The 143,442-nt window shown below is 39.7% G+C and overlaps 6 protein-coding genes across 20 annotated transcripts in view; 4 read left to right on the plus strand and 2 right to left on the minus strand.

Moving 5' to 3' along the window:
- Positions 1-11,261, plus strand: part of LOC121873010 (pre-rRNA-processing protein TSR1 homolog) — a 13,867-nt gene extending 2,606 nt beyond the window's left edge. The window contains exons 2-17 of one of the 3 annotated variants that reach the window (XM_042376252.1): positions 1-5; positions 234-345; positions 673-943; positions 1,277-1,355; positions 1,743-1,883; positions 2,689-2,814; positions 4,479-4,676; positions 5,161-5,406; positions 5,673-5,823; positions 6,269-6,496; positions 7,015-7,232; positions 8,304-8,567; positions 8,780-8,890; positions 9,219-9,305; positions 9,916-10,036; positions 10,467-11,261. The exon at positions 1-5 is cut by the window's left edge and continues 107 nt beyond it. In XM_042376252.1, the coding sequence (XP_042232186.1) occupies positions 240-345; positions 673-943; positions 1,277-1,355; positions 1,743-1,883; positions 2,689-2,814; positions 4,479-4,676; positions 5,161-5,406; positions 5,673-5,823; positions 6,269-6,496; positions 7,015-7,232; positions 8,304-8,567; positions 8,780-8,890; positions 9,219-9,305; positions 9,916-10,036; positions 10,467-10,717 (2,598 nt within the window). In that variant the 5' untranslated portion in view covers positions 1-5; positions 234-239 and the 3' untranslated portion in view covers positions 10,718-11,261. The remainder of the gene's footprint in view (positions 6-233; positions 346-672; positions 944-1,276; positions 1,356-1,742; positions 1,884-2,688; positions 2,815-4,478; positions 4,677-5,160; positions 5,407-5,672; positions 5,824-6,268; positions 6,497-7,014; positions 7,233-8,303; positions 8,568-8,779; positions 8,891-9,218; positions 9,306-9,915; positions 10,037-10,466) is intronic. The other 2 variants (XM_042376253.1, XM_042376254.1) reach the window with 2 other exon arrangements.
- A 1,735-nt stretch (positions 11,262-12,996) lies between these two features.
- On the plus strand, positions 12,997-23,317 carry LOC121873013 (histone acetyltransferase Tip60-like). 4 transcript variants are annotated; one of them, XM_042376264.1, is made up of 12 exons: positions 12,997-13,112; positions 14,513-14,588; positions 15,214-15,282; positions 15,894-16,060; positions 16,353-16,436; positions 18,971-19,222; positions 19,795-19,878; positions 20,725-20,955; positions 21,253-21,346; positions 21,837-21,999; positions 22,580-22,624; positions 22,925-23,317. In XM_042376264.1, exons 1-12 carry the CDS (start codon positions 13,065-13,067, stop codon positions 23,139-23,141), a joined length of 1,530 nt encoding a protein of 509 aa, XP_042232198.1. In that variant the 5' UTR covers positions 12,997-13,064; the 3' UTR covers positions 23,142-23,317. The 4 variants fall into 4 exon arrangements, with proteins under 4 accessions (XP_042232198.1, XP_042232199.1, XP_042232200.1 ...); XM_042376265.1 differs by having other exon boundaries at positions 14,513-14,570; XM_042376266.1 differs by lacking the exon at positions 22,580-22,624.
- A 729-nt stretch (positions 23,318-24,046) lies between these two features.
- Positions 24,047-38,865, minus strand: LOC121873012 (RNA-binding protein 39-like). Of its 8 annotated transcripts, none has more exons than XM_042376261.1 (12): positions 38,779-38,865; positions 32,631-32,668; positions 31,851-31,912; positions 29,796-29,838; positions 29,152-29,216; positions 28,362-28,799; positions 27,992-28,190; positions 26,770-27,036; positions 26,205-26,367; positions 25,808-25,976; positions 25,154-25,338; positions 24,047-24,980 (listed from the first exon to the last, which is right to left on the minus strand). In XM_042376261.1, exons 3-12 carry the CDS (start codon positions 31,895-31,897, stop codon positions 24,886-24,888), a joined length of 1,671 nt encoding a protein of 556 aa, XP_042232195.1. In that variant the 5' UTR covers positions 31,898-31,912; positions 32,631-32,668; positions 38,779-38,865; the 3' UTR covers positions 24,047-24,885. The 8 variants fall into 8 exon arrangements, with proteins under 8 accessions (XP_042232195.1, XP_042232192.1, XP_042232190.1 ...); XM_042376258.1 differs by having other exon boundaries at positions 29,796-30,137; positions 38,779-38,864; XM_042376256.1 differs by having other exon boundaries at positions 29,796-31,187; positions 38,779-38,864.
- A 4,311-nt stretch (positions 38,866-43,176) lies between these two features.
- Positions 43,177-72,498, plus strand: LOC121873014 (mitochondrial proton/calcium exchanger protein-like). 2 transcript variants are annotated; one of them, XM_042376268.1, is made up of 12 exons: positions 43,177-43,271; positions 46,024-46,562; positions 57,872-58,015; positions 58,132-58,269; positions 59,579-59,782; positions 60,560-60,808; positions 61,104-61,280; positions 61,775-61,942; positions 62,707-62,832; positions 62,959-63,105; positions 66,499-66,677; positions 68,402-72,498. In XM_042376268.1, the coding sequence occupies exons 1-12, from the start codon at positions 43,211-43,213 to the stop codon at positions 68,877-68,879; spliced, it is 2,610 nt and encodes an 869-aa protein (XP_042232202.1). In that variant the 5' UTR covers positions 43,177-43,210; the 3' UTR covers positions 68,880-72,498. The 2 variants fall into 2 exon arrangements, with proteins under 2 accessions (XP_042232202.1, XP_042232204.1); XM_042376270.1 differs by having other exon boundaries at positions 62,710-62,832.
- Positions 69,809-104,067, minus strand: LOC121873015. 2 transcript variants are annotated; one of them, XM_042376272.1, is made up of 6 exons: positions 103,978-104,067; positions 103,566-103,653; positions 85,079-85,190; positions 82,591-82,721; positions 72,718-72,890; positions 69,809-70,304 (listed from the first exon to the last, which is right to left on the minus strand). In XM_042376272.1, the coding sequence occupies exons 3-6, from the start codon at positions 85,082-85,084 to the stop codon at positions 70,243-70,245; spliced, it is 372 nt and encodes a 123-aa protein (XP_042232206.1). In that variant the 5' UTR covers positions 85,085-85,190; positions 103,566-103,653; positions 103,978-104,067; the 3' UTR covers positions 69,809-70,242. The 2 variants fall into 2 exon arrangements, with proteins under 2 accessions (XP_042232206.1, XP_042232205.1); XM_042376271.1 differs by having other exon boundaries at positions 85,079-85,297.
- Positions 88,348-121,412, plus strand: LOC121872854. The gene is made up of 13 exons (XM_042375903.1): positions 88,348-88,393; positions 88,742-92,983; positions 104,405-105,483; positions 107,128-113,275; positions 113,795-113,922; positions 114,500-114,635; positions 114,834-114,971; positions 115,162-115,363; positions 117,028-117,194; positions 117,977-118,135; positions 118,438-118,924; positions 119,459-119,657; positions 120,159-121,412. Exons 1-13 carry the CDS (start codon positions 88,348-88,350, stop codon positions 121,410-121,412), a joined length of 14,385 nt encoding a protein of 4,794 aa, XP_042231837.1.
- Positions 121,413-143,442: the final 22,030 nt, after the last annotated feature.

The raw sequence follows: 143,442 nt of genomic DNA on the forward strand, positions 1-143,442 counted from the left end.
GTGAGGTAAGACATCAGAATATTTCCCTTGATGAGGTAAAATATGAGATAAATTAAATAACTCTTGACGTATGGCCATGACAGAGGTCCTCCATGTGCCTCTCTCAGGTCCTAACACATTGTTGGCGAGTAGATAGATAGAGATAGACATAGATGGATAGAGAAAGAAAAATATGGATAGATAGGTAAAGAAAGAAAGATAGATAGAATGAGACTGATATTTTGGTGTTCCAGAGAGAGATGGCTCTGTCTCAGCCCCATAGACCGTCAGCCCTGAAGCAGCAGAACAAGAGACACAGGACCCTAGGACACCGCTCTAAGGGCAGCGTCTCCAAGTCCAGTAAAGGTGGAGTGTGACCTTAGTTAGTTAATGAACCTGTGTACAGTAGTGTTGGTGGAGCTGCTTTAATGTATGAGGTGTTGGTGGTAGGGCGAGACCTCCATATAACGGATTTATCTCTCCATTAATCTGTTGTATAGAGGTTTGGGATCAAATGGACCCTCGATATAATGAAACTCTCTCTTCCTATGATCCTCCTCATCATGACAGGTACCTCACTCCTCCCTCATTCACTCCCCAGTACCTGTAGATTATAGACGCTGTTCATAATATCATTGTTGATTATATACATGAGAAAAAAGTTACTTACGTAGGTATGAATTGTATTTTCAGGTCGAGTTAGCGTCAAAACTTTAAGCAAAAAAGCTAAGAAGGATCTCAGTCGCGAGCAGAGACGTCACAGGTCCAAGCAGATCCGCGCCGTCAAGAGGGAGGAAACTAGCTTGCGTAAACGAGCTCTGGGCACCGCTAACAACCCCCCGTTCCTGGTGACGGTGGTGCCGCTCAGCCCCAGCATCAACCCTCGGACGGTGCTGAACGCTCTGGTGTCGTGTGATGAAGCCGCCACCACCACCACTAGCTCCCAGGGCATAGTACACATAAGGTATTTGTTTGTTTTATGTTGTTATGAACTGTTTATCTCGAGACACTGGTTAGGTTAGGTTAGAGGTCTGGGATCACGTGAAAAGAGGTTCTAAGGGTTCGGCCACACGAGCGTACATTTTATCAACAACATATGATCAACAATAAGAAAGCCAGACTATTGCACGCAGCCGCACCCTACCAGAGTCAGGACACCGTACCTTAGTGGCTTCCTGTACCACATCACCTTATTCCTATTTACTATATAGTTAAATCAAGCAATAAAATAAACAGTAAAAATTCATCTTGTAATTATTGAATGTGACTTATGAGTGTTTTCTGATCTCTCTTGCAGCTGCTCGCGTTTTAAGCAGAGACTCTCCTTTGTCGTACCACCGGTGAACGATCTGTACGCCATATTGGACAGTGTAAAGGTTCGTGTGTGTTCCTTCACGTCTATGGTATAATTGATCAAAGGATTTAAGACCAAGATTGATTATTTTTAGTGATCAATATCCAGGACTTTCATAATCAATGTGTTTCCTTGAATTAAATTTGTCTTTTTAATGCTTTGCTGTTATTGTCTTGATTAAGGACACCTGAAGAGTCTCCACCCAAGCTTGTTAGACCTGGAGATTAACTAACTATTCTACCCTAACCTAACATTAACCTAACCTATTCTTACCTAATTGTAACTCAATCTAATCTAACCTATCCTATCTTAAGGCTAATCTATCCTAACACTAAACTAACCTATCCTAATCTAACTCATTCAAACCTAACCTGACATAACCTAATGCACTAACTCCTACGTGTTTCAGGTTAGCGACACGTTGATGCTTCTCTGGCCCGGAGATGAGGAACTAGGAGACGCCGCAGATCTGTTACTGAGCTCTATACTAGCCCAAGGTCTCCCAGCTCCCATCCATATTGTGGCTGGGCTGGAGGAAGTGGCCCAGAAGGTACATAGTTAATACAGTACAGTCATACACATTATACAGTACAGTCATACACATTATACAGTACAGTCATACACATTATACAGTACAATACAGTCATACACACTATACAGTACAATGCAGTCATAAATGTTATAACTTTCCGAGCTTCCAGATACAGTGAAACCTCAATATAACGGACTTCTCTCTACATATAAGCCATTAGATGAGGTTTAACATCTAATGGACCCTCGATATAATGGACTTTCATCTCTATGTAGTTCGTTAAATAGAAGTTTCACTGTATGTAAATTTGTCTTGGGAGTTCATCAAGAATGTATAATACAACCCTAACCTAACCCAACCCAACCTTGATTTATTTTTTTATTACTTTTGAGGGATTGGTATATGAAATGGAAGCAAAAACAGATGCATAGAATAAAACCAAGACTTGGTGACATGGTCTAAGCTGTTGCCTGTATTGTATGTAGATGATGCTGTGTTGCCGAAGTATAAATGACTGAATGACAGGAAAATATGTGTGTATGAGTGATATTTTGTTTCCTTTTCTATGATTAGCGGGAAGAAAGGACTTGAAAGGGGCATAGAGAATTGGTGACTGAGTTAAGGCATTTTTAAGATGACCAAAAAAAAAATGATAATCTCACTTTTGTTTCTACCCATAGCCTTAGTTGATGTTGTTTTAAGGTACTAGTTCTGGCTCTACTCATCATTGTTGTGAGATAAAGGTAAACTCGGCAGTGCTTTCGTGTTTATATTACTGGCTACATAGGAGGAACATCTCTTTAAGTTTTGCACATGTTAATAGGAGATACAGGCAGGTGGCACGGAAGAGGAGGACAACCAGATGATGATGGATGCACACGATCTGGAACAGGAGCTGAAAACTAGACTGTCTCTCAAACAGCCGACGACCTCACATAAAAAACATAGTGTATTTACCCATATGTCTGTCTAGTGTGGAGTGCTGTTGTGTGTATGACAGTGTATTAACTTTATCTTTGTAGTAATGTTGTGTATGACAGTGTATTAACTTATATCTGTGTAGTAATGTTGTGTATGACAGTGTATTAACTTATATCTGTATAGTGTGGAGTGCTGTTTTATACGTGACATCAATAATACAGTGGTCCCTCGGTTAACGAGCACAATCCGTTCTAGAAGGTTGCTCTTTAACCGAAACCATTGTTTCAATGGGTTTTTGGGTAATTGGTTCCAGCTCACCGAAAATTCCCTAAATTCAACAAAAAAGGTAGAAAAGTACATTTACTTTGAGGTGTGTATGTAGAAGGCTCCTGGATGATGATGATGGGAATTAGAATGGGGGTGGAGAAGGGAGAAGAGAAGGCATTGGGGTGGAAGAGAAGTCACCCCATGGTGCCATTTCACCCATAAAATTTTAGTTCTCTGGTGTAATTCAAGATTATTTTCTTTAAATCAACACTGCACTGCATTATATATTGTCAATATGTAAAATAAATTTCAAAATGACCAATAATTTGCTTGCAAAAACAGAAAAAAAGCATTTAGTTGAACAGAGTCTCAAGCAAGATGTTACCTCCACTGAAAAGATACAAAGACTGACGCCTGTATGGTGTGTTGAGAGGCTGGATGGCACGCATAAAACTAGTTTCATTACTTTCAATTATGTTCAATAATTGTTAAAATGAGTAAAAAATTTAATATTACACTTTTAAAATTATTGAATAGTATAAACTTCTTGATATTTGCTAAAATGGTAAGGAATTTAAGCCCTAGAACCGATTACTGTATTGGCAGACTGATACTACAGCTGATGGACCGCCAAATGCAAGCGAAATCATGTTGAAGTCGGCTCGTAAAAAACTCGTTAATCGAGGGATTGCTCGTTAACCGAAGTTAAGAATCTTATGGAAGGTAACTCGTTAACCGAGGGACCACTGTACTGACTTACGATTGTGATTCCTTTTTTAAGAAACTAGAGTTTGTTGTATTCTTTTTCGGGGAGGAGGGTGGAGGGTGTATTTTTATATTACAGCATGATGGTGTTGCTAACATTGTGACCTGCAAGTTGTATGAAAATAACACAATGTTTTATTGCAGATTGTAATGTTGACGATCATTAGAGACTGAGTGATTCATCCCTTGTAACAGCTTCTCTCTTGTCCCAAATATTAATCTGATGTTTTCTGTAATATTAACAATACTGAATTATTCATCTTTTAGTACTGACTATGAAGAAGGGGCTGAAGTTTATTAATGGTTTATGTTAGGTGTTGCATGTTACTTAATATTATTTAGGGTAATACTTGATGTGACACCTTCCACCTCTGGCACTTGATTCTGGATGTGCCAAAAGTGCCACAATAAGGGACTTGAGGGTACACCTGTAATTCACACCAGCTGTTAATGACTCGGCTTAAGTACCTGAAGAGCAACATTGTCACCTGGATATATCCCTTGATTATTACCTCAGTGGTATAAGGCCCAGTAAAATGCCACTGAGCAGTTTCAACCCTTGTGAAGATTATTATTATTATTTAGTCTTTCTTTAACCTCAATTTTAGAAGATTTGAAATTATTATATTTTATTTTATTTTTTGTTTCCCCCTCTAACAGAAGAAGCACCACGCCCGGCAGAACTTACTCAAGGAAATAGAACTGCGTTTCCCCGGCCCCTCTAAGCTACACAGCCTCGAGAAAGAACAAGACGCAATTCTGGTTCTACGGCAAATTGGCGCACAGAAACGACGGCCCATCTTCTTCAGGGACAACCGACCTCACATTATGGCCGAAAAGATGGAATTTCTCGAAGAGGTAAATAATTACAACTTTTATACAACTATTAAAATCTTCGCCACTTAGTGAATAGTTTTTCCGTTGTCAGTCTCGTATATAAGGTCATTGTTGTTGTGATCATAATTAATATATAATGTCTTCGTATTATGGGTTTAAAAACTACACTGCTCAATGGGTCAGCTTCTTCAAGGGCAAAAAATTGATTAAGTGAAATACCAGGCAGTAAATTAAATCATGGAGAGAGAGGTAGACAGACTGGAGGAGATCAAAGCTCTGGTACTAGTGGATGGGTGACAGTCCGAGGTGTTGTAAGTGTGTGTACAGTGAAGCCTCCATATAACAAACTTATCTCTATAATATAATGCATTAGATAGAGGGGTTCACATCTAACAAACCCTCGATATAATGGACTTTCCCCTCCATATAGTCCATTTAATAGAGGTGTCGCTATATTATGCTAAAACAGTGTACAACAGATCTTTTCTCTGTGTGTTTTATCAAGGGATCTACCGGAGTACTCAAAGTCCACGGTTATGTCCGCGGTCAAGTGCTCTCTGTCAATGGTCTGGTTCACATCCCTGGCTGGGGGGACTACCAGATGAACCGCATCGACATAGCGGCCGACCCACATCCTCTAGAGCGACACAGCCGGAGCAGGGAAGCCGGGGCAGATATGGAGGACGACGAAGTACATCTGCTGCAGGAAGCTGATCCCGCCCTACAGGAGCAACTTAAGTCAACGAATGAAGTGAGTCTTTTTTTATTTATTTATTTTTTTTTTTATTAATTCGTTCGTAGAAATGCTTATATTTGTCTCGGTCTCCCTGCTGTTGTTCCTCCCACTCTACACCTTTCACTACCCTTGATTCATCCATCCCAAGCAAAGGGGAATGAGGAATAAAGAGAAGAGATAGATAAATTGAGATAATTTCAATCATTTTTTCCTCAAACATATTTTACTTCTTCAGTAGATGATAATTATTTTTTCTTAACCATTTTTGTTTCTCGTCTTAGATTGACCCATTGGAGGGAGAACAGACATGGCCGACTGAAGAGGAACTGGCAGAGGCCGGAGAGGACGCCGCCACCACCAAACAACGTACCAAGCGGGTCCCCAAAGGAACCTCGGATTACCAAGCGGCGTGGATCTTGAACAGCGATGATGGTGAATATCTTTTTTAACATCAGTCCATTGATAACTTTGTGCAGTACAGGAAATTTTTATTGAGGGAAATTGTAGTTTAATGTATTTTGTGATAATATTCTGACCAATGTGAAATAAATGTACAGTACACTTACATAGTGTGTTTGTGATTGATTAAATAGTGCGCAGTAGATTAATATTTCCTCTCTCTCATCTAGAAAATCTTGCTAAGAATCTATACCTAAGTCTATTTCAATATCTCTCTCTCTCTCTCCCCTGCCTCTCTCTCTCTCTCCCACTCTTCCTCCCCTGCCTCTCTCTCTCTCTCCCACTCTCCCTCCCCTGCCTCTCTCTCTCCCCTTGCAATTTTTACACAGAATTATATCTTACAAAAGGACACTGGAATTATTTGTAACTTCCATATTGTACGGCTGTAACTAACTTTATTTACCCCGACACGTTACAGAAGAGGACAAAAATGACGACGACGACGACGAAAACAGCGAAAGTGAAATGGACGAGGACCTGGCCCCCGTGGACACCATCTCGCAGAACGGTTACGATGGTGAAGGTGACGGCGACGAAGATGACAACGAGGAATACGAGACGATGACCGTCACGGATGCCGAAGGTGTCAATTACGACGAGAAGGTGGACTATGAGGCCGAGATGGACGCCTTTGACAAAATGAGAGGTATGGATCATGAGTATAACGTAAGGACCGCGAGTGTAAATGTAATGAATCGGGTAATGAAGGGAAGAAGTAATTAAGAGACTAGAATTACCTGAGGTGGGGGATTTAACTAACCAGAATTACATCATCTATTTGTCCCGTGCAGAAGAGATTCTTGGGAGAGGTGGGAAGGTAAATTACTCAAGTTAACTCTATGACTTTATGAAGGTGTGTTTTTGCAATGTACAGTCAGGCCACAAATTACTTTTACCCGCCACAGTGTGAGACAATATGACGCACCGGCCAATATCTCCCATATGTTATTCTCAGTTTTATTAGTTAGAGCTTAGAGACTCATCACACACCCATACACCCACTCACCACACACCCACTCACCACACACCCACTTATCACACCCAGTCACCACACACACCTCAACCAAGAATACCCAGCCATCTTTTTTTTACCTCTCACAATAATATAATAGTAAGTAAAGTCAAGACAGTTCTAAAATGACGACACTTATTTTTTTTCTCCAGCTGCCCGCGATGATGCCATGTTCCCAGACGAGGTGGACACCCCCCAAGATCTGACGGCCAGGATACGTTTTCAAAAATTCCGGGGCTTACAGAGCTTCCGCACCTCTGCCTGGGACCCGGATGAGAACCTACCCGTCGACTATTCCAGAATATTTCAGTTTGAGAACTTCCAACGCACTAAAAAGAGAGTTCTCAAGGAAGACAAAGATGGGGCTCTAGTAAGTGAAAAAATAATAATTACAATAATCTAACGTAACTCAAACCTAATTTAGTCAAACTCTAACCTATACTAAACATACCATAACATAACCTTAACCTAACACAACCTTAATCAAACTTTACCCTAACCTAACCTAAACTAAACTTACTCTACTCTAAGTTAACCTTCACCTAACCAACACATTGTGAAAACTATTAAGAAATCAGCCATCCATATAATACTTTGACCCAAATATTTTTCATACTCATCAATAAGATTTTTTTTAACTTTCAATATTGTGTGAATTTTTGGTTGGAGAAACGAGACACAGTTGAGTTATTAGTGGAAATTTGTCTCCTACTCGATAAAGCAACTACTGGGGATAACTTTACTTGGTGGTTCTGTTCATGATTGAGTTTCTCTTATCTTGATCTTTATAATATGATTTAGAATTATAATTAGCATGTCTTAAGTCTTTATATACTGTATACAGTATAGTATAGCATGTCTGAGTCTATAAATATCATGTCTTAAGTCTTTATATATATAGTATAGCATGTCTGAGTCTTTATAAATATCATGTCTTAAGGCTTTATATATACAGTACTGTACAGCTGCTCCTCGACTTACGACAGGGTTAGGGACCCAGATCCTGGTCATAAGTCGAAAATGCTTAAATAATACATAGAAAATCTAAAATGGGTGTCTCTTTTTCTTCTCAGCACCACAAAACTCTCACTTTTAAGCTTGTCAGCCATTTTAAAGTGAATTACAAACGAAAATTTTGTCAGTACACAGCGCAATCACTAACGTTGAGACTCGAAAATACGTAATTTGACAAAATTTTGGTGCGACTGAGGCGGTCGTATGTCCGGGTGGTCGTAGGTCGAGTATGTCTTAAGTCGAGGAGTAGCTGCATAGTATAGTATGTCTGCGTCTTTAAATATAATGTCTTAAGTCTTTATGAATAACCTGTCTGAGTCTTTATAAATAACATGTCTAAGTCTTTATGAATAAGAGTCTTTATAACTAGCATATCTGTTATTTATAATATTTCACATAATACAGCAGTTTTTGTGGTTGATTACAGCCCGGCTGGTACGTGGTAGTACACATATCGGACGTCCCCCGCCACCTGTACGATAACCACGTCGCGAGTCACTCTCCTCTTGTGGTGTTAGGTCTCCTCCCCCACGAGCAGAAGATGTCCATCGTTAACATGGTGGTTAAGTCTCATCCCTCAGGTCACTTTCGAGCCATCAAGTCCAAAGAGCGGCTCATATTCCACGTGGGTTTCAGAAGGTTTGCCAACGCTCCCATCTTCAGCGAGCATTCCACGGGGACCAAGCACAAGGTGGGCGTCCTGTTGTGTTGGTTGGTGTTGTCTGATCTTTCTTCTGTTTTCTTGTTCTCTTTCCTCTTGTCTACTTCTGTTTTTCTTCATCCTCTTCTTATCTTCTTCATTGTCTTCTTCCTCTTTTCTTCTTTTGTTTGTTATTCTTACTAGAATTATTTTTATTATTGTTATTAATCCTTTTACTATTATCATCATCATAATCATTCTAGTTTGCCCGGTATTTCCACCCTGGAACGACTGTGGTAGCGACGATGTTTGCCCCCATCACCTTCCCTCCAGCCTCTGTCTTGGTGTTCAGAGAGAGGCCAGATGGTGCCCAGGTATGTCACTTTTACCTTGTGTCAACCTATATACAGTACATGCATACATACGTTAAGGCTGGGTGGACACAGTTTAAAAGTCGTTTCTAGACCTTAAATGCACATACTTGAGGTTGTTTGGATGACGTTTGTGTTAGAAGGATTAATGAATCACCCTGTATGTATTTGATAACAAGTTGAGTGGAAATAATGTTTGTGTATAAGAGATAAAGGAAGTGATGGTTGTGTACATGAGAGAGAGGCAGTACCAGGATGTAATGGCTGTAGTACATGAGACAGAGAGAGAGTTCTGTACCGGGTTGTATTAATAATGTGTCGTCTCTTACAGGACTTGGTGGCCACTGGTTCCTTACTGAGTGTTGACCCCAAGAGAATAGTGACTAAGAGGGTGGTGTTGAGCGGTCACCCATTCAAGGTACGTCTAGTAAGAGTAATCTATCGTGAGACTTGTTCTTTGACTTAAAGAAACAAAGAGCTTTCATGTCCTGTGTCTTGAACTAGTGTGTTGCTCTTTGTTCAGAGTGACTTGCACAATGTTCAGAGTGACTTGCACTATGTTTAGAGTGACTCTCAGCATATTCTCTAAATGATTCCGTTAATACAGGTCATTGGGTAACTAGCCTCCCTGCACCACCTACCACAGTATGTTGGCTACTGGTTATTAGACAAGATGAATTGTTTAGCTGATGCAGGACTTTTAACACACAGTGAGACCTCTATATAGAAGGTTGAAAATCATTATATCGAGATTTGTTGGATGTGAAACCTCCATATAACAGTACAGTCCATTATATCGAGGGCCAGACTGTACCCGTTAGATTGACATCCATTAAAAGGAGGGTTTCACTGTAACATGGCGATTCAGTTAATGTCTTGGCAGATGACACGACCTTATCTGGCATCATCAACACATATCCTCTTCTCATTGTTAGGTCACCAAGTGTAATATTTGACCCTGTCACTGATTTTGAACTGTACCAAGAATGTTTACTTTATAGACAGCTCACGAGATGTTTCCTCCGTAGGTGAATCGGAAGACAGCCGTAATAAGATACATGTTCTTCAACCGAGAAGACGTAATGTGGTTCAGACCCGTGGAACTCCGGACCAAGTGGGGGAGACGAGGACACATCAAGGAACCTTTGGGTGAGTGAACTTAGTTTGTGGTTTTTGCTTAACATTTACCTTTTTATCCCCAGAGAGATAACTTTAACCCATATGTGATAACCACTATTGTAATTATCCCTTGAAAGATAACTTTATCCCATACATGATAACTACTACTGTAATTATCCCAAGAAAGAGAACTTTATCCCATATTATGATAACTACATCTTCATATCCAGTTTGATAGATGTTTCAGTGTAATAATGAGAGTAATGACAGAATATTAAAAGTTACTGCTACATAGTTTAGTCTGTGTTCTGTGTAATGGCAAGAATCATGAGTAGATAAAGTCTCTATTTCACCCATGATTCTCATTGCCCATCTCTCTAGTACGCAAAGGTTTCAGCAAGTGAATTTATAGCAAGATATTTATACTATTAATAGCATTTTTTTTTTCACTTTCCAACAGGTACTCACGGTCACATGAAATGCCACTTTGACGGTCAACTAAAGTCTCAAGATACTGTCCTGCTGAATCTGTACAAGAGAGTCTTTCCCAAGTGGACGTTTGACCCGTACGTCGCCAGGCCTCCGCCCCTCTACACCTTCAGGTCCTCTAATGACATCGGTGACAAGTTGAGTGACGAGGATGACTGCAGCGACCAGCAACCCGCTCTCAAAAAAGCTAAAACCGTTAAATTCTTTTCGAGTAGACAATAGGCCTCTTGTTAGTTTCATTGTTAATAGTTAAATATTTATTGATTTTTTGTAATAATGTTTTAAAATGAAGCATTTGTGGCTGACCATTGGCCCCCATTTACACGAAACGTACGTGGGAAATGATAGTTATGTACAGTCGCTATAAGTGGTTGTGCGAACGATAAATAAAGATTTTTATTATTGAAAAAGTTTTGGTGTGTTGAGGAAGTGAGAATCTTCAGTAGCGTTTCCTTCAGGACTGAGTTGTTGATCTTTAGTCATCTTGTGCTGCTGTCGTAATATATTAACCTTTGCTCATTATTATATTTATTTTCGGATTTACGGTACATTTTCCATATTCCATTTTTTCTCTTGGGTTATGTCAAGTGCTAAAGCCCAGTCCAGATTAAAAATAGATTTGAAAATTTTAATTAAATGTGTAATATTGTCTTGGAAAAATTAATATTATTTTATATTAAATAATTAGTAAAGATCTCTGAAAGTAGGTTCTCTGTATACAATTTCTTCTTCATTTCTAACAAAATAAATAAATTTTTTAAATTTTTTATTATGACTTATTTTGCTTTGATAAGTACTGTAAGTGTTGATGTTAATCTGTGCTGTATAGGTAAGTGCAAGGAATATAAAGAAAGGAAATATTACTCTTACAAGCAAGGAATATAAAGAAAGGAAATATTACTCCTACATGCAAGGAATATAAAGAAAGGAAATATTACCCTTACAAGCAAGGAATATAAAGAAAAGAACTATTACTCCTACAAGCAAGGAATATAAAAGAAAAGTATTATTCTTGCATACAAGGAATATAAAGGAAGGAACTATTACTCCTGCAAACAAGGAATATAAAGAAGAGAACTATTACTCTTGAAAATAAGGAACTATTACTCCTGCAAACAAGGAATATAAAGAAGAGAACTATTACTCTTGCATACAAGGAATATAAAGAAAGGAACCAATACTTCTGAAAACCAGGAACATAGAGAAAGGAAGTTGCAGTCTCTCTCGCTCCTCCAGGTGAGTTACCACTCTTGTTCCTCCAGGTCAGATTGGGTTGGGTCAAGTTAGATTAAAAATCGTTTTTGAGTTTATGGGTACATCATCTGAACACCGAAAACAACACTATCGCATACTAAGCACCAAAAAACATGAATAAGGTAAACTTTTTATAGTTTGGAGAGTTTTGTAGGTTTGTTTTGTGTTATATTTTACCCAACAATTTCCCTATACTTCGAATCCCTGCCCACTTTAAACAACCAATTAGGGGGGGGGGGTCACATCCGTTAAAATACTCGACAAATATAAATTTGCGACGGAAACTAATAAAGTATTTTTTTTCTTCTATCACCTTATATAAGTAGAGTTGGCAACTACTACATATTACCTGAAGTAATACCTAAACAACTGCTGTACCATATGTATTATTATCTTCACTATCTCTTAACAAACACTGCCAGTACACGATACACTGGTAACTGTACATTAACAGTTTACTACAGTCAACATTACAACATACATTCATCTGTTTATTTCCAGGAGACAAATGAAAAGTCCTGATGATGGCCAACATATGAGGTCAAATACCCATAAAGCAACTCACTCCTTTATTAAACTATATATAATGAGTTGCTGGTATTATAATACACATTAGTTATTTTCCTCTCAATAAAAATATATTTGTCTATTTATTATGATGTTTTTGTCAGGTGAATGTACAGTATTGACAAATATTTAGGACTGATAGTTTTTATTTTCATCCATCCATCCTTCTCTCTACCTTCCCCTCTTCCCTATTTGCTGTATATGACCAAAATATTCAATTTGTTTCCTTTTTCTGTAAATTTCAAGTATATTTTTCTTGAAGTTTCTGCTAATTGTAGTATTTCTTCATCTTTACACTCTGTGGGTTCTTAAGTGTTTTGGCTGCACTGGGTATATAAACTCTACTTTGATAGTTATTTATGTATAAAATAAATATGTGTAAGTTTAATTTAACTTTTTTCCTTTTACTTTGTTTCATTTATTTATGTTTATTCCAATTTTAAGCTCGTATCCGCTGCCTCCACCCATGGCTGCAGAATATTTAATGTTAAATTAACACCAAGGTTGAAAACACTTAAATATATATTTCATATGTATTTACAACCTACAAAACTTATCGAAAATTAACTTTAATTAATTTATAACAAATTTTTATATATTATTGATTATATATAAGACAAATTATTAAATGTAACGCCATAAATAGGAGTTGGCGTCATGATCGTGGTAGTTGAGGTAAGATGGTCAGTGCAAGTGGCGGCCTCACCTCACCTTGTCCCGAGTTGTTTTGTTTACAGTTTGAAATTTAATGAAGAAAATGTCTGAAGATTCCAATTCCGCTATACTGGATTCTATTGTAAGTTGAAGGGACTCTTTTAGGTGGTGTTACAAGGTGTGAGAGATAGAGAGGAAGGTGTAAAGAGGTGACATGACAGCCTCGGGGTAGTAAACATTGTTATGATTTATATTGTTTTATTTTCTTTTGACTTGTTTACATCTAGTTGTGTTGATTTAAGGTTTTTATATATAATATTTGATTATTTAATGAGTATATATCTCATTGTCTATATTAGTGTCTAACTTTATATTTCTCTCTATATTCAGTATAGTGGTATGTATTTGTCTATCTGCCTATTTATTTGTCTAACCTTTCCTAACCTAAACTTTGAGAATATCTAACCTAAAATAATATATTTGTAGTATTATAACATATTTAGGTAATGTCTGAGAACTTCTCTACTACCAGAAGTTGTTCGAGTTTATTTATTTTTCCACAGATGTTCTTATATTTATAATAAGTATTTTTAAAGAGGCGTTATTTGCTAGAACCTAATAGAACCTGACCTAATCAACCAAAGAAACCTACCTAACTTAACCTATCTTAGCATTTATTTTATTGTTTTAATAAGAGTACGTTCGAACCAAGCGGGTCGGCTGTTAACAAACTGAGGTGACGATGACGTGCACTAACAGTGGCTGATTTTTCGGAGGAGTATTTACAAGAAATAATTAATTTCTTTGCGTACAAAGCACATAGAGAGATCTTTATAGTGTCATGTGATCAGTTTTCACCGTGTTTTACCCTGCAATTTCCCTCATTTTCGTTTCTTGCACACCACAGGTGATTTATGATCATAGATAGAGAAAAAAAAATATTTATAATTTTTTTTTTTTTTTTTTTTACAGGATTAGCCCACCAAGGCACAGGTCAATGACCTACGTCAGGGCCTGGGGGCGAAAATATAATAATAATGATGAAATATAATAATAATAATAATAATAGACCATAAATTAAAAAAAATTAAAAAATCAATAATAAGAAACGATATACGGGTACACATATGTATGTTGTATTGCCAAAGTAAGAGAAACAATTGAGACCCTGCAATTGTGTGTAAATGAGGCAGAAAGTCAGATCAGCAACCTGGGACTTGGTCACATATGGCAGCAGGGTCTACCATTAGACAACACATTATGCTTCCTATTTTAAAGTACTTACTGTAATGATAAGAACATCTGTGGGAAAATTTAACGAATTCAAACACCTTCTGGTTGTAGAGGTGTTCTCATAAATTACCAAGATTTTTTTTTATATCGGTACCTATTTTAGGTTAGATTCTCAAAGCTTTAAATTTTTTATTATTTCTCTCTCTCTCATCTTAAGGTCAAATCAACTAGAGATACTAAACATTGTGTCAGTACTACACATGAAGCTCTTACACCCGGTCACTCACACAATCTTATGTTTGTCCCCAGTCCAGCGTGACGGAAGGATGCCGCCTGCCAGTCCTAATGAACAACGGAGATGACTGGCGTAAGTCAGGATGTTCAAGTAGGATTACAACCCTTATTGTTTTGTTTAATTTTATGTTTTGTTATTTGTTGTTGTTTTATCCTGATATAAGTGTACTTCCACCTGGATCAACTTATTCCTCAGGGCACTATTAGTACATAGAGAGTAGTAGAGTATACACTTAACAATACACTTGATAGTACAGTAATACATCAGTTTTCATACATAAAGTGTACAGTACTGTTAGTCATGTTTTAATGATAACTACTGTACTGTACTACTACTATAGAATAATACACTTTTTAAGTTACTTTTCCACCCTGTTTGGTTAAAGACTTTGAGTATATCCATAGTTGGAATGCACACTTAATTCACTACATTATCTTGACGTTTTTATATATAGAGTATATATATTTTTGGTAATACAAATGAATGAAATATTGTGAAATATATTGATAATAATATTCTTTTCAGAATTATGTATATACACTCATGAAATATAATGATAATATACTTCTCAATAGTGTGTGCAAAATAATTAAATATACTCATGAAATATAATAACAATAGTTTATACAGAACAATTGAAAATAATCTTGGAATATAATGGTAAATATAGCCGACGGTCGTGTGTTATGGGATGATTAATCGCTCTCTCTCACAGCTCTGGCAGAGATCATCAGCATCAAGGACTCAGACAGCAAGAAGCAGTTTTATGTTCACTATATTGATTGTAAGTATGGAAGTGTTCATTTTGTGTTGTATCTTGTATGTAAGTGATTGTCATTCATTGTTTTAGGGGTGACTGTAGTACTGTACCTGTATTATGTTAAGATTAGCTTTAAGTTGTGGTACAGTACCTTTTAATGGTGGTACAGTTTTCATACTTTATTTTTTGTGATTTTTTTCCTTTCTACCATCTATGTGAACTTGGCATCATTATTTCTAACTCACACATTTCGCAGTGGTAAGTGAGGCCATTGCTACTATACTGTACCACAAGTAACTAAAATACATCATTTGAACCTGACTCTATTACAAGGCAGTGCAGCACTAGTAAGTCAAACTGGAATTAAGTCATTATGTACAGCTAAAAGGAAGGTTACAGTGTCGTGCCCATCACTCTCACAACATTGATAACTTCTATAGACACTTAAATACTTGAGAAGTGTCAGTTTCTTGTCATAAGGTCAGATTTACTTAACCATCCATGGTACTGTGTGAGGTACCTCAACCACCACCCTGGCAGGGTTGGGTTCAGATCCTACAGGAGGGACGACGGTGTTATATACTGCATGTGCCTCCTGTTGTTGTGTTTATGTAATGTTATGTTTTTATCACCAGACAATAAACGTCTGGATGAGTGGGTGGAAGAAGATCGTTTAGACACGAGGAAGATCCAGTACCCTCGTCGGGACTTGGCCTCGGCCGCCACCACCGGCCTCAACACGCCTAAGAAGACTCTCACCGGTGCCACCAACTCCCGCCCGTCCTCGCCGGGATTGACACCTGTGAGAACCGTCGTTTATACTCGGCATGACGTGTACCGTTGTTGGTCATAATGTTGCTTATCCGTATACTGTACAGTATTTAATTGTTATGCTCTTGGCAATTGTTAATGTAACAAAGTAGGTGACTTTGAATTATGTGTAAATAGTCTAGATATTGGAATTTCAATATATTTTATGTATGCAACAAAATAAATGCATGCTTGTTACATTGAAATTAAGTAGTGTGGTGTTGGTGTAATGAGTACATGCCCTAATGATTTACTAAAGAGGTAAATTCTCTGCCGTGGTTCAGGACCCAATCACAGGCCCGTCAGTGTTAGCTGCCTTGCAGCAAAAACAGCAGAAGAACAGAAAGAGGAAGTTGGATCACAGTGAGGTAAGACACCAAGTGGGTGGGTGATACAACACTTCCCTCACTCAACTGTGTAGTAAAACATGTCTTGTGTCACCCTATACCAACACACTTGGTCTTATACTGTAGTGAGATTACACTTAAACACAAAAATATCATCCTTTCCCTCACATAAAGTAAAGTACAGTACCTGTGCTGTACACTGAAGCTCCTGATGACCAGTTCAGTAATAGACAACACCTCACTGTGTATTGTACTGACTCAACACATTATGAGAGTTTCCTGTAAGAATACATCACAAGTCAACAGTGATGCAGAGTCCTCTCTATGTATTGTTGCAACTCTTCTTTATTCTTCCTCATGTGTAATGTTCCATGCAATCTCTGGCCGTTGTCAACCCCCCTGTACTGCATAGTCCCTCCTCCCCTTGAGCCTAGTCTTAATTAACCTTCTTGTATTTGTGTGTTTAAATTAATCTTTTATTCGGCTTTGTTACTCTCAGCTGCTGCACAAAACTCCATCTCTGGGTCTTAGAATGTTCCTTGGCTTGGGTAATAATAATGTTATTCACTCAACATTCTTCTGTAATGAATAACCTAAAGGTCTTATTAACCTGTGCTGTTGTACATAATAAAAAATAACATCTGATAACAATCCCCTCATAACACAACCTTACCAGTCTCCCCTTCCCCTCTCTACCTCTCCCCAATGAGATGTCGTCCCTCAAGTGCACTCATTCCCTCACTGTCTCTCTCATACCTTAAAACATCCATTGTACTTGTCATCTCCATCATCATCATCGAGAACATGACAGTCAAGGGTTGTCTTGTTTGATGTTCACCCAGTCAGTCTCCTTCCTTCCTTATTTCATCCATTTTTTTTCATTCTATTTTGTTTCCTGTTGCATCCTTCTAAGTCTTCCTCTTCTATGTCTTCACCTTACTCTCACATCTCTCTTATTTTCTTTCATTCATCACAACAACTACAAACATTAAGCAACAACATTCAACTTTGGCTTTACACATTAAAATAAATTTAAGCCGTGAAAATTTTGACATATTGAATTTTAGTCCGCGAATGAAACGTATCAACAATCAGTGCACTTTGTTTCAGTTGGCTTTCATTTATGTTACATTTTTAAAAGGTATTGAGCTGTTTTATGCATCAGTGGACATACTTCATTTGTGTGTGCAGTTTGCGTATGTGTGTACTGTATGGTCGTTAAGTGTCCATGTGTTTGTTTATGGTCTTGTGTCGTGGTACTGTCATTCCTGAGTCTCTTCTTGTGGTATCATTATGTGTGTGTGTGTACAGTGTGTTGTTATCATTATACAGTATATGTGTGTACAGTATCAGAATTCAGTGTTGTTTCTATGGGTTTGAAATCTCTCATTGCTTTTGGTAATGATGTGCTTCTTGCCATTGTGTCATTGCCATTGAGGAGTGTATCAGAGCCAGAGGTTGGACTCGGCTGTTTACTTGTAGCCAATGAAATCCGGGATTGATGTGTCTGTCACTCAAGATCACGTGTTAGCAAGTTTTAATTTACTACAGTACAACATTTTCTATATATTTACTGATAAGAACTCATTTAAGTTTGTATATGCCTGTCAGTCTTATTGTACTGTTAGAGATGTCTGTGTGTGTATATGGTGTGATGGTCAGCATGCTCGCCTTGCAAGCAAGCAGACCCGGGTTCAATCCCCAGGCAGGGTGAAACTATGGGCAAGTTTCTTTGCATCATATGCCTCTGTCTACCCAGCAGTAATTGGGAACCTTGATGTTAATCGATTTGCGGGTTGTGTTCTGGGGTAATGGTTAGCCAGTGCAGTTGGCGAGTTGTGCGGTCTTCTCGAACTATTCCTTGACACTGGGTCATGCACCTAACCTAACCTAGCTAGCCCTTAGGCCAGCCATCCTCATTACACAAAGGGCAACCTTTAGTGTGTGTCAATTCAAGCTAATTTTATCACTTTATTAAAACTCTCATTGGTTTCGTTGTCACGTATAATTGAATAGTTGTAAGGACTTGAAGATCGTAAAAGATGTCTCTCATATTGTCGTTACCTAACCATCGTCCATCACTGGTAATGGTGACCGGTAACTCCACATATCTCCAACACACATTATCCTGCCTTGTCTTCTCCAACAAAACACACTTGAGTTTCATATCCTTTATTTCTTGTTGTGTTAAAATTTGGTTGTTTTGTATCATAGTTCAGTATATCACAAGACCCATGTACAGGTATCTTATGAGTTCAGTATATCACAAGTATTAATTATCCTGTAAATAAATAAATATCATTTATAAATAAAGTTTGGTGTGACTAGTTTTAAAGAGAGAAAAATGTAGCATCATAAAACCAAGAAGGGTAATTACAGTAGTCGTGTTCCATGCACGTTATAGATCTGTGTGTCTTAGTACGTTATTTTCCAAGGTCTGACATGTACGTATTACTGTATAAGAGTGAGCCACCAGTCACGGCTCTAGTTATATCATTCTCTACTAGTCCGGCCACCTCTGGAAGGTATACATTTATTCCAATTAATTTCTGTAGAGCAAGTCGCCGCCCGCACAGGAGGAGGAAGTGCGAAGACCATCCATCGGAAGTTCCATTGGAAGTTCCATCGGGGGGCTGGGAGACATCGAGATCCCTCCGTTACTAACACAACAACAGAGCCTACCGAGACAGACGGGCTCCCTCGCCACCCACTCCGACGACCATGCCATAACCCGCATCAAGAACATGAAGATGATCGAGCTGGGGAAATATCGAATAAAACCGTGGTATTTTTCCCCTTATCCACAGGTAAAATATATACTGTACGGTATGTCTAAAAGATATTGCATCCATATAAAAGTGACACATAATGAGTTCAGGTCAAAACACTGCATATGACACCCAAACAGTTCTTTATGACCAAGGGATTGAATCTGTGTGTCTCTGGTTGGTTGTCATACTGAGTGAATTATGCCTCTCTCTTTCTTATCCTCCCTGCCACAAGTGTTCATGAGGAGAGAAATATTTTATACCAACATAAATAATTTAATAAGCAGCCATGATATATACAGTACTGTATATATTGTTACATCTCTGAAATATTGTTCCAAATACAGTACTGTACAGGAAAGTTTGTATTGTACTGTCATAGTTAATTGGGATAGTTTCTTATGTGTAATCATTAGTAGATATGTAAGGGAAGCTAATTTGTGAATCATCATCAATTTGGTGGTCAGGATTATGCTATGGATTATTTCTCTCCAAAGTCCACCATCTCGGTAGTAAATAATTATACAATACGGGAAACGATAAGTTACCTATTATTAATGTACCATAGTTTCTCCAGGTATTAACACGTGACTCTCTATCCGTTTGCTCAGGAAATCACCAACCTGGACTGTATCTACATCTGTGAATTCTGCCTGAAATATCGGAAGAGTCGGAAGTGCTTAGAGAGACACCTTGTGAGTTATTGTAGAGTTTATTACCTTTGTGTGTCCTGTGTCCGTCTATCTCAAGTACTTAGGGAGAACATTTGTTTCTTTCATATTTTATAATTTTTTAATAAGGCCTAAAAAATGAAAAATAATTTGTCCTTGAGGGGAAGTAGTAGTTATAGGTAATAATTGCTGAATGTTATCTCAGTTGATGTTATTATGGTATTACTTCTCAACAATCACTAAGGTCGTCGTGCATGTAACAAGTTTAATATTTACACCAGTATGCCTGTCATTAAAAGATACCAGAGATTGACCTCCTCTCTGCACAAAAGTCGGAGGTGTAAACTTATCTGCAATGAGTTCTTGTCAAATTTATCATATAAGCAATAAATTAAAATGATTTTCTCAAGTACAGTATAAACATTAATTCAACATTAGTTTTACATACGAGGAGGAAGCCACAGACATGATTGAATATTAATACAGTACATGTAAAATACAAGTGAGTCGATGTTTACTGTGAACTAAATGACTCTTGTAATGTCATTGCTATACTGTGAACCAAAGTCCTCCCTTGAAAGGATGGCTTGGAATTCCTTAACTAACACAGCTTAATGATGACTAGATAAGGATTTGAGTTAAAGTTTACATAATGATTTAAATATCCCAATTGTCACAGTATAATTAGGAATGATAGTCATGTAAGTTATATTTGTAAGACGAGATAAAATTGAAAATGCACTTAGTATTATTGTTGTTAAAAGTCTTGTAAGATTAATGCATTCATAGTGTTAGGTTAGGTGATAGTTTTTGTATTTCATGTATATTTTTTAATCCTTTTGTTTGTCTATTTATTTATTTTTTCCCCAGCAAAAATGTCCCTTCAAGCATCCACCAGGCAACGAAATTTACCGTAAGGGCTCTGTATCATTTTTTGAGCTTGACGGCCGAAAAAATAAATTATACGCACAGAATTTGTGCCTTTTAGCCAAGCTGTTTTTAGATCACAAGACGTTATACTACGACACCGATCCTTTCCTCTTCTACGTGATGACCGAATACGACGCCCGGGGCTACCACATAGTTGGTTACTTCTCTAAGGTAAGGGAGGGAGTCACTGATATTGATCTTTTACACTGGTGCTCTTGTAACTACAGTATATCTTATCTCATATTTCTTTCCACCTCACTGTTTCCCTCATCTCTCCTCATAATATTTATTCCCTTGAGGTCAATATTCCCTTTCCACCTCACTATTTAGCTCAGACTCTCTTCATAATACTGTCTTCAGGTTAATATTGTATTCCCGTTTTACCTGTTTCCCTCATAGCTTTGCCTTGTGAGCTTAAACAAATATTACTTCACTATAACTGCTGTACGTCATACCGTATTTTTACAGGAGAAGGAATCGTCCGAGGATTACAACGTGGCGTGTATATTGACTCTACCGCCTTACCAACGCAAAGGTTATGGTAAACTTCTCATTGAATTCAGTAAGTGTCTTGTAAAGTGTGTGAGTGTCTTGTGATTAGTAGTGTGTGTTAAGAGTTGAGTATGTCTTATATAGGGTTGAGTGTGTGTAGATAAATAGTTGTCACTCTTACTTTATTATAAGACCCTTGACTGGGAGTTGAGACAGATGTGTGACCTCTTCCACCCTTCTGTTTCCAACATGGTCTCCACTCAGTAACTCTCCCTAGATTAAGTAACATACATTTATAATTTGGTTTAAAAAGTGTATTATTGGAGGTTCTTGACTCGGTGTTGCTTCCTTGTTGTTATAATCGTTGTGTAGTTTAGGGATGGTCCATATTGGCTATACAGGTACTAATTCATGCAATATTAATTCTTTGTAAATAGACAACTGATTATCATGTAACATAACTTGTGTAGGTTTTGATTACCATAGACAAAATTCAAATTTATTTATAGTGGTGATAATTAAGTCTTTAAGATTTATTGTATATAATTATTTTTGTGCAGGTTACGAACTTTCAAAATTTGAAGGCAAGACCGGATCACCCGAGAAGCCACTCAGTGACTTGGGGCTGTTGTCGTATAGATCTTACTGGAAACAAACCATTCTGGAAATACTTATAGCACTGAAACCTCAAGAAGGACAAGAAAAACCTCAGCTGACAATCAAGTAAGATTTTTTTTCTTTCATCACCTGAAAAAAATCTCCATCCCAGTTATTTCACCTGAAGATTAATCTCTGGGTGGTAAATCTCGAGGTGAAATAAGCTGGGGTGGATATTTTTCTGGTGATCTGATTTTTAGCTAATTTTTTTTTTATTGTTTGTATTACTCTTCTGGCATGAGTGAGTAAATACCTCATTTGTTACCTGTACATATTGTTATAATGTGAAATATACTGTAGTCACACACAAGACCTGTTGCCTCTCCTGAGCCACAAACCCCAAGATTCAGACTCGTGAATCCGAAGCATTTATAAATAGACTAATGAACGCATGTCTCTTTTGCTCTGGGTTCACGAGTCTGAATCTCTGAGTTTGTGGAGCAGCGGAAGAGTCAACGGGACTTTTTGTGGTTGACTAGACACTTTAAGATGATGAGGAAATGCAAGTGTAAAGATTTTAACAAATATTTGAGGAGAAATTTGAATGAAGCCAAAAGTTTACAGGAGAGAAGGAAATATGTAGCATAGTATTTAAAGATTGTGCAAAAATTTATACATTACCATTTCTTTTTATTATTAACTACAGGTGCTCCTCTACTAACGAAAAATCGGACTTGGGAACAAGCCTCGGGTACGTACTATAACTTGTTCATAAGTAGAGGAGCACCTGTACTGTACTACCCAAGTACAGGTAAATTAGGATCAGGTTTGATCAAGTTATGGGTAGCTTAAGTACAGGGGTTAACTTAAGCAGCAATAAGTAATGATTGTCATTATCATGTCCAGATTTTTCTAAATAGTGAAGTAAAGATTTTGGTGCATTACCAAGTAAGATGTCATTGTTGCTGACAAGGTAATATTAATGGAAGTAAATCTTTAAAAGCTTATTATTAACCAATTATTAATTATGAGTATATTTTCATGTTTTCAGTGAAATCTGTGAACAGACGAGCATCAAGAAGGAAGACGTTATATCGACACTCACCAACTTAGAATTAATTAACTACTACCGTGGACAGTACATCCTGACGTTAAATAAAGATCTGGTCGATAGTCATAAAAAAATTATGGAGAAGAGAAAAATTAGAATCGACTCTAAATATTTGCACTGGACGCCCAAAGACTGGGCAAAGAGAGGCAAGTGGTGAAATATTTAGTTGTAGGAAATACGTTAACGTGAAATATGTACATATTCCCGTATGTAATACACATACTTATTATATTTATATATACAATTTTATTTAATGCACTATGTACAGTATATATAATTATTCATCAGTGAAACTGATGTACATTTTATACAAATATATGAAAAAGGACTTAATCTAGATATTTATTACCCAAGAAGAAATGATATATGTTTTAGCTCAACTGGTCAAGCTGTTTTTATAGCCAGTTTCCAGTCTCTAATGTCACATCAAAGGTTCAGTGCCCACATAAGTTAAAGCTTCATGGTGGAGATTTAACTCGTGATAGGAACGGCGGCCGACCGTAAAACTTCGTCGTCAGGTGCCAACCGGGACACCATGCCTTCAGGTAATGTCCACGAACCCAGAAATTCAGCCCCATGAGTAGAATAATGTATTGGTCTACTGCTTCGGGTTCACGGGGAGTGGTGAATGTACTCGAGTAATTCACTGTCCAGTATTCACGACTAACTTACACAAGCTTAAAAAATGGTCTTAAGTGGTAAGGTGTCTCATGCCGACTCTTGCATTCTTTCTCATCCACCTCATGATATTATAGCCACTCAATACTATCCTTAGATCACCTGATGATTACACACCTCTGGTAGGTAGGATTTTAAGGTGTTTAATCATAGTGAAATAAGCTGGTGTCTGATCTTTAGGCAATCCCTCCCCTCTGTATAATGAGTTGAGCTGCTTCCAGGATGAGGAGACTAACACCTTTAAAAAATGCACAACGTTAAGTGAGATGAAGTGTTCATTACTCTTGCTTCCAGCCTCTGAACAGTAGGAAGTCACTGAAGAATTAAGAGGTAACAATTATAACTCCTTATAGCTAATGTTAAATACAAGAAAAGAAAGTCAAGTTAGTAGTAGTTATTTTATTGTTTATTTTACAAGCACAAAATGACTTGAGAGTGCAAGGGATTCAGATTCTGTATACCCATCTATACATATATATTTACACACTCCATACAGACTTTTTCACATTAAACTGTGTAATATGCCCCATATAAATCCCTCTTATTTCCAACATTGTACATTCAGTTCACTTGAAAAAATAGCATTGTGTTGACTAATGACTCAAAATGAGGAATATCTCCAGTTTAAAATGAGCTCACATCTTTGGTCAGCCCCTCTGCTACTTAAACAATCACAAAATTTCATATGCAAAACTCTGCTTAAGGAAAATCTATTGGTACATTTTTTTTTAATAATATATTCTTAACTATCTGCCACTCAATATGAGGAAGGAATATGTTTAGTAAAAAAAATACCCATCGTCACACTTCATAAATACCCCACAATTATATTTCTCCCCCGAGTTAATACACTGTACTCAAACTGTCACTTCTGATGCCTTCGTCCAATTGGTAATTCTAATACTAAGAAAACCTCTCTAAAAAAAACAAACCAACCACTATTATCCATTATTTTTTGTATTATAAAAAACTAGCTCTCTTGGTGCTGAGAACATAACCAGCATGAGAAAATATGAAGCCATCTGGTCTACATACATCACGAGGTACCAGGAATAATAGAGAAAAAATCCATCCCTGGATTACTTACAACAGGTACCGTGAAATAAAAGGAACAAAAGTTTCTCGGTAAATGCGAGATGATGAAAAATAACTCGCCACAAAAATGGTGAATAACAAATGAATGACAAAAACTAATGGAGTGAAGTTTGGGTCTAGTCACCGGTTCATCGAGGATAGACCAGCTGGGTTGCCGTCATGGCTTCTGGGAAAAGGGAATGGTAACTCATGACTGGCACGTACGCTGCAGTTATCATCTTGCCTGTTGGGGCGGAGACAAAAAATTACCATCGTGCAACAGAAGCATAGATATTTAAAGCACTGTCATTCACACATTGCAATATACACACTGAAGTTATATTAGAATTGATCTACAGTTCACATAAATGCTACAAAATCAAGAACAGGAATGAGAATTATGTAGATAGGACTTACCAGCAAACCAACGTCCATGAAGTGCATTGACCGAAGCAGCTGCTGTTGCTATGGTTGGGCACTTGACATAGACGTTACCTTGAGCAGACTGTCGGTCCACAAAGATGTGCAACACACCACCATGTTTGTTGCACTCCTCTAAAACATCATCTCGAATTTCATCTGCCCAATTAGGATTAGATTCTCTGTAACATAAAATAAAGAAATTACTTAAATGCCATTAACTTAAAGAATAATCGACACAGTGTGGAGGCTTATAAGTTTTGTGTTCTTTAAAGATTATTTTTGTCTATTTGTGCAGTAAGAGAAATGCTCAAACTTTTATGCCATTTAAATTGTATTGAAAACAAGAACTGACTGTCTTTTATAAACTTTCAACTGTAGGTAAAGTTTTCATTTCACTCTCATGAACCATTCTGCACATTGGCTAAGTTAAACATAAAGACTCTCCAATCACCCTTACTACCCTAACATGTGTTCTGCTATGATTTTCACCTTTATGACAAAAAAGGAAAAGGAAAATTGGACATACACATAAGAGGTAAGTTAACAACGACTGGTAATGTTATTTTTGGAGTCTACATAGGCCCAATTATATTGTATATGAAAGGATTATATTATACATTTAGACCAACACAAACTGCAGTTACTCACGTAGAAGGATCAAACATGTTGGAGAGGAGAAAACACTGAGTTGCAATGGGTGGTGCTGGTTGTTGTTGGGGTTGGGCGGGCATGTGTAATGCATTTGCAGCTGCTGCAGGGAGCTGGAGACCTGTGCCTTCAGCCAACTTGGCCATCAGCTGAAGCCGTCCTGTTGCACCTGTAGATACAGTACAGTGCACACTTCAAGATAAAACTTCACCATTTTATCATCTTCCTATTCCCTTCTGTTTTTTTTACCTATTTTATTTTATACCCAAGATAATTGACTCAATAAGTACTAGATAAAATAAAATTACTTCAACTGTGTTTACTGGAGGAATAATATTCATGGATATAAATACAAGAACTGAAAACATTAAAAACAATACATCAAACTCGTACGTACCCAAATCAATGCCCGCCCTCTCCATTTCATCTGAATCAAGAAGGGAAGTTCCCTGCTGTGTTTCTGAGCGTTCTGTGACGTGGTTCACCTTCATAGGTCGTCCAGCTAACTCAAACCCATTCAACTGTTCTAATGCCTTTTTAGCATCATCAGAATTATGGAACTGAAAACAGAAATTTTTTAATTCAATTGAAGCATCAATGAAAATATAAGTTAACTGTTAATACCAACATATGAACTCACTCTATATCTAGAATTTACAAGTGCCTTCTTAGCTGATCAGGTAGACTCACTATTCCCTAATATTATACCATTCACTTTTATTTACAAGACCTGACTTCAATGGGGACTTCATTCCAGGATAAAAAGTAGGTTTACATGATACGAGACAACAGGTAATACAGTCATGGTTGGGTCGAGGTGGTTAGCCCGCGCCAGGGAGGGTAACCGAGTCAAGGTCACAAATATTACTTAAATATGGTCATTACAGTTGATTGTGGTAGTAGAGGAATGATAATAGTCTATTTCTTAATAAGAGAACAATAACGGAGCCTCAATAACTTACTGTAATGAACCCGTATCCTTTAGATCTTCCTGTTTCAGAGTCCATTATCAACTGTATGTGGTCAATCTTCCCAAAGGGTTCAAATATGCCTCTGAGCATGTCCTCTGTGATGTTGAAGTGTAAGGAACCCACATACAGTCTCATTGGACCTGCAGCAGCCTTCTGGTCTTGTACGGCCGCTGTCGACGCTGCACGGTTCTTCTCCGCTTGCGTTGGCTGGCACACGATAGGCACCCCGAGTATCTTCTGACCCGATAATCCCAAGGCCTGCGAAATAAACCAACGTTGACTTATGAAGTACACGATGTTGAACAGCAATTTGTAACTAACGTAAAAGTTGCTACTATACTTAATTAAAAATTTAGTGAAACTCTTTAGACCATGCAGAGGCAGGACCAACACACCAATTGTTATCCATTTACCTAACTTTTATAACATCCCCCATAATCCTGTCCATAACATCCTATCCTATGTAGGCCTCTCTTGGTGTGTCTTCCTTCCCTCAGTGGTCTTCTCTCACATATTGTACAATATTTTAACCTATTTCTTACTTCCCACCCTCTTAGTACATCAACACCATCATGGGAATGTACTACAGATACCATACTGTCTATAATGATAACAGACCTAGCCTTCCATCTATCTACCCTACAGTCTAACCTCTTCCACCATGACGAATCTCAAAATATGAATCAGCAGTCTCTCTGCACCTTGCAAGTCAAATTCAATAAAAAATAACACAAACTGATGTAAATTTGCATGTTAGCTTGTTCATTCCATACAACAAGCAGTCTTGACCAGCTTGCACTTGGAGAAAATCAATCCCTACTTAGCTTATATCGGTGAAGTAAATAAATAAGGATACACCCGTTACCTTAAGTCAAGTTGCTTTAGTGAAATCCTTTTAGCATTACTAATTCTCCTTTAAAAGAGTTTACTGCCTTTATGTTTAATTCCTATGATCATAATAAACCTACTTCATGAACATGTTATACTGAACTGCCTAACAGAGACTTGGACAAACCTAAGGATATTCATTCATTCCCCAAGATGTAAAATTAACACTTAAATTAGTCAATATTTTCATGAATAACAGATGCAATGACATAATTAATCTTCTGAGGGTGATGATAATAGCACAGATGGTGGCCAATACTGAGGATGATAGCACACAATGTCTCAGTGACTCACTAAAGCACCAAGACGGGGAACCAGAACTCACCAATGGGACAGATTCTACATCACAAAACTCAACATAAGCAATTCCCTTTGATCTGCGAGTCTTTGTGTCTGTGATGATGCGGACGTCGTTGACCTTCCCCACGACGGAGAAGAAGTCCTCCAGATCACGTGACCGGATGCGAGAAGAGAGCTGCATGCAGAAGACAGTTCGAGCATCTCTCTCCTCGACAGAAAGTTCTCTGAAAAATATAAATAAGAAAAATGAAGTAACGAGCTGTATACCATAAATAAAATAATAAAAAACGGTAAACAAAATAAATAATAAAGTTTATCAAGCCACACACCATCAATATTTTATGAACCCAACAACTACCACGCCCAAGTGACTAGAAACATCCTCCATTACGTACGTTTTAGGTGTCTTGCTCCTGGACCTGGAGCGTCTGTGGTCCCTACTACGGCTCCGTCTGCGTTCGCGGCTGCGGCTTTTGCGGCGTCGCTCGCGGCTTCGGCTCCTGGTGCGGCGGCGTTCCTTAGACCGTGACTTACGCCGCTTGTCACGTGACCGCGACCGCGATTTTTTCTTGCGGTCGCGGTCCTTTGAACGCGAGCGTGACTTCCTCCTGCGGTCCTTGTCCTTAGACCTGCTCCTGGTTTTCTTTCGGCGGTCTTTATCGCGGGACTTGCTGAGTGATCTCCTGCGTCTATCCTTGTCCCTATCTCTGTCTTTGTCTCTGTCTCTGTCCTTATCTTTGTCCTTAACTCTGTCTCTGTCTCTATCCCTATCTCTTTTCTCCTTATCTCTGTCTCTTTCCCTGTCTCTATCTTTGTCTCTGTCTTTGTCTTTCCTGAAAATACACAAACATTAGAACTGGATATAAAAATTAATTACACCAATGCTAACAATAATCGCCTAAAAATGTATTAATAAAAATGAATGACCAAGAATTAATTACATCAATGCCAAGAATAATCACCAAGAATTAATTACTTTGATGTAACATTATTCACCTCAGGAATTAATTACAGTACAGTATATTATTCATTATTCATCTCCAAGGAATTACATCAATAATAACATTAATCACCTAAAAAATTAATTACTGTACATTGATGCAAACATTATTCATTTATCTATAACACCAACCCACTATAGAAGGAAAGAATACATCGCCACTTCATAAAACAAAAAACACTCACCTGTCTTTCGAGGATGTGTGTCCATTTTCCTTTGGTTTGGCGTCTGCCGACGAGCTGCCTCCGTCCTAGGGGAGCACAAGAGACGGTGTAACGGCAGCACCAGCCACAGGTGGGTGGTGGGAGAAGGGCAAGGGTGGGGGAGAAGAAAACAGAACAGCCACGCATTAGTTCTCTACAAAGTTATCAAAACCTAACATTACGTTCTCCCACCAAGTAATAAAACTTGGCTATAAAGACTGATTTCAGACATGGTTAAAAAAGCTATTATGTAATAGTATACCTTGAGGGAAACTCCTGTAATGGGGGTAATGTATTGGTGGACATTTACAAAGACACAAAGTCCAAGAGTTTCTCAACAAGGTCTGCACTACAAGATCTTCCATGTCATCATCAACCATACCACACTTCATCTTCCACCTGGTATACATGTAAACTCACTAATGGCTCACAGTCACACAATTCTTCATACAAGTTTATCAGTCACACTACCGATGCCAACACTAAAACATGTTGGGTCACTGTCAAAACCACAAGGATACACTAAATATAGTGCACCCCTAATGAAATTCACACTTTCGGTGCACCATCTAGCTCTGTGCACCGACATAGTATACATAATGCCGTATCCTCCAGCCCGCTAGTACCTGATGTCTCTCTAGCCGTAGGGTCCAACCAAGGCACGGCCGCCTGCAAAACGCAAACTTTAGACTGGAGCCTTGACGCCACGTGAAGTTATATTGCATCAATATACAACACATGCACCAGTCACAGCACAAGAGGAAAATTAATAATAAAAAAAAAGAGGAATATAAGATCAGACTGACCACAGCAGAACTTAACATTTTCTTCAAGGTTATACCTGTTTTACTGACTGTCCTCATGACACATAAACAACAAATATTGTGGTCAATTTAAGGTGGTGGGTGTTGAGTGGAGTGAGTAACGAGCGAGATCCCTCGGTGTTCTGAGCTTGCCAGCGCCAGCATCTGAGTGGAGATACCAAGTTGTCAGTACCAGGCCACCACCGACACACTGAAGCTGCACCAATAACCACTTTTTTTTCTTTTCACTTTGGTACCATTCTGTTAGCACAGCAGTGTTCACTACTATTTCTTCATTTGCTTGGAAACTTCAGCAATTCACAAGTTACTTCTTAACTTCTATTTAGGAAATTAAACTTTAAAAACAATTTCAAAAATTCCCTCCAAAGAATATTTCACGAAAAAAAAGCCAGTGACAAAAGATAACACAGCAAGCCTATGAAAGAAATGTCCTTGAAATCCTTGTTAGGGTTTTCATTTCTAGGAAAACATCTATTCAAGATATCATGATCATCTTACAGTTTGATATATATACAATATCCAAGAAAGAGAGACACAAGATATCCTGATGAGAGCTTCATTAGACTTGCTACATTCTCTTCCTACCTTAAACTATGGTGCCCTAAACTTTGAAGAGTAATTTATTACATAAGAGATAATCCAACTGGCTCGGTATACTGTTTATACTGTATCCTATATCAAGTTACTTCAGGAACTGCTGCTTAACTACCACTATGACTCATCTAAGTTAGAAACATCCAATTATCTTACTTAAAACTCATGTACAGTACATGTATTTAACTTAAGGTGACTCAAAACAATATTTGCTACAAACTACTTTTTTTCTGAGCAAGACCATAGGTAAGATGAAAGTTTTAGTGAGAATACTAGCAATGACTTACAGAGGTATAGCTGTTCCTAACCACACCAAATACATTTAGGAAATACAGGCCAACATCTCGAGTCTCTACTCGACTCCTCAGCGAAAAACATTTTGCCATGAAGAATCTAGTTAAAACTCTTAGTTTCTGCCATCTTGTTTCTGCAATGTATTTTGGTCAATTAGTGAACAGCTCACATGACACTTCATTGTGTCTGGTGTTGAACAAGAGGTATAACTTATGACTACCAGTACCTGGCGGTGGTGGGAGCACAGTATTCGAGCTCACGACCGTTTTATCATGGAGGGTGGGAGACAGTGACTGAATAGGTTATCTAAAACAACAGAGAACGGGGAGAGAAGATCAGCGAAGCACACGCCAGATTCACACTCACCAACTTACAGCCTTGGTGAAAAAAATAAAAAATAATTAAGATATATATTACAGATAGTGTGTAAAGTATTGTTTAATAGTCAATAAATAATACCAAACATGTATGCCAACTAGAGTGAGTTATTCCCTTAAGTGAAACAAGTGCAGTACAATTATTCAACAAGGCTGCAAGATCATACATAAATATACCAACACACTCACACCCATACTGGTATACTTCCATATAACTAATACACACACAACATCCATCCACAAGTTCATTATACAGTAGTAATGTTATACACCTGAGTCACATAAAATCACTCTGTAAATGAAGAATGGCTTCGAACAGTTTCTGCAAAAAACAAGCACTGTATGTCAATCTTATCTGATACTGGAAGTCTTTCACATTATTTATAACTAATACTTCTTTTAACTATTCTTGTCAGTTATTTTCAATCAGTTTCACAAAAGGAAGTAAATTCATCAACTTTTATATGTCATTAGATTAAAAAAATAATACTACAGTATTATATTTTAATAGAGGTAAAGATTCAATCATTCTATCATCAGTGTTAATTATACCTGAAAGTAAAGAATGATAGCAACCATCTACATCACTTACCTCCTTTTTAAATGGGGCTTCCAACATGGCATCAACATCAAGGTCATCTGTCATTTCCGACTCTGCAAAATAATACTGTAATAATAATAGGAACAATAATAATAGTAGTCGTAACAATGATGTAGTAATAATAATTTCTAGCAATGATCTATACAGTACTCTTAATTTTATTTGTGGATTAACCACTAAACTAATGTATTTATTATACGTAGGCACTGAAACACTTGCACAGTACCATACACTGTTATCAACAATGGGGGTACTGAACGGACTAGCTCATGTGAGGAGGGTGAAGGGGAGGGGCACTTGATCCGAGGCAATCCCATGGTTCACTGAATTGCTGGCCTTACCAACCAACCCAACTAACCACACCTAACTAACTAAACTCAGAATTATTCCAACATTGTTAATTTAACCCTATTGCAGCAGTTGGCATCACATGAGAAAAGCCTTCAATGTCACCGGATCAGCTCAAATGGGAAATAACTTTTTGGTACAATACATTTGAAATATACACGAGGTGCTTGGCTCCCCCGTGCCACTAGAGGCCTATGGCTGTCAGTGGATCAAGCAGCATCACCACGTCGTGTCTGGCAGCCGTTAACCCCCAAGACATGATAGATTCCTCATGTGTCCCAACCTCTCCTGCCCCCCCCCCTCCCTCCACCACCTTGTAAATATGTAAAAGTTAGTAGAATAAGGAAATTTTTGTCGTGTGAAACAAGTACATATATGTGTGAAACAAAACAAAGGCTTACACATGGTTTACATCACACTTACTTCTCTCTGCTATCTCCTCATAACTTCCCGACCATCCACTAAAACATGAGTACAGACATGTTTTTATTTGTTTTGGCAAGATTATGTAACCATCCCTAACACATGTATAAACACGTGTCATAACAAATACCAAACAGAAGCCAATCTGACCTTTATATACACAACAAATCTCATTTTTCAGATCACTGTATCTTTAAAATCACCCAAGCAATTTATAGCACCTTCTACAGCTGTGATATAATACAGGTACAGCAGCCATAACTATGTGAAATGTAGACGTTTATTGGTCCAGTAGCATGGGTGCTGGACAACTCGTACCCAAGCAAATCGTACCAATCAGAACACGTCAACTCGTAACCAATTTACGTGACAGTTCGTACATTCAGCAGCCGGTGCATGCCTAGTACTTGCCAACAGTGTGTAACAGAGACGTGACCGATCGTCCAAGCGGCTAACGAGCAGATCAGTGGTGAAGAGGATAAAGGTAATGTAAGTAAAGAAATATATATTAATGAATTGGCAACTCAACTACAACCACAGCTGCCACAAGATTCTCATATCAAATTTTCTTCATTATTTAAACAAATACATGTAGAGGGTATACGAACACTTGGAAACTTCTCATGACCTTAAACAACAATGAATAGTTTATTATAATAAATATGCTGCCTTTGGTTTGTTTAATATTTATCCTGACAGTGATACAGCCGAAAACAGATCCAACAATCACAATCATTTTTACATACAGCCTTCTTTTACCAACTATTGCCAGGTAAAATTGTGAGCACGAGACCCAAGGTGGGTTCGGTGCATCTTTGGCTGACTGTACAAGCCATAGATGATATAAAGCGAACAGAGAATGCATTTAATAAATAAACAAAAGAAGAATAAAGTGGTATATACAGGTAGTCCCCGACTTACGACTGCTTCAACTTACGTCCATCGGTACTAACAACCTGCTCTGACCTTACGACCGCGGCAGTCGTGACCAAAAATATTTTCAAAGGACGCGCACATTTTCTATACCGAAACGTTTCCGTCCCGGGCGAGAACGTGGCGTGGCTTGGGTCACTGTGTGGGTACACTCACTCAGTACAGCGCTTAGTTGGTGTTTGGTTATCGTATCCAATACTGATCGCGCTGTGAACTTTCGTTATTATTGTATTTAATTGACTTTATTATGACTGGAAAGCGTAAAAGTGTGAGTGCTGGTGGTACTCCAAAGAAAAGGAAACAGGCAATTATTTTTGAGAGGAAAATGAAGATAATAATGCAATATGAGAATGGAAAAAATGTTGCAACAATCTCACGTGACCTAGGTTTCTCACACTCGACCATATCCACTATTCTGAAGGACAAGGAAGGTATTCGTGATGTAGTGAAAGGATCAACACCTATAAAGGGAACTATAATTTCGAAGAAAAGACAAGGTCCCATTCATGAGATGGAAAAATTATTGGTGAGATGGATAGAAGACCAGATACCGAAGCGTGTGCCCTTAAGCCTTCTAACCTTACAGGCTAAAGCAAGAAGCCTGTTCCAAAGCCTGAAGGAGCAGGCAGGAAATGAATGTGATCAAACCTTTACAGGAAGTCATGGGTGGTTTGATAGATTTAAAAAATGCTACAGTCTACACAATGTTAAGGTGAGTGGAGAGGCAGCTAGTGCTGATGTTGGTGCTGCCGAAGCTTTTAAGGAGGAGTTAGATGAAGTGATTGTGGAAGGGAATTATTTGCCTGAGCAAATATTCAATGAGGATGAGACTGGATTATTGTGGAAGCGCATGCCTGAGCGGACATACATCCACAAAGAGGCGAAAACAATGCCAGGATTCAAGGACAGAATTACACTTCTGTTGGGGGGGAATGTTGCTGGTTTCAAGCTAAAGCCCTTCATGATCTATCATTCAGAGAACCCCAGGGCTTTTAAACATGTCAGCAAGCACACACTGCCAGTGTTTTATCGCAGTAATAAGAAAGCCTGGATGACCTTAGCACTGTTTGAGGATTGGTTCATTCCACGAGCCAAGGAGTATTGTCTGCAACAACGGATTCCATTCAAGATTTTGCTGATTTTGGATAATGCTCCGGGACACCCACCACACCTGGACGACATGCACCCTGATGTTAAGGTAGTCTACATTCCACCTAACACTACCTCTGTCATCCAACCCATGGATCAAGGTGCTATTGCTGCCTTTAAAGCGTATTATTTACGTCCGACCTTCGCTAAGGCTGTTGCTGCTACTGAAGGTGAGACAAAGCTCAGAGAGTTTTGGAAGGAGTACAACGTTTTGTCATGTATAAAGAACATTAGTGCAGCATGGGATCAGGTTACAAAACATTGCATGAATGGAATATGGAAGAAAATCCTGAAAAGATATGTGAACAGTTTCAAAGGATTTAATGAAAATGAAGTTATTTCGGATATTAGTAACAAGATAGTGGAGTTAGGTAAACAGCTGGAGTTAGAAATTGATAATGAAGATGTTGAACAGTTGGTTGAAAGTGTAGCAGAAGAGCTCAGTAACGAGGATCTTATTGAACTAGATGCACAGAAAATTGCAGAGGAAGAAGAGAGACAAAATGTAGAAGAAGAACCTGCACCCCCCAAAAAGTTTTCAGTGAAACAAATGGCAGAGGCATTTGCTACAATTAATAAAGGAATGCAAATGTTTGATGGCATGGATCAAAATTATGAGCGTTATGCCAAAGTTGACAGAATGATCCAAGATGCACTTGCTTGCTACAGAGAAATTTATAATGAAAAGAAAAAACAAACTGTGCAGTCTAAATTGGACATCTATTTTAAGAAGTCCCCCAGTGCTGTCTCCTTCAGTGCTGCCTCTTCACTCCCTCAAGATGATCCAATACCTTCAACCAGCAAGTTTCCACAGTACATAAACCTGTCTGAAGAAAGCACATTGATGACCCACCCAGCCCTGTCTCCTCCTCTGCTTCATCCAATTAATGTAGTCTCCATGTATAATTAGAAAATTATGGGGGCCCCGTGTGCATTCAGCTGACTACATTAAAGGTAAGTGCTCAGTCACACTGTATCCATTCCTCATTATTTATTACTTTTACTGCACTGTTTTTCATTGTAGATTTTTTTTAATTAACTTTTTTTTTATCTATGTCGGACTTAAGACCTGGATTTGGGTCCCTAACCCCGTCGTAAGTCGGGGAGCACGTGTGTGTGTGTGTGTGTGTGTGTGTGTGTGTGTATATATATATATATATATATATATATATATATATATATATATATATATATATATATATATATATATATATATATATATATATATATATATATATATATATATATATATATATATAATCAACACCTCAACCGAAGCATTCAACAAGCACAAGCTGGACAATTTTGTAATTAAGAAGATTTGTGACCAGGTGAGAAGGCTGGGTCACCTGACCATCTGACCTGACCACCAACTGTTGTGTGCTATTTAAAGATTAGTAGGGTCATTACCTAATACCTGACCATTGTGGACCTGGTCTCACCCTTCTCTGTATATATACACCTTGATTTGTATTTCTCTCTCTAGTCTGTACTCACCCCTGAAGATGTGAATTACACGAAAGCGCTTGGGAACTTCGTGTTTTCTTCTTTCCTTGTGGTTATCAGCATATACCTAGATCACGTGCACCTACAGTGATTTACTTGCATATATGTATATGTATATATATATATATATATATATATATATATATATATATATATATATATATATATATATATATATATATATATATATATATATATATATATATATATATATATATATAAATATATATATATATATATATATATATATATATATATATATATATATATATATATATATATATATATATATATATATATATATATATATATATATATATATACATACATACATACATACATATATCAATTTTAACGTGGACAAGGTTGATTTTAATATATGAATAGCAATGTTTTTTAGCTTTACTTTAACAAATTAAGAGTAAATACATCTGCTCTTGGTCTCTCTAAATAGGAAGAGCGTGAATATTGGGCGACACATAATCAGTCGTTACGTTACCCATACTGGTCTTGTTTCCGTGACTTTTTAAACAAATCTACCCAGAGTTTCACTAACATAACTAACTGTATATGTGTTGGCCAATGTTCTCACTCTTCGTTCTTTTATATCCTTATTACTACTGTATTTCATTCTTGACGTTGACATGTCAGAAGAAGAAATTCCCGACGATGTCACGATGTCAGCCACTCCGTAGAACAAGTTCGTTGTACCGGAAGAAGTACCAGAGAGGAGCCCTTATTATATACTTTACACGGACTGATTTGTTTACAAAAACCTGGAGCTGGAAAAACATTCTGTTTTTATACATGTCTATATTTTGTTGACTTATGACCAATTTAAACGTTTACATCGCCAAGTTTATAAACTGAAACTGCCAAATCTATTAGCGTCAAATCTGTAAATTGCAATAAAGTTATTCTAAACCACAGTGTGAAATATGTACTTGTCGTGCAATATTTGTGTGACGGAATAACATACTTATGTAATGAGATGCAACCATTTTAAAGCCTGCATTTTATTTCCCTATTTCACTGCACTTTCTTACAAGGTTTACATAATCTTTTTTGTGGTCCGACTAATTACCCAAATGTACCCAAATGTAGCCGCAATGAAGCCAAATGATGGTCCTACAAGCGTAAATCAGGCTGTGAATCCCTTCTCGATTATAATTTGGTGTCAGTCACAAAAAATTGGTAAACTTAATTTAATCCGAGTTGTGTTGTGTTAGGTTAGGTACATGCACTCGATCTATTAACTCAGATTAAATTAAGTTTACCAATTTTTTGTGACTTCATGACACCAAATACTAGTCGAGAAGTGATTGGCAGTCCGATTTATTCATGTAGGACCATTATTTGACTTCATTGCGGCTACATTTGGGTAATTAGTCGGACCCCTTTTTTTGTAATCATAGATAAAGCTAAAATGCATGGTATATATACTAATAGGTATGGATTATCTCTTGAATTGTGTGTAAGTTATCTTGGGTACGAGCTGTCTTGGGTACAGGTTGACTTTTTTGGGTACGAATTATCTTGGATACGAGATGACCCTAACCGCAGTAGCAGACAATAATAGTTACTAACATGGCCTTCTTTCTGACTAACCTTACATAACCTAAGCTAACTTAATCTAACCTAACCATTAATAACACAGTTCATCAATACAGCTGCTATATCCACTACAGTACGTTCTGTAAAACCATTACTCATATTCACACTGGTTCAACTTGCTGATGCTAGACAACTAAATCTTCTTTTCCATTGGGAGTCTGTATAAGAGATGGGTTTAATTAATGAAATTAAACGTATTAAAACAAATACATAAATTTGTGATTAGAAATAAAATAAACAATACATTGTACTCAAGACTTAATTGTGGGTCATATTCACTTAATAAAAATCGACAAACTATGCATCTCTCTGTAATAACATTTATATCAGCCATTTAATATAGTATTTTATAAGAATTAAAGGATATATATTATACCAATATTTTAAGGATATAACATAATTGGTGTTTGCTTGACCACGTATAATTATGACACCATCCTTGTTTTATATTTTTCCTTATAACCAATTATACCGAACCCTATAACTTACCTACCCCTTCTTAACCTTCCATTGATACATTAAATAGTTTGGTAAAGATAATGAACAAGAGAGGTAACAAGAACTAACAAAGTCTACCATAGGAAATCCATGAAGTCTTTTCCCATATCCACCCATGACTTAAAAATACCATTATCAATCATTCCTTCATATTTAACTACCAATCAACCAAATTAACACAACAAGGATACATGTCTACAAATAACACAACACTAAACATTCACATAACAATGAATTTAACAGGAAAAAAACACAATTACGTATTAAAAAAAAACCTTCCCAAAGCGTCCAACAACGTTCGCCATTACGCCACAAGCCCAAGAGAAGCCACATCATAACTAACCCATTTTTCTCCTTTATTTCAGAAATTATTAACCCCTACACATCTATAATATAACCCAGGCATATTAAAATAACTTTCTGGAGTATTAAAATATAAATAACTTACTCATTTGCGGCGATATGATGGAGTTTATGGCGAAGCAGAGAGTGTAGACTGTGAGAGGTGTTGTACGGGGCTCACATTGATCCACCCAGGGACTACAGCCAGGGAACATCGCCTTGCGCACCCTCTCTACCTCTACCTATCTACTCTCTACCTATCTACCTATCTACTCTCTACCTCTTATTTAATTGTTGATGGTATAGTGTTATGGGGTTAAAGCTCTTGGTTTTTAAAGTGTAGTAACTCCTTCTACCTATCTACCTCTACTGATCTACCTCTACTCTCTACCTATCTACCTCTACTCTCTACCTATCTACCTCTACTCTCTACCTATCTACCTCTACTCTCTACCTATCTACCTCTTATTTTATTGTTGATGGAGTAGTATTGTGAGGTTTAAAGATCATGGTTGTTGAAGCGTCAGTAATAATGTAACGTCAATGTCTACCTGTACTTTCTACATATCTACCTTTACCTCACTTATATAAATATGACATAAACCACATTGAATCAGAGTTTACATAATGCAAGTATACAATTTGTACTATTCATAGTCATCAAGTATACATGTACAGTCCCCTTCACTTGTGCGCTTACATAAGAACATAAGAATGGAGGAAACTGCAGCGGACCTATTGACCCATACTGGGCAGTCCCGTTTACACCCAACCCCTATTGCTCATATAAGCATCCAACCTATGTTTGAAGCTATTCAGCGTATTCGAGTTAATGATGATATTTGGTAACTTGTTCCATTCATCCACCACTCTGTTTCCAAACCAGTGTTTACCTATTTTACGCCTAAATCTAAATTTGTCTAATTTAAAACCATTGTTACGAGTTCGCTCCTGGTTGGATAATTTGAGTACCTTTGTAATGTCCCCTTTGTTTAGCCCTGCCTTCCACTTATACACCTCTATCAGGTCGCCCCTCGCTCTATGTCTCTCAAGGGAGTGCAAATTAAGATGCTTTAACCTGTCTCTATACTCAAGGTTCCTAATGCCCGGGATTAGTCTTGTCATTCTCCTCTGAATTCTTTCCAAGGATTCTATATCCATTCTGTAATACGGTGACCAGAACTGAACTGCGTAATCCAGGTGTGGTCTCACAAGAGCAAGATACAGTTTTAGGATGACCTCGCTAGTCTTGTAACTAACACTCCTTTGTATGAACCCAAGTACTTTATTAGCCTTGTTACGAGCAAAAACACATTGTTTACTTGGCTTAAGGTTCCTACTTATCATTACTCCTAAATCTCTCTCGCAGTCGGATTTCTCTATGGCATCGTTGTTCATCTGGTATCTGGTTTCCCTGTTTACATCTCCTATACTGAGTACTTTACAATTGTCCACGTTGAATTTCATCTGCCATTTTTCAGACCATTCGAAAAATTTGTTTAGGTCTTCCTGTAGTTTTGCCGAGTCCTCGTCAGATTTGATAACACGTCCTATTTTAGTGTCATCAGCAAATTTACTTATGTTGCTGTCTATGCCGATATCTATGTCGTTTATGTATATAATAAACAATAATGGTCCAAGTACTGAGCCTTGGGGAACTCTACTTGTGACGTTGCTCCAATGGGACTTAGTTCATCATATAAACCACTACCTCATCTGCAAATTTGGTAAGAAGCTTCTGCACCATCCTCGACACTGGCTCCTACTACCACCTGTGATCCCTAGCCCGAGAATTGCTGTTCAACACCACAACCGCATCCAGCCCATACGTGCACGAACTGATCGCTATAAGAACAGCCCAGTCCCAACCATTGTAAAAATTATCAATAACTTGTAATAAATCAGTGTATTCACTCCCAGTAAACACTACTCCTTGCACTGTCACTATGTTGAAATGAACTGTAGTTTGAGCTTTTCCCCATCTAGTTATTATATATCTTATTTATATCACTTATGTTATTTGTATATTATTTGTAATTCGAAACCCATTCCCCAATTATGTAACTATATTTTCAGCCTTCTGGCTGCCAAGCTCTTTCAATAAACCGTTAATTATTATTATTATTATTATTAAACATTATTTGAGATATTTGTTTTAATGTTGTTTTAATGTGATTCCATAGTATGTTTATTATTGTGAGTTTCCTTCTGTTGAATGTAAACAAACACAGGGCTGCCACACTGCACAAAACCTGACGAGCCCCTGTAAACACACTAGTGAAGGGGACTGTAACAATAGACAGTGCAGGTATACAAGGTATTTAGTGCTGCAGGTCTATCCAGTGTTAGTACAGGAGGAAACCGGGGACCGGGAAACCTGTGGTGTTTGGTAGTGAGGGTCACACTGGATAACACCCTTCTGGAGACTGGTGCCTGCACTTCGGCACCTCAACTACCCTGAGAGATTGGAGCGCCTGAACTTGCCTAGCTTACAGGTATACTACAGATGGGCAAGGGGTGACCTAATTGAGGTGTATAAGCATCTCAAGGGGCACTGCTCAGTTGAGTCTCCTTACTTGGAGCTGGCGGACGCTCGCCCCACGAGGGGTCACAGCTCGAGATTGAAGAAGCCGCAAGTCCAGAAAACTGTGAGGGCAAACTTTTTCGGAGTGAGGGTTGTAAACTCTTGGAACAATCTACCAGAAAGTGTTGTGACGGCCTCACTTTCGGACTGCGCGGTGATTGACCCGTTACCGCCTTCACACCTTTCGAGCTGATCCAGCAGAATCATATAAATACCCCCCAGCCTCGCCATGACCCGAGGATCACACACCCAACACAGACAAAACCAAATACGTGCGCTATGCGCTAACCAAATAAACGCAGTCGTGTAAAGCCGCGGCACTATCTCTCCCACTACAATTCCCTTCCAAACCTCCTGCTCCTTCCTCTGTCCTCTTCCCCGCTCTGACCTTCGCTACCAACAACTTGGAGCTTCTAAACTTGAACCATGAAGGTCATTCTACTCAACGCTCTCAAACAGACAAGACCTCCTCTCAACAAGCTGCTCACCACACAGCAACTCCCTAACACTGCATTGTACATGCAATATATATTTATATGGAAAATGCCATTATGAGTTTCCCGTCTTACTTCCATCCTTAGTGGTGAGATCTCCTACGTGTACGTATGTATGTGAGCTTAACAAAGAGAAAATAGACAAACACAGAGAAATTTGACAACTGGCCCCATACAGTACGCTACAGGTTTCCTTTTAATTATTTAACTCTTGACGAATGACTTAATTGTGTACCCGTAGTAAGGTAGAAGCTGTCCTACACACCCTGAAGTCTTGGCGTTAGTTCTTGTATTTAGGGGATGCGAGTAATATTCTCCCGTTATCAGCTACAACATTGGGGGGGACTACAACAAGTACCTACAACACTGGAGAAGCAACAACTAAGCCTACTTAAGTCACCCCTTACCTGCCTATAATATAAGCTATAGGTATGCAACTACAGGTGTTCTAATATCTCTAGGTAACTGAGGTGCCGTAGTGAAGGTAGCAGTTTAGTGGCCTTCCTTTGGACATGTTTAATCAAGTGACGGTCTCTAGCATATCTCTGAAACCAGACGGGGTGACATAACAACAGACGGGGAAGCTAATGAGCCGATCAGTGGTGAAGACGATAAAAGAAAAGGAAAAGTATAAGATCCAATAAACTAGTTGCTTGATTCACCTTCTGTCAACAATGGTCCGATAAATATTAATTAAATTACATGAGGTCTTCATTTATATATAATTACTCAATAATTCGCTCATCATACTTCCTCTGTCTCATGGCGGTCGGTAGATAGTTTTTCCCAGGAGGTACATCAATATCATTATTATTATTATTATTATTATTATTATTGTTCAGACAACTTATTTTAAGCAATTTCTTAATACATGATCTTATTCTGATATGTGATGATAAAAATAAAATTGATTAGTCTATTTCTCTGAGAGTTAGTTAATATATGGTGATATAACTTATGCTTGTACTGAATTAGAAGAAATTCAACAATGATTATCAAGTTATTTAAATTATAAAAAAGTGCCGACATATATTTATATAATTAGTTATACATATACTAATAAATATAGATGGAGATAGTAGGCTTATTTCATTGATAACAATTATTAAGATTGACTTGAATAATAATATTATTAAGACTGTCTTGGGAAAAAAATGCCTACTGGTTCACATCCGCGATTTACCATGTCGTTAGTTACCACGAACAGAAACATTAAAATATTCATTATTTATTCAACATAATCTCATAAAAGGTATGAAATATTAATACTATAATTATAATAATATAATAATAAATTTAAAAGGTCATAATTATTTGATTATACTATAATAGTCAGAGGATAAAAATTATTTGCGACTTAGTTCGTGGTTAGTTTTAAGGATTTGGGAGTAACGGAACACATCAGGTGAGGGCGAGAAACAGATCTGGCTCAGTAATGTGTTGGCTGTCAGTGAGAGAGGATGAGTGCTGTGTCCTCTTTGTCTATTGCAGTACTTAGCGCCACTAGCAATACGAGAAATGGTACGTAAATAACATAAATACATGCATATATATGTATATCACCAGTCTATTTAACAATACACAAGAATTATGGGGAACCACGTGGAATAAAGTTTTACATTAGATTGAGGATACGTGTAGCACCTTAACCTATTCATGTATGACCTATTTTGGGTTTATTTTGACTAGTAGGTCATACAGGTCAAAAATTAACCCTATCGTGAGGTTTGGACCTTGTTGAGAGAGTGACAGGTCTTGGGTGTGAGTTATGGTGTGGGTTAATGTGAGATTCAAATTTGTTATGTTAGTTAATTGAGTAAAATAAATGGAATACAGTAATTTTAAAGTATTTTTTTATATATTTGAATTTTTACTGAGGGTAATATATAATGTATTAACGTGGTTGGTTATAATTAATTTATCCCATCCAAAATATATTAAGTTCATGATAATTTAGGTTAGGTTAGGTTAGGATAGTTTACGTTATGTTAAGCTAGATTAAGATGGGTTTAAGTTTGGTTAAGAATCGTTTTAACGCCTCCCTCAATTCCTATAGAAAGAGTTAATATTTTGTTGCTGCTTGGACTTGTTACGTTACCTGTCAATAGTCCTGGAGAGTCATTACTTTGGAGGTAATGTCGGAAGTTGAGTTATTTATCGTAAATACTCCTTATAAAAAGTCGCCGTGTGTTGTGTCTGTTAACAACCAACCTGCTCAATCCCAGCCACACTTTACTGTACACTAAACACGTAAAATTACACCAAATGAAGGTCAGATTTAAAGAAAGCTGACCAAAACACACTCGAACAATATATTTACCTGTAAAAAACGAAGGGGGCGTTAAAACGATTATTTACCATAAGTTTGGTGAGGTTAGGATAGATTATGTTAAGATAGATTAAGATATGTTAGGTTGTGTTAAGTTAATATGGGTTAGCTTAGGATAGGTTACATTAGTATGGGTAAGGTTATGTTAGGTTGGTTAATCTTTAGGTGAAATAAGCTGGGGTGGATATTCTCCCAGTGGCCCATATTCTGTGATTATTAATTTCTCTATTAATTTTATCACTAACATTTTATATTTATTTGTCATTTATAAAGTTCTGATTCCCTGATGTGTATACGATCATGTCTGTTATTATGTCGATTCTGGGTATATTTTCCCACTTAGATGATGTATACAGTTCAGTATATATCTGATGGTTTGTTATACTGTATGTATATATGTGTACTGTATACAAGGAAGGTGCTTATGATGAGTAAATTTTGTTTTATGCAACAGTCTTGTGATCTGTTACTGAGAGGAAGGTGTGGACCAACTAAATTGACCATTATTTAGCCAAGAAATATAACCAAACTTCAACTGCTCAGTCTTATGTTTATTTGGGTTTATTTGAGTTGTATCTCGTGTCGTTAGAACCGAGTCACAAAATGGAGTACTGTACTTACTGTATTTTATTGATGTGGCATTACAAGTTTGTAATATCATATTTGTGCTTTCCTACAGATGTTTATTACATATGGTATTATTCTTTATTTATCATTTCCTCATTTATCAGCTAACTTGCTTTTTTTGGGCGGTTGGTCTGTTCTTTGTTATGGGCTTTATTTGTCACGTGATAGTACAGGAGGAAACTGCAGTACTGTACACTGAGAGAACCTGCCATGTCTGGTAGTGAGGGTCACAGTGTATAACACCCTTCTCACGTGTGTTTGGGCCAGGCAAGACTCAACCTCATAACTTAGCATTGACAGATACTGGTGTTGCTGCTGTACTGTGCCACCATCTCCCATAATAGTGCTTAACCCTTAAATGGCAGCCTTGTCAGTGGATGATACCTGTAGAGACAGTGGATGTTTCATGTTCCTTGCCTTCCAGTTTTGTGCATATGGGGGCAGATTGGGGGTTATAAATTAGCTGCGGATGTTTGTGATAATCTTATTGACCTAAATGAGACTCAATCCTGTTTTGGTAAATTAAGGGTGAACAACCAAAGCTTATTTATGTTTTTCATAAAAAAAATCAGTAAAATTTTTGTTTTGATGCATAGATGTAAATCCATTGACTGTCCAGTATAGGAAAACACTTTGATTTTAACTACATTACTTGAGAAGTATCAGAAAGACTGTGTTCTCCATGCCTCTGGTAATAAAATAATAAACATAGTTACTGTGTACTGCCCAACATGAGTGCAATATATATGGATTTGTTGGCAGTACTTGCTCAAATTAACTAAATATCAATTACAATCATTGGTCTTATTGTCAGTACATGTACAGTAGTTGAGTGATGGTGTGTTTTCATTCATCAAAGGTACAGAGGTCACAGCATACTTGCTGCTTCTCAATTACTGTACAGTAAACTAAGTGTTCAACCAACCAAGCAGTAACACGTGTATCTCCCACCACTGTGTCCAGGTTCGGGAGTGATATGAAATGGGTGTTCTCCAGTGACACTACCAGTCACCTTAGTAAGCTGATAAGTGGTACAATAATTAATAGATAAAATAAGAAAATAGAAATCTCCACTGTATATGAACCGTCCAGGGGGGATTGCCCAGCTGTGTGACTTGATATTGTGGAACGTAAAGTTTTCCCCGTGGGAAGTTAACTCCTGTCAAATTTGATATGTTGAAGCCCGTGACATTTTGTGACTTTTAACCATCATGGAAAGAAATCATGTGGCTTATGTGTATGTCTGTAAGAAGTAGAATTATATATACTGGACAGTTTTTATCTACAACTAATTGTTGAAATTTTGTCCTTCTTCAGGGTTTGGTCGTGTGTCACAGACTGGCGGTTTGGTGCTGCGTCGACCCTGGCACAGTAGCGTGGTGTCTGCACGAGCCATCCCCGAGGTCACCGCAGCTTGCAGCATCGCCCATGGTAACTTAGCCAGTGGGTGGGTGACACGAGGGCCAGGCCAGCACCATGGCCACTCTCAGGCCGCCACGCCGGCGGTGTTTATATCTCCGGCTCTCCACGTGTCGTACACGACCGTTCACGTGCCGTATTATCGTGCGTTCCACACGTCCCCGAGAGCCTGGGAAAAAGAATCGTCAAAGCCATCATCACAAGTTGAAGTGACAGTTAAAGATCTCAAAGAAAAAGCCAAGGCAGCTGGGTCTCCCATGGCTACTGATAAAAAATTAGAAGTGGTGGAAAGAAAGTCACTTGGTGTGAGAATTAAAGAAGAAATCTTACATTATTATCACGGCTTCAGGCTCCTCTTCATCGATACCAAAATCTGCATCAGATATGTCTGGCGGCTCGTCAATGGTGAAACGTTATCGAGAAGAGAACATCGACAGGTAATGTGTTGTGTCTTGTTTTATTCTTAACACATTCATCATGTTGATAGTTGTGGATCACCCCAAGCATCTTCACCTCAGCTTATTTCACCTAAAGATTAACCACCCAGACATTAATTTAACCTCACCCCTCAAATAGTGTTAAGGTGGTTAATCTTGAGGTCAGTTAAGCTGGGGTGGAGATGCTTCAGGTGATCTATAATTGCTTTGGTTTTATCAGGCAGTAATGAGTACAGTACCTATGGAGAATATATTTGCCTCCCCTTGCATTTTTCAGCACTGTATCCCATAAGTACCAGACTGTAGATAGTGTATTTGCATATATTCCATTGTATCTTTAGTTCTTCCTGTAAGCTCAATCAGTATTTAAATTTTCTCTAACTGGATTATTAAACTTCCGTCCAGCAATATCAGTTTATAGTTTTATTACTCAACAGATAATAAGTTGTTGAAGTGCAGTACAATAATAACATAGAGAGTCAGAGGTAAAAGTATAAAAGAAAACCTCATTACACAAAGGACGTGACGCGTTGGTCCTACATGGTAAATCAGTCATTAGAATTAAGAAATATATGACATGGTTATTAACTTAATCTTACATTATTACTGTATACATTGATGGTACAATTCATCATTTACTCTTAAATCCCAAATCATTAAAATCGTGTATGTTCTGTACTGTATTTTGTTGTTATCCGTTGGTTGGTTTTTATTGTAAAGATCTAATTTTATTCCATCTTGAACCTCCCTATACTGTTTGTGAAAGGTTCAAAGAAAGAATGTATGTGGCTGGTGTGTGTGTGTGTGCACGCATGCGTGTGTGTGATTGAAGTGTGGTGTTGTAAGGTAGTGAAACTTGGGCAGTTAAGGAAAAATATATTCTGGGCTTTTAAAGAAATATGTAAATAAAAAACAAAGAATCGCCTGAAGAATCTCCCCCCCCCCTCCCCCAGCTTATTTTTTTCACCTTAAGATTAACCAACCTAATGCTATTTGGAGTGATGAGGTTAGGCTAGTGTTGGGTTGGTTAATCTTCAGGTAATCCATTTTTTTTCATTTTCATCTTACTCTTAAGAGCCGAGAATGTGTTTTGTATAAAATATTAATGTTGTGTTGATGTGGCAGTTGTTGTCTGTGCTGCCGGTACTCATACTGGTTCCTGACACTTGAGCTTGTGGGGCTACAGGAACCTTTGTAGCTACTGTACTCTGCTGTACTTTGTTGCTGCTTCTCACCTGGTGGACTGTACCTACCTACAACATGAATGCTTTTATTTAATTTTTATTTTTTTTATAATTTTCACCATGTCTTCACCAAAGAAGACCTCACACATCAACAAGTGAGGATGGTGTACTGTTGTAATATACAGTATGTACAAATATTCATGCGATCGCCATGAAAAATCTTGTAAGGCGGTGTGTATAGAATTTTCTGAAACACCCTGTATTTGGCCTTCACACAACTATGAGACGGCTTCCTGTAATTACTGTACTAGTTTTCTTGAAGTTTTAATCGAATTTGAAGGATAAATAATAATGTGTGCTGTATATTCTCAAGTATAACAATACAGGATATTACAACATCAGTGGATTGAGTGTATAATGAATTGCTAGGTCATGAGCACTGTACCAAACTTATGTCGGGATTACATGCTGTGTTTTAAAGTGACTATGTTAATTATTGAATATTTTATATACTGTTCTCAAATTATAATAATTTCGTTGCTTAAGTGCGGTAATATGGTGAGCTATTTTAGTTTTTACCATAAATCCGCTCTGTATATATGCCCAGGGCAGACCAGAGACCAACAATTACTAAAAGTGAAAGTAGTTCCTCCTTGACGGTGTTCAACCTTCTCTCTCCATCTCCCCGCCCAGACAGCGTGGCGCCCTTTATACATCTATTGCTATTTTTAATATTAAGTAGCAAGATATAAATGGGTTGTAAATGTGAACTGTAATCTAGATTGAAATTAACTTTGTGCATGTGCTGTCTGCTCTGAGCATCGGTAACGTTAAAGTTTTCCTAGAAATACTGTATATTATTAACCTTATAGGTCAGAGGACGGTCCCCGCACTGCACGTGAGTTGGCGCTGGTACCCTGGTTTGGCGTTATGGCTAGTGACAAGAAACACTGAGTGAGCCCAAAGGAATTTTGTATCGTTGGAGGGGTTTGTGTGCGTAGTAGATTAAAACCTCCGTGAAGTTCCTTAGTGGTGTTACTTTTCCGGAAGTTACTTGACCTATACTTCGTCCGTCGTAGTTCAAGGCTTCCGTTTTATAATTTCAGGTTATTTGGTTCTGATATTTATTTAGGCATGCTGCTGCTTCAGATAATTTTATAGTCATGGCTAAATTTGGCGAGGGGGCATATGACATTTCCAAGCCTTTCGTGTGTGTGTGTTAAGACCAAAAGGGGAAGGAAATTGACTTGCTGCTTATCAGTTTATTCGTTATTAAGGTATTTCGTGTGTGATATAATTCAAATCCTCATAATTAAGAGTTTTATCGGGAACATTACCACACCTTATCTATATGTGTGCAGTACATTCTCTGGTTGGTATCATCTTAAACACTGATAATAATACACGTGTCATAAACTGATAGTGTTCACCACCGTCATAAAACAAGATGGAAGGAAGGGATAGTTATATGTGGTGACTGTGGGTGACGTCATATATTTGGCAGCAGTGGGAGGGCAGGTTGGGTACGGTAGTTACTGTACGTCACGGGCAGGGAGGGAGGGAGGGGTAACATGACTGCTGCCGTATGCCCTCAGCAACACGGTGATATCTGCTGATTACATCTCGCCTGCCTGGTCGCTCTGAAAATAAACGATATATAAGTTAAGCGGTTTTAACTAATATCTACTATGCTAAGGTTTATTTTGGGTTGTATGTTTATAAAAGTTCATTATTCCTCGCTCTTCCTCCTTTTCCAAAACATATCATTCCACGGAGCCATTAAAAAAAACAGACTTGGTATTTAACAAGACATGGAAGCGTGATTCTTTTAATATTTAAAGACAATCACAGTGTGGAAAATAATTAAAATTGGGGAATATTTGAGAGCAAAGGTGTGTGTGTGTGTATAGATGTGTTGCAAGTGGGTGGCAGCTATATTGGCGCATCAACAAGACAAAATTGAAGATCTTTAAACCATGTTATGAAAGATCTATTAACCCCAGTTGAACATATCAATTATGGTAGTTACAATGCTTGGTGGTGAATGGTTGGATAAATGGTCAATATATCCGTAACCCAAGTGATGATGGGTGGGGCTGTTATCTTTGTTATCGTGGTGATTTGGTGAGTGGCTTTTTGTAAGTGTCCGGATGTGTCTAACTCCTACGTAATTTGATTATCTCTGTCTTTTACTGTCTTGGGGGTTCACTCACGCACCTTCCACTTACAGCGTGATGGTGACCCACAGCTGATAGGTGTTGGGGGGGGGGGAAGTGTACCCTAATCGTCAAGTGTATTTTAAAGTGTTTTGGATTGATTGGGAATTTTTTATTTATATTTTGTTCTCGAAGATTTCGAAGTGGATGATGATATGAGCATAGTTTATGTTTTAGTAATTGAAGCTTTAAATGAAACCGCTATCTCTACCTTAAATGATCTGATTATTATTATTATTATTATAACAACAACAAAAACATCACTTTCGTTTGAAAATTTATTGGGATGTTTACCATGATGCACGCGCACACACACACACAGGAATAATGCATGTGTGTGTATGGTTACAGACAGGTTATAAGTACATTATTATTCACCCCCACACATATTAGGCTTCCTTGGCGTTCGTTAACTCTTTGTGAGTCCATTTGCCGGGAACAGATCTCGGTACTTCCTGCGGTATAGATGGGAAGACGTCATGGATACTGACCAACTTATTGTTAGTAGTAGGAGCTAGAACTCGCGTTGTATCCATCTTAGTATAATACACCTGTTATCTAGTGAGTGTTACATGACAGCAGCAAGTAATTGGAGTCGGTTAGGTAGAGAGAGGACGGGTGATAGTTAGCATAGCAACTGGCGAGGAGGAAGAGGTGACGGCAGAGAGATACAATGCATTCAGTACAAGCATTATGGTGAAGTGACATTAGCATAGATAACTTGGTGAAGGCAATGAGATGTAAATATTAAGACATAACCTCGTGAACCAACTGAGTTTAGAGAATGTTATCGCTGGTATTGGTGGGATGGATGCCAAGTATAGGGGCAGTAGTGTAGTCATGTTGGACCAGACCCCTCGGCGCCTGTCCTGGACTACTGTAATGTCTCCACTCTACCTACCGTGTCTTAGCAAGGGAGATTATTATTACTGTATTAACTTGGCGACTTCGCATTTTATTAATATTGTCTCGTGTGTGTGTGTGTTTAACGATGAATCACTCGCACTTTCCGCTAATATTATCCTTATATATTTCACAACAGGAAGAGAGAGAGAAATATCACTGCTGGTATAGTGTTGACTCCTGGATATAGTCGCTTTATAGGGAGATATGTGAGCGTAAACTTTAGGTTGTGATTATCCTCTTGTCTTATATCAAGTTGTTGAGATATTGTCAGGATTGTCTGGTGTTCTCTGTCTTGACTTGCCAGAGGACACTGTGTGGTAGAAAAAGTTGTGCTGCTTTTAACTGATATGGGTCGACTAAACTACAGTTATTACCTGCACTATACTGTGATGAAGTACTTGTAACGCCACCTCCCCACACCAGATCCTCTAACTACCGCCCAATCAGTCTAACATCAATAGTAGGCAAATTACTGGAAGCAATCATTTCAAACTATTCGAAATCACCTGGAGAAGCACCGATTGATCAATGATTCCCAGGATGGCTTCACAAGCATCTTAATTTGCACTCCCTTGAGAGACGTAGAGCGAGGGGAGACCTGATAGAGGTGTATAAGTGGAAGGCAGGGCTAAACAAAGGGGACATTACTAAGGTACTCAAACTATCCAACCAGGAGCGAACTCGTAACAATGGTTTTAAATTAGACAAATTTAGATTTAGGCGGGAAATAGGTAAACACTGGTTTGGAAACAGAGTAGTGGATGAATGGAACAAGTTGCCAAATATCATCATTAACTCGAATACGCTGAATAGCTTCAAACATAGGTTGGATGCTTATATGAGCAATAGGGGTTGGGTGTAAACGGGACTGCCCAGTATGGGCCAATAGGCCCGCTGCAGTTTCCTCCATTCTTATGTTCTTATGTTATCTATCTAACTGGTGTAGGTAGGTAGGAAAACTCAGCTTGGTCGGTCCTGTTAATGCTCCCTCCCAGTTTTAGCTCAAGAATGCTTATTGATTTTATCCTGGCAGTCTGTACACGGCTTGTCTTCATTTCTGGTAAAGGTGCAGTGACTGACTACCTAAAACTCCAGAGATTATATTTTGCCCTCTTTTCATGATCATATTTTACAGATTTTTGGATTAGAAACATTTTATTTTTTTAGTTTTGGTAAATATAAAAACTTTCTGGTCTAGTTTATTGTAACAAACCATTTATCTGACAATTTTACTTAAAATGTCGATGTTATGCTAAAAGTAGAGAAACGTTCACTTATACAACGCGTTTAGAAGCTGTCATTACCACCCCTTTAATTTAAACAACAGGAGCCAGCGGTGTATCCTGACCTCATTGTAGATCCGTTACAAGTGTGTGAGGTTGGGAAATGAGGGTAGACGTGTGTTGCTGAGGCTTGTGAGAAAGGTTACAATGATTCTTATGGCTGGCACAGTAATTTAGATGTGGCCATGCACCACGTCGGCAGCATACTTTAATTCGTCGCCTCCTGTAGCGGGTTACTTCAGTTAGGTAGTGTTGGGTTTTAGGTTTTGTAATAGTTGTTGTGACTATAAAGGTGTCATTAAATATTATATTACCTGTTTACACAAGGGGTTGGCTATACGGGTAGAACACTGCAAGGGGGGGAGGGGGGTGGCTCTGGTGAATTAAAGACAAAAGTGGAGGGTTGTGACGAAACACGACGACGTAGAATAAATAACTCATGAGACACGTAGACACCTCTTAGGGTTTACACAGACTGGCCATTGATAACGCAAGGAGTCAAGTTGGACGATATGTTCTTGTATGTGAACATTTATACATTTTACTTGATCTCTTATCTCTGTTTATACTTCGCAGATGACTTGAGACATAATACATAAATGAAAACATCACGTAAAGCTTTAAAGTAGAGAAAGCTTTGTTGTACTGCGCCGCGTGAATAAGCTTGAACCCTGGAAGTGTGGTAAACTTGCCAAATCATGCCACCGCCTGAGCTCCTCCCTCCCTCCCGCCGCCGCTGCTCTTGCCAATGGTGCTGCGCCTATATTTACACTTGTTCAGTTTTCCTTAACGTTATGGCTTAAGTTACTTTTATACATAGAATATTACATTATAGATGACCATCATGTGAGATGGATAAGGTTACTAATCACTCCATTTATGAGGGGAGGATAAATTGCAGGTGGTGACGCTTTATCATTGGGCGGTGGGAGATATCGGTGACGTCACAACGCATCACGTGACTATGGGGTGAGGTGTGACGTCATGCCTCTAGGAAAATCGTTGTATCATGGAACTTCCTCTGATAACTTAACAAGTTATTTTTAAGTCTTATCGCATAATAAAGGGATTGGTTAACATAGATCTTGAAAGCTTCGTCGAGTTCCGTTTTTCGTGATGTGTTAAGGCAGCTCTGGTAACCTACTGAGAGAGACAAGCTGTATCGACCTGCGCCTGCAGTAACCTAAAGCAGAGATGTTGAAAGTCGCAAGCACGATTGTTTCCTGATATAAAAGCTTAACAGCAGGAGTACCAGCCTTACAACTGGCACAATATAGAACCTTTATTGTGTGTGTTCCTGGCTAATGCCTTACGTATCTAAACCATAATATTTATGTTTGCAAGCAAAATAAATTATGTTCCATAATAGTGTTTTCTTCTTGTATTTTATAGAAAATATTATATATTATGAGTCCTGCACGTTTAACATTCTAACAGGAAAATGTTGGGGAAAATGTTGTTTTGCAAAAAAAAGGACAACATTTATACCGACCTTGAATGACAATGTTAAGTGTGTTAGGAAATTTCTGTTTTTATTTTTATATATTTGAGGATTATTGTGACTTAGGAGAACCTAAATTCGGGTTGGATGATTCCCAAGTTTATTGGCTTATAGATGAACTTACAGATACGAGTTAATGTCATTTAATACCATTATTTACTTGGGCCAGGTCTAGTCAGTTGATCTTCACTGAATACTTACTCTCTTCTAAATAAAAACTAATATACAGGTACAGTAGCTAAAACGACTATCTGTGCAAGTGGGGGTCGATATGCTCCGAAATTTTACGTGTGACTAGTGACAGCCTCATATACCAAAATTTATCGTCCATGGTCACATATTGTTTCCCACAAAGTATGCACAGATAGTTGTTTTAGCTACTGTACATATTTACAGCTGCAGTATGCTGGGAATTGTTTAGATTTTCAGTACACAATCATAAAAAAAATACCCTGCCTATATATATATATATATATATATATATATATATATATATATATATATATATATATATATATATATATATATATATATATATATGTATATATATATATATATAGAGGAATTGGGAATAGACAAATTTATGATTTTAATATAAACTCCGAATTTCCTGTAGCTAATTATAATGAAAGTGATACAGCAACCTTGAAATATTATCTACACTAGGTTATATGTATATGTATCTAGTAGGTTTTATCATCATCATACCATCACCATAATGATCATCTTATTTTCTTCATAATCATCATCATATTATCTTCATAATCATCATCATACCCATAGAACTTTTAAATTAAGTATACTGTAAAACTCCATTTTTTTGTGGTTGGATTATGTTAGGTGCACGCGTCGGTAACTTGATCTGTGTGTGTGTGTGTGTATTAACAGTGGCAGGTAGCAGTGGAGGCGTTACAAGGCAGTTTGTGAACGCAGGGATTGTCTTACATGTTTTGTTGTGAGGATAGGTGTGTAGTGTTGCCTTGTCAGAAAAGGTGTGAAGTGTTGTGAGAACAGGTGTGTAGTGTTGTGAGAACAGGTGTGTAGTGTTGTGAGGACAGGTGTAATGTTCTTATTTGTGTTACTAAGCTTGTGAGGACAATTTTGTTCCTGACATGTTGTCTGTGAGGACAGGACGGAAGGGGGGGAGACTAATTGTGTGTAATGTTGACATTTTGTTTGGTTGATTTAATTGTCATCCTTCGTCTGTGATAATGCTTAAGGTTTGTGTTGGCGCAGTCAGTCATATTAATGTAGTATTGTGTATATTGTGTTTTTATAAGCTTACTTACCAACTATACTCAGCCTATTCTCACTTCACACACCACCTGACACAACCTGCTGAAGTCTGTGAGAATCTGTCCCCTCCTCGAACTAAAATTTAAACTACCTTTTAATGGAGCTTCGACGTTCATTGGGGTTATCATCCTGTGTTTATTTGTATTGTTACGTCATGGTTATAAATACTTATTATTGTTTGGCGCGGCTCAGAGATTTCGACACATCCTTTCATGCCTGCTATATTTAGTTAAGCAGCTATGAGCTCTTTGTGTTATCATATATTATCTTTTATTTATGTTTTCCATACATTCTTCACGCCGTTTAAAGCTTGGCAACCATCTCGAGACAGTTAGAATGACGTGTGAAAGTTATTGTGGTTGAATACTTTTGTTGATTAGATGAACGAAGCAGATTAAGGTGCCCAGCTGGTGTGTGCATTCATGTACAGTACACTGCAATGGTTGTGTGAACGCAACGCGGAACATTTCATTATGTGACTAATATTTTGGGTATAGTTAGACCGTGCCAGATGTATTTATGTTAAGGGATAATAGAAGTGGTGTAGAATGTTATCGGTGTACAGTCTATCAGTCGTGGACTTCGACAGCCAGCCAGATAAAATGGTATTGCGGCGCTGGATAGGTCATGTATATACCTTTATATTATTAGTTCATAGACGCGTATCCTTACCACCGTCTGTTTACTCTTATAGAATGGTGAAGAGCAACGTATGATTCCCCCTCTAAGGTATTACACAGGCCAGCGAGGTGTGGTATTGTACTGTGGTTGGAAGTGTGTTGCATCACGTAGCCTGGCCGCAGCGTCTCGGGGACGGGAGGGAGTGGGGGGGGGTGCTTTCCGCTGCTGGTATTTACATATCTACCTCCTCAACTGTGTACAACTTAGTTGTTGTAGGAAAAATTAGGCGCCCGTGTGTTTGTATGGGTATGATAGCTTCTTATGGTTAATTAGTGTGTTATTGTAGATCTATGAGTGGAGTGCGGGAGGTGTCATGAGGGTTTGGGATAAACTAAGAGCGAGAGGGAAAAATTCACAGGTACAGTGCTTGTGGGGAAGGAGGCCCGTTAGCTTGAACGAAGGCGGAGGCGAGGGCCCTGCAGTGGCATGACAATACACACACACAGGTTCGGACCCGTAAAGCAAATCATTACTAAAGGGCGATGTTACTACGCTTGCTGCTGTTATCGTCACTTCCCGATTATCGTTAACTAGAACAAAGAGATTATATTTCTTACCTGTATCTGCGTAAATTTGGTTTTCAGAGACTGTATGAACTGAAAATCGTTTAGGTTTTGTACAACATAACAGAGGTGATGTGCCCCTGGCAACCAGCAGCTTACCACCCCGCCACCCTCTACTTGGCCAAGGCGCAAGCAAGCCATAGCATCACTTGTGCTTCTCTAATGGAAATTTAAAGGACTTGTTTCAGGCATTAAAAATGTATGATGTATAATACATTAGTAGATACAGGCTTAAGATTATATATGTGATGTTTAGGTTGTTGATGTTAGTGCAAGTGGTGGGTTGTCTATCGTTGTCTCACCAGAATGAACTGTAACTAGGCGGTGTATGGTGGGGTGAAGGCGAGGTAAGTTGCACCACACCTTGAACACACCCAGGGTAGGCCTTCAAGCTGATAGTAATCCATTATGTGAAGGTAAATGTTACTTGTTGGTGGTCGATTTTACATGGTGAGTCAAGTTACTTACAGGACAATGATGGTAATAACAGTAGGGTGAGGACATACTGAGCAGCGATACTTTATAATGACACGTTAATTGGTAACCTGAAGGACTCGGTACAGGTAACCACCATGGTAACCTTGTATAGGGACGTTAGCAACACGTGCAGGTGAAATATCTGTGTGACTTAGGAAATGTCATGCTTCTGGTCCAATACTAACCTACATCTATATCAACATTGTGAATATTTTACCGGCTTTACCTTGCATTAAACATTCGGTAAAAAGCATTCCTGTGTTTGATAAGTGATGGCAGCCACCTCGATGTGTGTGGCTGGCACCGGCGCGGAAAGTTCCACAGGCATGGGAGTGTTAGAGAGAGTTTACTTGGAACTATATTCGAGCCATATGAACGATAACAACCAATTAATGTGTGACATGTGGATGTTTAGGTTTAATGGTGTGTTGTTCCCGAATGACGTCACCACTGCCTTATCACGGGCGTTGGTGTGAGTCAGTGACCTCTGGCAGTATTCTCGCTCCTCTCCCTCCCTACCCCCTCCCCCCTCCCCCTCCACTCACACCTGTTTATGCTTCAGCCTCTCATCGCCTCCATCCCCCTCCCCCACCAGTCCCTCTCTTGAATACAGAACACAACCTACTGTATATAGTATAAGTCAATTACGAAACAGCTTTGAGGCATTATACCAGTGTCTATATTAACATTCACTTGGGAAATATGATGGTCGTTCTCTCTCGCCTTTGTTTATATCTGGTTACTGTTCCTACCTGTTGACGAGGGAAGAGGTGACCTTCCGATGATAACTCTTATTAGGAGGATGTCTTCTGCCACACGTGATATGAATTACTGTTTTGACAATGTTTTTCTTTTGAATCTGGGTCAGGGAATCATGCAATATATCTCAAACTCTCACTCACTTTCCCTCTGTGTGTGTGTGTGTTGGTAATTCCACTTTTAACCATCCACGAGGACCTCAACGTTTCTCAGGCAGAGCCAAATATTACTATACTGTACTGTTTCAATCTGTTATCCTGAAGGCGTGTGTTTTACCTCGTTACAATAGGTTTATTAATTTTCTAATAGTTTAATAATGATAAACTGTATATAAAAAGGTGGAATCATCATCATCATCATCACCACCATCATCACCAACCATCACCAACCATCACCACCACTAGCTCTTGGTTCTAACACACACAAATCTCTTGTCCTTACAGTTAGTACGGACGACCAGCGACCTCTTCCGCCTGTTGCCCTTCTCCGTGTTTATCATCATACCCTTCATGGAGATCTTGTTACCAGTAGCTCTCAAACTCTTCCCGGGAATGCTGCCATCCACCTTTGAGACAGCTAATGAGAAGGTCTGTATAAATTGGTTGGGATTGTTAAAACTGTCAAAGGTTACTAGTTGATGGTGTGTCGTGGAATTGTTATCTTTTTCAATACCCCCCTCACCACTTCACCATCCCTCCTGCAGGAAGCAAAGATGAAGAAGAGACTTAAAGTGAAGCTGGAGATGGCCAAGTTCCTCCAGCAGACACTAGACACCATGGCAGTACAGGCGAAGGGACGGCGTTCAGAGAGTGCCAAGGAATTTGTTCAGTTCTTTGAAAAGGTTAGTTGTTTTTTTCTTGTTTATTTTATAGTGTATCATCATCATCATCAACAGCAACAACAACTTTTAAGGCCATTTTATGAGCTTTGGTGGGTCAATACATTTCAGTACAGTAATGTAGGTAGTAGGCAGCTACCAAACAGGGAGGTACTACCGCCTGGGAAGATATTGGAAGCATAATGTGTTGTCTATGGTAGACCCTGCTGCCATATGGCATCACGAAAATTGTGACCAAGTCCCAGGTTGCTGAACTGACTTTCTGCCTCATTTACACACAATTGCAGGGTCTCAATTGTTTTCTTACATTGACAACACAACATACTGTACATTATGTTTATCGTTTCTCATACTTGATTTATTTTTTCCTTTTTTGCATTTATTTATGGTTATTATTATTATTTTTAGTACAGGTATTTTGTTATTAATTTTTATGAATTATTTTAATAATAATAATATTATTATTATTATTATTATTATAATTATTATAATAATAATATTTTTGCCCCCAGGCCCTGATGTGGGTCAGTGACCTGTGCCCGGGTGGTCTAATCCCCGTAAAAAGAAAATAAATAAAAAAAATATCTGGTTGAACTTGTACTGTATTATACATTAGGATGATTCAAACAGGCCTCCTCCATACAAGCCAATATTAATACACTACAGTACTGTATATTTCCTGTATACTACATCATACAGTGAAGCCTCCATATAACAGATGTATCTCCATGTAATCCTTCATATGGAGGTTTCATCTAATGGATCCTTGATATAACACTTTCATCTCTATATAGTTCATCAGATGGAGGTTTCACATCTAACGGGCCCTCAATATAACGGACTTTTCTAACCATACACAGTAGGCCGTTAAATAAAGGTTCACTGTATGTCTAATCTACAATTGTATGTCAATAAATATGTATTAATGTTTTACAGCAAAGAGAGACTACAATACATGCATATACACATAATAATAATGGTTCCCCTTCGTGTAATGAGGATGGCAGGCCCAAGGGCTAGCTAGGCGTGAATTTGTTTAAAGTGTAGAAGCTGTCGTCGGCACAGCAACCACACCCCAAGTTAATGAGCTGCATGACCCAGCGTCAAGGAATAGTCCGAGAAGACCGGACAACTCGCCAACTGCACTGGCTAATCATTACCCCGGAACACGATCCGCAAATCGATTAACATCCAGGTCCCCAATTACTGCTGGGTAGACAGAGGCTAATGGTGTAAAAAAACTTGCCAATAATTCATAAAAGTAAGATTTATTTATTATTCCTTCTAATTATTTTCCCCCTTTACAACACAGGTAACAAAAACTGGAGGATTCGTCAGCAACGAGGAGATTCTCAAGTTCAGCAAGTTGTTCGAGGACGAGATCACCCTCGACTCTCTCTCTCGGCCGCAGCTGGTGGCTCTCTGCCGACTGTTGGAGATGCAACCTTTTGGTACAAATAACTTCTTGAGGTTCCAACTGAGGATGAAGTTAAGAACTCTGGTTGCTGATGACAAGGTGAGCTGGGGAGTGGTGTCCTCTTGTGGTGCTGGGAGTAACTAAACTGGATAGATAGATAGATAGATGTGTAGTTTGATGGATGAATAGATACTTGTGTAGATAGATAGGTACTTATGTGAATATAGATAGATAGATAGATGTGTAGTTTGATAGATAGATGGATGCATAGATACTTGTGTAGATAGATAGATATTTGAGTGGATAAATAGATAGATACTGTACATATATACATACATACATACATACATACATACATACATAGATAGGCAAATACATGCGTAGATAGATAGATGAATAAGGTGTAGATATATGGAGATACTGTAATGGTTATGAGTGGCATCGTCCATGACTGCAGTGTGGGGACAGTAGACACAGGTACAGTAAAGGTGAAGGAACAGAAGGATAATAAAATATAGTCAGATAAAAAGAAATTGATATGGAAAAACCAGTTAATAAGTTTCAATAAACATAGGTAGGAGATTAATGTGAAGAAATTATTAATGCTTCTTGTTGAATTATGTTTGTACAGTATTGTGAAACCCCCATATAACGGAATTTGATATAACAGACAGACAGTTCACTAGGAGGTTTTGTATACAGTTTCAGTATATAAGGGTAATTAGTTTTCTTTGACAGTTTTACACATGGCAAGTGATGTACCGTACATAGCTATAATTTTGGGGGGTTGGGAACTACAGTATTCATAATTTTTTGACAGTTATGGCATTCCAATCTTCTTTTTTTAGTCGAAAAGAAAAATCTTCTTTATTACAGATTATCCAGCATGAAGGAGTAGAGTCACTGGCTGTGTGGGAGCTACAGCAGGCTTGTCGTACCAGAGGGATGAGGGCGTACGGTCTGTCGGAAGAACGGCTCCGCATGCAGTTATCCCAGTGGCTGGAGTTGAGCCTCACGGAGAAGGTCCCCCCGTCCCTGCTCCTCCTCTCGCGGACGCTCTTCCTCCCAGAGAGCGTCCAGACCCCAAATACCTTGGCTGCCACCATATCAACCCTACCAGATGAGGTAAATATGACCATAAACTCCAGGGGTCTCTCTGCACTGAATCAAAACCTAACCTAACCTAACCATGACAATAAACTGACCCCCTTGAAAAGTTTGTTATATGAATAATTACTACATATTAAAAGACATAATTAGCACTTGAGTATTTAGTTAGGTGTAGTTTATTAGTGTAAGTTATTCAGATTTGAGGTGTAGTATGTAAGTGTAGATTATTTATTATTTGTTTCATATTCTGCATAAAGTCTCACTCTCTCTCTCTCTCTCTCTCTCTCTCTCTCTCTCTCTCTCTGCCAAGGTTGCCACACGCACTAAAGCAGCCATCGGTAAGCGTGAGGGTAAGATCGACAACTTGACTCGCCTGGAAGTGATTCAGGTTGAGGAGAGGAAGATTGCCGAGGACAAGAAGGAGCTGGAAAGAGTTGAGGAGGAGAAGAAAATCAAGGAAGAAATTGCCAGGAAGAAAGTACAAGAGGTGAGTTTAATACATTACTGTACCTGTTGTATACTGTAATGAGCTATGGACAGTTATACTTCCTTTACCCCAATATATACAGTTATTTCATCTATGCTAACATTTTCTCTCTGCAGTACATGTAAAGGTTTTTGTATAGGAACATCACAGGTCACAGTACAGTATTTTGGTGTTGCGAACAAGCCTCCCACCACTAATAAGTAGAGATTTCTGGAGTCAAGATTGCTTTTGTCATAATCTAGGTTCTATTTGTCATAATCTGGTTCCTTTTTGTAATGATCTGGATTCTATTTGTCATAATCTGGTTCTGCTTCATAATCTGGTTTCTATGTCATAATGTGGTTCCCTTTTTTCATAATGTGGTTCCATTTTGTTATAATATGGTTCTTTTTTGTCATAATCTGGTTTCTATTTGTCAATCTGGTTTCTATTTGCACTTCGCATAGTTTTCAATAGGCTTTCAATTTATTGTCACGAAACCCTATCTCGTCCAGGAGGCACAGCGACAGGAGCAGGCGGTGCAACAAGCCGTGGAAGAAACTCGGGCAGAGGTTCTTCAGGCAGGGGCAGAAGTGGCCCAGTTGCCTCCCTCAGCCAACAAGATCCTCTCTGAAGGCGTGGAGGTGACCAAGGCTACAGTGTCGGTCCTGGGAGAGATCCAAGTAAGAGGGAGAGAGACAAGTCTTTACTAAGATTCTGTTAATTCTGTTTTCTAGAAACTATCAACATTGTGAGAACAGGAAAGGAAAATATACAATTGGTGAAAAAGGTGACTGTAGAAGGTTATGTAAGAAGAGGATTGTTGGAGTAGGACATTTGATTTAGTGGAGACAGATCAGAGAAGGATTAGGGTAGTGGGTATTGAGATCATGGATAAATATATAGTTTGGGAATTTAAACTTTCTGTTGTTGTTTAATCCTTAAATGGTGGCCATCATCAGTGGAAGTTAACTGTAGGGACGGTGGTCATAATCAGTGGAAGTTAACATTAGGGATGTCAGCCATCATCAGTGGATGTTTCTTGTCCCTGGTGTTTGATTTTATGCATATGGGGAGCAGAGTAGGGAGCCTTTGTTGTCAGTGTAGCAAACGATAGCAAAATGGTAAAGTACTTTTTACCATAAGGAGACTGAACTACTCTACTATAGTTGTTTCACAGTCATCAGCACTTTATTTTAGTGTTTGGGAATTGTTTGGTGAATGATAATACTGTAGTACTAAGTTTTTTGGTTGTCAAATTCATGGGAGCTTTTTACCATTGTTGGAAATTATGTGCACTGTTTTGAGTACATAGTGAAATTTGTTGTGGAGGTGTTCCCCAGTCCTTTGTCATGTCTGTGATGTATTCTTCACCTTTATGATGTACAGTACTTTTCGCTTAAAGTTTTTGTTAATACTTGTTTCTTTTCTATTGAATTTCCCAAAGCAGAAGGCTGATCCAGAGGAACTCATCGACCGAGCCCCAGTACTGAAGGATAAAGCCGAGGTTCTCTCTGAGGAGCTGCCAAAGTCAACCCAGGAAGCTGCTGCTGCTGTTACTGAGCCGACTATGGTGAGGGAGATTACTGTGTTTTGCTCCCCCCAGAAAGTAATAATTATGTTATATGTAGACCTGTTACTCTAGACGTCGACGGTATTTGCTCTTATGATATGAGTGACATTTTATCGGTTTCCGCAGCTGACGAGTAAAGATCTGCGGGACGTAGAGGAAGCCATCGAGACCTTAGGGGTGGAGAAGAGGAAGCTGATTATCGAAGAGCAAGAACTCTCGGAGCTGAAGAGCGAGTTGGCCGACTACAAGGAAGATATCGAGGACTTCCAAAAGGTAAATTGACACATGGTTTAGCCTATGGGGTAAGGGGTATTAAAGTATAATTTGGGGAAGTTTATTTAAATGCTTTTAGATGTGAGTTGTAGAGCGCTACAGTATAAGGGTAGTACAGTAGTTATGGTCTTTGATAGCAAGTATAATATGATTCATGATAGACCAAATGAATGAGGAGATTGATGAAGATACCAGTACTGTACCTGTGCAGTAATATCCCCATTAGCCAGAACAATTGGTGCACGAGATTCCCGTGTACGAGAGATTTCTGGGTAATGAGACAAATCCTTATACCTGGGAAAAATTGCTAGGGAGGCTTAACCTCAGTTGGACAGCTACAGAGCTGTAAACACTACTGTACAGGTCCAATAGTAAGTCAACAAAATTCCCTGTAATTTATACTACTGTACACACTATACTGTACTGTACTCACCAACAGATGCTGTTATCTTTAACTTGTGATGCAGGCAGGCCAAATGGTGATAAGGATGGCTTGCCTTTGTTCTGTACCATTTATTGTAACAGGTGTTGCTAACTGTCACACTCTTTTCCTTTCCCTCCGTGGAGGAAGAAGTGTACATGTACTGTATATGCTGTACATACATCCTCTACTATAATAGGCATACACCGTTCATTCTGCTTTGTACTGTATGTATGGTACTTTTGCACTTAATGTACAGGACACATAACTGTACAGTCAGTAATCACTGTTTACTTCTTCTTAACACTGCTTTAACAGTATTCTTGGCAGGTTGTGTCCTGGTACAGTACTGCACAGTGCAGATCATATGAGAAAACAGTAGTGAGTGAGCAAACAAGCTTGTACAGTGGCAGCAATCTGAGCTTATGACCTAAGTTCTCCATGCAGCTAGCACACCCATGCACTCGGCACATGATGCAGTCTATCAAAAGTTTATTTTGAATGCCCGAAACTGAGAGCTGTTTTTGGAATTTCTCTGAATTTTTATTTTATTTTCCGGGTATTGGAAAATCTGGGGATCGAAGATTCCGGCTTCCTGGGATATTACCGCACAGCTCATTGTTAGGAGATAACAAGTTGAACACTGACTTAAGAGATGTAGAAGTAGGTTGAATACTGTAGAAGAATTCATATATATACACACCTTTCTTTCTCTCTCTCAACTGTCATACAGGAAAATGTGGTAATTTGTTTAGTTTATTTGTAGTGAGATGAATGTAGGGAATTTATATATATTCCACATTGCTACTTGTTATGGTGATTCTGTCCAGTAGTTAGTGACTTGGTTGTGCATGAGGTGAGGGTTATATCATAAACAAGGATGACACGCTGGTCCTCCAACAATCAAAACCTCTCTTGCTTGTGTAACTGTGTATCCCAGCTTTTTCCCTCTACTGTGCACAGCTTAAATCTGCAGCTACACCCATCACTGTGTTTTTGTGCCAGATGCTGTTATGGTGCACTTGTAGCATGCACGAGGCCACAGTGCCACTAAGGAAGAATAACTCTAGACTTTCGGATATCTGAAAAAATCAAAATGTCCCATCGCGAACATAATATCTGAACCTCGTTACCCTACATTTTGAACCGCTCTTGTGCCACTAGATTATTTATTTGTTTAGCAAACTGAGGAAGTTTGTGGTCAGTATGGTTGTAGTAGGTAGATGTTTTACTCATCATGGTACAGTACTACATATATTGTGTTATGGGGGGAAGTATCCAAAGACTCTCGGGACAACACTGCCGTATGTTTATTACTTATTGTCCGCCGTGTTCTTTGTATAGATAGAGAGCTTTAGCATGCACTTAATGAAGGAATTTATATTAAGAGGAGTATAAGCATTTTGCAGTGATGAATGTATTTAAATTTATATATATATATATATATATACAGTTGTACCCCGCTTAACGCGGTTTCACTTAACGCGATTTCTCATATACGCGGTGCCTCGCCAGAACCGAACTTTCACTTAACACGGTTCATCTACTCATATACGCGGGAAGCGGCGCGGGCACGATGCGAACAAGGTCGCCAGGTCGCCCAGTCATCAAAACATTACCGAGTTCTTCACCCACCACCCACCACAGCCGGCCCAAGTCAGTGATAGTGATAATTATAGTGAGGATATGGACTTGTATGGACTTTGAGGTGTTTGACAAAGAGGCCCTGCAAGCTTCTGTGGTGGATGGTGATACAATTGATACAAGTGATACAGGTGAGGGCCAATAATCTGCCCTCTGCCTCGGAACCAACCCCCCATCCCCGTGTGCCCAGCCATCTTTTCTGCTAATGTAAGTGTTAAAAAACCTAATATTATTGATATTTCTCTTAATTATTAATTGTGTGTGCATACCATCATAAAGTTAAGATTATATTTTTACTACAACATAGTTGTGTGTCGTCAAAAAGTGGAGTTTGGGGGTTGGGTCAGTCTATTGGAATTAATCCCATATGTTCTGTTGTTCACTTAACGCGGTACCCTGTGGGTTCAATTGACCGCGTTAAGCGGGGTACAACTGTATACAGGTATTAGCATGCTTTTTTATACTTGATGCTTGATATGAGTTTCAGCATTCTTGACCTTCGTGAAAGGATTGAAGGTGAATGTAACCACTCATTGTCGTGTTCAATAAAGTGAGGCCGAGATGTGGGGTTTAGTTGAATGGAGAATTGTGTGTGTTTAGTGATGTATAACAGGACTTATGAGTATCTATAAATACACAGACAATAGTTGTAGTATGATAGAGTACTGTACTCTACTCCACTGTACTTTACTTTACTGTACTGTACTTTACTTTACTGTACTGTACTTTACTGTACTGTACTGTACTTTACTTTACTGTACTTTCCTGTACTGTACTTTACTGTACTGAACTGTACTAGTACTGTACTCTACTGTACTAGTACTATATCTTACTGTACTGTACTGTACTTAACTGTACTGAACTGTATTTTACTCTACTGTACTAGTACTATGTCTTACTGTACTGAACTGTACTGTACTGTACTATACTGTACTATAATATACTGTACTGTATATACCTGTTTAAATTTGAGAGAGAATGCAGGAGAGGTTTGATGGGAAACAGGATGATAGTGTGATGATGGAGGATTGTTTTGCATCTTGGGAGCTGTAGATAATATTGTATACCAAATATTGGGTGGAAAAAATATATTGATTTTAAATAGGATAGATGTATTATATATTTCATGTTGCTTCTACGTTCAGTTACCTCCTAGGCAGTCTTTTCTTATATATTAGTTGAAGAAATATTTTAAAAGTTCCGTTGTAAGGAATTTTATTATGAATTTTATCTCTAGTGGTTGGAGAAAATAATTAAAAAGTTCCATTGTAAAGTTTTTATTTTAGGAATTTTATCAAACCAGACACCTGATGCGTATATATTTTCAGGCCTTGATCGAAGCAGACATGAACAAGAAGGAATTACGGGAGAGTAAAGCCGCCAAACGCCTCTTCATCCGCGTCAACAAGATGATCAACAGACTGGAGCCCGTGTTAGACAGTCTGGGCAAGGAGAAGGAGTACAGGCAGAAGATTGTGGATGCTGGAGAAGCTAAAGCACAAGACAAGTGAGGAAGTTGTTGTGTGTGTGTGTGTGTGTGTGTGTGTGTGTGTGTGTGTGTGTGTGTCTTTCTTTCTCATGTCATTCATTTGTTTATCCCGTTGTCGATTATGTTCTGTTATGTTCCTCCCATTGACACTACAGTACAAGGCCCTCCCCTAAATCAAGAGGTATTGTACCACAGGATGCTTACTGGTCTCCCATCACTGGAGTAGGTCTGGTTCAAGAAACGATCATATTCTATCGGGGATGATCACACGCACACAACTTATTGACCCATTGTATAATGCAGTTAACAGTGAAACAGCCATATAATGGACTTTTCTGTCTACATAATCTATTAGATGGAGGTTTTCACATCTAATGGACCCTCGATATAATGGACTTTCATCTCTATATAGTCCATTAAATAGAGGTTTCACTGTACTAGTTAAATGGGTTTCATGGTTCTAATAAGCACCAACATAATCTAATCATTAGGCATAGATTCTAGTGTTTAAACTGTTGCCACACTGAATGAGTATATACTGTCTTATGGCTGCTTTGTTTTGTCCATTGTGTGTTTTAAGGATAGTGAAGGTAGAGTCACACACACACCCTATTATATTTTGAGTTATTTAAAACACATTAGAGTTAATCTGGTATGTCCTTGTATCACTGTAACAATGTCATTAGTTTCTCGCCACCTGAAAGTTCCTGCTAATTTCGAGCCAACACTATAGTATGAAGGCCTTAGGCCTGTCTTCGACCAATGATATGAGGTGTGACGTCGTGAAAGTTGAGGCGTCCCTTGTGGGCTGACGCAGTTTGAAAAGCGGAGTCTGTGTTGGAATTTTGTGTAGGGAGGTGTGGGTTGTCTGTGGTGGCGACATGGCAGGTATTTGGGTGTATTCTATTTGGTAAATCCTTAAGGTCCCATGTGTTGAGAGATACGTGGTCCCCGTTTAACTTGCTAGGAGCAGAGGTTTATTGTTTTGAAGTGTAACTGTTAAACCCTAATATAAAGTATTCAATAAACACAGTAACCGTTAATAAGAGTCCTAATTCATTCTTGAGAAAGATTGTTGTGTTATAATTGTTTTGGTATTGTGCAGTAATACGGTGAGTCTTATATATAATAACTATCCTACATTTCCCCTCTGTAAAGTATTGTATCTTAGTCCTCAGCTATCAACCCCTAGCTTCTCCTCTTGGTGTAACCTGACCACAAACCAGCTGTTAGCTGTGTTCTCTCCTCTCCTCGTACATAAACAATTACCTCTCACTACCTCCCTCACTCGCTCCACCTCTCACGAGTATAACGAGAAAGAATAAGTAAATAAACATAAAGAATTAAAGGGACAATAAAATAGTAATTTGTTACATAAAATATGTTTCATAAAATTTGTTACATAAAGTTTATTACATCACACTACCCACACAATTTCACTTTTCCATTTCTAATATATTTCAGAGCTTATTTGTGTCAACATTTTGGTTGTTTTAAGTATTTAATTCTTTAACACTACTGAGAAACCTCCATATCACCGTATAATCCATTACATGGAGGGTTTTCACATTTAATGGATCCATGACTTCTATCTCTATACAGTTCATTAGATGGAGGTTTCACATTTAATGGACCTTCATTATAATGGACTTTCCTTTCCATATAGTCCATTAAATAAATGTTTTACTGTTTAGTTGTACTATTCAAGTGTGAAGCTTGACAACTACCTTCCTATACCACAGGGCCGACTTAGTGAACCTGGAGGAGTTAACTCGTCACTTGTCCTACATTTACCACGCCCCCGACACGTCCAAGGTCTCCATGATTAGTGACGTGTTGACCAAGATGGACTTCGACAAGGATGGAGCCGTTGAGGTGGACCACGTCCTGCACGTTTTGCACCTCATGCTGGACGAAGGAATGGGCGTGTCCCCCAAGTTGTTCGAGGATGTCACCGAGATGATGGCCAAGGAGGAGCAACTCGAGTCTGCCAAGCTCATACAGCACGCTCTTAAGACTACCATAGTTGAAAGTAAGCTGACGGGCTCCTCAACTTCTGCCTCGCCGAGCAGCACATACAAAGATTCGACCGTCGGTAACACCCACAGCGAAGAATCCAAGAGAACGAACGAAAAACAGGAACACTGTGATAATAAGGACAGTTCCCTGGAGTCGAGCGAGATTAGCGACACCGAACAACAAGCGAAGCACAGTCAATGACACAGCGAGAAGAGGGAGTAGTTGTTAATTATTAATAGTTTATTTATAGTTATTTGTAATGACTGTAGTATGATGTACAGAGGTTTATTTTAACATTATAGAAGTACTGTACCATTCTGTTTTCTGAGTGGGTTTGAATGGAATACCCTTTACTGTACTGTGACTAGGAATCTTTTGTTTTTATCTTATCTAAACTATTACTGGAAGTACAGTTTTATGACTTCAGATTGTAGAGAGAAAGTTGCTTGTGTAGGAGGATGTGTGAACCTAGGAGGACATATGTGGGTATAGGAAGACTGTGTGGGTATAGGAGAACACATTGACCTCGGAGAACGTGCGGGTGTAGATGACAACTATGAACTAACTAACCATCGTACACTATACTCCATAAACATGTTGGTTGTATACAGTATACACTATAGCGATGCATTTGTTAAATAATTAATGGTGTGCGAGAGCTGCTGTACTGTATATATAGTATAGTGATATAGTAAAGCATTATATTGTATTGCCAAATATTCCACTTGAATTATTTTAAGAGCGAGTGTAATTACTGCAGTTACCGTTATATATAGATAATTACTGCAATACCTCTCTCATTTGTGTTATTCTCTTCCTCAGTTTATCAAGATGTTTTGCTTCCACAGGTATACTGTTTTATCTGATTATTATTATTATTACATGATGTGTAATATTTTTTTTACTCTGATGTGGAAATTTAAGAGTTTATTGTATATCGAGAATATATGTGAGGAGTACTGATTGACTGCTCTTGTACTCAGCATTTTTTCATTTGCATATATTTTCACTTAACTTTGGTATAGGTTGTGCTGTAAGATTTTTTTTGTAACAAATAGTATTTATTTCTATATATATATATATATATATAATGGCTGTGTATATATATGCTGTGATGATTGTAGAAAGGCTTTGTTGTTAACTATTTAATTTTGTGTAAAGTTGTATTTTTAAGTGTAACAAGCACACATACAGTACCCATGTATAAGCAGGGTTTGACATAAACACACACATACAGTATATATATATAATATGTCTGGTCACATAGTGTTTAACACAAATACACAAATACAGTGTTTAACACACAAACAGTATATATATAATGTCTGGTCATATACAATAATGTTTTTATTGTTAGGAAAACCTTATTGGAATGAAATGACATTTTAGTAATTCAGGAAGTAATGTAATGCACAATAAAATTGTATTTAGAACATCTTGTTAATAGACAGAACGTTTGAAAGTCTAAAAGAATCAAGTTCTCTCGCCTTATAGCTCAGTGCTGTAGGGCTATACCTGCCTATGATGTAACTTATTTGACAGAAGTAAACAGTATTTTACTGATTCAAATATTAATGTTGTTGAGGTTTGACTGTCTTGGTTGTTTGGGCATTGGTCCAGTCAATACTGCAATGTGTAGAATATTATAAGTTACCGGTAAGATAAAACTGTTTATTCGTTGACATAAAGAAACTGTTTATCACTAGAGACAAAGTTTCAGTATTTACTATAATTTGGTTGTCAGAGCAAAGTGTCATGTTTCCTACCTAAATATTTAGTTTGAAGTTACCAGTGACACCATAAGACATAAAACTGTTCCTCACTTTGCATGTAGTTATAGTAACTGAGGCAGGAGGCACTGGGAGTCAACACCATCAGTTCAACACAGTACATGATGGCAAATTTGGAGTTGTAATCTCTGTGACCTTTGTTTTTTAGCTGAAGAAAGCCTGGCTGTAAAACGTTGTTGATGATGTTGCATAAAAGGTGCACTGTTGTTGCTATAACCATATGTGTATCTGCAAGTTTATTTCATGTTTGGTGATGTTAAAGAAAATTTTTCAAGTTCATGATCAGTGATGTTGATTAAATGAACAATGACAGTGTACCATAATATATCAGCAAGCATTTTTTTCTTTTTAGTGATGAAGTTTGTAGTGATTTAGAATAATGGTGAAATTTAAAAGGAAATTTGTATTTTAAACAATTTCACAATGCAAATTTTAGGTCTTGGTATTTGCTGGTAAGATCTTTACCGATTTTAATTCTCATATGCTGAAGTTACAGAAATCCTAAGACTTGCTGTACTTGTATTTGTCAAATTGTGTAAACTATTTGTAACATTATACCTCTGTCTCTTCAGCTTCCATTACTGTACCCTTGTAATACAATTCTCTGACAGTCAGACAAACTTCTTCTGCCTCCCTTCTGAGGAGTACTGCAGGCAGGCCATTTTGATGTATAAATACTATACAGTAGTCTGTTCACTCCAACCATGCACCTGGGGTCTAGGGTCAGTTTGTAATACGGCAGCTGATTGGTTGGTGAATGGACACGCGAAGAGTCACTACAGTTCTTCAGTATTTAATCTATTGTATTAATATTTTGATAATTTAAGGGATAATAACTTTTCTGTGTTGATCTGTGAAAATTTCTGTGCTTGGGGAAGCAAAAATTAACATAGTAAATGTTCTGGTAACCTAAATAACATCAAGAGAACATGAACATGATGAACAAGTTCCAAGACGTAAACTTCTCCTTGCTGTGTGACATCACACAGTGCAGTAGAGGATGTCACTGAAATTTTGTAATCTCTTTCTTGTTCTCTTCAAGATATTTATGTTACCAGAGCAATTCCTGTGTTAATTTTTGCTCCTTCAAATGCGGAAATTATCAGAGATCAACACTAAAAAGTTATTATTCCTTAAAATATCAGAATATTAACATGATAGATTAAATACTGAAGAACCGTAGTGACTCTTTGCATGTCCATCTGTCAACCAATCCGCTTCCTTGTTACAAACTGACACTAGACCTCAGTTGCAGTGTTGGAGTGAACAGACTGTGCACAATTTTCTTGCATATCTCCTTCAAACACCATTCAATCATCAGAATATTGGTAAACTTGATGAGATTGTCAAGAAAAAATGGAAAGGAAAAAATGCAGTGAAATGATTAAAATATGTTTGCTAGAAATTCATGTAAAAAAATAAGATCATGACATGAATATTGTTTGTTTCCTCGACTCGCTCACCAGTCTTGTTACTTAGTGTTTGTATACAGTATTTGGGAGTTAGCCAAATGGGGCTAAGTCCTAAGAGGCATAAACTGTATTGAAACCCAGACCTACACAGTCTTATAACTAATGGTTAAGTTGGGGTCTCGCAATACCCCGCCCCATACAAACCATAAGCATGTCTCTCGTTACTTAATTGTACTCTACTGTTTTAACCATTTTCCTCAAATATGGTCCATAAGTCAATACATCACCACAATATGTAAGATAACAACATTCACATACATATATGTTCACCGTGACAAGATTGTATTATATGACGTGAACTAAGACGCTTTAATGTTCTCTTGCGAGTTTCACTGCATGTCAACATCTTGTAACTTTACGTCTGTACAGCCAATATACAGTATATGTGACTGAAATCTTCATGTTTTTCTCATTGCATTAACAACATAAATTTATTGAAGTATATTTTCTCAACAAGATACATCTTTTGTTTTTTGAACTGGCTGAATTCAGTGTTGCTGACTACTGAGAATTGGATTTTGTCAATGTTTGCATTACTGATAAACAAAATTGTTAGAAGTGGTTATTTTATTTCTCCTTGACTTTCTCTAATAAATCTTTTGTCTTATTGTAGATTTGTCATAACAAAACACAAGAGATGGTTGATGAGAGTGAAGAGGAAAGGAAGTTATGGTGTGAAGAATGATAGAACATGACACTAAGTGGTTTATGGTACAGCTGCGTGAGTGAGTGGAGGATTATTTACTGGTCTGATAGAAAAAATATAACTGCTCTCACCTCTTGATACTGCAAGGTCCTCCCGGTAGAAGTCAACCAGCTCTTGTATTCTTCTGTTGGTGTCAGGGTTACCAAGATGGATGGGATGACACGGAGTCTCTGCAAGGCCTTCTGGTGCAGGCGGGGTGAACCTCATCTCCAGCTCTGCTAGTAGTGGACTGGCCACCGTTCTCCTGTAGTATTCAGCTGGTCCATTGAATTGAATTGAAAGTTTATTTAGCCAGAAAAACACAGATACAGAGTGGATAATAATAATATTAACATGGCTGAGCCAGTTGAGAACCTGAGCTCTCTTTGGGGCACCTAATATATACTATACATTTATCTCAAGGAAGTATTGTGTAACATTTAGTATCTGGAATAGGACACATAGCATGGTGGTAATAAGTACATCTCACAATGTTACTACGGTTATCACTTCAATATTTATTTATTTATTATTATTTATATATATATATATATATATATATATATATATATATATATATATATATATATATATATATATATATATATATATATATATATATATATATATAAATAAATTAGAGTGGAATTTAAAAACATAAGTATAATGGGGGAGCAGTACAACCTGGGTTGTACAGTAATAAGGTTGAAGAGGACAGAGCTTTCAGGATTATGTCTAGTTGGCAATTATGTTTATTGCAATGGTAATTACTTATTTATTTACATGATAATTTCCGATAAAACGGTTTTGATGGTACAATAAAAGCAGGTACTGTAAATATAGTAAGTGTTACAAGTAGTATTAACACTTCGACAATAGATATATTTTTAAGAGATGATTTAAAGGAAGGTAGTGTAGTTTTTGCTTGGATGGGTGGGGGTAAGTTGTTCCACACCTTCACACCGTGATATTTTATGGGGGTCTGGGACTGAGAGGAGCACATGGGGGGTGGTCTTAGTAGCTCTGGGTGCCTTATGTTGTATCTCTGATTATTCTGGAACTGGAAGTAATTATTGTCAAGCAAGTGATTGATAGATTTGTAAACAAAGAGGGCACAGCAGTGTAAGTGTTAATATCCTCGAATTTTAAAAATTTAAATATAGCAAATTTTTCGTTTGTGTGATCTGTTTTTTTTCAATTAGGTCATTGTCCGTACAACTCTCTTTTGTGCAGTAACCAGAGATTGTATTTTTGAAGAGCCAGGTCCATCAGCTGATGTGTTGTCTTGGTGTTGTTGGTGTTGACAGAGTCTGGGCATGGAAGGTGTGACACCTACAGCCTCACACAGTTCTTCTGCCTGACAAAACCATTCAGGAAAGTGATCATCCATGTTGTTTTGGACATCTTGTAGTGCTGCTTTCACAGTTGATTTTACTGCTGGCCTCAACTATGTCCTTGGCCTGTACTTGAAGGCTAGTGGTCACACCTTTCAGGTAGCCAAATGCATTGTTGGTGATCACCAAGGACACAATAAAGTCTGTTCTGGTGATGACGAGCAGCAGGGCCTGGGCATCAGTCAGTGAGACTGTAGACCAGCTGCCAGGACCACCCTCCACACTGGCCACCACCGAGGGATGTAACTCCACAAAGGTTTCTAGGGCATCTAGGCGTTGCACCCAATGTGTATGGCAGAGATTTTCAGCTTGTTTCCTTGATTCAGGTTGGGTCTCCAGGACAGCCGCCTCCAAGGCATATTGCACGTTTCCTGATACTGGTGACCTGGATGGACTTAACAACAGCCAAGTTGAGGGCATCTGGAGTACTGTCACCCCGTCTGGTCCCCGAGATATGCTAGGGACTGTCAGTTGGTTGAAAATGCTCAAAGGAGGGCCAGCAGACTGGTGCCTGCACTTCGGCACTTCAGCTACCGTGAGAGATTGGAGCGCCTGAACTTGCCTAGCTTATACTACAGACGGGCAAGGGGTGACCTAGTTGAGGTGTATAAGCATCTCAGGGGGCACTACTCAGTTGAGTGTCCTTACTTGGAGCTGGCGGACGCTCTCCCCACAAGGGGTCACAGCTCAAGATTGAAGAAGCCGCAAGTCCAGAAAACTGTGAGGGCAAACATTTTCGGAGTGAGTTGTAAACTCTTGGAACAATCTACCAGAAAGTGTTGTGACGGCACCGAGTGTGAGCTCTTTCAAGACCAGACTAGACCAACACTGGAGCAGGTTCAGGTACATTCAGGAGCTGGTGCATGCCCAGTACTTGCTAACTTTTTTCTTACCATATTTCCACAGTCTTAAACCATCAACACACGTGCAACATACTTCATGTAGTGCCCATGGTTTATCTATATCACCTATTTTAACTCCAAAGTAGGCAAAATATGCATTTTTCACGAATGCGATTATTTCTTGTCGTTGCTTATGCACAACAAAGCTCCCACATAAGGAGCAGAATACGTTTGGATTGTTTAAACCTCCACGAGAAGACATATTTACAACAGGAATCGTATCTTAGTAGAGCAAAACACGGAGATTTAACATTACATCTACGAGGAAAGGAAACAACTTGGTGAGGAAATTCAATAAAAGATTCTTCTCACGACTTGTAATAGGAGCCCTAGCACTGCACCAATTAGTATATTTTTCCTTTTCATAATGATCTCGCACCATACTGCTTTATCATACAAATGATCATTAAAGAAATTTACATTGGCTACACGATACACAAGAGAATGCCTCACTAATATAACCACACCTCTACCAGGTTTATTATGCACATCATCGAATTTACTATTTAACTTTCACTAATAAAAAAACTGATGGACTTATGCTTACCAGTAAATTAAAATTTAAAAACTAAATTAACTGTATTTCAGTTCCACTGCATTTTCACACCAAACGCATGAAAGTGGAATATAATGCTACTATCACTCGCCACTTCCCAGGTCCGCTCACCACGGGGTCTTGGAGCACTCTGTCGGGGGTGCCACTGCCGGACGATGTGTTGGGAAAACACTTCATTTTTACCTAGACTTCACTTTTAACTGCTACACCTTTTCCAATGATATACAGTATATTAACAGTATTGTATACTGTATATATCGGTTCAATGCATTGTGTATTTATACATTATATTAAAGTTACACGGACAAGTATATCTAAACAATTTGCATATTCTGTGCTAGGCCAACAGGAACCCATCATACAACCTTGTGTTGCGGGAACTACGAATTACTACAGAAAGATCTCTGGCAGCTTTAGGATAGGTCAGAAGAATGGTTGTTATGATATATGTAGTTTTTATCCGGAAATGGATGCTGGAGGAATAATTAATTGGATTATAATGGAGTTAAACAAATATTCCTCCTAAATTATTTTAGCTGTTTACAAATCCCGCCAAAATTACATTAAAACCTTTTTGAAAATTTTATATTTATAAAGTTAATTAATAACTACCAAAATGAATGAAAATACAAAAAAAACCCTGATATTATAAACAAATTATACAGATAAATAATACAGGATCATATAGTTTTATGAATTCATTTTGTGCAATTTTGAACTTGAGTGACTTGGAGGGAAGGGAGTTGAGACTACCAAGTGAGGTAAAGTAATTTGTTCTTCCCATTTATCGATGATTATGGCCGTAATTACACTTTCTATTAGGATGATGCTATTTTTAGGATAATAGAGAGGGAAATAGGAATATAAGGCCAGGTAGGTGTTAGGCGATAGAAAGTTGGGTGAAGGAAATTTAATATCCTCAAATAAATCCAGGCGTTGTAATTAAGCTATAAATTAACTATAATGTATTATATATATTTAGAGGATAAATGGTAGATATTATAGTATTTTGAGCTTTGTAAGCACATTAATATACTGTTATATATTTGAGAGGCCCGTCTAATGGTTAAAATTATATTCTCATTATTTGATTTATTGTTATTTATTCTCTCTTAATTCTCTTGATATATTATTTTTTCTTCTATGTGTTTCCTATTTATGCCATTTCCCCGCAGGTACGTAAAAATAAGATGAAATATGGACAAACATGTGATCTTCATTCATTCTGTTCTTACGTTTTATTATCGGTTTTATCCTTTAACTTCTAACAGTCAGTCATTCAGTCAATCAAGTAATCATTCAGTCAGTTAATAAATCAGTCAAGCAATCACCCAGCCAATCAATCAATCAACCAACCATCTGAGTTAATTATTCAGTTAGGTTCACCTGAAGATTCGCCCCCCCCCCTCGAAAGCATATATCACCTGAAGATTAACCACCCTTAACTATACCTACCCTAACTTAATCTAATCCTAACCTAATCCAAACCTAACTTAATCTAATCTTCTCTTAACCTAAACCTAGCCTAGCCTAACTTAACCAAACCTAAACCTGATCCTAGCCAAACCTGAACTCTCCAGGTAACTTTTGTCCAACACATTGTATATATACAGTAATTATCCATACCTGTAGTTTTATGCATCATAATGTAAGGTTAATATAGTGTTATTATTTCAGGTAGCTAATTGTTGGTAATATCAAGGTAAGCTTTCAAGATGGACAGAGAACACTCCCAGCTTGAATCTTCCAATCAGCTTGGAAGATTAGAGGGAGCCAATCAACAGAAAGAGAAAGGTCATTTAAATGCATGGGAGAGAGCTAAGCTTATTGACAGACCTTTCCAGAGAGCAAGTGTCAAGCATGTTGGCGAGTGTTCGTCGCGTGATAATGTCCCTCCAGCTAGGGACTTCGTTAACTCATTCTTACAGAGAGCGAGTAAGCCAGATGTGTCTCCCCAATTTGTGGCAGCTGCAAGTATTACTAAAAGACCTCCTTCCATTTTCCAACAAGCGAGTATGCACGAAGACACACGACCAATGTCACATTTACACCGGCAGACAGAAGAGAGCACCAGTGAGACAAAGGCAACACCAGACAGTGATAACATCCCAACAAGACAGGTGCCTACATTTTCTTCTGCTCCGGTTAAGAAAGTTCCTGTGTTTGGTGTCCCGCGTGCTAAACAAGTTAAAATTGGTGTAATTCAGAACAAAAGCAACAGTATGACACCATCCTCCTCCAAGACCATCCCTTCATCAACTGGACAGACCCAATCTACCTTTAAACCCTCATTATTTTCTGCTTTTAAGCCAGTCTCTGTGAACAAGGCTCCATCTTCTTCAACTAAGCCAGCTGCTGTTGTTCACAGTACCAGCACTGAATCACTAAATGGTAAAAGTATTATAACTTCTCACAGAACACCAGCATCAACCACTCTGTCATTTATGAATAAAACCACACCGTTGAAACCAAACTTTGGCCAAAATAGTGTACAAACATCCCAGTCATTGGTCAAACCCAAGGCAATCAAGAGAGAAATTTCTCAGGTATGTGAACCTTCAGCCTATGTAGCCAGTAGTGAGGTAAGTCCTTCACACTTTAATGTAGTTCTTCTCTTAAAAGTTTTTACAAATAATATTCATTATGTTTAAGGAAGTTGTAGGTGCCTGGTTAGGATTTATTTGTCCAGAGATTCTGCTGTAGCAAGTATTGTAGGGGATTAAGTCGTGTATATTTTACGTCATATTGAAGTACGTACAGTATAATATATATATTCTTAACTGTTCTTTAGGGTCGCACCACCAGTGAGCAGGAACCCCCTCCGAAGAAGTTCGGACTTGGACCACTGATGCAGAAAAAAGTTTCGCCTCCCAAAATTGCTACACAGAAACCCTCCAAACCTGTAGAAACATCCTCGAAAATAAGTCCTATTAAAGTTGAAGCAGCGGATGATGGCATCCATTGTGACTCAGATAAAGGAGGCCACGGAGATGATGTTGGAGATAATTCTCTTAACAGTGATAAAACTTCTTCAAGGTTACATGAGAAGAGTGATAGAGGTCTTGTTAACCCTGGCACTATAACTAAGAAGAAGCCTTTGTGTACTACTGATAACTCACAGTCTCAGTCAAAGTTTGGTAATTTGAACAAAGATAAGGCTAAGAAGGTCCCCACCACACTTAACTCTTCAAAAAAGTCAACATCGGCGAAGAGAAAGTCCACAAAGGATGTGTCTCAACCTGCAGAGAAAAGGTCCAAGACTGTCACCTCTTCCTCCACATCAGAGGCTGACTGGGAGAGAATTTTCAGTAACGTCATTAACACTGACCAGGTAGTGGATAATGGTGTTCAGGTTAGTGTAGTTTCTATTTGGAATAATTGTTCTTATTTTACAGGTATTTGATTGTAATATATAGAAAGATTGGCATATTAAATAATTCTAGACTAAATTATGTCACTCACACCAGAGGTTGAAGATGTTCCAAAGTGAAATATAAGATACAATAACCATGATTATTTCCTGGCATAATATCCTCATGAACTCAAATTGTGGTTGCCCTAATGTCACTTTGGACTGAATCTCTGCAGGTCACTCAACTTTTACTTTTACTTTTATCCTCTTCGCCACTGATTGACTTGTTAGCCGCTTGGGCGATCGGTCACGTCTCTGATTACTATAGATCATGAATACAGTACAATCTATATTAATACAGTTGAATTATACTGTATCCTTATCCAGATACAGTACAGTAATCTCATACTACAGCTCCTCCCCGACTTACGACCTACCCCACGATGACCACCTGCTCAGTCCTTAACGACAATCCGCACATACGACCGCGCAGTTGGAACCAAAATTTTTTTCAAATGACGCATATTTTCTATACCGAAACGTTTCCATCCCGTACGAGAGCGTCGTTGCATGGCTGGGGTCACCGCGTGGAGCGCTTAGTTGGTGTTTGGCTGTCGTTGTATCCGCAACTGATCGTGCTGTGTACTGACATTATTTTCGTATTTAATTGACTTTAGAATGACTGGAAAGCGTACAAGTGAGAGTGCTGGTGGTGCTCAGAAGAAAAGGAGACAGTCAATTACTTTTGAGACGAAAATGAAGATAATAATGCAGCATGAAAATGTAAAAACTGTAGCAACAATTTCACGCGACCTAGGGTTTTCGCAGTCGACCATATCCACTATTCTAAAGGACAAGGAAGGTATTCGTGATGTAGTGAAAGGATCAGCACCTATAAATGGAACTATAATAACGAAGAAAAGACAAGGTCCCATTCACGAGATGGAAAAATTACTTGTGATATGGATGGAAGACCAGATGCAGAAGCTTGTACCCTTAAGCCTTCTAACCTTACAGGCTAAGGCAAGAAGCCTTTTCGAAAGCCTGAAAGAGCAGGCAGGAGATGAGTGCAAGCAAACCTTAACAGCAAGTCATGGGTGGTTTAACAGATTTAAGAACTGCTACAGTTTACATAATGTTACGGTGAGTGGAGAGGCAGCTAGTGATGATGTTGTTGCTGCCGAAGCTTTAAGGAGGAGCTAGATCATGTGATCGTGGAAGGAAATTATTTGCCTGAGCAAATATTCAATGTGGTTGAAACTGGCTTATTATGGAAGCGTATGCCTGAACAGACATACATCCACAAAGAGGCGAAAACAATGCCAGGATTCAAGGCATTACACTTCTGTTGGGGGGGAATGTTGCTGGTTTCAAGCTAAAGCCCTTCATGATCTATCATTCAGAGAACCCCAGGGCTTTTAAACATGTCAGCAAGCAAACACTGCCAGTGTTTTATCGCAGTAACAAGAAAGCCTGGATGACCCTAGTACTGTTTGAGGATTGGTTCATGAATTGTTTCATTCCTTTAGCTAAGTAGTATTGTCTGCAACAAGGGATTGCATTAAAAATTTTGCTAATTTTGGATAATGCTCCGGGACACCCACCACACCTGGACGACATGCAACCTGCTGTTAAGGTAGTCTACATTCCACCTAAAACTACCTCTGTCATGCAACCCATGGAACAAGGTACTATTGCAGCTTTTAAAACTAATTATTTACGTACGACCTTCGCTCGGGCTGTTGCTGCTACTGAAGGTGAGAAAACGCTCAGAGTTTTGGAAGGAGTACAACATTCTGACATGTATAAAGAACATTATTGCAGCATGGGATGAGGTTACAGAACAGTGCATGAATGGAATATGGAATAAAATACTGAAAAGATATGTGAACAGTTTCAGAGGATTTAATGAAAATGAAGTTATTTCTGAGATTAGTAACAAGATTGTGAAGTTGGGTAAACAGCTTCAGTTAGAAATTGATAATGATGTTGAACAGTTGGTTGAAAGTGTAGCAGAAGCGCTAAGTAACGAGGATCTTATCGAACTGGAAGCACAGAAAAATGCAGAGGAAGAAGAGAGTCGAAATGTAGAAGAACCTGCACCCCCCAAATATTTTCAGTGAAACAAATGGCAGAGGCATTTGCTACAATTAATAAGGGGATGCAAATGTTTGATGGAATGGATCGAAATGTTGAGCGTTTTGCCAAAGTTGACAGAATGGTCCAAGATGCACTTGCTTGCTACAGGGAAATTTATAATGAAAAGAAAAAGCAAACTGTGTAGTCTAAATTGGACATCTATTTTAAGAAGTCCCCCATTGCTGCCTCTTCACTCCCTAAAGATGATCCAATACCTTCAACCAGCAAGTTTCCCCTGTACATAAACCTGTCTGAAGAAAGCGACATTGATGACCCACCCAGCCCTGTCTCCTCCTCTGCTTCATCCAATTAATATAGTCTCCATGTATACCTGTAAATAGAAATTTATTGGGGCCCCGTGTGCATTCAGCTGACTACATTAAAGGTAAGTGCACAGTAACACTGTATCCATTCTTCATTATTGATTACTTTTACTGTACTGTATTTCATTTTAGATTTTGTATGTATTATTTTTTGCATTTCCGACTTACAATCATTCCGACTGTCAACCTGGATTTGGGTCCCTAACCCCGTCGTAAGTCGGGGAGGAGCTGTACTGTATATGGTATTGTATATAATTATTTGGGGTAGTTTTCACTGAGAAGATTTGTCTCTCTCTGACACCCGATACAGCTCCTCCTCTATCATAATAAGTCAACACTTCAATTTCAACATTATATTCACCTGTTTATAATTGCCTGCAGTTATAATTGTTAAAAAGTCACTCAATGATGTTCTATTTGAGTTAGTTAAATTCATATGCATAACTGGTCATCAAAGAAATTTCACAAGCTCATTCCTCATTACCTATTCTTATTGCAGGAACCTCTACACCAGCCATCATTGCAAGAACCTACGCAGCAACAGTCATCATTGCAGGAACCTCTATACCAGCCATCATTGCAAGAACCTATGCAGCAACAGCCATCATTGCAGGAACATCCACAGCAAACATTGTTGAAAGAACCTCCACAGCAGCAGTCATCAACTCCCCGTGTAGAGGTTGAAGATGCGTGAGTATGAGAAACAGATGATGTTATTAATGAGTTTCTTGTTACACTGTGCTGTACAACCATTGACTGTAGCCTAGTGTAACCTCTTCACACACACACACACACACAAATAGCTTGGCTTGATATTAACCTCAATTAACCTTACCCAACTTAACCTAACATAATCTAATACAATAGAACCTGACCTAACCTAAGCCCTCCAGGTAATATTTGGGTGTTTAATCTTCAGGTGAAATAATAAGGTGGGGGGGAGGGGGCTAATCTTCAGGTGATCCCTAGAGTCCATCCTAAATATAGTTTCATAATAGGACTTATAACTGGCAGACTTAAACAATTGATATATGAAACTAAGAACCCTTTATTTATTTATTATATGTACTGTATGATTGGAGAAGAGGAATAGAGAATGGGAAGGAAAAAAATACCCAAAATAAATGATACTTTACTTATTCTTCTTTACCATTGATTGATGTGTTAGACTAAAGTAAAGTACTGTAAGATTAAAGTAAGAGTAATATTTAAGTAAGAGTAGCAAAAAGTTAGAGTAAAAGAAATAAAATAATGATGCTTTTGTATTGAATTGTCACTTCTTATTTGTGGTTCACTTGCCATTTGTTGCAGCGAGGAGGGGGAGATGGGTACCGGCTCTCTACCACCAGCTCCCACCCAGGTGACAGAAGATCCCACTGATGACGTCCCTTGGTGTGGGGTGGATAGTGATGAGGAGACTCTAGATTCTCCTGAAGGTAAGTATATTTTAAAACATTGAGTAAAAAGTGAACCATTTTGATCTACAGTAACGATGTAATTTGTGTTCCATAGATAAATGTATGGATAAGCAAATTTTGTCTTGTTATTTCATGTTATTCTAAGTGTACTGGAAGTATTTTAACAACATCTGTATTATAACTACATTGAGACTTTTTAATATTTAATCTTTTTAAGTTTCAATCACTGTTTTAATGTCTCTAAACCTTTCCCATGTCTTATGAGTTCTAGCCTAGTACCTGTATCACATTCATCTCTCAAGAGATCTTTATAAAACTCTCTATACTTAGTGGCCATCATGACCACCGTGTGAAGCCTTTCTCTTGATTGTGTGTTGAGGATGTGTGTAAGATGGTTGGCTGGGTTATCTTGTTGTAACAATGTGTGTGTGTGTGTGTGTGTGTGTGTGTGTGTGTGTGTGTGTGTGTGTGTGTGTGTGTGTGCGCTAACATAAATTCATCTTCCCATGATCTAACTTTAACCAATTCCTTCCAGTAACAGAGGGATGGAACACATTACACAAATTATCATCGTCGCCAACCAAAACAGCAAGACAGGAGACGCTACCACCTACAGTTTCTCACAGGTCACGAAGTTCATCTAAAGTAAAAGTGAAATATTCTTCACCGGCGGCATTAGCCGAGACCATTGTTTCGGAAAAGACATACGAGGGCAGGATACAGCGCAGGATTCCCTTAGAGTCTCGTAAGACAGCCTCATCCCAAAAGAAATACACCAAGAGCCTTGAAACATCACCAGACGATGAATGTACTCCACAAACATCACCTGAGGAAGACAAAGGCAACTGTCACGTATCTCCTGGGACAGACAGAGTAAAGGTACTATACTGTACTGTAACTTGTATGATTGTTTATACCGCTGAATGTTTCTTAACTATTTTTTATAATTGGAATACAGACTGTGAATACACACCTGATATTTATTATACAGTTATGAGGACGAGATACTAAGTTAGACTTGTGCTGAGGTGAAGTAACTACTGCACTTGTATAATAATAATAATAATAATAATAATAATAATAATACGTACCTGTAATATATATCAGTAAAATTGTCATACAGGTTTACAGTTGGATAGGCATGTACTGTACAGTATATAATCTATGAAGTTATACAGTTGAGCATGAATATAGACACTGCAGGTCACGGGAGTATACAGTGCAGTATATCGGTGCTTAATTAATAGTATCTTGGATGTTTTCTTCAGGAAAAAGTTAAGGAACTGATGGAGAATGTGGATGAGATTTTGTGGGCTCAGTGCGATGAATGTAAGAAATGGCGCAAGTTGACCAACGTCCTGGATCCTTTATCGCTGCCTAATTTTTGGACTTGTAAAATGAATCCCAGTAAGTAATCTCCTCAGTTCTTTATGTCATCACCTCATAAAAATGTACCATTAAACACTTACCAACTGTGGGATTATATTCTAGTGTTCTCCCTTCCATGGTTGACAGGTATCAGGGAATAATAGGTTAGAGAAATTGCCCCCTGCTTTGTGCTAAAAATCTCCTGTGGTAGATGTGGAGACTTGCAGATACATAAAACCGGATCCTTTATGACCATTGATGACTGTCGGGTTCTGTGCTGTATTCTAATACTGTATGTGGATAATGAGGCCAATATGCAGTCAGCCCTCCTAATCAGTACAGTACTATAATATAATTTATTAATTGAAACTACTGTATTGATCAAGCATTTGGCATTACTGTATTTTTATCTCTGTATGGTTTATTAAATGGGGGTTTCATATATAATGGACCCTTGATATAATGGACTCTCCTCCTAATAAAGTCTATTAAATAGATATTTCACTGTACTGTAATTAGATTGAGAAATAAAAGAGTAGCTTGAATATTCGGTCTTTCGTTGCAGATAAGAGGAAGAACAAATGTCGTGAGTCGGAGGAAGAATGGGGACAGTACAATGAATCGTATGTTTACAGCCAGTACGTCATGGGTTCAGGTCAGTGTAATGCTCCCTCAAGTACAGTCAGAGATGGGTTGGTGTTAGGTTTGTCCTGAAGATATTTTAAGGAGATTTTTTTTTTTTTTACCTTTACTTTTACATTGATGGACCTTGCTTTTTCCCCCTATTGGTTGACAGCAGTGTAAATGGTTAAGTTAGGTTTACTAGTCTAAATGGTTAGGTTAGATTAGGTTTAGTTGTATAAAATGTTAGGTCAGGTTAGAAGTGAACTGTAAATGGTTTTGTTAGGTTAGGTTTAGCAGTATAAATGGTTAGTTTCATAATATTTAAAGTATAAAAGAAATAATGTAAGGATTAAGATATATAACTACTGTATACGTACAAACATGTGGAGTAAAGGACCAGTCAGATCTTCTCATTTCTGTTACCCATTTTAGTGGTGTGGGCACGAGTGGTTGGGACAGCATGGTGGCCGGCGATGGTTGACTTTGATCCTGATAACAAGGAATATGTCTACCTCAATGACATGGGTACTGCTCCGGTAAGTTGTGGGTGTAATCCATGCATAAAATGGTGTTGTTGTTGTTGTTGATGGGAAGTACTGAAGGGAGACGAGAAAAAATATTCAGTGACATCCCCGTTAAGTCGAAACAATTGGTGCAGATCACTTCCGGGAATGAGAGATTTCCGGGTAACGAGACGACTCTCTCAAAGTCAGAAAAAATCCCTCACCCCTAGAATTTTCCGGGTATCGGGAAAATTTTCTTTGAATTTTCCAGAAAATGTGCCCCACAGAAAATCGTTCCTGATGCCGGAATTTTCCGGAAAATTCCGGCTCTGGGAACGATTTTCCGAGAAAATTTAAATTCCAGCTATCGGAGAGTTCTGGGTTTGAGGGATTCCGGCTAACGGAGAAATGGCCGTATTGTTACGTGTGTGTACAAGGGGAGGTGACAATGGATTGTGTGGGGTGTGTCAGGATATTGGAACAGTGGATGATGGGTTGTACCACGGGATCCAGATAAAACCCCATTGGGTTAGGTTAGGTTTATTCAAGGGGGTTTTTGTCCTAGGGGGGTGGGGGGGGTTGTCCTACACTCGTTGTACCACTGAGCAGCAGCAGGCAAGAAATTAATATGTATTTGTGAGTTTTATGGAGAGAATTTTGCCAAAGGAGACAAAGATGGGAATATTGTTACATCATGATCATCAATGTCACCTCCAACATTATTAAGTGTCACCTTCATCATCATCATCATCATCATTACTGCCACCATCATTATCAAGTGTCACCTTCATCATCATCATCATCATCACTGCCACCATCATCATTATCAAGTGTCACCTTCATCATCATCATCACTGCCACCATCACCATCATCATTTTGTGGATATGATGTAAGGACTTTTGAGTGTAAGGTGAAAGAGCATCTTAGTAACTTTACAAATGATGATATGATGAGTACAGTACAGTAATATATTGTGGTAATTTGGATGCATAAGATGTGTAACTGTGAGAAATACAGTTGAGTACAGTACTTGTATTGGGCAGAGAGGTGTTGATGGTGAGGGTATGTTCAGGTGGTGTGCAGGTACAGTACTGAAAGCATAACAAGTGAAGCATAAGTAAACAAAACTGTATTTAGGGAAAGAGACATAAAACTGAAGAAAAAAATTGGATGGCATTGATCCATGATGTATTGGGAGCCACGAACTAGACCATTATCCTTCCTCAAATAATTTTGGGGTGTTTAAACTTCAGGCTTAAGGTGAACACTTAGGGGGTGGAAGGGGGGTCAATAATCTTTTGATCCATAAAGGCTTAAAATTACATATGGTCTTGTTTCTGTTCTGGATCTTGACTACACCACTGGGCACTGATGATAAGTTTTCTTTTTATCAACAGACTTACTATAATGTGACCTTCTTCAGTGTGCCGGTAAATCGAGCATGGGTCACTCCCAACAACGTAAAACCCTTTACTAGAGATGATACCTACAGGCGTTTTCCATTGGGTTCACAAAAGGTCAGTCCCCAATTGCACGTTAGGATTTGTTATACAGTATATATATTATGTGTGACCGTCAGTGTTAATAGTTGTTTCACCAGATAATAAAAGTAAGTTATAACATTATCATATCTTAAGGAAATTTAACAGGTGAGCAGAGATCAGATATACAGTAATTACACCTGTACAGCATATTCTTAAATTATTATATATTTACTACTAGGGCTAGGTCTTAACTTATATAAATTATTAATGTCAAAATTGTGAAGGTTAGTAAGAAGTCATGATGTTACACACAAAATAATGATCTTTTTCTGGTAAGTAAATGAGAGAGCTCCAGTGATCATTATAGTATTGTGAGGTGAGTGGTGAAGGTGACAGCTTAAGATGTCTATATATATTGGTAAGCCTTGTCTCTTAACATTTACTGGACAACTCTATCATATTCATTATAATGTACTGTAAATAGTATAGTTTGTGTTAGGAGTCAATTTCACATATACTGTAGTTTTACTGTGATGAGGGCTGCTAAGATAGGGTGAGTAACATGCACTTTGCTTAATGAAGAGAAGGGTGTTATCCAGTGTGACAAACCAATCACCTGAAAGGCATGTAAGCTGATAAGTGGTTAAAGGATAAATTATACATTGAATAAGAATTAACAACTCTTCAGTGTTAAGTGTTTCTCATGTCAGTGGTTCTTCTACTGGCCCATATGAGTAAAGGTGAAGGTTAAAGTTTGTGGTGTAAATCTTAGTTTTCACACTGCATATGGTCAGGATACACTCTGCCAGACACAACTGTTTCTAAAACTCAATTCCCCAAACACAGAATTTTCAAGTGTGTTGTGACAGAAATGTAAGAGTGATGTGGAAATTTGTCCCTAAGAGTGATGTGGAAATTTGTACCTAAGAGTGATGTGGAAATTTGTTCCTAAGAGTGATGTGGAAATTTGTCCCTAAGAGTGATGTGGAAATTTGTCCCTAAGAGTGATGTGGAAATTTATCCTGAAGAAAATTCCCATTGTGTCCCATAAGTCAGGAGTAAAGTACTGTACTGTATTAGTGTTTAATATGTATATACAGGAGTGGTATAGTTACTGTAAGTACATTTTCCAGGATCTGGTGACCATGCAAAAATTACAGGAGGCCACAGTGATGGCTCATAGTGCCCTCACAATGGATGTCAAGAGTCGCAGAAGGAAGTTTTCTTTTATTTTCCGGTAATTGCCAGGCTATTTTATTTTGTGTGTGCCTTTAGACCATTTTTAATTTTAAAGGTTTCAATACTGAGCCAATCTGTACATAGAGATGGAAAATTGAATGATTACAAATGCAAGAAGAAATGATTGCAGGTTGTATAAGCATGAAAGAAAAGTGATGATGTAGAGATGAAGTGTGAAATGTGAAAAAGAAAATACAGGTAGCCATAAAAGGTATAACACAATGATGATGGTGGTGGAGTTAGTGGTGGTGATGGTTAGATAGTGGTGGTAATGATGGCGGTGATGACAAAATTCAGAAATAGCATATGGCAGCTGAGTGGATACGTACAATAGGTGGGGGGATTTTGCACTAGACTTCACGTGCTCGCTTAATGTACACCGTAAAGATCAAGTAATGTTTTTCAGATTCACCGGGAAGATGGGTGCAAAGAAACGTAGCATCACTAACGATTGTGTTCAGTCAGGTAAGAGGAGAAAAATGTCCTTGCATAAAAAACGATCCCAAACTTGGCCCACAACCCAACGCCCACGCCAATTACCGGATGTCGTCCCAATAGGTAATTTTAACGTGTACTGTACGTGCAATTTACTGTAGTTAGCAGTATTTATAATCCTTATCTATATCAATTGTTTGTAAGTATATTTGTATTTTATTTACATTTTCCTCATTTACATCCAGAGTCCATGTTCCTATCTTTGCTTTCCCTCTTATTGTTTGCCTTGTCTTAGTATTACCCAGTTCAATTTTATTATTTTCTCTCTCATACTTCTCGTTTTGGGTTTATTTCAGTTTCTATATTATTTTCTAACAGATAGATGTGTGAAAGAGAGGAGGACAGCATCACAACACCTGAAGGAGGCCCAGCAGAGGAGGAAAATTGGGCCCAGTAGAGCGCAGAGGATTTATGACGAGAGCCCAAGTCCAGAAGAAGAAAATACAAGTCCAGAGGAAAATGTGAACCAGTATCCGGATGAACTTGAAGAACAAATTGATAATGCTTATGAAGAAGATGAACAAAGTAATAATGCTTATGAACAAGAACAAGATGATGGTGAACAAGAAGAACAAGATAACGATGATCAAGAAGAACAATGTATTAATGCTTATGAACAAGATGAACAAAGTAATAATGCTTATGAACAAGAAGATGATAATGGTGAACAAGATGATAATGAGGATGGACAAGAACAGAGTATTAATGCTTATGAACAAGATGATAATGGTGAAGAACAAAAAGATAATGATGAACAAGAAGACCAAAGTATTAATGCTTATGAACAAGAAGATGATAATGGTGAACAAGAACAAGATGAACAAGAAGAACAAGATGATAATGAGGATGGACAAGAACATACTATTAATGCTTATGAACAAGATGAACAAAGTAATAATGCTTATGAACAAGATGATAATGGTGAACAAGAACAAGATGATGGTGAACAAGGTGCTAATGATGAACTAAAAGAACAAAGTAATAATGCTTATGAACAATTAGATGATAATGGTGAACAAGATGATAATGAGGATGGACAAGAACAGAGTATTAATGCTTATGAACAAGATGATAATGGTGAAGAACAAAATGATAATGATGAACAAGAAGACCAAAGTAATAATGCTTATGAACAATTAGATGATAATGGTGAACAAGATGATAATGAGGATGGACAAGAACAGAGTATTAATGCTTATGAACAAGATGATAATGGTGAAGAACAAAATGATAATGATGAACAAGAAGACCAAAGTAATAATGCTTATGAACAAGAAGATGATAATGGTGAACAAGATGATAATGAGGATGGACAAGAACAGAGTATTAATGCTTATGAACAAGATGATAATGGTGAAGAACAAAAAGATAATGATGAACAAGAAGACCAAAGTAATAATGCTTATGAACAAGAAGATGATAATGGTGAACAAGAACAAGGTGAACAAGGTGATAATGAGGATGGACAAGAACAGAGTATTAATGCTTATGAACAAGATGATAATGGTGAAGAACAAAAAGATAATGATGAACAAGAAGACCAAAGTAATAATGCTTATGAACAAGAAGATGATAATGGTGAACAAGAAGAACAAGATGATAATGAGGATGGACAAGAACATACTATTAATGCTTATGAACAAGATGAACAAAGTAATAATGCTTATGAAGAAGATGATAATGGTGAACAAGAACAAGATGATGGTGAACAAGGTGCTAATGATGAACTAAAAGAACAAAGTAATAATGCTTATGAACAATTAGATGATAATGGTGAACAAGAACAAGATGATGGTGAACAAGAAGAACAATATGATAATGATCAAGAAGAACAAAGTATTAATGCTTATGAACAAGAAGAACAAGGTGATAATGATGATGGACAAGAACAAAATATTAATGCCTATGAACAGGATGAACAAGAAGAACAAAGTATTAATGCTGATGAGCAAGCTGAACAAAGTAATAATGCTTATGAACAAGATGATAATGGTGAACAAGAACAAGAAGAACAAGATGCTAATGATGAACAAAAACGAAGTATTAATGATTATGAACAAGAAGAACAAGGTGATAATGATGAACAAGAAGAACAAGACGATAATGCTGATGGGCAAGAAAATTATAATACTGATGAACAAAAGGAACAAGATTATAATGCTGAAGAACAAGATGATAATGCTGATGAACACGAAGAACAAGAATATAATGCTGATGAACAAGAAGAACAAGATTATAATGCTGATGAACAGAAAGAACAAGAATATAATGCTGATGAACAAGAAGAACAAGATTATAATGCTGATGAACAAGAAGAACAAGATTATAATGCTGATGAACAAGAAGAACAAGATTATAATGCTGAAGAACAAGATGATAATGCTGATGAACACGAAGAACAAGATTATAATGCTGATGAACAAGAAGAACAAGATTATAATGCTGATGAACAGAAAGAACAAGAATATAATGCTGATGAACAAGAAGAACAAGATTATAATGCTGATGAACAAGAAGAACAAGATTATAATGCTGATGAACAAGAAGAACAAGATTATAATGCTGATGAACAGAAAGAACAAGAATATAATGCTGATGAACAAGAAGAACAAGATTATAATGCTGATGAACAGAAAGAACAAGAATATAATGCTGATGAACAAGAAGAACAAAATTATAATGCTGATGAACAGAAAGAACAAGAATATAATGCTGATGAACAAGAAGAACAAGATTATAATGCTGATGAACAAGAAGAACAAGATTATAATGCTGATGAACAAGAACACGATTATAATGCTGATGAACATGAAGAACAAGATTATAATGCTGAAGAACAAGATGATAATGCTGATGAACAAGAACAAAGTAATAATGATGATGGACAAGAACAAGATAATGGTGAACAAGAAGATAACGGTGAACATGAAGAACAAGGTGATAATGCTGAACATGAAGAACAAGGTGATGATAATAGTGAACAAGATGATAATACTGATGAACAAGAACAAGATGATAATGCTGAACATGAAGAACAAGGTGATGATAATAGTGAACACGATGATGATGGTGAACAAGAACAAAGTAATAAGACTGAGGAACAAGGACAAGATGATAATAGTGAACAAGAAGAACAAGACAATGCTGATGAACAAGAACAAGATGATAATGGTGATGAACAAGAAGAACAAGGTGATGATAATAGTGAACAAGGTGACACCGGTGAACAAGATGATACAGGTGAACACGATGATGATGGTGAACAAGAAGAACAAAGTAATAAGACTGAGGAACAAGGACAAGATGATAATAGTGAACAAGAAGAACAAGACAATGCTGATGAACAAGAACAAGATGATAATGGTGAAGAACAAGAAGAACAAGGTGATCATGATGGTGAACAAAATGATAATGCTGAAGAACAAGATGATAGCACTGATGAATATGAAGAACAATTTGATAATGATGGTGAACATGAAGAACAAGTTGATAATGATGGTGAACATGAAGAATCAGTTGATAATGATGGTGAACATGAAGAACAAATTGATGACAGTGAACCTGAAGAACAAGTTGATAATGATGGTGAATATGAAGAACAAATTGATGACAGTGAATCTGAAGAACAAGTTGATAATGATGGTGAACATGAAGAACAAGTTGATAATGATGGTGAACCTGAAGAACAAGTTGATAATGATAATGAACATGAAGAACAAGTTGATGAGAGTGAACCTGAAGAACAAAGAACTAGTAACAAACAAGATCAGAGTGTAAGTGAAAATGAGCTAAATGTTGATGAAAGTGGCAACAGTGGCTCGGATTACGATGCCGATGAGAGCGACGGTGACAGTGACCAGAAGAACGAGCCTGACTATCAAGTCGGTTTTAAATGTTGTTCTAAACCAAATACCACTCTTGAGGAAGCCATCGCCAAGACAACGGAAAAAGTTTGTGAGGGACAGGAGGAAAAAGAACGCAAATTTGGAACACCTGAGGAACGTGGCAAAATTGAAACCCTCCTGTACATAAGTAAACATGACAAAGGGGAAGAAAGTGATGTACCTGATAGTGAAGACAGTGTTATTGTACCTGATAGTGAAGATGAAATTTGTTCAAATTATTATGGAGTTAAATCACTCAAAAAGAGAAAGGTATTACTTGATTTACCATTTATTAAACCTCATGACTTATCAGGCTACATCTCCCCGACTGACTGGCTCTTTACCCACACAAGCCCATCGATCTCTTTACCTAGTGACGGTTCTGGCCCTTGTGGACAGGATGTGATCGCTCAAGATGTAAGCCATTCCTCGTATCTGAGCGATGAGAAATACACAGAACTGTATAAGTATAGCACCAGGCACCTCATCGAGTGTGGCTTACGGCAACGTCTCGCTACCCCTGACAGCGGGGAAATACGTAACTTGAGGGGAAAGAATAGAGCTTCCAAATCCGGTGAGGAACAAAGAAATTCCACAGAAGTTTTGAAAACACCACCAACGTCTTCCCCATCTTCTGGGAATAATTTGAGTCAGGTTATTGAATTGCAATATACAGGTAACTAATTGCAGTATTGAGGCAAGTTATTTCACTGCAATATACAGTAACCAACTATGAAATACTTTACCAATATATGTTTTTCTCAGTGTGTTAAGAACTACCATTAATATTGTAAGAATTACTATGTTTTGGTAACAACATTGGCAATACGTAATTACTTTTGTATTATGTACACTTATGACAAGAACCAACTGACCATTTTTATCCAGGAAAGGAAGGAGACTACAGTAGTGTATGTTGGTTAAAGGAGTCCGTCACCTCGTATCACCTTGTGTCTTCAATTCTATAATAAAGGTACAAAAAACAGTACAGTGAGAGGACAAAGAAAGGACTCATTACTTGGGTTAGGATTAGTTTTGTTTGTTATTTTAAAGTGATTTGGAATTGTTATTGACCACTGAATAGTTTATGTTTTTTGTTATGTGACTTCAGATGTTTATTAGCTTACTAGATATGTCAGATATATTAGTAGAGATGATGTCAATATTACTAGTCTTGTCAGGTATTACTAGTGATGTCAGATGTTTATCACTCCTAACCTGTACTCTCCCAATCATTTACACAAAGATTCTTTTAAAAAAATGGTTTCTGGATTTTGTGAGAAAAGTTCATTGTTCATATAAAGGATTTTTTTTAGAAAGCACTATAGTATATATATTCTGAAAGATATATTTATACCATGAATGTTATAGAATGATATGGAAAAAATGTTACTTATGTTCATATTTTTATATAGTAGAGATCTATATCCTAGAGTAAGTTATAGTACATGGATGGGTTCCTATAATTGTATACTGTGTATGTGTGTTGTGAATGTAATAGATTTTTAAGAAATTCTCCTTTTGTAAATACTGAACCATAAGATGTTTCCAGGGTACTCTCTATAGTGTGTGTATGTGTGTTACTGGAGAGGTTGTTAAGATACCTTGCTATACTCTAATCTTATATGGCATACATGTACTGACCAATAATTATATACTGTACCAACCTGTACTATATTCTCGATAATCGACTGTACCTATAATTCAGATATAATTGCAACAAGTGTATATAGATAAAAACATTTTCTTCTACATATTATTTTTTTACAAGCAGGCATAGAATATTTATTTTTTTATAACAAATGTGTGATATTCTTCTTAGGGATTTTTTTACAATGTGGGAATATTTATTTTGTTTGTTTAGTATTAAGAAAGAGTTTATTTATTACCTGTACTACCTCCTCCCCCCACCTGTGTGTACTGTACTTCTTACTGTTAATATGAAAGAGAATTTGTAGAATCTTTTCTTAGAGAATTATTATTAACATCACCAGCTTGTTATACAGTCAATACTCAGTCACTTCATTTACAGGTGTATGTTAAAAGGTAAATGGAACTGCCTCACCATCCACACGACAATGAACAAACCACTGCAAGTGTTACAGATGAAGCATGCCGATTTTTAGTTATGAACGTACAGGTGTGCAATTATGCCCCCCCCTTCCCAATGGAATGTAATTTTAAGTGTTTATTGTTTCTCTAATAGTATATGACGTTACAATATAAATTACTTATGTGAACTACAGATTATTTATGTATCTTGAGAGGAAAATAAATTTAAATATTTTTTAATACAGTACAGTAAGTACTCATATCCCTTGTAAAACATGTACAGTATTGTACTTGGAGACTGAGTGACTTACACAGGAACTGATGAACTTGAAAAATGAAAGTGAGACCCATAGGCATAACTGGCCTTAGGGACAGCCCTGGATACAGTACACAGTATACTAAGCCTTTGGTACACAAGGAGGCAGCATGGCCGGTACTGCACTCGACCGTATTCATTTCCCCAAGTTGTAAACTTAGGTACCCATTTACAACTGGGAGCACCCAGGAATTGAACCACCGACCCCTGGAGCAGGAGGCGAGTGCTGTATCCACTTGACACTAAAAGAGTACAGTACTGTCATTGGCACACAGCAAAAGTTTACAATTAACACTAATGGGCACGTCATTTACGTAACACAGAAGGGCAAAGGTCCTAGAACTCCATAGGCTATTGGCACGGATGTTGACCGTTATTTGCAACAAGAAGTTGCTTCCTGTTACTACTGTATATGATTTAAACCAGTCGACAGAACCAATGCCAGTAGCCTGCAGTTTTTCACACAAGTACAGTATGTCATGATCAAGTGTGTCGAAGGATTTTTGTAAGTCTAGTGTTACCATATCCGTGTAATTTCCCTGAGCTGTTTGAAATCTGATATAGTCTCAGGGATGGATTGGGGGGGGGGGGTCCGGATCCTCCTTTTCATCAGAAAATTCCAATACATTTCTTTAAATGCAGCATTGTACTCAGGCGTTTTTGTATAGTAAAAAGTTTTTAATATTGTCCTCAGAATATCTCCTAATATCTAGTACACATGGCCTCAAAATGGCTTGCTGTGCTCACCACAACTTATTGGACCCTCCCCCCCCCCCCACAATTTGATATTCCTGGATCCGCCCCTGATAGTCAGTGAGATGGATCAGACTGGTGTCAGATGAGTGAGAGCCTCTAAAACCTGACTGGTGGCTGTACAAATTTTTATACTACTCCCGGAGATATCTTTCCACCTGAACGTACACTGCTCACTAGAATTTTAGATACAGTTCACAGTATATTAACTGGCCTGTATATACCTACATCATACCCGTCACATTTCTTATAGATAGGTGTTACAAACTTACGCTCATCAGGTGTGGTAATGGAGAGATTAATGAGATGTGTTATTGGTGTCTTTAAGTGTCTTTAATATAGTGGCACCTCCCTCAAAAACCTGGCTGGCCTGCTACCAACACCTGTGCTCTTGTAGGGATCCAGTTTATTATTGATAGTTTAGTGTTTTGTGTTTTGTTATACTAGTAGGAGTTACAGTGTAGGTGTAGAGGTTTAAACTATTGAATATTAAATGTGAAAGGAGTTTGATACAAAGGGGAAATATATACTGGAATGGAGAGATAGGTGTTGAAATGGAAAGAGAGGTGCTGGGAAGGAGAGATAGGGACTGGGATGGAGAGATAGGGACTGGGATGGAGAGATAGGGACTGGGATGGAGAGATAGGGACTGGGATGGAGAGATAGGGACTGGGATGGAGAGATAGGGACTGGGATGGAGAGATAGGGACGGATGGAGAGATGGGGACTGGGATGGAGAGATGGGGACTGGGATGGAGAGATAGGGACTGGGATGGAGAGGGGGATGGGACTGAGAGATGGGGACTGGGATGGAGAGATGGGGACTGGGATGGAGAGATAGGGACTGGGATGGAGAGATAGGGACTGGGATGGAGAGATAGGGACTGGGATGGAGAGATAGAAAAAGTTGACAACCGGGCCTTTACTATAAACTCAATCACAGACAAATACAATACGTCATGCTCGAGCTACGGACCAACTAACGGACACACGGACACTATATTGAGTGTTGAGGTCATGTAAGGCGTATCTAGCAGGCGTTATCGAGGTTATATAAAGAAATATTTAGTAAACCACATCTCTTAAATTACTATTACAGTATTTATGTAAATAAAAGTATAGGATTCTGAAAAAAATATATTCTAGGTTACGTTCGTGTATAGGAAATATAGATTAATAGTTTATATAGACAAGAAAGGACGAAAATATAGAGGCGGCAACTGAAGGGGCGGGCAGTGTGCTGGACACTGGTAAGTATGACGAGACATGGAAGTGAGTTTGCAGTCAGTCAGTCAGTCGCCCCTCAGCTACCGTGACGTGTAGACCGGCCAGCTCCTCCACCACCCCACCCACCACTTCCTGTAGTTGCTGTGTCTCTTGGCTTCTCTTGATGACTTAGAGTATCTTTCATATACGGAAATAAAGACGATACTCTTAGAAACATCATGTGATTGTTGCATCTTGTGTGACGATTTTGTATGTAAGATCACTCTCTGTATCTCCGTTGAAATTGTACAGTCAAGCCTTGAACGTGAGGCTGAAACGAGCGGCACAGAAGTCAATTCTTAATAAAATACTCAACTTGTTAAAGAAATATTGATAAAGAGGGTAAAGGAAGTGACAGAGAAGTTGGTGAGTAAAGGTTCCCGACAGACATGATGAAATTCCCTGATTGGTCGAGATGAACGTGACTTTGACCAATTAGAGGTCATGGATTCTCTCGGGGTGACAAGGGCGGTGCTTCTTTGGGCACTTGTGGTCCTCTCTCACGCCCTAGACAACACCACCCACGCTCTAGATGACCAACATGCGGGTAAGTATAATATTGTTTACTGCTTCAGATGTTAGATACTAATACCACCTGAGTGTGTGTTGGCAGGAAGAGGCGTCACACTCACCCACGACTTAAGTACCGCTGGAGTAAGGCGGCAGTGTAGTCTTGGCTCTCACTCACTCGCACCCAAAGTCTCACCTACGGCCCTGAACGCCCACACAATGACCACAGAGATTTATCTTAACTAATCCTTGATAAGTAATGAATTTACTGACCTACAACACTAAGTTTAAGCAATACCTTAATGGTTGAACCGTAGTAACACAATCTGTAAGGCAGCCAGACGCTACGTCATTTCTCACAACACAACAAATTAAACATAACGGTTGTAATTTAACTTGGGCAACGATTGATTAATTAAATTTAAGCAGGTAAGCTTAGATCAGTTCACTTAAATGTGTTATAGTTAGGTTAGTTACTTTACAGTGACTCAAATACAGACAAGACTGACAGAGAAGTAATGTCAATGTATACAGCCTTAACAACATCAACCTAGAAAAGTCGACTTGTGAAAGAGTCTTGTGAGCCCGGACCTACGGCCTAGAAAACAGTGCGTTAATGTTCGAAATAAGGCAGACAGAGTATTGGGTTTTATATCTAGAAGTGTAAGTAACAAGAGTGCAGAGGTCTTATTGCAACTATATCTTGCGCTAGTCAGGCCGCACCTCGATTATGCGGTTCAATTCTGGTGCCCCTATTATAGAATGGTTATCAATTCACTGGAGTCGGTGCAGCGAAGAATGACGAAAATGATTCCGGGACTTAGAAACCTTCCATATCAAGACAGATTAAAGAAACAAAACTTGCATTCCCTAGAAAGACGGAGAGTGCGGGGAGATATGATAGACGTATTTAAGTGGGTGAAAGGAATCAATAAAGGAGATATAAAGTTCTTATAATATCCGAGCAAGATAGGACTCGCAGCAACGGATTCAAGTTGGATAAGTTTAGGTTTAGGAGGGAGATAGGAAGGAACTGGTTCACAAATAGGGTGGTGGACGAGTGAAACAAGCTTAGCAACTTTGTAGTAAGTGCTGGGACGCTGGAAAGTTTTAAAAGGAGGCTAGATAGATTCATGGATGATAGTGAGTGGTAGAAACTCTCGACAGGAGCTGCCATGCACAGGCCAACCGGCCTATTGCAGACTCCTTATTTTCTTATGTAAGGATCAAACATTTGACTTCCTCCACTTACTGAGACGCTGCTTGTCATGTTGATGAGTTTGGGAGAGTCATCACCTGGGCCTCGGTCATGGCAGAGAGAGAGAGAGAGAGAGAGAGAGAGAGAGAGAGAGAGAGAGAGAGAGAGAGAGAGAGAGAGAGAGAGCTTATTGACCACAATGCAAATAATAAATATCATCTCTTCTGAAGTACTACGTGCACACCAGCAGTGTTGACACCTGACATAGATGGCCGCACCAACTCGAGGAACAAGAAGAGTAAACTAACAATAATTTGTCGCATGAGGCGGCAACACCCTTCCTCACCTGTCAAGACACTCGTGTGTGTGTGTGTGTGTGTGTCCGGCAGCAGACACACCAAGGAGACGTCGTTTGAAACAACAGCAAACACCATCATTCTCCCCCGCCCCTCGTAGTCTGAAACAGTATTTTGCTTTTCTTCAATTGCTTTAGTAACCGCAAGTAATTTTTTCCAATGGCTTTGTGATTTATGTTTTTTAATGATGATATTAACAATAACAACACTTACCAAACCTTTATTGCAAACTTATATGACGATTTAAATTTTACTGAATAAATAACAATCAATCACTGAATCAATCAACTTTCGAATGGTGGCACAGAAAACAGAACCTCAGCTAACGTAAACTAACCTATTTTACCTCAAGTCACAAGACCTTCATTTCTGGATCACTGTAACCACACTGTCGGTTCCACAAGACATTATATACCTCTTGGGCCTCAAACATATCAGAGTAATTGTTTTTTTCTACCCGTTTCTCTCAGTTCTTGGCTGTAGATGATGAACAATTGACACTTCCTCAATTACGTTAGCGGGAAAAACATTTGGTGGACGTGGGAAAAACCGTCTGATAATTTCTAATCCATTTTTATTTCTTGATTAAACTACAACATCAACACCGCATTCGTTTCAGTCAATAAATAAAATAAATACATCAGCTAAGAGTCATAAGAACTTTACTGGTTATTTAAGATATAGTTACGGTACGTTTTATTATGACTAACTTCCTATGGTGTACAAAGTCACATCTTAAGTGTTGACAATTACGAGGAATCAAGACCACTGTTATTACTCCGGTACATTTACTAGAACTTACCCTGAGAACTTTAGAACTTTACACCGTCGAAAACTTAACATACTTGATAACTTTAGAACTTTACATCTTGGTGAATTTTACACCGTCGAAAACTTTACCTTCATTGAGAACTTTAAACTTTACACACTCGAGAACTTTCCCACCTCAAGCTATAGTACTTATATATCAAGTTTCTCTTTCTTCACAATAAACTGGGCTACACCCTAGTTCTGGAGGGCTTGTGTGTCTGTGTGTGTAATTACCTCCTGGGACGTGTAGAACCGTTCTCCCATCATCTGTGATAGTGGGGGGTTAGTTAAAGTGGGGGAGGGAGTGGGGGAAAATGGAGGGGGGCGTGGAGGAAGGAGATGGGATGGGTGGAGGAGGGGTGGAGGAGGAGGAGGAGGGTGTGGGAGGAGGAGGGGGTGTGGGGGGAGGAAGAGGAGGGGATGTGGGGAGGAGGCGCGTGGAAGGAGGGGAAGGAGGAGGGGACGTGGGGGGAAGAGGGACGGAAGTTTGTGCTTTGGTTTTGGAAGTGATGTGAACAAATACTGTACCAGGTTAGGACGAACGGGACCACGGACATGGGCCAAAGAACACGGACCACGAACACGCTAGCACCTGTGTATATTGCAGACACGTACAGTCACCTGCAGCCAGTTATACCTGGTTCACTGGCTGGCAGGTTTTGAGAGATGTGGCACCCCTGTGTTTGTTTACATCGTATTAATACTCCCAGAATGGCCCTAAAGAACCTCACAATAGTAGCCAGATAAGTATTCCTGTACAGTGATGCCACATCTCAACATCTCACAAAACTTGCCAAACGGTGTACCAGGTAGAAGTGCAGGCGACTGTACGTAGCCAGAAATACGGACATAGACACGGTAGCCAGGGACAGAGACTCACAGTAGCCAGAGCCACAGATAAACGAACACACAACAGCCAGACAGAATCACAGACAAACGAACACACAACAGCCAGAACCAGACATACAAAAAGTCGTCTAAGCCACAGACAAAAGAACACAATCGGACGCATGGAATACCTGCAGTGGTGGCGGGAAAAAACAGGTGATTCACGACATCGTTCAAAATGTTCGTCACAAACCACAAAATTCGTCAGTGTCTCGCTGCCGTTGTTTCTCGGGGAGTTCTCACAGGTGTGTTATGTTGACCAGGTGAGTGAACTAGTTACAGGTTTGTTTAGAGTTTCCGAGGAATTTTTCTCATCAGTTAGACCTCCCCCCACCTTGCGGAAGCGGCGATGTTGACACGATCACCTGATTGGATCAAGTTTGTTTATGTGTGTGTGTGTTTGGTGCGTTTTTCCGTTTGTTTCTTGTTTTATATCTCTCTCGCTTTCTTCCTTTCTTTGTTTCTTTCTCTCTCTTTCTTCTTTCTTTCTCTATCTCTCACCTGATCATTATCATCATCAGTTTTGGAGAAATTTACCGTATTTATAATTGAGACTGTACCCGTATATGTAGTTACGTTAATTACCTTACCACTATGGGATTATGAACATCTTAATGACCTTCATTACCACAAACAACAACATAATATTTACCATCTATACAAAAATTATCTTGAAACGATAATATGTAATAACCAACGACGACTAGCGGCTAGCGTTACTATGGCAACCATGACGCGGTCACTATGGTAACCAGGACGGCATCAACAGAGGGAAACAAAATTTAAATCTCAGTGATGCTTCAGACAGTGTGGGGGAGAGACGTGGGTGGGGGGAGGAAACATTGAGAGCTGTCTGTAGGAGGCGCTGAAGGAACCACCATGATAATTGACAGGATGGTGTAATGACTCAGTATAGTGAGACACAACTCACTACCACCATTATAGTGAGTTCTCTCTCACCATACAGTGTAGGGTGGCGATTAGTTGTGATTGGAACGAAGATGATTGGTTGTTGTTGTGATTGAAACGATGATTGGTTGTTGTTGTGATTGGAACGAAGATGATTGGTTGTTGTTGTGATTGAAACGATGATTGGTTGTTGTTGTGATTGGAACGAAGATGATTGGTTGTTGTTGTGATTGAAACGATGATTGGTTGTTGTTGTGATTGGAACGAAGATGATTGGTTGTTGTTACCAGAGAGGATGATTGGATGTGGAGGGAAATGCTTGGTTGGCCCTTTAAGACAGACAAGAGACAGACAGACAGACAGACAAAGTTTTAGACAGTTATATATGAAAAGAGAGAGAGAGAGAGAGAGAGAGAGAGAGAGAGAGAGAGAGAGAGAGAGAGAGAGAGAGAGAGAGAGACTTGTTACATGAGAACTGGTCAAGTGAGAACGTCATTAGTTATGATACAGTCTCAGGTCAGTTTGGCCGCCCTAATGGATGTGGTAAGCTAGACTGATGTATACGTGCTAACACCTAACCTAATCTAGTCCACGTCTCGCTTATCTTGGTCGCTGGGGGAGTGTTGGGTGGCAGGAACAGTCGCTGGGAAGTGTTCAGTCGTTGTAACACTAACTCAGCTGTACCGGCGGCAATATTTATGACGTGACGCAATTAAACACCATCCCACGGGTGTTAATCCGTTATATGCAGCTGCTGCACCAGTATATAACAGCATAACAACGAACACAGCCTCACCGACATCAAGGAAGAGACGTCACGAAGGTAAACAATGTCCCAGGGTTTGTGTGAGTGACGTCATGGGTCACATAATGTTTACATTACTTCTGGCGAGAACTGACTCACCACACGACCCTTGGTCACCCAGAAATATGAAACGACAGAGGTATCCATATTTATCATACATATTCATTAATACTTGTATGTATATCTTCCTTAATCACAAAATGACTCCATAATACCACTAATATGACCATCAATTACGGGTCAAAAGTTTCAATGAGTCAGTCGCCTACAATGACCGACTCACCTACACCTGCCCCGCCGAGTCAACCTACTGTACTCCTTACTCCTATACAGTTACATTAACACTACAGACACACACTAACCTAGACTTTAACCTACATATTAACTCGACTATATTAACCTCTAAATGCGTGTAATGGTTATGTCATGCGAGGCTGGGTGATAATATCCAACGCGAGAGAGCTACCAAGCGTTTTAAGTCGGAAAGGTCGAGCAATATTACGCGCGCAAATTAGACGGACTCTCACGTTACCACCTGAAGGGGAAAATTGACCTTACTTACGTCTGAGAAACCATCTTTTTGTCGTAGTTTAAGAGACAAAGATGGTTGCGTCCTCACATCGTTAATCATAGGAATATTATCAGTGAATGGCCCTTTGAGTATCCACCTATGTGTCGTAGTTTAAATGACCAAGATACGTGGTTGTTAATTTTATCGTTTATAATGAAAATATTGGGTCTTAACCTTTGAGAATCTTTGTTGAGAGGTTATTGTCTGGTGATAAGTTAAGTGGTGATATAGGTTGAAGCAATATATTTACCCCCAGTCATCACGTTAACACCCTGTCAACAGTCATTATGTTAACTGTGTCAATACTGTCAATACTAAACTGTCATGTCATCTATTCTCGTATATTTTACTTCATAATTACTGCCTTGATGATTAATGCTTCCATAAATTTACACAGATTCTTAAAAAAACACAAAGCTACACAAGCGTAAAGTCGGTATATGAAATGGCTACGTTAGGTACGCCGCGTGACGGTGTACAGTTTGTTGAGTCACCCACCAGTTAGCGCCACCCGGCCAAGACATCAGCTGATTATTGTTTACAGCTGACCCGTCCAGCATTACGTGACCAGCTTAGTAACGGAGGCGACCAAGCTTCATCATACATGTCCAACGGTCTATTACCCATCACACTATATTTTACTGCGATTTACAGGACACACACACTAAAAAAAAATCATCTTCGGAATACCTTAAGATTAAACAATTAAACACCCAAACTAGCCTAACACTATTGGGGGAGGTTAAATTAGATGGTTAGCGTTAAGTTTGGTAAAGTGTGTCTACCTTCTCACATCTTAAGTTAAAAGAAAATTTTTAACGTACAATCTTGTGAGAATCCATCCTTGGGTCGTCACATCTCCTGGCTCTTGTCTCCGTTGAGTGGGTGTAAGAGGTGATGGTCTCCGTGTCCCTGGACCAAGAAAATGAACATTTATCACACATCGAATTGGACTGTACAGCTATACCGGCATGGCAGTGTGTGTATTGGGGTAAACGAAGATTACAGGGATAGTAAGTTTACCAATAGTCCATTATACTAGTTTAAAAGATATATAGACATGTTCAGATGGGAACTTATTCAGTAAAATCATCACAGAAGTTTACAGCGTATCAGCATGTACACAAACAGTACAGATATAAAATACACATTAACAGTTCTAGGTATACAATGCAAGCGATATACAGTTAGGAAATATATTATACAGTACAAGGTTTTCATCAAAATAATACTGACTTGTAAACAGAGCAGAAAGTTTACACAAGAAGTATAAACACACACGTCCGCCCACACCAGCCTTCCTCCCAGCTCTGGTGTTTACAGCGGTTACAACTTGCTTATAACCTCACACAGGCTAAAAATTTTAACCTCCCCCCCCCACACACACACTAACGGCGGGAAATAAAAACATTTTTATTACAAATAACAAATAAATCACTGCCTTCGGGAAGATAATATGATAAATATTATAAGAACGGTGAGAGGAATAGAGAGGTGATCCTGGGTGGTGTGATATTTATAAAAATAATGTATAAGCAAAAAAATACGATATGAAGTATTATTCATTATAAAAAATATATTGATGTATTAATATTAAGATGATGAAGTTTGAGACTATAATTTGGCAAGTTAAATCTGAAATGTGTTGTTTTTGCTTCCACAGGTTCCGTTACCCCTAACACCGACGGTCAGGTGAGAGAAAACGGACATATTCTATCACCCGTCGAGGGAATACTAAAGAAAAACACCACAGACGCTGATGGTAGTTCCTCTATATTTAACATTATATCACAACTGTTTATGGGAGACACAGATAACGGTGCCAAAGATGATGTCAGAGAGAGTGCCAAGGAAGATGCTACGTCGACGAGATTAAAATCCAGACTTCTGGATATAGATGACGCTGATATTAGTGACTTATTACAAAACGAGAGACAAGTAAATAAAGATGATAAATATAGATCGGGAAGTAAAACAAGTGTTATAGCCGCGTCACTAGCCCAGCAGCAGCCATTGAGTCATCCAGATATAAACTGCACTGAGAGTCTCAGTGGCCGCACTCAGGACCATTATGTGGTCACGAATGGCCTGATCGAGTTCGTGACAGCTGGTGGTGACGGTATTGACACCCAGAATGATGTAACAGTGCTGGAAGCCGCAGCCTCACCCTCCTTGAAGTCACACAATGTCAGCTTTAACACGGGGACGTCAGCGACACTCTCAGACGTCGTGACATCAGCGAGGCGGGAAGTGACGTATAATGTAAACACAACAACATCAACGCCTGGCACTGTGGCGTCAGAACCTGTCACTCCTCCTGGGAAGACAGGGCCAGAACCTGTCACTCCTCCTGGGAAAACAGAGTCAGAACCTGTCACTCCTCCTGGGAAGACAGAGTCAGAACCTGTCATTCCTGCTGGGAAGACAGAGCCACAGGTCTCCTCCGGTAAGTCAACGAGGATGGTTGAGTCTGTCTCCAAAGTGTTCAAGGGCAGGACCCCGGGGCCGCTGCTGCCTAACACAGAGGAGCCTGGGTATTCCCGCTACGGCATCATCACCTGGGCCACCATCCACGACGTCGAACCCACCACCCCGATGACTCCCGTCTCCCAAGGCACCAGACAACCAGTAAACCGTCCTCACGGGGCCTTCCTGGAGCTGTCTGGCGACGATCTTGGTATATTTGACTCTCTGCTGAAGGTTGCGGAGTCGGTGGGCAGCCCTGTAGTTATTGATGACGTGGTGACAACCTTAACTACACAGAAGCCAGCTACCACCACTGCTACCACCACTACTACCACCACTACCACCACCACGCTGCCGCCTACCAACACTCTGGTGTCTATCCTCCACAATGACATCAACATAGTCAACAACTTACTGTCCACTGTGTTGTATAAATCCTCCACCAGAGGCCCCCACCTGACCGCCTCACCGTCACCAGTCATCACCACTACGACACTCCATCCTAAGACAACAACAAACATAGAGTCAACTGATAGTATAAACTGGTATGTTCCTGATGAAGGTCTTTATATTATATCGACGACCAGACGATCCTTCACTCGTCCACCAACCACCACGACAACAGAAGAAGCAATAATAACGAGAGAGAATTTGTTCACGACTTCTGCAGACTGGTTTGTTCCTGACGACGGTCTTTATGTTATATCAACGACTAGACGACCCTTCACGCGTCCCCCGACCAGACCAAGCACGACCACACAGATGACTCAACACCTAAACACCAGACGACCAACGACCTACCCACACACGGCCTCAACACCCGCTGGTGGCCAAGCAACTATAGTTAGTGACACTCCAGTCGCTGACGCTGCCGACAGGACGGTAATTCAGCACAGCGAGACCAGGAGACCCACTGCAGCAGCTGACACTACGACCCTCTCGCCCTGGGAAGATCCCAGTAACGCCCTCTATATCAGGACGACCACACGCAGGCCTCTCCCACGACCACTGTCGACACCTGCCACCACCACCAACCCTCCCGCCACACACAGCGACCATCTGAACAACTCCAACCAGACTCCTCTATATCCTGGCAGCAGGAGCCCAGCACCCGACAACACACACGGTGTATGGCAGGTTCAGGAGGACCCCACAGGCGGAGGTTCATCGTCATCGTCAATCCTAGGGTCATATGTCCGGCCGTCCTCTATAACAGCTTCCCCTGGGGTCGGGTCACCTGCTGCTCCTACAAGTGATAGTCCACCTCCAACGGTGACCAACGGTGTCGCCTTAACTCACGATGACCAACAACCGTTCTCGTCAACACACAACTCGCCTACAACACTTGATCCAACTGTCATCAACAGATCATCTACAACACTCCGGATACAACCGTTGACATCCACTGCTGACGGCATCACAACTCCTCACTCACTCTACAACCAGACCACAACGAGGAGACACACCCGGCCTTCCTCCCCGGCCGTCCCCGGCTGGAGACCTGTAGCGGGGGTCACCACACAGGGCCCGACCTTCACCACGGTCTGGGATCCTCTCTATTTTGTGGCTACAACTCGGCGACCATTTGTAAAGCCAAACACCGTCCACACCAGACGACCGCAGCCTCCGAGAACAACCAGTTCACCCTCAACGACAGCGAGGTTGACCTCTACCGACACACGACCATCATGGCCTCACGCGACCCCAGCCTCTACAGCAACATTCACCTCCTACACCACACCTTCCTCACCACCAAGTCACCATCACACACTAGCCTCAAGACCACCAGTCATCAAGGACGAGCTGAGGGTGAGCGCAGCACCTTCATACACGTCGCCACCTGAGGGCGGCGCCTACACCACTACACCACCACAGACGTCATTCACCTCCAGCTACACTACAGGAGCCCCGGGTCTTCAGGTCAACAACAACGTCAAAATCTCAGAGGCGGTGCCGACGGACGTCAACTCTCCTTATTTACCAACAAAAAACAGCAACACTGACGTCACTGCTTCTTATGAGGACTCGGTCATGCCAGCGCCTCATAGTTACCTCCCTCAAGCTCACAACTTATCAACTTTGAGTCTAAACGTTAGTGAAGACCTTCCTAACGGCGAGACGACTACTTCACAGGAGCAAGTTTTCAATAAACTGACCAACTACTGGTTTACTGACCTGTCACGCAGACCTCCAGCACACACCGCTCCGGAAACCAGCACCTGGACAGCAGACGCCTGGTATGATGACCTCCTGAAGGCGCCGGTGTCGTCCTCGCCTCACACCACCACCACTGACGTGTTCTCAGAGACGTGGTGGGAATTACTCACAAAGAACACGTCAACACCATCCTCACCGTCGTCCATTGTCTCACAAGGTTCTGTAGTCAAGCCTCAAGACTCTCTGACTCAGCTGACACGCTCCCCCCGCCCTCCCTCACCCTTCACCACCCCCCGCTCCCCCACGACGCTCCGAGAGGTTGACAACATAAAGACATACACGACAACCCCACCACACACAGTCATCATGCACTCAGGACTGTTCCCGAGCGTCCCCTGGTGGCGGCCAAGACCACATTACACCATGCAAGAAATTAACTTAACAACGCCAGACCAAACCCAGAACTGGTCTAGACCGGAGGAGGAGGACGAGAGCCTTCAGATTCACACCAGAGTGACCAACCCAAGTGGTAGTCCAACGAGTGTAACCTTACCGTGGACCTCTACCTACCCTCGCCCTCCCACACAGGGATCAGGGGCGCCCTCAGCTGCCGTCACAACACACACATCTCCCTCGGCCGAGGGAACCACTCCAGGACAAACAGAAGACAACACGTCGTCAGGCGCCGCGGCCTCCAACCTGCATCAGCTACAGTCTCTCCTCATCAGCACCGCCCACAATGCTCTTCCGCGTAACACTTCTGACGTCCAGATCTTAAACTATTTAATCAACATTATGAAGAAGTCAACGCCGACGGTAACCACCTCGAGGGTCAGGGCGCCAACCAGGCCAGGCATCTCTCAGTTAGCTGCCAGACCTCTCAAGGGCGTCACCTTCCCTCCACGACCCCTCCACGGTGTCGCCTTCCCTTCACGACCTCTCCACGGTGTCACCTTCCCTCCACGACCCCTCCACGGTGTCACCTTCCCTCCCCGACCCCTCCACGGTGTCATCTTCCCTCCACGACCCCTCCAGGTCATGGCACGACCTCGCATCACCACTACCGAGGCCCCTCCCATCACCGTCACCACTGTTACACAGACCGTCACTTGGCTGCCTGACAGACATATCTCCCAGGCGCCTCAAGCGGCACAGATCAACATCAGACCAAGTGTGTCAGTGACCTACTCGACCATAGGCGGGATACAGGTCGCCCCACCAGCCACACACCCGCCGCCATCACCCACCAGCCTCACCCTCGGGCGTCCACAACCAACTTTCCTAGACGGTCGTCCCTCCGCCACCTACCTCCATGGAGACTTGGCCTCCCCACAGGTGCTGACGCTCCTGGAGACGTGGAACTCTGACCCCGGCCACGTGGTGACGGTGAGGCCTGGCGCAGGACACCTCCACCAGCGACCTTCAGGTGTGTACAGACCTCTCGCCCTCCCGTCCTTCACCACCACCGTCAACAACATGGTTACGCCCACCGTCAACAACATGGCCACGCCCACACACTTCAACACAGTACCGGGGGTCCTTGGTGGTTCCGGCCAGCCCACACACAAGAGGCCACATGTGCTCACAGGAGTCGTCGAGGATCACACAAGTTATTCATTACGTATCAACACATCAGTGGGCTCAGGCGACACATATGGTGCTACTCCTCCCACCCTCGACCTGCACCAACACCCGACCGTCAACAGTGAGTCTCAGCTCCAACCTCACACCTCCACCACCCTCACCTCCTCCTTCAGCAATCAGGTACTGGGGGCGGCTCCTCGCCCTTCAGTCAGCGGGCCTCACTGGACACCCTGGAGGCCACCACCAGACGGCACTACTGAGGTGGCACCTGACGGGGCCATCAACAAGACGGCAGACTCCGGGCAGGATCACAGACAAGAGCCGAGTGTGACCACCAGCAACATGACGGCGGGGTGGATCAAACAACAGATCCACGAGTATCTGGCAGCCACCACCACCACACCCCCATCCACCAGTGCTTCCTATGGTATGTTACCTGAGTGGTTGGTCGATATAGTCAAACATACAACAACAACAGTCACCCCTACACCACCCACAACAACAACAGAAGATGGAATCAATATTAACATTCCTGTCAGCTTGGTGGACAACTTACTGTCACAGCTGAACACGCTCGACAGGTTGTCTTCCTCACGTCCAGCCGTCAACGAGATTCTTATGAGTCCAAAAAACCCGCTGTATAGCATCTTAAGGAAGGTCATCAGGGCCACCCATGGTGACCTGAGCCACGCCATGACTCTAGTCTCATCTCTCAGTGGCACTACACCGCCCGCCAGTGCCACACAGGTTGCCGCCACAACATCCTCATCGACTGAGATTCTGTCAGCCGGACCATCTGTGTCAGCGTTGTCTGAGTCACCACAGCTGGTCATCACGACACACGTCAGCCTCCCACCATTGACACACTTTGTGGACGCTCCTGACCGCCAAGTGTCAGACAACACGCCCATGACAACTCCTCCGTCATACTTCCCAAACTCGACCAGCTGGCCGCCCTCACACTACCTGCAGTCAGTCTCCAGCTGGGAGAGGAACACCACCACGACGCCCAGCCGCCCACACACAGAGTCCTTCCACAGACACGTGTTCTCTGCTCCTCATCACCACCACCAAGACTCACCGTCATATTCTGAAGATGAAAGACGAGAACAGGAGGAACAAGTTCAGCTGTCCCGGCTCATACAGGAGATACTGATGAACTACATGATTGGTCAACACTCTCACCCAGACACCAATCAACATGGAGATAAACACAAACATCACGGTGGTGGACAACACCCACACCACCACCCTCCGCCTCACCAAGCTGGGGGCGTGAACCAGACCAATACTCTTCACTTGAGCGAGATGGTGGAGTGGGCAGACACCCTGTCAGAGGCGCTCATGAACAACCCTAATGCCCTCGTCAGCGCCCCTGGTCCCAGTAAGCCCGAGGTGTTGGCTGGGATGGTGAAGGACGTGTTGGCTGTCATCCTCACCCGCAACAGGACGTCAGCGCCGCTATATCCTGACCCAACTGTCCTTCAGCAGGTGTTGTCCCAGTTGATAGGAGACAGTCAGCCTCAGTCTAGCACAGTTGCCAGCGTCTACAAGCCCTTTGATGCTGTTCTGGCTACACTGGTCGTGCCCGACAGACAGCCTTCCACTATACTAGATCTCCAGGAGAATTATATACACAGGGACGACACCAACGATGTTTATAACTCCGTGACTACCGTCTACCCTCCCCGCTGGTCCTCAGTGACTGGTCCTCACCACCACCAGACTGGACCCACTCACTACCCCAGTCAGAGACCGTCACCACTCTTCCCCAGCCGCTGGCCGACGTCCTGGGGTAACTTCAGTGTCGCCGCTGTCTCCCGTACTCCCGGTGCCGTCTTCTTGTCGCACGACGCTGCTGAGGTGATGGCCGCCTCACAGTCCCAGGTGGACGCCTTCCGCCCCACCAGCCACTACTACCCGCCGGCACCTGTCCTCTCTACCGCTACTTACGTCATCCCAGAGACGGCAACAACACCTGTGGCTCGTGAAGGCTCCGTCATTGGCCGCCCCTCAAGTGTGTCGTTCATCCATCAGTCACAACACCAGCAGAAGGTTAAGTTTCCTTCAGGGCTCAGTGGCGCCCACCATCAGGTCACACCTTCACACCACTATCCTCCAGCAGCTGCAGGAGACCCTGAATCTCAGCTGGCAGCGTCTCACACACCTGCCCTGCCAGCCAGCGGTCAACAGGTGAGTGGCAACATAAACACAATCCCCGCACTGACTCCTCCACACAGTGAGAACAAGTCCCCGTACTTGCCTCAAGAGCTGCCTCGGGTTGACGCCCCACAATTATCTTATTCACACGATGTGTTTGGGTCTGAGACTCACACCAAGTACCCGCAGAGACACGACACAAGTCTTGGAGCTACACAGGTTGACCCCACGGCCGTGTTTACTACTCGGGAGCGACACACAGTGGTGGGTGGGTCAGTCACCGTCAGGGCGTCGACCACCCGCCCTGGTGCTGTGTCCAGGACGGCTGACCTCACCACTGACCGGCGGCAGACCTCACCCCTGACACACTCCCAGGCTGATGACGAGAATGGGGCGGAGTTAACGACTGAAGGTGTGTTGTGGGGAGGCACGACCCCTCTGGACGACCTGGTCACCCCAACACTGCCGCACCACACCGCCACCCCAATCAGGGAGAGCATCAGTAACTTATCCTCTCAGGTGTTGCTGTTGCAGAAGTTGGTCTTGATGATGATGAACATTACTAGCCACAACGACGCCCTCGGCCTCACCACTACACCTGAGGCGACAACCTTCTCTCCTTCAGTCTTGGCGGCGACCATCTCCAGAATAACGTCTCAATTGAACCAAAGTCCATCAGGTGAGGGACCAACACTACAGCCCCACGCCGTCACCACTCCTCCACCGCTCACCACCTTCAGCTCACTGAGGCCAGACAGTAACACAGACATATACAATCCCTTCCTGGTGACGTCTGGAGAGCACAACAGACCTCCGCTACAGGCAGTGTATGTTGACCACAACGACCCCGCCAAGACCTCTGGCTCGGGCGGCGGGAACATCGTGTCGTCCATCATGGATCAGATGACCAAAGTGACGGAGAGTCTGGGGATGAAGGAGCAGGTGCCGTCAGTCATAGAGTCTGGCTCACTAACACACGAGGCTCTCAGGCTCCTCACTGAGGCCGTTGATGTACTCAGGCATAAATACGGTCCTCCAGGAGGCCAGGAAGACGACTCTTTCCAGGACGTGGAGGAACTGCAGGGAATCCTGACAACACTTGTGAAGGACTCCACCAACTTTACTGTGACGTCACCAGCACCACCCCGGCCCACAGGACCAGCTGTTGAGGGAAACTGTAGCGATGACGACAGTGTTGAGCATATTGTTAAGCCAGAGTTTGTCACCCAAGACTTTTCCTCCAACACCATACCCTCCTCCATCACCACGCCCTCCTCCAACACCACGCCCTCCTCCAACACCATACCCTCCTCCATCACCACGCCCTCCTCCAACACCACGCCCTCCTCCATCACCACGCCCTCCTCACCTGCAGGTGAAGCTTCAGAGCCCGAGCCACCCTCCCCTCCTCCACCCCTAGGGATAATTCCTCTACAGCCCACCACACAGCCGCCACACCTGCCCACCTGGACACAGCCGCCACACCTGCCCACCTGGACACAGCCGCCACACCTGCCCACCTGGACACAGCCGCCACACCTACCCGCCACACAGCCTCACTTAACACCAGTACCAATGCTGCCTTTACCGACCTCAGCAGTTTCAGGACAGTCACCCAACTTGCCAGCCTTCATGAGTCGCCCACCTTCTGCGAGACCCGCCACCACCACCACCCTCGCCCCCCGCAGCAGGCCGGGGCCCCTCAACATCTACAACGTCCTGCGGCCACATCCTAAACCTGGCGGAGTTAACAGCATCACCGCCGGCACACTGACTCCCTCTAACCTACCGGCGTTAGTTGTTGGTGTTGAGTCTCTAGGGGCGCCGCCTTTGAGGGGTACTCGGCCGGGGTACTCCTCTGTGTCTGGTGTATCCGGGGGTCAGGTTCCTGCCACCTACTCCCCAGCTGCCGTGCCCCAGGAAGGCCGCCCCTATCCTGACCATCAAGTGACGTCATACCCACAATACCCAGGTTCTCTCAGCCCAGAGTCCGGGTACACTACTGATCTCTTGAGGCTCGGGTATCCTGCTGGTGTTGTCCCTTCAGGAGGGTTCGCCACACCAGGAACGCGTCCTCCTCAACAGCCAGTGACGTCAGGAGGAGGAGGAGGAACTGTCACACCTCACAACACTCGTCTGACGGCCACGACCCAGCTGGAGACAGGAGGTCAGTCTCTCTTCTCTCATTCTCTTATCTTATCTTCGTCTCTCCTTTATCTATCTTTTCTTTTGTAACGTCGTATTTTCTCCCATTTCTCTCTCCTCTCTTACTACCGAAGACAGTTGCAATAGGTCGGTCGGTCGGTCGGTCTCTCTCTCAATCTTCTCATCTTTTTTATGCCTTATTTATCTGTTTTATCTTATTTCTCCTCAACATCTTATTTTATTTTACACCTTAGAATATTTTTATATCTTTTGAGTTTTATTGACAACTTAATGTTTTTGTCGGTGATAAAGAGAAAGAGTGTTGTCGTCGCCATGTTGTACCATGTGTGTGTACCGTCATGTGTACCCCCCATAGTGTACCGTCATGTGTACCGCCATAGTGTACCGTCATGTACCGCCATAGTGTACCGTCATGTACCGCCATAGTGTACCGTCATGTACCCCCATACTGTACCGTCATGTGTACCGCCATAGTGTACCCTCATGTACCCCCATACTGTACCGGCATGTACCTCCACAGTGTACCGGTGTGGGAGTGTGGGAGGCGCCAGGGTCAGTAACTTCCTCAATCCTTCATACCCTCTGCCTGACCGCGGAAGAGGATCGTGTTCCTTTCGTCTGGTGGTGACCGACCCTACAGTCTGCCAGGTGTGTAAACGACCTTCCATACATCTGACAGGTGTGTAAACGACCTTTTATATATCTGCCAAGCGATAAACAACCATTGAATATGAATGACCTAAAATATCGTTGTGTAAAATTCGTTTTCTTGCAGTCCCCCTCGTAACGTCATAAAAAACGGTAATAATTTCACGGGTAACTGTAGCAATATGATGATTTAACCCCAATGGCCTCTGGGGCTGATATGTAACCTCTAGTTGGCTCTTAACGTCTTCTTGACCTCTGAATGACCTCCTCTAACCCCATCTGGCCAGTCTTTGACCCCTGAGGCTGATATTTAACCTCTAGTTGGCTCATAACCTCTCCTTGACCTCTAGCTGACCTCCCTTAACCCCTTCTGGCCAGTGTTTGACCTCTGGGGCTAATATTTAACCCCTGAATGTCTCCTAACATCTTTGACTTATCCTAACCCCATCTGATCCGTTTTTTATCTCTGGCTGACCTTTGACCCCTGTTTTTCACCTCTGGCTGACCTTTAACCCCTACCTTTGACCTCCGGCTGACCTCTAACCCCTGCTTTTGACCTCTGGCTGACCCAATACAGGTACGGGTGGATTTCGTAGACACAGCGCTGTTACTCCCAGCACAAGGAGAGTGTCGTGACCAGCGGCTGACTGTGACGGGCACCATCCACACTCCTTCTGTTGACGTCTACTGCGGGAGGAACACCGACCAGCACTGTGAGTCTAGGAGGGAGAGAGAGAGAGAGAGAGAGAGAGAGAGAGAGAGAGAGAGAGAATTTTCTTAGACATATTAACATTTATTATTGCCTGTAACTGTATTTTCCCTTTATTAATGTTTTCCTGTATAATCTACCATCACTGTAACCATGTTTCTCTCACTGTAACCCTGTATCTCTCATTGTATCTCCTCTACAGTCTACGTAGAGATGGTGACGCCGGAAGTGGGTGGGCGGTGGGTGGATTTCGTGGTCACTACTCACACCGCCACCCACAGTTACCGCTTTGGTCTGTGGATCAGTCAGGTGTCGTGTGGGGCGCCCGACCCATTGAGAGGTGAGAGAGAGAGAGAGAGAGAGAGAGAGAGAGAGAGAGAGAGAGAGAGAGAGAGAGGTAGGTTAGGTTACTTTATATTAGATTATTTCAGGTTAAGTTAGATTAGATTACTTCAGGTTAAGTTAGATTAGATTACTTCAGGTTATATTAGGTTCGGTCTCCACATGGGTTTCATAACCACGTGTTTCAGCTCCCCGCGGTTGCCTACAGTACTACCTGGGGTCATCAGGGGTCATCAAGAGTTACAACTACGAAGGTCATCAGTACCTCAATGACCACCACTACCGCATCTGCGTGAGAGCCTCGCCCAGGGCCTGCGGGGTCACCTTCTCTGCTAAGGAGGGAGAGTTTGGCCTGCAGAAGCTCAACTCTCGGGTCGTCCCCTTCGACAGGTAGGTCTTAGGTCTGTCTTCCCTTCGTCAGGTAGGTCTTAGGTCTGTCTTCCCTTCGTCAGGTAGATCTTGGATCCTCTTCCCTTAGTCAGGTAGGTCTTAGGTCTGTCTTCCCTTCGTCAGGTAAGTCTTGGGTCCTCTTCCCTTCGTCAGGTAGGTCTTGGATCCTCCTACCCTCGTCAGGTAGGTCTTAGGTCTGTCTTCCCTTCGTCAGGTAAGTCTTGGGTCCTCTTCCCTTCGTCAGGTAGGTCTTGGGTCTGTTATCACCCCCAAGTTATCATGCAGAATGAACATAAGGAAATATTTCTTCACGCAGAGGCTGGAAGACCTATAGAACAGTTGGCCCCCTTCCCTTTGGCACGGCCCCATTCCCTTGGCATGGCCCCCTTCCCTTGGCATGGCCACCTCTATTTGAGGGCCATTAGGTAAATAAGGTAAAATCGTGCCAACAATGTATCAACACTGTACCTTTAAATACGGGTTGTATAAAAAAAGGTCAGGGTGATGTATTAGTGTAGGGGAGGTAGGTGGTGAGCAGTCTCTCTCTCTCTCTCACTATTCACTTTCTTTTTCTATCTCTATCTCAGTCTCTCTCACATAGCGAGTCATATATCCGGATTAACACCGTATGAAGGCTTCTATATAGTCTCTCTCAGTCTCTCATCCTTCCCCCTATCTTTCTTTCTCTCCCTCCCCCTATCTCTCTACCTACCCCCCCTCTCTCTAACGCCAGGTCATATATCCGGGTTGACTAGTATTTCGTGGGTTGTGTGTTATTACAGCAGCTGTCAGGCAACTGAGGCCATATTTCAAGGTTATGTTGCCTTTTTATACCCGGATTCCACACTCAATATTCTCTTATCTGTCAGTCTGTTTATGTATGTATGTTGACTATTGATGAATTAGACTGAAATATATAGAGAATTATCGATATATTTCACCTTAACTCTGCGTAGTGAAGTAGTTCAGTAATACCTGGTCTTCACCCAATCAAGAATTTAATTAACCTGTCCGGGCTATATTATAACTTGTACAGACAGGTATATTTATTCAGTTTTACCTGGTGTAGTGATGATGGTGGTGGTAGTGGTGAAGGGGTGGTGTTGGTGGTGAAGGGGTGGTGTTGGTGGTGAAGGGGTGGTGTTGTGTTGCTGTTCTATAGAGTTAATTAAAAATGTTAAAATGTGTAAAATAACACGCGAGGTTATGTGTATGTTTGTGTGTGTGTGGTTGTGAGAGAATATGGTAACGATTAATGAACACACGCACGCACACACACTAACGTACGCAAATGAGACATAAATGAGGTGCAAATAAGATTACTGGCAACCCCACCAGTGCCACGGTGCCACTGTGAACTCTTTCTTTCTCTCTCTATTTTTATACACTTCTCTCACTCTCTCGGTTTATATGGTGTAATCGACAATAAATAGATAAGATGTATTGCAATCTCATTCCCTTTCTCCTCCTCCCACCTACCGCTGACAGCCAGGAAATTAAACCAAACTGATGTATTGTTCCTCAAAGGGTTAAACCATAATAATCAAAAGTTAAACCTAACCTAACCTAATCTCCCTTTTCTCCCTAATTAATCACCCTTTATTAGCAACATTATAACTAATTAATCTTTGTTTTTCTTTCTGTCTGGCGGATACGTTCGGCAGAGCTGGCGTAGGGGCGCGAGCGTGTGTGAGAGATTACCTATATCTGCCCAGCCTGGCGAACGAGGTGGTGGCGAGCGGGGGTTTGTCTTCGCCAGGAGGGGGAGTGAGAGTCTGTGGAGGGAAATTCTCACACATACACAGCGATACCTCCTCCAGACCTCTCACAGGTAAGGTAAAGGTGATTAGTGGCGATCTGAGGTGATTTAGGGGTGACTGAAGGTAATTAGTTAATATCCGAGTTAATTTAAGGTAATATTAAATGATTTGAAGAGGTTGTAAGTAATTTTAGATGCTTTTTTTAACTAATTCTAAGTAATCTAATTTAAGGTAATTTTAGGTCATCATAAATTTACACCAATCCCAAAATACGGACGTGTGACGTCATTATGGGATTGACCAATGAGAGGCGTCGGTCGAGCTTCCCGCTACATCAAAGATGGGATCGGGAGATTAAACGCCCCAAAGTGTCAGTGGATGATGAGCTCTCGTAGGGGATGGAGCTCACGGTGGACGGAGAGAGAGAGAGAGAGAGAGAGAGAGAGAGAGAGAGAGAGAGACTCAATATATTACGAGGAGGAGGATGTGTTTGTTGGTGTTCGTCTTTGTTGTTGTTATTATTGTTTGTCATTATTGTTATTTTTAATTGTTGTTGTAATTGTTCTTATCATTGTTGTTGTTGTTGGTATTATTGTTGTTGTTGTTGTTAATGTTATTGTAATTGTTTTTGTTGAATAATCTTACATTACAGATGTACTAATGTACCCTGGAGTCATGTACACACACCCTCTATGTGCTACAGATGTACTCAGTAAGGTACAAGACTGAACTAATGTAGTATAATCAATTACAAATGTACTGTCATACTAAATATGTACTACCATGCTTCACAGATGTGCTATTGTGTACTACAGGTTTACTCTCATGTACTACAGGTGTACTATCTCCACAGGGTACATGACAGGTGCAGTGTACGTGATATACTTCAAGACAGGTGAGCCGGAGGTGTACAACAGCGGTACACATGGACCGGGGTACAAGCTCTCCTACCACCAACGGTACAGCTGTCCCCACACCACCTCCAAGCACGGTACATCTGTCTACAGTGACGGTACGTGATGGTATAGTGACTTAACACGCTTTTGTTATGTTAAATAAGGGTGCAGTTACCCCGAACCTAACCCAACCTCACCTAACCTAACCAAACAAGCTCTATTAGGGAACAAATTAACCCTTACCTGCTAACCCCTTCAGTAAACACCTGGCCAAGACTCGGGATTCCTATTAGTGTTTTGATCGACAGGTTTCTATGCCAATTTTATTCGTTATATTTAATTTTAAGTGTGTGTGTGTGTGTGTGTGTGTGTGTAGGTGCCACAACACACCCCAATAACACGGTCTGTCCCCCTACAGAGTCACACCCCACGTCCCCACATTACCGGGAACACCTCCTCGACGTCACCTCCTCTGTTTTCCTCCCCTATGGCCTCCCACCTCCTCCTGTCTCTAACTCCCTCCTGCCAGGGCCGCTACTGGAGGAGAACTACCAGACGAAGGAGGACCACACCTTCAGGGACTCCGGCAAACCTTTCCTCCTGTACAGAAGAGCAGGAATCAGCCCTCTGGAGAAGAACAGCCCCCAGGACACCTCTGGGGGCTCAGGTGGGACTGATGGCCCTCTCAATACCTCCCAGGTGATGAGTCTTGTCGGTGATGTTTTGTCGGAGTCACTGCAACAGACGCTGCCGGGGTTCGGGCACTCGCTAGGGACGCTACTGCAAGCTACAAGACCATCCCAGTTGAACGAGGGGCACCAGGTGAACGAGGGGCATCAAGTGAACGAGGAGCATCAAGTGAACGAGGGGCACCAGGTGAACGAGGGCATCAGTGAACGGGCCAGGTGAACGAGGGAGAACGGGCATCAAGTGAACGAGGGGCACCAGGTGAACGAGGGGCATCAAGTGAACGAGGGGCATCAAGTGAACGAGGGGCACCAGGTGAACGAGGGGCACCAGGTGGACGAGGGGCACCAGACCAGTAGCACCTCTCACCTATCTTATATGACCAACGGTGCACAGGTGAGGAAGGTGGGCGAGACAACCTATGGAGACAGTTTCATCATCTCTATGTTGCCTCAGACGACCCGCAGCGATGCTTATTATGTTGGCGAGAGAGACGTGGCACAATGGACGGGTGGAGCGAGCGTGGGAGGCGGTGGTAGTAGTGGTGGTGCGGGTGTAGGAGGTAGTGGTGGAGAAGAAGGCTTAAGAGACAGCATCAGTCCCCTTCTCCAACACACCACCGCCAACAACAACACTACAAGCTGGTATTATCAATTCTCTCCACAACACAACACACAGACATACACCTCATCCCAATTACGAAATACCAATTATAAATCTCCCTCTACAAATTGGGTATCGGACGCTAATAGGGAGAATGAAATAGGAAAACAGAATAATCAAGGAACAGAATATATCAATAGACCTGAAGATATAAACGTGAGTAAACTGGACATCTACAACAAGTACAACTCCTACAACAACCCCTATAACTACCACAACCTCAGCAACCACAACCTTGGAATATTAAAAGCAAGGTTCTCAGATTTGACGCCAGAGGGAGGAACTCAGGTGAGGACTCTCTTACCTGTTGAGATGTCTCCCACGATAACGAGAGAGACTTCCTCCATGATCTCACCATCTCTCACCTCACCACCTTCCCTGAGAGATAATGGTGATGTTGTCTCGTCTTTGTATGGTGACGTGACCTCTCTTGACCTCCTTCCATCTCTACCTCTTTATTCAAGATTCGTTTCCTCTTTATTAGCTCAGTCTTCATCTTCCTTGGTTGCTGGTTCTCCATCTTCTCTTTTATCTCTTAATTCCTCTCCTTCAACTTTAAATTCTTCTCTTTCTTCCAGTTCACCTTTATCCCCTTCTCTCTCTTCTCTTCCCAATTCTTCCTCCTCTCTCAATTCTTCCCCCTCTCCTACTTCTCCCTCCTCTTCTCTCAGTTCCTCCTCGTCCCTTCAGCAGGGCCGTGTAGGAAGTGTGTTATGGAGGCGCCCCTCAGTGTACCACCTCCCTGACGCCAAGACCTCCGATACTTTCATTATCTCACCCTTATCTAAGGCCCTCGACCTGGCGACGACCGATGAACCTCTACTGACTCCTGCTGGCGACTTATCCTTGGTAGGTGTTGACGGTGATGGCTCTAACACCTCCTCTTCCCACCCTGCAGAAGGCGATGAAGAAGGGTTAAAAAGGAACGGTATACTGGATGATGATAATGGTGGTGGTGAAGGGGAAATTGATAAAGAGGGAATAAGAAATAATACGATAACTAGAGGCACTAAAGAAGGGAGAGAAGGAGAGAATGATGATGGGAGAACAGGCAAGGAGAGAATTAGGAGAGATATATTAAATGGAGAGATGAGAGAAGGTAAGGTAAGGGATTTGGTCACGTGGTATCCCGACATCAGCCCTGGAGATGTCAACAAAGAACAGCTGATCTGGAAGCCATTAGATGTAAACAAACAACAGCTGATTGGCAGGAGACCGTCAGATGTCAACAAAGAACAGCTGATTGGGAGGGGACCATCAGATGTCAATAAACAACAGCTGATCTGGAAGCCATTAGATATAAACAAACAACAGCTGATTGGCAGGAGACCGTTAGATTTCAACAAAGAACAGCTGATTTGGAAGCCATTAGATGTAAACAAACAACAGCTGATTGGCAGGAGACCGTCAGATGTCAACAAAGAACAGCTGATTGAGAGGGGACCGTCAGATGTCAATAAACAACAGCTGATCTGGAAGCCATTAGATATAAACAAAGAACAGCTGATTAAGAGACCCATAGATTTTAAGACGGAACAGCTGATCGTCAGTAAGCCAGTGTACTTCTACAAAGAACAGCTGACCGAGAGACCCACAAAAACCAAAACCGAACAGCTGATCTGGAAGCCACTAAATGTAGACAGAGAACCGCTGATTGACAGAAGACCAGAGGATGTCAACAATGAACAGCTGATCGGAAGCAAGCCAATACATGTCATCAAAGAACAGCTGGTAGTGAGGCCGCCGCCGTCAACTACCATCACTAGTAAGCCATATTACGTGTTGCCCTTCATGACTTACGATAAATTTGAGGCGTTGACTGATAAACTGCAGCGTTATAAGATAAGGATCAGCGCTGGTGGTGTCCCTTACATCAGCTCTGAAGACAACAGCATCAAGGTAGGACACACTGGGGGCTATCCTACAGCAGGGGATCCTAACACTGTCGTTACCTGGTACCCTTACCTGGACAAGCACCAACAGGTGACAGAGAATGATCTCAGTACCAGACTAATTACCTGGTCGGCTGTGGACGGCAGGTGAGGTGAGCTTTAAGTTAAAATCTCGCCAGCACAAGCAATCATCATCGCCCGACACAAATTAACGCCAGACTAAAGTTCGCTCAATTTCTACCTGTGGTAATGTTGTTTAGTGATACAAGGCACAGGTCTTGTGAGCAATGTGGAAATCAGGAATATCAGGAAATGCAGGAAAATCTTACTTATTTCTTCGTTGACAGATGTTCCGGTTGATGACTCTGTGAGTATATCAACCTAACCTAACCATATAGTGTGTTAATAACGTTATCTTCTATGTGATGATAATACTTCCAACTTATTTTTAACATTAAGCTGAAGATAAAATCAATATTGCCTTTTTTTATCAGTCAAAGATTCTGTTCTATTTATATCTATATTTTCTCTTCGTGACCTGGATATATTTATCGACTTTTTGTTATTGTTATTTACAAATATATAAATGATTGGAGTCATCGAGGATAATGATATAAGCGTTTTAATTACCTTTATAAAGCTCAAGAGATTTATAGTAATTTAAGTATAGCAAAACAAAGACTTATTAATGTCTCACTGGTAACATGAAGCCTTATAGAACCATTTGAAAGGACATGTTTATATAATACTTCTTTCTAAGTTATTACTGAGAGCTGTAGATGATGGAAGCATTATTAAAATACTAAGGAAAGTCTTATTACCTTTCCTCTAGTGAATTGAAGACCCAGAGTTAATTAGTCTCAGGTAAAAATGAATCTTAAGTAATTCTTTAATAGGACTTTACAGTCCAATCCTCTTGTTATTCAGTCCACGTTCTTTTGAGTGACACTCGTCACCTGTTACTTATACTTAATTTATTTGTGTTGTTCCTGTCGCCACCAATGTGGTATATCTATGTGAGTACCTATTTATGTTTCTTATGTGTCCATCAGTATTTGCTTAGTTAGATATAAGTAATTCAGTGTTATTTCACGTTAGTTAATTTCAATGTTAGTTTTTATATGTTTATGCAGTGTTAACGTAATCCAATGCTTTATTTTTATTCTTTTGATGTTTCGATGTTTTAGTATCATTTGTGTCTTAAAGGTTTCGATAGTGAATCAATTTGTTGTGACAGCCTACGAGGCTCTTTATTGTGTAAATATTTAATTAAATTCTTAAAGGTTTACTTCATTCATTTTTATTCCCTTTTGATTTACTTCACTTTTCTTTTTGTTTGGTTACGCCTAGAACCTGGATATTAAAGTAAATTAAGAGACGGCGTAACAACATGTGGTACTAGTGTTGTAGTGAACATGTAGTACTAGTGTTGTAGTGAACATGTGGTACTAGTGTTGTAGTGAACATGTAGTACTAGTGCTGCAGTGAACATGTAGTACTAGTGTTGTAGTGAACATGTAGTACTAGTGTTAGTGAACATGTAGTACTAGTGTTGTAGTGAACATGTAGTACTAGTGTTGTAGTGAACATGTAGTACTAGTGTTGTAGTGAACATATACTACTAGTGTTGTAGTGAACATGTAGTACTAGTGTTGTAGTGAACATGTAGTACTAGTGTTGTAGTGAACATGTAGTACTACTTTGTCGTGAACATGTAGTACTAGTGTTGTAGTGAACATGTAGTACTAGTGTTGTAGTGAACATATACTACTATATACTACTAGTGTTGTAGTGAACATGTAGTACTAGTGTTGTAGTGAACATGTGGTACTAGTGTTGTAGTGAACATGTAGTACTAGTGCTGCAGTGAACATGTAGTACTAGTGTTGTAGTGAACATGTAGTACTACTCTTGTCGTGAACATGTAGTACTAGTGCCCTGAAGTTCTCACACCACTGTAAGAAGGCAAATCAAGCAAACAAGCTAGTAGGCCTAATAGGAAGGGCATTCACATACCTATATGATCTGACTCATCTCTTCAAAAGTGAGGTGCTTCCCAATTTGTAGTAGTCATTTCATCTAGTCCCTGAGCAATACAAGACTGTAAGTTAATGAGAATGTCCAAAAGTGGGCCAACAGACTTGGGTACCTATACCTCATGTACCCAGGGATATAAGAACACCTGCAGTTGCCTATCTTCTATTATAGATGGGCAAGGCAAGACTTAATAGAACTCTGTAAGCACCTCAGACCACATAACTAGAGTGTTCATACCTGGGAATGGTGGAGACCCACCCCACTAGGGCTCACAGCCTCAGGTTGAAGAAACACGTTCAGAAAATTGCCAGGGCATACTGTTTTGGTGTGTTGTAAACTCTGGAATAACCTGCCAGTGTTATGATGGCACCAAGACTTGACTATCACTGGGACAGGTTTGGGTACACTCTGGGGTCAATGCATGCCCAATATTTGCCCAATGTGTAAACAGACATGACGGACCACCCAAGCACGTAACAGGCTGATCAGTGGTGAATAAAGTAGAGATCTCTAAAAAATAAAAATCATAGGAAATTAAAAAACACAAAAGGGGGGGGGGCGGCATTTACCTGTAGTACGGGAGTTTTTCTCTTCAATATTAATGGACCCGATCCTGAATGAGAATGTTACATGTTGTTAAACATTGAATGAGTAATTTTTTTTTGTTATACTGTATGAAACTAAGTTTGAGGATTTCGAGTGACTATTTTTTTACTTCAAAACAAAATTAATTATTCATAGCTCCCACAAAAGCTACAAAATAAAAAATGCTTAAAAATATGAGAGCATTGGACATACCTAACTTTCAACTTAAATTATGTAAGGAGTTAACAAAAATGACTTACCTGGTAGGTAGACAGAACGAGTTAATTGCGACAATTCACAACATACTTCATGGCGACTCCTGCCAAATACTGTGCAAGAGAAATTCAAAATAGAGGTCAAGTATACTATAAAAAAAAAATATTGACTTTAGAACTTGAGCAAATGAATTCTTTAAAAGAAGCAAGACATTCAGATTACTAGCACCTACATGCTTGCAGTCCTGCTCCATAAAATTTTTTTAATTATTTGTTAATGTTATGTACACAAGGACCAACATGTAGCACTGCAAAAATATTAGTTCTACTCCTATAATTTAGCAACAATCAGCATCACCTTGTTAAGTTGCTCCCAACTCCACAATCAAATCATTACCACTAAGCTCGAACAATCAGTAACTATTTATAATACAGCACTGTACAGTACACTGTACTGCCTTTGATATTCTCATTATAGTTAACCACAATATTTGGGACTTGTGTTAACTAATCTTGCTATCATTCTCTGTTCTTCATACCCTTTCCTTCCTTAATGTACACACAGCCAGCCAAGCTATGCACTCATCAAAACTTTAATTTATTTACAAATGTATAGAACTTCCCAAACAATAAATAAAGTGTTTGTCAATACAGTAATGTACTCTAAAACATGCAAATAAGTCATTGTAATCGACTCGAGGTAACTTCTCACATTATTAAGTCTGACCATACACTTCTCACCCAACCTAAGCGTTAAGTCCAATAATACAGTAATTCTTTCACCATACGTAATAAAATTGTACAGATCACGATGGCCCAACCATAACTTTCACCTCACCTTGCACATATACTTCACATCCATTCAACTACAGTACACTTAATTTAACTGAGGGTTCTATAAACTATAACAAACAATGAGACCAATTCCAACTGCAGTTAAAATAGAGCGAAGGCTAGCACTTTTATCATGGCATTGAATAAGCAACTTACTAGGGGTAGAAATTCATAGGTACGCCCGGCCGCCAAAAATATCAGAAGAGCGAATAGTTCTTAGAAAATTACTGCAGTAGTTTTTAATCGCCTGCCAGGCATCTAGCATGTCAGACTTGCAGTTTCTAGGAGCTATCCAGTAGTTTTGAACAAAAGCTGATACTTTTGACAGTCTGCTTTACTAAAGCATTGCAAGGGGCAAACATGTGTTGTACACATGGACCTGTGTACTTGGTCGTTGCGCCCTGCTGCTCCCAAGGTCATCTCAGTGCAACTAACACCTCCGTACAGTATTGACATGATGACGAACACAGACATTATTAGTAATCATCATAGTTGCCAAAGGGGATTGTTTGATGTGGAAGAATGTTAATCCACCACCAAGCAGTTTGACTGGCTGTTGTGTAGTACTGCTGCAGAGGCCAAAGCTTTCGCTCATGATGGTATGCAGAGCTATCACCACAAAATGAGTAAGATATCACCTGTTTCAAAACTGTCCTGGCAGCAAATCAAGGAATCATAAGAGAAGTGTGGCTCCTTTCTCCATTCAGTTGACCTTCTTCTGTCCATGCACAATAAACTAGCCCCCTCTAGGGCAATCTAATCTAATTTTCAGTCAGGTCAAGCTCATCAAGACAGACTGGCGCATCGTCTCACCGATGACCACTTGACAGACCTAGTTAGAATGTTTGCAATTTCAATCCAGGGCAAGCCACCAACAAGTTTTTAACAACTGGGGCCCACCGTGTTGATGGGTATAACCACACAGATGACTGCAGCACAGAAGCACTCAATGCCATCGAAGAATTGGATGAGGAGCATATACAAACTTATTGACCAAATGCAGTGAAGAAAATCCCCATTTACCTGTAGTTACATATACAGAACTAATTTTTTGAGGTTCTAATTTTTTTTTGAATTTCAGCAAATAATATAAAGTAAACAAGAAAACAGATTATCCATATAATGTTGTTCGCAATTTAAATATAATTTACCATTTCCTATAAAGTTAAATAAAGTGTCAAAGTAAACAAATTTCTATGTAGGCCTACCCAGTATGTCACTTTTTAAAATTTTAATGAGGTTTTTTGTCTCGTAAAATTTGGGAAGGGCTAGTAACTATTTGGTTCTTTTAGCCCGGCTGGCTGCCTAAAAAAAAGGCGAATTTCTACCCCTGCTTACAATCAAGAGTTGCACTACAAGGGATTAAATTACTTACCAGAAAATGATATACAGATGGAGAATGTGTGAACATGGTGAAAAAGGTATATTTATTGAGATGACATGGCTTGTTATGAGTATGATGATGATCCCATGTAGGGCAGTTTGTCTAAATAATCTCTTTTTTAAGATTTTGAGGGTTCTAAAAAGAACCCAGGGACAGGAGGGGAAGGATGACAGGATTAGGCGAGGATGGGTAAGGATGACAGGATTAGGTGAGGATGGGTAAGGATGACAGGATTAGGTGAGGATGGGTAAGGATGAGAGGATTAGGTGAGGATGGGTAAGGATAGGGAATAAGTTTCAGTACAGGTGTATTAAGGAAAATGGACTGTTAGGTTTTATGATTGTGGGAAGAAACAAAATTATGAGGGTCTGAAAAATTCAGTCATACACACATATCCAACACACATAAAAATCTTAGTCCAATACTATCATACCACCTTTCATTCATGGAGTATCATATTCACAATTATTGTTAGTTCATGCCTAAGTTGTAGGAAAAGACTCAAGTAGGTGATTGGAATGAGACCTTCCCAGAAGACTGGGATAATTGAGAGCTTGAAATGTTAGGGAACAACAGAAGACGTTTAAATAAATTTGCATGACTAAGGTTAAACCTGATTGTGCCAGAGAGGCTGAGGTTGAGAGGTATCTCACGGATAACAATGAGGGTAACAACCCCGTGGATGGATTAAGGATGAAGGTTGGGGATAAGACTACGAGAGACCTCATGATATCATGAGAACTCCAATCACACCTGTATCAGGTACATCATTTAACTTAGAATACTTAAATTTTTTTGCTTATCATTTTGTTGTCAAATAAGACTCTTTGAAATAGATCTCTTTGTACCATAACCAATGGTGATATCATAGGAGTTTGCCATGGATGGCAAATAATCTGATTTACACTTTGGAGGAGAGTTGAAGCTGATGGCAGTATCACAGACATTTAATCTTCAAGTCTCCTTGGTGGAGGTGACAGTGATGACAACAACAATGTGATGGTTAGTTGCAACTGATGGTGCCAAAACCCCTCAATGGTGTTGTCAACTCTTTTGTCACCAACATGGGCGTGTTAGTGTTTCGTTTTATCCTCCTGTAACCGGTTGCAGTCAGGCTTGTCCTCATGCATGGGACACTACAAAACAGCGACACTTAATGCTAAGCAACAGGCGTCACGTCCTCAGGTGTAGGAAGCCCTCAGACTCAGTGACTATGTGGCACTCTGCCCTCTGTGGTCAGCACATTTCACAGCAACATTACAATCGAGCCTTTCTTTTTTGACACCACCCATCCACTGGCAAAACCACATGTTTGTAAGCCTTTGGCACGGGGAGTGTTTACAAATATGACAGCTCTCAAAAGTAACCAAACTATGATATGCATTCAAATATCCATCAAACTTGACATGAGGTAGAGCTAAGTATTACTGAGTGCTAACACCACTGGGGCATTTGCAAATGAGATGGTGATAAAATGCTTTGGTTCAAAATACAATATTTAAGAGAGACTCCAGTTAAGTGAATGCCTCCAATGAGATCTACTCAACAAGGGTGAGCAACACCCCTTTATAATATCAATACAGCAGAAATGGGCCTCCACCTGAGTAATTGTACCTCTGGAGTGGAGGACAGCGGAGATAAAGCCTCGTGTCTTCCTACCACAGGTCTCCAACTCCCAAGTGAGAGATCACACCTGCTGTTCTTCTTAGCCTACTGCTCGAGTTTGCAGCCTTTTTGTTGTGCCACTTTAATTTACAGTTCACCCTACATCTGATCAAGACTCCTGAGCATTGTGCACTTCTGTCGGTGATCACATTTCAAGCAGAAGAGTGCAGGGATGCAACCCCAAGGGATTTGTACTGTGGGGGTCACTCCCTTGGAACACTGGAATGTGGATCCAGCTAGTCTCTATCAATTCAGAGTTAAATAATTGCTTCTTTGAGATCACAAATCCTTAACACTATTCACTCGGGCAAGTACGGCACAATGCAAATGTTCCCTACTAAAACTCTCATCAGTAAATATCTCCAGTTCTTCGCAAGCAGTACTGCCCTTTGTGGCACATTATAGCAAAACACTGTGCCATGTTTCAAATATGGCATCCATATAAAGTTGGTCCAAACCAATACCTTTGGATCAATAAAATAATCATATAATATACATGAAATGGGCAACCGGTTACAGGTGAATCTTAATAAAAAACTGGCATAATAAAAATAGTCTATACAAATTCTGTAGGTTGGAGTGTGGCAGGTTGGACCTCAAGACTAGAGTACTGTTGTACACCGTATATCACGGAGGATTCCCACCGCCAACGCTCCTAGCGTGCTGAAACACTAACCCTCGCCACTCACAACAATTTATTACCTTGTGGACACTGGCAGGTTCAACGACTCATCTAACCAGACTTCTGTTCACTGTTTAACTGTCCAATTTGATACACTAAGTTACCAACTTAAAGAACTCGATTAACTGGAAAATACTCGAATAGACTTAATAGACTTAAAAGAAAAATAAAGAAATACCGTTTATGGCATTTTACGTCCACAAAATAATTAGAATAAAATATTACCTTCTAAATACTAATTTCGTCTGAGATGCAACTGCAGACAATAGGACACTAAATGAGCACTGCTGAACAACTACAAACAATCAACACTTCACATCCAGACAAATTATGCCTGCCAAAAATTCTGAGCATTTAACTTTAAAACATCTTTCACAAGGAAAAGCACCATTAACTTACTTGACACATTGAACAGTATGATTGTTTGTAATATTGTGGAAATGCTAAGTCATAAGTTGTAAAACTTAAGATTGCCGTTTCTAAATTAATGTTCCATAACATTGAAATTCCAAATCTTTGCTAATAGCCAATTCTTTCCCAAGAAAGCCAACAGGAAAAGTTAGAATTTCTATCCAAATGCTCCAGAAAGAAAACAAGAGATAATTCAACAAATCCACAATGCAGCATGTGATTCTACTAAAATACAGGACATTGGGTTGCTTGCTCATGATGATCCCAGTTATTGCTGGCTAGGACACATCATCACGCAGTGGGAACAACAACAGTGATTTCACTTTGCGTGACACGGACAGTAAAGCCAGTAAGCACTACCAGTATCACAGAACAAGAACATTGTGGTTACCAGTTCACGCTATGATCATCAACCTTTTGACTTTCACCATATAGTACTTGGACAGTTTCTCGAGGAAACTGGCACGGACAGCGGTGCAGAGGATGCGGCCTGGTGGAGGGGGCGGTTTACAGTTCAGACTGCGGCCCCGCTCTCCCCTCCACTTTACAGTGGCCCCGCCACCCTGCCTACAATGCTGCCATGCTTCCCAGCACCACTAAGCAGTTACCAAGATGCCTGAGCTGGTTAAATGAGAAACTAGCGACTCTGTAACAGCCCGACAGTGTTGCCTCTGGGCTGGACACTTTGTATTCTCTCCAGCCATCCAATGCATAGGTGGCATGGGCAGCTTGGATGGGCAGGGTGGTTCAGCTGATACACGGGGAACTGCAAGCCGGGATGGACTAACAGAGCCACTACATGATTCCGTTCTTGGTCGACCACTTATGTTGGTAATTGGGATTGGTGTGGTTGTAGCAACAGCTGGAGCAGCAGTGATAGTAGGTGGACTCTGCTGATTTGGAACTGGCCTTTGCTTAGCCCTGGGTGACCTGCTCTCACTGCGTGCAGTAATAGGAGAGACAGTGGCTTGGTGCCGGCGCTTTCCAGGACGCATAGTAGCCGTTACCTGAAAAAAAATAAGATCGTTACGTATTGAGCAGCAACAATACACCTGTAATGGTTTGAAATTGAGAGCAATATATATATATATATATATATATATATATATATATATATATATATATATATATATATATATATATATATATATATATATATATATATATATATATATATATATATATATATATATATACACACACACACAGGTCCACGACCAATTTTCCGGCATCCTTGGTTCCAAAGCCTTGCCGGATTATCCGTTTTGCCGGACCAACCAAGGTCAGGTAATAATAATTAAACAATACACCTCTGACCCACTAATTATACACCTCCCGTGTCTCTAAAGCACCATGGACTGCTAGAAACTTAAATTAAACAAATATTAAATGTAAAGTAAATGTGAAATTTTTTTTAATAATTTCGAGCAACATTACTGTACAAACTTTGTACTCAAATGTACTACACTAGACTAAAAAAAAAATATCTCGTGCAAACTATATGATATTTAAACTCAAATTAATCACCATCTTACAAGGATTCCAGCAATGCAAATTATATTCTAAGTCTAGTCAGCTGTATTTTATAAGAAAAACGTACGCCTAAACTGGCTTCACCCTGGCTGTGAGGAAGGGGGAGATTTTTTTTGACAGCTGTCAGGGATTGAAGATAACAAAGTGCGTAGTTATCAAACAAAGGAGTTTTAGTTTTTCCTTTATAAAATGTCACTGAATTGACTTGGCAGTATATAATTTGCATTGCTATAATTCTTGTAAGATAGTAATTAATTTTAGTATAAACATCACATAGTTCGCACTAGACAATTTTTTTTTAGTAATTCACTTATTACAGGTTCACCCTTAGGACAATTATTTTTTCACAATATTATTTTGGATGGTGTGTGCATGTAAATCAGTAAAAAATAAATGAAGAAAGGTGCATATATCTTCCCAAAAATATGAGTTTAAAAACTTGTACTGTACTCAAATGTATTACACTAGACTAAATTTTTTTTTCTCATATGCAAACTACGTGATGTCCATACTCAAATTATTCATCCTATCTTACAAGGATTCCAGTAATGCAATTTATATTCTGTTAAGTCTAGTCAGCTACATTTTATAAGATAAAAACTTTAAGCCTAAACTACCTTCACCCTGGCTGGGAGGGAAGTTACGTGCCCTCTCATAATTTTGTCCGGACCATCGGTTCCTGGAAAATTGGTGGTGTACCTGTATAATATACAGGTATATATAAAATAGATGTAATGACCCCCTTTCGCACTATCTTTTCAAAGAACCTAACCCCAGTGCTATACAGGGTCCTCCTGTAGCTACCGTTAAAAAAAAAAAAATAAATAAATAAATGAAAATTATATATATATATATATATATATATATAACTATCATTACCCCAATTTGTTCTCCATATGTACCTTTGGTGATCTGATGAGTGAATATAAACAATCACTGAATGATGTTTTAAAGAAAGAACACTCCACTGACATATAACTATAGGTAAATATAACAGTAAATAAGTACTGCACTTATTAGGCTATAAGCTCACTGGTTTGTTTACTGGTAAAATCAGATAAATTGATGATGCTTAGTTTAATTTTGCTATTGAGAGCTTAAACGTACGTGTGTGTGTGTGTGTGTGTGTGGGCAGTAGTGTAGGAGATATAGTGTGTGTGTGTGTGTGTAGGCAGTAGTGTAGGAGATATATCTGATACACCAATTACAGTGGACCCTCGTTTTTGGCAATTTTTATTTGCAGTTTCGATTATTCACAGATTTTAATAAAAAATATATTTTCATTGCAACATGACATGCAGGCTAAATTGCGTGCCTAAACAAGTTTCCATAAGAAGCTACCAGAGCACAGCTTCCCGTTTCTCCTGTCTCACTTGCGTCCCACACCATACTGTGTATACATCTCACTGCAACCTGTGTTTTGTGCTTGAAAATCCCACCATGGCTGCAAAACACCCTTTACAGGTGGTGACAGGGGCAGTAACGCACCAAAGAAGACTAAGAGAGATAGAAGTGTCAACTTTGAAAAAGCCAAAATATTAAAATTTGTCTCAACATGTTACTTTATGATATACAACGGAAAGAGAGGTTCACGGATAATTAGAAATGCATTTAGAACTATGCAAGTGATTGGGAATAGGTTATGGGTTATAATGTTGAATATTACATGGCAAGTGATAATTAGAAAAAGAATATTCGCAGTTATATCAGAACGTAACCCCACAAAAAACAAGAAACCCCTGCAATTGCTTTTGAAAATTACAAAAGCAAAATAGAATAAAGTAAAGTACAATTCAATTTATACTTAACAGAAAAGAAATCGAAATTTCAAGAAATTTCATCTGGATATTTCTCTGCTATACCATGAAGAATTTTCTTGCAAACTATTTATGTCAGCTATCAACATAATTAACACATTGTTGGAATTACCTTTTCTATATTTAGTGAATTATTATTTTTTGTTTTATACCATATTCATGCTCTCCTAATCTAAATTTTTTTAATACAAAACAAAAAAAGTACAATGAACAAATTCTTCATATTTGCCCGTTCAAATGAGACCTTATTTTTTAAAATCGGCCCATAAATAGTGGAAAAATATATAAAAATGATATACAAATCTATTTTGAGTAAGCGCACCGGAGTGAGGTGCTGCGGCGAGCAACGAATCGTATATCTGACCGCTTTAACAGTTAGGAGCGTACTGACTTTCCTTATTTGAATGCTAGTCCAGCTGCTCCTCTTTCCTCCCTCCACACTCAGTAGCATACCAGAAAGTGTCAGAGTAAACAGAAGCAAGTTATATTTCCTGGTTTATTTTCTATGAATATTTTACTAGATGTTGTGGATACACGTCAGAATGACCTTGAACACGCATGGGAGAGGGGGGGGGACATTTACCTGTAAAATTAATTGCCGAATCTCCATAAATAACTTCGATATTGTGGGAGTGGCTACTGGAAGGGTGCACGAAGCTCTGATATTTTTTCTTAATTTTTCCATAATTTTAAATATTGTTCAACCACCTCACCTCGGGTTTACTTAAAAGAATAGAATGTAGGATTAATATTCTGCAATATGCAAATGACAAAAATGTACTTTGCTTTTGCACACCTAAACTAGCAGTACAGCACAAGTTTTTACGCAGGGTCCATGGCATAACCACCTATAGCTTTCTCTTTCACTATCCTGCATGGGCTACTTTCGGATTAACGAGATAGACACTATACTGCATAATATCACGAAGGCATTAGAGAAGTAATAATGTTAAAGTAAATGATATTCACTTCTAGACATTAACATTAAGGAAGAATTAGACCCCCCTGATTGGATGTCACACTGTCTCACAATATATGGTCGAGTTGGGATTTACCGGAGATACCTGAGGATTATGGGTAACTGTAATCTGAAGGGTGTATACACCGCCTTCTGCCTAATGACCTCGCGATGTCTCGTACTGATCTCACTTCTAGCCAGACGTAAATCCAGTATTTGCAGGTCTAGCAAAATCCTGCTAGTGGGTGTGAAGGCCATGTCACTAGACTTCCCCACTTGAGTCATACCTCCGTCACTCACACACTAGAGGGAGACCAGACGACCATGGCGGTCAGTAAGCAGCGTAACCTGTCCTGGATGGCGACAACAATACATACCTGCCGGATCATCCCTGTGATGCTCTACACATCATACAGAAAAACCATGCAGAGAGAATGACGTAGTGTCGCTGCCAGCATGCCCTTCCGTCAACTTGGGTATGCCGGACGCAGAGATGTCCCCAGCCGGGATCCTGTCATCAATTTTCCAGCCAGGCCACCAGCCCGACGACACCATCTGGTGGATTGCTGGTACCACAGTCATCAGGTTCGAAGCAAACATCTAGGGACAATGGAGCCGACTCGGTGCCTCTCTTTGACCCAGGGGCCTTGCCTTAATTGGTTGGGTAAGAAGGGGCTGACCTTAACTGTGTTGATCCGAAGTCAACGTGTTGGCTACAGTCAGCATTTACAACGTCCAAACTACTTGTGAAAGACAGCTGCTACAAACAAGGAGGAGGAGAGAAGTGAGAAGTGGATGTCCAAGAGGAGTGACATACTGTCCTGGAAAGCCCTTGTCCCGTTGGTAGCTCTATTAAGGATCCACCCCATTGGCACCTACAAGTGTAGATGTCATGCTGAACCTGATGAAGTGAGAGAAGCATGCAACGATGCAACACAATAGTTCACAAAGGTGTTAGTACGGACGGGATGGTGGTCACTGTGGATATGAGTGATGCTGTGTGTCCTGATCAGAGTTGGAGAAGAAGATTCTTGTGGAGTTGTGAGAAGAGAAGGAGAGGATCCTATGTCCTGTGGGATGGACACTCCCAGTGTTGAAAATTGACTAGCTGGTCCCCCCACTATTGGAAAAGATCCTGTTCCCATTGTGAGTTCTGAAACTAGGCTGCCCAGTAGGCTTGTACCATCGTGGAATGAGGCTATGCTGCTGAAATTAGTTACCAGGGAAGAGGTACAATTGATATGTCTGATACGAATAACTCTAGGCAGTTAGTGGATAATGTAGTCAAGAAACTCCATGTCTCCAGAAACGATTTGTTCACTCATAGTAGATGGGAGCTGAAAGGCAGTGAAAAGTAAGCAAGTGTTTGTGGACAACCTGCCATATGCAAATGTTAACTCTGTATCTCTGCCTGCTGCCAGATGTACTATCATCAATTGTGAGATGAGAGACCAGCTGAACAACAGAAAATAGGATATACAAAGTGTGTGTGTGATAAGATCCATGATATACCAGAATATGTAATGGAAAAAAAAATATATGAAATTAATTGAGAGAATGAAAAACAAAACTTTAAGTACTGTAATTAAGATAAGAAGTGAAGAAAATCTGTTTTGAGAGGTACATCTCCTCCCCAACTTACAACGGGGTTAGGGACCCAAATCCAGGTCCTAAGTCGAAATGGTTGTAAGTCGAAAATGCTTAAATAATACATATAAAATCTAAAATGGGTCTCTTTTTCTTCTCAGCACCACAAAACTCACTTTTAAACTTGCCAGCCATTTTAAAGTGAATTACAAATGAAAATTTTGTCTGTGTACTGACGTTGGGACTCGAAAATACGTACAGTCAACCCTCGCTTTACGCGTTTCCACGTTTACGAGGTACCCTGCCGAAACCGGAATGCTCACTTTCCGCGGTGTGTGTACCCTTTTACACGGAGAGCGGCGCGAGCAGGGTGCGAACAAGGTCGCCCAGTCATCAAAACATTACCGAGTTCTTCACCCGCCACAGCTGGCCCAAGTCAGTGATAGTGATAATGATAGTGAGGATATGGACTTATATGGACTTTGAGGGGTTTGACAAATAGGCCCTGCAAGCCTCTGTGGTGGATAGTAATACAATTGATACAAGTGATACAGGTGAGGGCCAACAATCTGCCCTCTGCCTCGGAACCAACCCCCCATCCCCGTGTGCCCAGCCATCTTTTCTACTAATGTAAGTATTAAAAAACCTAATATTATTGATATTTCTCTTAATTACTAATTGTGTGTGCATACCATCATAAAATTAAGAAGTTATTTTTACTACAACATAGGTATTGTGTCTGAAAAAGTGGAGTTTGGGGGTCGGCCCGGTCTCTGTTTCAATTACTGTAGTCCCATATGTTATGTTGTTCACTTTACGCGGGCCGCCGTGGGTTGAATTAACCGCGTAAAGTGAGGGTTCACTGTAATTTGAAATTTTTTGGTAAGACAGAGACAGGTCGTAAGTGCGAGTGGTGGTAAGTCGAGTAGGTCGTAAGTCGGGGAGGAGCTGTAATGTAAATTGATGTTGAAAATTGATATATTGAAATGTTCATAATTTTGAAATTGATGTTGAAGATTCATGATAAATTATTTTTTTTTTATAAAAACTAACGAGAGAACTAAACAAAGAAAATCCATCTTCTATATACAGTACATTCATTTATGCATGACTGGTAATTAAGCCTTTTGTTTTTCATTTGAGTGATATTATTAAGAATATTTTCCAGTAATTTGATTTCTCATTGATTTGTATTTTGAGTTAATACCGGATTGATCTGAATTTATTAGAGCATTTTGACTTACCATTATTAATCATTTTTAATTTAGAGTACTTTCATTAATGATTTCTTATATTGAATTATCCATCATTTTAGTTCTCATGATTTTGTGTGATTCATATTTTACAATTTTTATGTTTGTTTTCATCAATTTGTATTTTTTCTTAAATACCCGGTACTAACATTTTAATATTAATTTGACATTTACTAGAAATTATTTTCCTTGCATTTGTGATATCTTGCGAATTAAAGTTTAATGTGCAAATATTGAGAACCATGATTTATGTTGTCAATTTAATATGCTAATTAATTTAAGATATTCCTAGCTAGGATTAGGAATGAAAATTTGCAAAATACATTGTGAACGTCTCCCAAATTTTCATATAAGCGACCAGGGGGAGTATTGTAACAATGGCATGAGTTTCCCACCACCTGGGGGTTCCCGCCAATTTCGAGCCAATAGTGCGAAGGCCGTAGGCATGTTTTCGACCAATGAGAAAGCCTATGAGGCGTGATGTCATGAAAATTGTGGCATCTCTTGTGGCTGACGCAGTTTGAATAGGAGCCTGTGTTGGAATTTTGTGTAGGGAGGTGTGGGACGTCTGTGGTGGTGACATGGCAGGTATTTGGGTGTATTCTATTTGGTAAATCCTTAAGGTCCCATGTGTTGTGAGATACGTGGTCCCCGTTTAACTAGCTAGGAGCAGAGGTTTATTGTTTTGAAGTGTAACTGTTAAACCCTAATATAAAGTATTCATTAAACACAGTAACCGTTAATAAGAGTCCTAATTCATCCCTCCCTCGTTGAGGAAGAGTGATGTGTTATAAATGCCTTGGTATTATGCAATATATATAGTAACTATCATATATTTCCCCTCTGTGAAGTATTGATATCTTAGTCCCTCTAACCAGATTCCCTTGGTGTAGGCCTTTCTAGCCTAACCACCAACTGTTAGTCCTGTCCCCTCACCCTCTCCCCCAAATGTAAACAATTACCTCCCTCAGCCTCTCCATATCTCACAAGTACAAGTAAATGAAAGAGTAAGAGAAACAAGAATAAATATATAAAGTAAATAAAAAAAAAAGAGAGAGTAAAGTTGGTACATTAAAATGTTACATTAAACATGGACACATATAAGCATTAAATTGTTACACAAGGTGGATGTGGGTAGTGGCTTGAAGAAATATCAATGTTAAGAAAGCATTGACCAGTGTACAGATACAATAGCTACACACACAAGTTGACAAATTTGATAAGAATGTGATCTAAACATAACAAAACAAAGAGTAATATTTTCTCGACGACATGACAACCAGTAACATTGGATTAAGTAAATACTGCCAAGTAGGTTGCTGTAATACATCAAGGTGACAAAATCAAAGACTAAGCATAGATTATTATATCTACACGGGATATAAAAGGAAACCCAAAGAAATCTTAAATCATATAAATGCTAAAAGACAAGAAGAATTACAGTACTGTAAGAAGGTAACAAACTAAGGAAAGCTGCCTAATAACAAACTTGTAAGAGAACCATATTAGACAATTTATACAGTAAGTTAATAAAAAAATATATGAATTTTTATGATCAAACATAATGAATTCAAGCTATAGTAAATGATTTGCAAATAAAAAGCAAAATATTCCATTTTTATGACTTGGGCGGGGGGGGGGGGCCTCCATCGTTCTACAGTATCTAGGATTTACAAGATTTGTAGCAAACAAATACAAGTTAGGAAAACTAAAGCTTGCTATATAAATTCTGGCCTTCGGAGAAAATAACAATAAAGTTGCTTATCAAACATTAAAATTATAACAAGGAAACTGCACAAAACTTGATAGCTACAGTATTGTATATTCAAGGATCTGCACATAATTTTTAATGAAAATTAATTTAATAAAAAATAAAATAACAGGTTATTTATTTTCATTAGCTACTCTTCTAAATGAAAATCCTGGCTTTAGAATGAAATGATCATTAGCTCTATGAAAATCAAGTGTGCCTTACAGACACCATTCAGTGACGACCTGTGGTGTAATGGTCAGCATCCTCGCAAGCGAGCAGACCCGAGTTCGATCTTCGGGCAGGGTGAAACCATGGGCAAGTTTCTTTATGCCATTTGCCTCTGTCTACCCAGCAGTAATTGGGAACCTGGATATTAATCAATTTGCGGATCGTATTCCGGGGTAATGGTTAGCCAGTGCAGTTGGCGAGTTGTCCGGTCTTCTCGGACTATTTCTTGGCACTGGGACATGCAGCTCATTAACTTAGGGTGTGGTTGTGATGGTGACAGCTAGGGTTTGGTCCCTCAATAACAAGAAATCCCCCAAAACATGAAATCGGTTAAAAAAATTATGTAACTAATGCTAAATACTTTAGTACACTACATACAGTATTGTAATGTACTAACACATTGAAAAACATTAATTTAATACTACCTGGATTAAAATATGCAGTTAAAACCGTTAAGAAAAACCTAAATGAAAGTTTAACACAACTGCCATCTGCACTAGACACTGGCTGAGTAGCTTCAACACCCGACATAGCAATGCAGCTCCAGCCAGGATGCTGCCTCTGCCGACCCTTGGCAATAGGGCTCCCACTTGAGCATACAAAGATGTTTATTTCTTTTATGCTTTTTACCTTCCTTTGCTTACCACATTATTACATCAACAATTAAAAATATGAAACAGAACTCTGAATTTTTCTGACTAAATAAACTGTTTCAATCTCAGTGTTTGGGAATCGTTTGGGAATCGCTGGTGTAGAGCGATGTTGCTGTCCAATCATGAGACACTTTCAAATCTAAGAACCATTCTGTACAGAACTTTGTCAAATAATGAAAAGCATGACAATAGACAAATTGATAATTTTGCATTGTGAATCTCTAGTTTTATTAAGCTGATCAGAGGAAACTGGCTTTAGCAAACCACACTGTATTATGTTGGTGAATTCAGTGAAACTTGTTGCAAATTCTAGAAACCCTATTACTCTTTTATCGTATTTGCTTAACAAATAATTAAGTTCAACATAAACGTCCCCATTTACTAGTCGACTCTTAAGCTCTCTGTAAGCCAGTTCTGTATTTGCAAATTAGCACATTGTATCGACGTAGAATTTCATTTTCTGTTCTTTTCCATAAGTTGATTTGAGTGGAGGTGCTCAAATGCAAATTAAATCCATCTTTGTTCCTAGGTTGGGCACCGGTTATCTATGCAGCAGTGCAAGAATAAGGCTGAGGAAATGGATGCAGAGCTTTTATTGCATAACCACAAGCTATATGCCTATCTATGAAGTTTCCATTAAAATCTTAAACTAAAGGATGTGAATACATAGCTGGGATGGGTAGTCACATATACTGATGTAGAGTCGTTAGGTTTAGTTGCTTAAGCTTACATGAGGATAGTCGCCACCAGCCCATGTTCTCTAGTCTCACGCTTCACAATTACAAAGTTATTGTTCTCAGGAACATCCCAATAAATGGGAGGAATCAACTTCTATCAAACTTGACCGAAAAAAAAAAAAAAAAAAAACCCCAGAGAACATAAAGGAACTGGACCTAACAACTCCTAAAACCTAACTTAACATCCTGGCTACATAGCCTCCAGTCTATCCAGCCAGGATCTCACACCAAAGTACTGTAGCCACTTCCTAGTTAAATCACTTTATTTATAATAATGTGGACTAGTTAAAGTTTTGGAAAATGCAGTATGCTATTTTTTATTACCTTCTTTCCCAGTCAAGATTGATTGGGAAAATGAGGAATTAAAGCATGATTTAGTAACTAATTCCTTAAAAACTAGCATACAATTTAGGATTGTGACCCAATGCTAGCATATGATTTTGCCTTATTTGCTTAAACAATAGTGTTCGCTAAAATAGATAAATCGATTTTCATAAAATAATTGCATACCAAGGAAATCATTTATACAGTACAGGTATTAAAATTTTATAAGGTAGTACATAAGTAGTGCACAACAGTAGATGTTGGGTAAATTATATATATATATATATATACAGTGACCCCTCGTTTAACGAACACCTCGGTTAACGTAATTTCGATTAACTGCCTTCCATAAGGATCTTCAATTCGGTTAACGAAAAAAAATTCGCTTAACGAACTTCTTACGAACCGACCTCAACATGTTTTCGCTTGCACTGACCGGGCAACCAGCTTTAGTATCAGTCCGCCAATACATTAATCGGTTCTAGGGCTTAAATTCCTTACTATTTTTGTAAATATCAAGAAGTTTATACTATTCAATAATTTTAAAAGTTTAATATTCAATTTTTTAGTCATTTTAACAATTATTGAACGAAATTGAAGGTAAAGTGACTAGTTTAATGCGCGGCATCCAGCCTCTTAACACAGCAAACAGGCGTCAGTCTCTCTCTGTTTTCACTGGAGGTAACATCTTGCTTGAGACTCTCTTCAACTAAATGCTTTTTTTCTGTGTTTCCAAGCAAATTATTGGTCATTTTGAAATATATTTTATATATTGACAATATATAATGCAGTGCAGCATTGATTTAAAGAAAATAATCTTGAATTAAACCAGAGAGCTAAAATTTTATGGGTGAAATGGCACCATGGGGTGACTTCTCTTCCACCCCAATGCCTTCTCTTCTTCCTTCTCCTCCACCCCCATTCTAAATCCCATCATCATCATCATCATCCAGGAGCCTTCTACATACACACCTCAAAGTAAGTGAACTTTTCTACCATTTTTGTTGAATTTAGGAAATTTTCGGTGAGCTGGAACCAATTACCCAAAAACCCATTGAAACAATGGTTTCGGTTACGTTTCGGTTAACGAACGACCTTCTGGAACGGATTGAGTTCGTTAACCGAGGGGCCACTGTATATATATATATATATATATATATATATATATATATATATATATATATATATATATATATATATATATATATATATATATATATATATATATATATATATGTGTGTGTGTGTGTGTGTGTGTGTGTGTGGCATATTCAAGGCATGCCTAGTAGAAAGCAGAATATAATCTTTAATACCTGGTAGTACAGTATCTTCAATAATACAGATTTAATTCTAGAGTATTCACAGTTTTCACTCAGGAAAGTCGAGGAGACTCAGCGTCCCTCAATGCATGCAGAAGGATAAGCCGCATGCCCTCAATGGACATATAGATGTAACCATCCTATCAATAACAAGCTAAATCAACTTTATTGTGTTGGAGCATAAGGAATTTGAGCCATTTTAGTCAAATTTAATACCTTTTCCCTTAATAAGCATGATGTCTTATGTTATACGGTGATATTATTTTACCTGAGTGTTGTTGTTCCGTAAGAGTGGCTATTTAATAAGTTTTCTGTCAATGTAATGAGTACAAATGCATGCACTTTGAAACCTGCATTCACTTGTTGAGGCTATTTAGACCAGCAACAGCGCTCCATCAGCTGGATGAAACTGGTCCACATTATTATTTTTAATGTTTCTAAATAACCCTAGTCTGCTTTCAGTTATAGTTTTTTCACTTGGGAAAGTTATTCAGTTTTCTGTTTTACCTGAAATAATAATTGGATTATATAAATAAAAATATTTAATAATTATTTTAATGTTCAGCAATAAGATCAGTGGCAACTTTACAGAGGGCCAACATTGTGCATGATGCCTGTCATTTTAACTACTTTATTTCTAAATTACTGTAGATCACACTGAAAGCTTATTATTCTTTTGCCTTAAGTTATTTTTCACCCATTATTTAATGATTTATAATACAGCCACTCCTTGACTTAAGACCACCCAGACATACGACCGCCCCAGTAGTACCAATTTTTTTTTCAAATAACGTATTTTCGAGTCTCGGCGTGAGTGATTGCAGGTAAGCTCCAAAAAAAAAAACTGGGTGAGGTTTATGTACAGTACAGTATATATTGTAGGTTAGGTTAGTTTTTTGCTTTTACTCATATCTGACCTCCATTTTTGTGCAGATTGGCAGTTTATTACAAATGAAAATTTCCATTTTTTGCAAAACCGCCAATTTGTACAATAAATGAAGATCAGATTGGAGTAAAACACACCAAAAACGCAAAAAAAAAAACTTTCCTCCTATAAAAACCTGAGGACAACCAATGAATAAATATTTACAATTCATTGTCATTTCTATTTTCCTTCAATCATCCTAAAAACATCCCTAGAAAAAATGATCACAGTGGATATTTTGCCGCTTTGTTCGCCAGTAAAGGAAAATTAGCCAATCAGAGCGCACTCATGGTATAATAGCGTTAACGGGAGAATAGGCGGCTGCGGCAATAGATCCACTGCGTTTAAGATATACCGTAGCAATCAATGAACAAACCAGATAAAGTGAACAATATTATGAACGTAATTACATAGGACTAACCCGCGAGTGAAATTTATTGAAAACAATTATAAAAATGCCGGATTTTCATTGTTACATATATATATATATATATATATATATGTGTGTGTGTGTGTGTATATATATATATACAGTAGTGGAACATAAGAACATAAGGAGTCTGCAATAGGCCGGTTGGCCTGCGCATGGCAGCTCCTATCGAGTAGTTTGTGGAAATGTTAAAATTAATATTCTTAAAATAAACGCAACTTAACATTTGGGGTATGAAGAACAGACCTAGTCAACCAAACAAACCTACCTAACTTCTCCGGTATATTAAAAAGAAAGAACTTACTATATGGTGAAATTGGAGGCAATTTCTGGACGCGAGATGATACGGCCGCATCGGCCCTATGCAGCCCTGGCGGGTTAGTCCTAAATATTAACCCAATATGGTAAAGGTGTAGATGATGGCTACCACTTCGGGCAACAACTGGTGGTAGCCGTTATCTACACCTTCGCCCCCAATATTATTACACTTATAAAAGTGATGTTTTATTGCAGTTTCACAGCCAATTATTTTTTTTACTAGAAATCTAGGTATTTTCCCTATGGCATTTAATGTGATTCATTCAAATTAGACCTTCACTTCCACTGGAAAAAATCGTCCTGAGTTATCACCCCCCCCCCCCCAAGAAAAAATACTAACCCAATTGAGTGAAACTGCAATAATAACGAGTGGTTCCTATCCACCTTTACCGATAAGAATCCAATGCATTAATTTTTTTTCTATCCAAACTCGGGATGTAACGTTCAGAAAATACAGTGGGTAAGTAAAATATGGTAATTACATAGGACTAACCCGCGAACGAAATTGGTTGAAAGCAATTATAAAAACGTCG

This window comes from Homarus americanus, unplaced genomic scaffold, assembly GCF_018991925.1.
Source record: "Homarus americanus isolate GMGI-L3 unplaced genomic scaffold, GMGI_Hamer_2.0 scaffold11022, whole genome shotgun sequence".
Lineage (NCBI taxonomy): Eukaryota > Metazoa > Arthropoda > Malacostraca > Decapoda > Nephropidae > Homarus > Homarus americanus.

Excerpts from the sequence above, each read along its gene's own strand:
- LOC121873013 (XM_042376264.1), top strand. The coding sequence starts at position 13,065 with ATGAAGAAAATGTCTGAAGATTCCAATTCCGCTATACTGGATTCTATT. Across the intron at positions 16,061-16,352 it reads CCTCGCCGGGATTGACACCT|GACCCAATCACAGGCCCGTC; the intron begins GTGAGAACCGTC and ends GCCGTGGTTCAG. Across the intron at positions 19,223-19,794 it reads ATTTTTCCCCTTATCCACAG|GAAATCACCAACCTGGACTG; the intron begins GTAAAATATATA and ends CCGTTTGCTCAG.
- LOC121873012 (XM_042376258.1), bottom strand. The coding sequence starts at position 30,032 with ATGAGGACAGTCAGTAAAACAGGTATAACCTTGAAGAAAATGTTAAGT. Across the intron at positions 29,217-29,795 it reads TACGGCTAGAGAGACATCAG|GACGGAGGCAGCTCGTCGGC; the intron begins GTACTAGCGGGC and ends GTGCTCCCCTAG. Across the intron at positions 24,981-25,153 it reads TCATGGACGTTGGTTTGCTG|GCAAGATGATAACTGCAGCG; the intron begins GTAAGTCCTATC and ends CCGCCCCAACAG.
- LOC121873014 (XM_042376268.1), top strand. The coding sequence starts at position 43,211 with ATGAGTGCTGTGTCCTCTTTGTCTATTGCAGTACTTAGCGCCACTAGC. Across the intron at positions 43,272-46,023 it reads CACTAGCAATACGAGAAATG|GGTTTGGTCGTGTGTCACAG; the intron begins GTACGTAAATAA and ends GTCCTTCTTCAG. Across the intron at positions 58,270-59,578 it reads TTGTTCAGTTCTTTGAAAAG|GTAACAAAAACTGGAGGATT; the intron begins GTTAGTTGTTTT and ends TTTACAACACAG.
- LOC121873015 (XM_042376272.1), bottom strand. Across the intron at positions 72,891-82,590 it reads CCTCCTCGCTGCAACAAATG|GAGAACGGTGGCCAGTCCAC; the intron begins GCAAGTGAACCA and ends TGAATACTACAG. Across the intron at positions 70,305-72,717 it reads GGACCTTGCAGTATCAAGAG|TATTGACTGGACCAATGCCC; the intron begins GTGAGAGCAGTT and ends TACACATTGCAG.
- LOC121872854 (XM_042375903.1), top strand. The coding sequence starts at position 88,348 with ATGGGTGCAAAGAAACGTAGCATCACTAACGATTGTGTTCAGTCAG. Across the intron at positions 88,394-88,741 it reads TAACGATTGTGTTCAGTCAG|ATAGATGTGTGAAAGAGAGG; the intron begins GTAAGAGGAGAA and ends ATTTTCTAACAG. Across the intron at positions 118,136-118,437 it reads TACATCTGTCTACAGTGACG|AGTCACACCCCACGTCCCCA; the intron begins GTACGTGATGGT and ends GTCCCCCTACAG.